The sequence below is a fragment of the Leucoraja erinacea genome, chromosome 15 (assembly GCF_028641065.1).
Source record: "Leucoraja erinacea ecotype New England chromosome 15, Leri_hhj_1, whole genome shotgun sequence".
Taxonomy (NCBI): domain Eukaryota; kingdom Metazoa; phylum Chordata; class Chondrichthyes; order Rajiformes; family Rajidae; genus Leucoraja; species Leucoraja erinaceus.
The window spans coordinates 31,214,929-31,316,480 of record NC_073391.1 but is presented as its reverse complement, the minus strand read 5'-3'; the positions used below and the strand labels follow the sequence as shown (position 1 = coordinate 31,316,480).

The 101,552-nt window shown below is 44.2% G+C and overlaps 2 protein-coding genes and 2 long non-coding RNA genes across 4 annotated transcripts; 3 read left to right on the top strand and 1 right to left on the bottom strand.

Annotated features, from left to right (window-relative positions):
• Positions 1-10,039: 10,039 nt before the first annotated feature.
• On the bottom strand, positions 10,040-27,142 carry LOC129704125 (uncharacterized). Its single transcript, XR_008724687.1, has 3 exons — positions 26,633-27,142; positions 21,878-21,977; positions 10,040-13,167 (listed from the first exon to the last, which is right to left on the bottom strand). It is a non-coding gene; the product is annotated as an uncharacterized LOC129704125 (long non-coding RNA).
• Positions 13,336-13,999, top strand: LOC129704126 (uncharacterized). The gene is made up of 2 exons (XR_008724688.1): positions 13,336-13,407; positions 13,742-13,999. It is a non-coding gene; the product is annotated as an uncharacterized LOC129704126 (long non-coding RNA).
• A 116-nt stretch (positions 27,143-27,258) lies between the features above and the next one.
• LOC129704123 (ectonucleoside triphosphate diphosphohydrolase 4-like) lies at positions 27,259-70,021 on the top strand. Its single transcript, XM_055647026.1, is given in 13 exon segments — positions 27,259-27,324; positions 29,271-29,438; positions 32,530-32,709; positions 46,114-46,319; positions 48,853-49,003; positions 50,117-50,220; positions 51,050-51,109; positions 57,744-57,898; positions 59,441-59,607; positions 60,443-60,763; positions 64,384-64,470; positions 66,542-66,703; positions 68,656-70,021. Coding segments are annotated over 12 exon segments (1,809 nt in total). The 5' UTR covers positions 27,259-27,324; positions 29,271-29,430; the 3' UTR covers positions 68,864-70,021.
• Positions 70,022-70,337: 316 nt separating this feature from the next.
• Positions 70,338-92,766, top strand: LOC129704379 (ectonucleoside triphosphate diphosphohydrolase 7-like). The gene is made up of 7 exons (XM_055647465.1): positions 70,338-70,344; positions 72,875-73,819; positions 82,225-82,411; positions 83,249-83,570; positions 87,152-87,237; positions 89,275-89,436; positions 91,388-92,766. Exons 1-7 carry the CDS (start codon positions 70,338-70,340, stop codon positions 91,593-91,595), a joined length of 1,917 nt encoding a protein of 638 aa, XP_055503440.1. The 3' UTR covers positions 91,596-92,766.
• The last annotated feature ends 8,786 nt before the right edge of the window (positions 92,767-101,552 follow it).

Here is a 101,552-nt window from a genome sequence, read left to right as displayed (position 1 = left end):
GATGCCAAGACTATCTCTTATCTGTGTAAGAAGGAACTGCAGATGCTGGTTTAAACCGAAGATAGACTCAAAAAGCTGGAGTAACTTAGTGGGACAGGCAGCATCTTTGGAGAGAAGGAATAGGTAACGTTTCGCCAGGGTCTCGACCCGAAACGTCACCCATTCGTTCTCCCCAGAGATGCTGCCTGCCCCACTGAGATACTCCAGCTATTGTGTCTATCTTCCTTCTCTTATCTGACTGCATATGCTCCATATCCCTCCACTCCCTACATATCCACGTACCTATCCAAAAGTCTCTTAAATGCCACTATCGTAGCTGCATCAACCACCATCCCCGGCAGCACATTCCAGCCACTCACCAACTTCTGTGTGAAAAACATGCCCAGCACATCTCCTTTAAGCTTTGCCGTCTCACCTTAAAGCTATGGCCCTTCGTATCTCACTTTTTATTCCTGACTGTCTACCCTATCTATACTCCCTTTTTAAAGGCTCCACATGCTTACTGTAATGGGGAAACCAGAACTGCACTTGGTCCATCGAGTCCATGCCGGCCATTGATCACCCATTCACAGTAGTTTGCTAACCCACTACCACTCCCTACACACTAAGCAAATTTTACAGAGGCCAAGTAACCTACAATCCTGCATGTCTTTGGAATGTGGGGGAAAACTGGAGCACCTGGAGGAAACCCACGCAGTGACCGGGAGAACGTGCAAACTCCACACAGACAGCACCCGAACTCAGAATCAAACCCGGATCTCTGGTACCATGAGGCAGTGGCTCTACCAGCTGTGGCGTGAAATGATTCATAACAAACAGATCCCAGCTCCTTAACGATAAACCCTGCCCGGCTTTGTTACCTAATTCACCGGTGTCTATGGCAACTAGATTTAGCTATGTCTATGCAGCTCACAACAATGCCTTAAATTACACATAAATGCCCACTGCTATTCACCTCCCCCACACTGAAGTCTAATGGTTAACCATTGGTTCATGATTCCTTTTCCACATTTAGTGTTAGAGGTCATTTCCCTTTCAGAATAACTTTCTCTTTTATAAACTCCCCTCACCTGTATCAGTGCATTACCTGCCAGGCTTTGTCCTGCCCCTCCAGCTGTCTTTCCCTTCCCCCTTCAATCAGTCTGATGAAGGGTCCCGACCCGAAACGCACTTATCCATGTTCTCCCGAAAAACTGCCCCACCTGCAGAGTTACTCCAGCACTTTGTGTATTTTTTTTCTCTTTTAAGATTTTGTTACGGTTTATATTGCAATTGATTGCTTCGTGCACTATTTAAGTAATAATTTAAGATTAAATATCTATTGCCAGTGGCGGACTGGTCAAGTCGGAAACTGCTACTTACAATATAAACCGAAGCAATTACCTTAAATGCTGTGGTTGTGTCGCGCAAGTGATTAGTTAAGATCACCTGAATCCTGAGATAGTATTACATTTGGCAAGACCTTGCTGTCAGTTACCTGTTCTCGTAACATGCCTGTATATAATACTAGACTAAGTGGGACCCGTTGGGTCCCAGCATCACATGGAGGGCTGGTCCCCCAACGCAATATTCCACCTCTCCACCAATTCCAATATTGCGGGCCAGTGGGGAGTGGACTGGTTTCCAGAGGGCTAGTATGGACATTGTGGGCCGAATGGATTCTTGGGCTGGCGGCTCAGTCACTCAAGCCTGTTGTGCTGGCAGCTCACTCACTCACGGCTGGTGGGCTGGCAGTTCACCCACGGCCATTCCTTGAAATTCCATTTCAAGCAGGGTGTAAGGCCACCACATTCAAGTGCAGTTTCATACCATTTCAAGCAGGGTGCAAGGCCACTAAAGACAACGAGTCGTGACCTCTCCCTCCTCCATCTTACAGAGACTGAGCCACGCCCACACTTCTGAGTTTTATAGTCCCTCCCCCTACCACCAGAAGGGGCGTAGCCTTCATGGCTTGATTGACAGGAGAGAGAATCTCAACATTTTTTAAACACTAATAACTCTTTTATTTTTCATCGATGGGAAAAATCCTCGGCACCTGATGAGCGGAGGGGGACTCTGAGTAAGATTTCCAAAAATCACAGCCGTACGTGATAGTGTTTTTTTCTAAAAATCAATATAAAGCGCAAACAGGAAGTGGTCAAGATTAGACTTTTAATTATATAGAAGGCAAGGCAACTTTAATTAGGCAAGGCAACTTTAATTAGGCAACACACCTTTAGCATTTCCAAACCAACGGCAACACAGCTTTAGCATTTCCAAACCAAAGGCAACACAGCTTTAGCATTTCCACACCAAAGGCAACACAGCTTTAGCATTTCCAAACTATATTTTCAAACCACATTAAGGGCACTGACGGGTCAGTAAAACCACTCACAGTTTAATAGACATGTGTTCAGTGTTATTCACAGCTCAGACTGAGAGACGTGACGTGACGTGACCCTCTCGCTCCCTCATCTTGCAGAGACTGACTGAGGCACGCAACACTTCTGGGTTTTATAGTCCCTCCGGAAGGGGCATGGCCTTCAAGAGAGAGAATCTCAACATTTTTAAAACACTAATAACTCTTTTATTTTTCATCAATGGGAAAAATCTTTTTGTCCTGCACAGTGGAGGGGGACTCTGAGTAAGATGGCCCCAAAAACACAGCCGTAAGTGGCAGCTTTTACTAAAATCAATATACTGAACAACAGGAAGTGGTCAAGATTAGAGTTTTAGGGATATAGTTATTTGCGAGTGTATTTAGTTTAGTTTAGAGAGCGCTGAAACAGGTCCTTTGGCCCACCAAATCCACGCTGACCAGTGATCTCTGTACACTAGCACTATCCTACACACTAGGGAAAAATCACAATTTTTTATCAAAGCCAATTAACCTACAAACCTGTACATCTTTAGTGTGGGAGGAAACTGGAGCACCCGGAGAAAACCAATGCGGAGAATGTGCAAACTCTGTTCATACAGCACACCTGGTCAAGATCGAACCTGCGTCTCTGATGCTGTAAGGCAGCAACTCTATCGCTGCACCACCATGCCATGTGTGTGTTGAATGTTTGTTTGTCCATTTGCATTTGTTTCTGTCGGTATGTTTATAGGCGTGGGCATGTTCTCATATATTGTGTGTGATTTTGTTTTCTGTATAATTCAACTTATCATTTAAGAGCATCCTGGTTATATTACATTAACATATATAACATGTTCAGCACAAGGAAATTATGCAAAATAATCACTTAATGAATTAGCATTGCACAACGCTCGTATGTGTATTTCTGACAGTAAAATGGTCAGATATCCGTGTAAAATAGCATTCCACATCTGATTCTGGCAAACGAATTAATTATGGGAGAAGATTCAAACATTTACACAAAGAATACGGAGTGTGCAGTGAGCCATTGAGTAGTGGAGTGAAGTGTGCAGCTTAGAGAGGATCAAGTAGCTACTTCCTGAGAACGGGGTGATCACTTCATAAGTTCACAAGTTATAAGAGTAGATTTTGGACCATTCGGCCCATCGAGTCCACTCTGCCATTCAATCTTGGTTGATCTCTGCCTCCTAATCCCATTCTCCTGCCTTCTCCCCATAACCCTTGACACCCGTTCTAATGAAGAACTAGTCTTTCTCCGCCTTAAAAATATCCACAGACTTGGCCTCCACAGCACTCTGTGGCAATGAGTTCCACAGGCTAACTACCCTCTGACTACAGAAGTTCCTCCTCACCTCCTTTCTAAAAGAGCGCCCTTTAATTCTGAGGCTATGATCTGTGGTTCTAGACTCTCCCACCAGTGGAAACATCCTATGTACTGTATCTCTATCTATGCCTTTCATTGTCTGCAAGTTTCAATGTGGTAAGAAGGGTCACCGAGGTTGGACATGGATAGGCGACCCTTCATCAGACTAATTGTTGTCAGGGAGAGGAAGCTGGAATAAAGAGATGGGGGTGGTACAAAGCCTGGCAAGTGATAGGAGGATACAGGTGAGGGGTGTTTGATTGGCAGATAAGTGGACAAAGGCTCGGAACAACAAGGAGACAAAAGGGTGTCAGATAAGGAGAGAAAAGGAGTGAAGTGTAAAGCCAGAGGGAGGGATATAGAAGGGAAGGGGGGGGGGGGGGGGGGGGGGGGGCGGGCGAGGTGGGAAGACAAAAAGGGGGAACAGGATAGTGGGAGAAATGGATGGGGCACAGGAAAGAGAGGGATGGGGGGTAAAATTAAAGGGTTCAATGCTCATGCCATTGGATTGTAAGCTACTGAGGCAGATCATGAGGTGCTGTTCCTCCAATTTGAGTGCTTCACCCTGGCAAAGGAGGAGGCCCAGGACAGAAAGATCAATACTAATGCATTCTGCTAGTAGCAATGTTTCTTAACATTATATCTGGAAAGCTTGGCTTTAATCTCGCTAGATAATTAAACCCAGATTTCTGGTAGAATTTATGTAAAATTTCTTTCTGTTGTTATTCATTCTGACTGGGATCACTGTTGTTTATCATGTGACCCTGTTACAAAGATTAGTTATGTCATGTTGATGGCGCATGGCTCTTTTTCTTGTTGTAACATGAAATCAATTACAAATGCCAGCTATGTGCAGAGAAGCTTAGGACATTAAAGCAGATAAAACTTGCTTGGCAGTAAACACAGAGTCATACAGCACGGAAACACACCCTTCTGCCCCTCGATTACACATGGACTGTCAACTACCCACTTACACTATTCCTGCACTGATCCCATCTTATATGGACCACAGAGTCACAGAGCTACGGGTCGGCACAGAGTCTGGGTCGGCACAGTGGTGCAGCAGTAGAGTTGCTGCTTTACAGCGCCAGAGACCCTGGTTCGATCCTGACAACGGGTGCTGTCTGTACAGAGTCTATACCTTCTCCCTGTGACCGCGTGGGCTTTCTCCGGGTGCTCCGGTTTCCGGAAAAGAGGTGGGACAAAAACTGACAAGTGATAGGCGGAGGTACACAAAAATGCTGGAGAAACTCAGCGGGTGCAGCAGCATCTATGGAGCGAAGGAAATAGGTAATGTTTCGGGCCAAAACCCTTCTTCAGACTGATACGGGGTGGCGGGGAGAAGGAAGGAAAAAGGAGGAGGAGGAGCCCGAGGGCTGGGGGATGGGAGGAGACAGCCCGAGGGTTGAGGAAAGGGAGGAGACAGCAAGGGCTGACAAAATTGGGAGAATTCAATGTTCATGCCCGACTCCCCAAGCGGAATATAAGGTGCTATTCCTCCAATTTCCAGTGTTGCTCACTCTGACAATGGAGGAGACCCAGGACAGAGAGGTCGGACTGGGAATGGGAGGGGGAGTTGAAGTGCTGAGCCACTGGGAGGTCAGGTAGGTTCTTGCGGACCAAGCGAAGGTGTTCGGCGAAACGATCGCCCAACCTCCGCTTAGTCTCACTGATGTAGATCAGCTGACATCTAGAGCAGTGGATGCAGTAGATGAGGTTGGAGGAGATACAGGTGAACCTCTGTCGCACCTGGAACGACTGCTTGGGTCCTTGAATGGAGTCGAGGGGGGAGGTAAAGGGACAGGTGTTGCATTTCTTGTGTTTGCAACGGAAAGTGCCCGGGGAGGGGGTGGTACGGGAGGGAAGGAAAGAATTGACAAGGGAGTTGCGGAGGGAGCGGTCTTTGCAGAAGGCAGATATGGGGGGAGATGGGAAGATGTGGCGAGTGAGTGTTGGGGTCACGTTGGAGGTGGCGGAAATGATGGAGGATTATTTGTTGTATGTGACGGCTGGCGGGGTGAAAGGTGAGGACTAGGGGGACTCTGCCCTTGTTGCGAGTGCGGGGATGGGGAGAGAGAGCAGTGTAGCGGGGGTATGGAAGAGACCCTGGTGCGAGCCTCATCTATGGTGGAGGAGGGGAACCCCCGTTCCCTGAAGAAAAGTGATAGGCAGATACAGGTGATGGGGGTTTTGATTGGCAGATGAATAGACAAAGGCTAGAGATGAAAGGGAGACAAAAGGGTATATAAGGAGAGTAGAGGAGTGAAATGTAAAGTCAGAGTAAGGGATATAAGTCAAAGGGGAAGGGGGGAAATGTTTACATTGAAGTACACTATCAGGAGAAACAACACAGGGCAGGCAGCATTAAATTCCACCCCTTGGTAATTTTTAAAAGATTAAACTTCTTAAAGACAAGACTAGCTCGAAGTAGGTGGAGCCGTTCCTCACAGTGCCAGAAACCTGGATTTGATCCTGACCTTGGATGCTGTCTGTGTGGAGTTTGCACAATTTCCCTGTGACCGCATAGGATTCCTCTGGGTGCTCCAGGCTCCTCCCACATTCCAAGGACATGCGGGTTTGCAGAATAACTGGCTTCTCTAAATTGCCCCCAGTGTGTAAGGAGTAGATGCGAAATACCATAGAATGGCATGCGAGTGATGGGTGGATACAAGCGAGGGTGGTTTGATTACCAGAGGGGTGGACAAAGACTAGAAATGAAATGGAGACAAAAGTGTGTCAGATATGGAGAGAAAAGGAGTGAAATGTAAAGGCAGGGGAAGGGATATAGATGGAAGTGAACAATATGAAATAGCATCACATTGAACTAGTGTGAACAGATGATCAATGGCTGGCGTGGACTCAGTGGGACGAAGAGTCTGTTTCCATGATGTGAGGCATGTTTCTCAACATCAGTATATCTCACAGTGACTGAAGAAATGCAGCATCCACTTGCAAACAAGAGAGATAAAGAAATAGAGAGAGGAAGAGAGAGAGAGAAAGAGAGATTGGCAGAGAGAGAAAGAGAGAGAGAAAATAGTAAAAGTACTGGAGTAACAATGGGCCAGGCAGCATCTGTGGAGGAAAAGAACAGTTTGGGACCCATCAAGCTCAGATGCTTCTTCAATCTGGCCTTCATATTGAAGAAAGATCCCGACCTAAAACACCTCCTATCCATTCCCTTCACAGATGCTGCCTACCCGCTGAATTACTCCAGCACTTTGTGTTTTACTTAAGATTCCAGTATCGGCAGTTCCTTGTGTCTACAAAAAGAGAAAAAAGATTACATTTAGAGAAAAAAAATGAATGAGCAAGAGTTGAAACAAATTGTGAGATATCTACTAGATATTGGGAGTAACAACAAAACTGAAAGAGGGACACAATCAGTTGATTAAGTAATTTCGTAACCTTGGATAAGTTTGTTATGTACATAGACGTGTGCAAGCACTTTGATTATTGGAGAAATTATCTTTGCTGTTTTCGTGCCTCCCCTTTGATGGTTGGAATCTTGTTGCTTGTGCATCTCAGTATCACCAAAATGGGGCATTAAAACAGGTTGTATTGTATTGTCTGCTTCTCTGCTGTATATGAATTGTAATTCTTTGTTTATCCCAGCTAACAAAAACAGAGATAGGATCCATTTAGAAAGGGCACAACAAAGTTGATTCTGATGTGAAAATATTGAAACAATTGCTGATTAAAAATGCTGTGTATTTACAAGGCGGTAGAAATTGTAAAAAGCTTGGTGGAAAGAGGGAAAATGTCTCCACTGGTTAGGATCCAAGGCTAGGGGAAATGTATAAAGATTCAGGCAAGATCTTTCAGGAGTGAATTAGAAAATCCTTCTACGGAGTGGGTGACACAGTGGCACAGTGGTAGGGCTGCTGCCTCACAGCACCAGAGACCTGGGTTTGATCCTCATCTCGGGTGCTGTCGATATGGAGTTTGTACGTTCTCCCTGTGACCGCTTGGGTTTTTCTCCGAGTGCTGCGGATTCCTCCCACAATCCAAAGACGTTCATTAGCTTCTGGAAATTGCCCCTAGTACGTAGGATGCAAAACTGGGATAAGATAGAACTGATGATCTTTAGTCGCTGCAGACTCTGTGGGCCGAAGGGCCTGTTTCCATGCAGTATCCATAAACTAAACTAAACCCAGAGACATACATGTGTGTAGGTTAATTGGCCTCTGTAAAATTGCCCCTAGTGTGTAGGGAGTGCATGAGAAAGTAGGATAACATAAATGCTGTATCTCTAAACTAAACCTTTGAACTCTTTCCAACAATGGCAATAATGTTAACTCGGTAGGTTATTCATTTAAATCTGAGACTTGCAGCATTTTGTTGTTTTGTTTGTGTTAAGAATAGGAATGGGTAGGAAGACAGCTCACTGAGAGGAAGGGTGGAACGAGACGTTCCCTTTATGTTATTACTTTTTATGTTGCAATTTTGGAGTCCTTTGGATGTCTGGAAATTCTTAAAAATTCTTGTAAATTGTGGTCACTGTCGTTTTGGAGAGGAAATGCAGTGAAGAGCAAGTTGGCCTGGCCATGTACTTTAACCTTTGAATAGCAGTATGGGTTTGTTTATATCCAAGTGGTTTAATGCACCATTAACAGGACCACCTTTGGGGTGGAAGATTGCAACCTTCACGTAGTCCGCCCTGTTTCGACGAATGCAATCAACCTGGCGTGCACAAATAAGATCAAATAGAACAACTTTAGCCTGTGCACGCCATACGCAAGAAGAAGAAGGACCACCTTCCCTCCGTACCATACTACATCTAGCATTTGAATCCTTCCCAGCACCCGGACCCCAACAGCTCTTGAGTTAGAGACAAACGTTGATCACAATGTAGGGCTGGCATATGGAGTGAAGCCACATGCTAATTGGAAGATCAGCACATCATATTTCGCTTTGGTAGCTTACAGCCCAACTGCATGAACATTGCATTCTCCAATTTTAGGTAAGGGGCTATAAACACCTCCCTCACCTCCCTCCATCAAAAAGACCATCCCACCTATTCATCTTCAAATCATTGACCTTGTGAGAAATCAGCAGGTATCTCTATTCAATGTCTCAAAGGTTGTATCTCTGTCCATATCTGCCAACCCTTTTTTAGGCCAACCAGTGTTGATAGACTTTCAAATTCTTTTGCTTTAAAAACTTCAGATGTGAGTGGAAAAACAAATTTTGAAATGTCGAACTAACGCTAGGAAGTAGAAATAGGTTTTAAGCCTCGATTTAAAGGAGTCGATGGAGGGGGCAGTTCAAAAGCGCGGTCACCCCTGAGCTTAAACATAGGCCGCGGGATAGTCAGTAGCCCCAAGTCGGCCAACCTGAGGGACCTGGAGGTAGAATGGTGGGTTAAAAGATTTTTGATCTAGGAGGGGGCAAGCCCATTAAGGGCTTTGTTTACGAATAAGAGGAGCTTGAAGTTGATTCTGTACAGTACTGGGAGCCAGTGGAGAGAGGCCAGAATCGGGGTGATGTGGTCCCTTTTACGGGTACCCGTCAGAAGTCTCGCTGTGGCGTTTTGAACCAATTGCAGGCGGGACAGGGATGATTGGCTGATGCCAGGGATTTGCAGTAGTCAAGGCGGGAGGAGATGAATGCGTAGATGATTTTTTCAAGGTTGTCGAATTGGAGGAATGGTTTGATTTTAGCTATGGTACGAAGCTGGAAGAAACTAGCTTTTACCACAGAGTTGACTTGCTTGTCAAACTTTAATGCGGAGTCAAATATCACTGCAAGGTTTTTGACGTGCGGTTTGACTAAGGAGGTTAGGCTTCCAAGCCTGCCTGGTATCGTTTTGAAGGAGTCGGAGGGGCCGAGTAGGATGAACTCAGACTTGCTCTCGTTTAGCTGTAGGAAGTTCTGTGCCATCCAACATTTCTCTTTCCATAACAATACAAGATTTCACGATTTAAGGCAATTTTGTAATTTTATATTTGTTTCATTACTTGAATTTCTAACTCTGACAAGAGATTTGAATTCACACATCTAGACCAATGAGCCAAGCTTCTGGTGAAAACCAATATAACTTAACCAGTGAGCAAAAAAAACAGTGAGGGCCACAGATACAGCTGAGAATTCTGCTGTTCCTGGCAGGGTAAAGAGGGAGAAAAGGTCTGAGTTTAGTTTATTGTCACGAGTGCCGAGGTACAGTGAAAAGCTTTTTTGTTGCGTGCTACCCAGTCAGTGGAAAGACTACACGATTACAATCAAGTCATCCACAGAGCAGAGATACAGGATAAAGGGAATAACATTTGCGCGCGACACAATGGTGCAGCGGTAGAGTTGCTGCCTTACAGTGACAGAGATCTGGGTTCAATCCCAACTACAGGTGCTGTCTGTACGGAGTTTGTACGTTCTCCCCGTGACTGCATAGGTTTTCTCCGGGTGCTCTGGTTTACTCCCACACTCCAAAGGCGTACAGGTTTGTAATTTGATTGGCTTCGGTAAAATTATATACACTAGTGTGTAGGGTAGTGCTAGTGTATGGGGCGATCGCTAGTCAGTGGACTCGGTGTGGACTCGGTGGGGCGAAGGGCCTGTTTCTGCACTTTATCTCTAAAGTCTAAAGTTTAGTAGCATAGTGAGAGTAAGAAATGGTGCTGCTGGAGTAGAGGTTTAAAAGAGTGGACCAATTGTAATCAATGATCGCAGATCTACTTCTGGGACCAGCACGCAGAGAGTGCCATCATGGGTACATACGGCCTGAAGAACGAAGGATTATCGTCGGTTTGAGGGCTGCTCAGGGTGGGTGAATCTATCAAGGTAAGTGCTCTTGAACAATATTCAATCCCTAGCCTTTTTAATGAACCCAGAAAATGGATTATATAAAGTGTAAATTAAGAAAAAGACATAAACTCGGAATGGTTTGGCCCAGAGACTGCAAAAATAAATATCGGATTTTAACACCAACAGCCTTAAGGAAGAGTGGAAAAGCATTTAAAAGTTACTCTAAGCAATGAAATCCATGGTGGGCTGAAGAATCTGATTCATCTTGTGGGGCTAGCTTGGCCTCACAGAGATTCCATCAAAAGGCACAAGCTGGTTAACTTGTGGACCTAACTCAAACTATTGTGAAGGATTTCCGGCTATCTTGCAATCTCAGTTATATAGAACACAAAGTGCTGGAGTAACTCAGCAGATCAGGCAGCATTATTTGAAAGTCATGTGTAGGCAACGTTTCTGGGTCGGGACACTTCTTGACCGCTGGTGTCCTTTTGGCAGATTCTCCCACAATGATGTTGGGCAGGGAGTTACAGAACTTGAACCCAGTAAAGGAACGGCAATATGTTTCTAAGTTGATGTGGTGTGTGACCTGGAGAAGAATTGTATGTTATGATCTTTCCATGCAACCTCTATTCTTGCCCTTCAGGGATAGACAGGTTATGTGTTTGTGGCAAAGATAAACACAAAATGCTGGAGTAACTCAGCGGGGCAGGAAGCATCTCTGGAGAGAAGGAATGGGTGATGTTTCAGGTCGAGACCCTTCTTCCCGAAACATCGCCCATTCCTTCTCTCCAGAGTTGCTGCCTGAAGAGCTGAGTTACTCCAGCTTTTTGTGTCTATCTTTTGTTTAAACCAGCAATTGCAGTTCCTTCCTACACGTTGTGTGTTTGTGGAGAAGTGGGACGTGTAAAATTAAAATTACATTGCATCCATCGTACAGTAATGAAGGAAGGAATGAACGTCCAGGATGACAGATGAACTGCTAATCGTGAAAAAGGACACAGTGTTGGAGTAACTCAGTAGGCCAAGCAGCATCTCTGGAGAACATGCTCTATCTGTCCTGTCCTGCTGAATTACTCCAGCACTTTGTGTCTTTTTTTGTAAACCAGCATCCTTGTGTCTACAATTGCTAATAGTAAACTGTTTTGTCCTGGTTGGTCTCAAGTTAATAAAAAAAAGACACAAGGTGCTGGAGTATCCCAGCAGGCCAGAGAGCATCCCTGCAGAACGTTCCTCAGTCTGAAAGAGTCCCGACCCGAAGCATCACCTATCCATGTTCTTTAACCCATGGTATCATGTAAAATAACTAGAGTAAAGGGGAAGATACAGAGTGCAGAATATAGTTGTCAGCATTGCAGCACATCATTTCCTTAGACACAGTTCAAAGTCAACAATGGGCTAGCGGTGAATCATCTTAGCTGAGGGAAGGACTGCTTAGAAGTCTGATAACAGAGGGGAAGAAGCTGTTCCCGAGTCTGGTGGTGCATGCTTTCAAGCTTCTGTATCTTCTGATGCACTGGAGCAGGGAGAAGAAGGAATGACCGGAGTGGGACATGTCTTTGATTATGTTCGCTGCTTTTTCAAGGTAGCGTGAAGTGTAGTTGGAGTCTAAGGGATGAGGCAAGTCTTTGATTTGGTTGGCTACTTTATTGAGGTAGCGTGCAGTGTAGAAGGAATCAATAGTGGGAAGTTTGGCCTATGTGATGGACTGGCCTACATCAACAACTCTCTAAAATTTCTTGCAGTCTTGCGCCCAGTGATTTATTAATTGTTATTGCTATTATTAGGAATAATAAGGAGAGAGATCCTTTCATAACAGTTTTCTCTGAGCAAAGGTCTGCCTGTCTGTTGAAAGGTAAAATAAATGATGGACTTTTATAAGTCTATTGCACATCATGAAAGAGAGACATAAATTAAGAGCAAATGGCACTTTGTGAATACAGGGAGCTCCAGGAATATCATGTGTAGGCGAAGATCCATAAAAGGTCAAATATACAACGTTTCCTGTCATAATAAATATACATTAAACAAATACAGAGATTTTAATCTGCTTTTATATTCTTATTTTCCAGACATATCCAGGTCACTGTCGAAAGGCAGGATGTTGAAGGGTGCCTCAGAATAGACCAGCTTCTGTTAATTGCGGCAAGGATGGTGGTGGTGCTGGCTTTGGAACTGACAAATTATGTCGGCCCTTCTCCAAAGCTCCCTCTGACAAAGGGCTTTTTCTCCCTCCCTAGTAGAATTAAGGAGAATACCATGGTGCGATTGGTCTCAACTCCCTGAGATTCACCAACGTGGTTTTATGTCTCCGCAAAATACACACAAGAAATCTGTCCAAAGACATTGTGGCGGAGGTGGGCAGCAGGGATTTGCCATTTGTTCAATTTCTGCTTTACTTTACATAGACATTAGAGATACAGTGCGGAAACAAGCGTTTCGATCTACCAAGCCCATGCCAACCAGCAATCCCCATCCTACACACTAGGGACAATTAATAATTTTACCAAAGCCATAATTAATCTACAAATCTATACATCTTTGGAAGTGTGGGAGGAAACTAGAGCTCCCAAAGAAAATCCACACGTTCACAGAGTGAATGCACAGACTCGGTACAGACTGCATCCGTAGTCAGGATAGAACCTGGGTTTTTGGCGCTGTGAGGCAGCAACTCTACCGCTGCGCCACCATGTCGCCCTTCTGCTGTTCTCTGTGGACAGAACAAAGGGAGTGACATTTTCTTTTTTGTTAGAAACACTCAATTCAGGCACGTTCAGAGAGTGGCGCCACTTGGCTGCCTGACGTGGCAAATAAACAAGTTCAACGTGTTTCCACCAGCATTAACCTTCCACACCCACCCACTCCATGCCCACCCCCAACAATGAGTTATTTGCTGTGTGCACATTCTAGTTTGGAGGTCAAATGAAAAATGGGAGGCCGAAGGAGCCTGGTCAGTGTTGATCTTGTAAATCAGGTTTTGGGTTGTAATTGCTTTCATTTCTGTAATATTTTGCATAACTAAAGGACATCCATAATGTTTTGCAGCCATTGAAATATTTTTTTAAAGTTCAATCACTATCGTAATTTTGTAAACATGGATGCCAGACTACACGCCTCAAACTCCCACAGGGAACAAGGCCATATGCCAGTGACGTTTAAGAGGCTTTTAGATAGGCCCATGATATGCTGGGAATTGAGGGGTATGGATCAGAAGAGATTGGTTTATCTTGGCATTATGTTTACCAAAGACATTATGTTTACCAAATGCATATTATTTATTTCAGATTTCCAGCATCCACGATTTACTGTCCCATTAGTACCATACCTACCTACTATCTACCTCATTGATGACTCTTGGACTATCCTTGATCGGATTTTGTTGGCTTTACTTTGCACTAAACGTTATTCCTTTATCATGTATCCATGCACTGTAAATGGCTCCATTGTAATCATGTGTTGTCTTTCTGCTGACTGGATTGCATGCAACAAAAGCTTTTCATTGTACCTCGGTACAATGACAATAAACTAAAGTGAAACTGAAATTGCTTCCCCTCCCACACAATTTCCCCATCACTACACCTCTTTACAGAAATTGAATCTTTTTTACTCTAGCAAGAAAAGGAAACTGAAGCCAATTTGCCAATGGTGCTGGTCAGAGTCTGCACGAGAGGGATTAGTCCCAGATTGAGCAACATTCAGCCTTGAGCCTCGCCCGAATCAGAGTCTGGACCAGAGGCCGGATTTCCCCACAGTGGAACCAGTGATCTAACCCACAGAAAGAAAAAAACTTGCAAGTGTACTTAGAACAAAGACTGAAAAGTCGCCTTGGGAGAAACAAATACATCATAAGGAGACAGAAAAATGTTAGGGGTTTGACCAAAAGTTGACCAGATTCCACACTCTACAATTCTGGTTTCAGTATATTATTGCAGTGATTAATTCATTTCCTATTCACCCCAAATGGATTCCTCATCCAAACACAACAAGTGTGTTACAGTATGTCATCTTGATCCAAGCGCTGGAGTAACTTCTCCCGATTATTTGCGCTCCATTTCTCAGTGCACTGAAAGAATACTGTCAACCCCTTGTCTGATTCTGCCCAGACTCACCAGCTTGTCTTTCCTGCCTAATTTTTCCCATATTTATCCTTTCTTCTTGTGGACTGTTTTGTTAAAAGTATCCAGTGATGAGACCACTCTGTTAGTTTTATTCATTCCCAGGATGTGGGCGTCATTGGCAAAGCCAGTATTTATTATCCAACCCCAATGCCCTCGAGAAGGTAGTGGGCCACCATCTTAAACCACTGCGGTCAGTGTGGTAAACACACTCCAGCAGAGTGTGGAAGCTTTATACAGACGAATGGCTTGCTGAGCCACTTCACAGGACAGTCACACTTCCTCGGAAAAGCAGTCAACATAATCAAAGACTTGACCCACCCCGGTCATTCCTCCAACTTCCCCACTCCCATTGGGCAGAAGATACGAAGGCTTGAAAACACACATTGCTTGGCTTAGGAACAGCATTTTCCCCTCTGTTACCAGGCTTCCGAACGGTCCTACCGTGAACTAGGGTAGTGTCCAATTCACCTCTGCCCCATTGTTAACATTACAGGGTGAAACGGTAGCGCAGCCAGTAGAGATGCTGAGTCACAGCTCCAGCTAGACTAAGGCATTTATGTTGCAGTAAACAGCTTAGAGGGCACACAGAGCTTTATTTCAAAATGGAACCTCCAAAAAGCAGTACTGCACAAGGTTGGCTTGTGTTCAAATTGTAAGATTCCCCTTGTGTTGTGTTAGGACCGTGTTAATGTAGGGGATCAACTGCACGTTCATTGGACTCGAGTGGGCCAAAGTGACTTGTTTCCACATGGATCTCTAAATGACATACAAAAATCTAATTGACATTGAGGATGGAGGGCTGCCTACCATTTTGACATGATTCACCCGCCGTCTATCTATCATATACGTCTAGACCATATTGGAGTTGTAGAGCTTTCTGCAAGAGGATTGAAAATGTTTGCCTTTACAAAGAAGCAAATCAGTTGGGTTTACAATGCAAGCTTAAACCATCACGTTTTTTTTAATGGGTCCAATGTTACAGGGAGCGAGCAGGAGAATGGGATTAAGAGGGGAAAAAAATGAAACCAATCGCCCATGACTTGAATTGCCAGAAAGTGGTAGGGACTCGCAGTTCTGGTGTTCGATCTATGTCCTAATAATGTTTCTTCCACTGGATCTTATGCTTCTGGCAACATTACAGAGTGCTGGAAGACGACAAGCAAAAAACGGTTCAGGTATTGGTCATCTCCGAGGAGGGAATGGAACAGCCGACATTTGGGACTTCGGACCCGGTTCATTGAACCCAACTCAATCACATCCATTCCCTCCTTAGCTGCGGGATCATCACAAGCATACTTTGTCCTTTATTTATGTTCAAGATTTTCTCGGATTTTTATTTTATTATTTAGCCACCCCTTTGACTTATTTTATAGTCCGTTCACCCCCGTTTGCACTTGCTTTTCCAGTGGCCATGTTTAGTGTTTTTGACCAGCGACAAGAGTCATTTGCCCACCCCAGTGCCACCTGCAGGTAGTACTGCATGTGCACAACAATCCTTAAATCCATTGTTCATGCGATGTATGGAGACGTCAAGATTGTGTGCCAGGGTGGACCTCACACCAATGTTGTTTAAATACGCTCTCTCATTACCATATTTGAACTTACTATCTCTGTGGGCCTCCTCCAGTGCCAGAGTCAGGCACTGCCAAACTGGAGTATACCTGGCTTTAAAGGTGATGTGTTGGCCCAAACACAGGCATGACGTCGGGACGTTAGTGTAGGATTGGGGGGTGTCGTGGTTGGCCGTCATGCGCTGCTCACCTGTGGTAACCCGGCCTGCGATTTTTGTGGACCCAACTTGTACTCCACTTCAACTGATCCTCTTATTTTTGGGCATAACTTAAATAACATTGTTTTGGTTCGTTTGAGGCCACAGTATCTTCGTTACCAGCATGGGGATGGTTTTAAAAGTAGTAGTAGTGAGCTGGTAGTTTGCCGTTGGATAGATGCATGGGTATTGCTATACAACCTTTTGCGGACTCAACAGTCACTTGTACTCTCGTATGCCACCTCCCCTTTTAGTTGTATGTCTGTGTAACATGACATGTGTAAAAGCACTTTCAGGTTATTTATTCCACGCCATCTATTATCTAGTATGTTCATTGGATTTGTCCCCTCGCCCGCCACTCTAGATCAAATAGTTAGTTAAAAAACAATTGGCTCCTTCTGTTGAACGTAGTTCTCGACTATCACTAAGAAAAGTCTTGTTGTTGAACCGGTTTTTGGACTCATCTGTGCCTGCGACTTTCTGACGTCCTGGAGAACGCCACCACTTAACGCCAGCAGTACGTTGGTATTTGCCGTCAGGATTTCTGTAAGTTTTCTCCTCCGCTGTCCTCTCACCTAGCACCCCCTCCGGCACCGCTTAATATGCGAGGATTCTTGTCTTTGCGTTTTGATTCATTTGTAAATTATTTTTCCACCCCCATTATCTGTCCACCCAGACAGATCAGTTAGGTGCATGCTACAAAAACCATTCGATTACTCCCCACTTGTGCTGTCTGGCCTGCCCCCGCTTCTTCCTGGAGGCCCTCCCAGTGGACTTCTTTCTTTTGTACTGTGTGACATAATTACCAACCAGTGGCTTATGGTATCTGTCCTTATTTATGCTTTTCGGGCCTCTCAATTAATATCTGCAACATGCTGGAGCTCTTGGTCAATTAGTCTCTGTCCACTCTGACGGCTCTGAAATTAGACACCCGGGAACAACAGTATTACAGCGAGTGTGAGTACACTTTAATTTGGTGTTCTGAAATGAAGAATCATATAGTTATGTGTTGAGGACAGTTTAAAGCTTTATGCCAAGTTCAAATTTGCCCTACCGGTTGAAGAACAATTTAGATGCTTGCACCTCTATTGGGTTCTGAAGTAAACACAAACTATGGTGTTGAGGGCTGTACGCTCAATTCGGACTTGCTCTCATCTGCCCATATGCATCTCCCGAATCGTTGAACCGTCGACCCCCTATTTTTTTCCACCACCCGCCTTTTGACTCTCGTCTTCTCCAATCACCATTACCCTCCCAGGCCTCGACTGATCAATCGTTTTCGCCATCCAAATCTCCACCCTACTCTCCGCTCGACCCTGTTTTCCCTCACACCCCCCTCATCCATATTTCGCGTCACCTGTTTTCTCGACTCCCTCTATCAGTGGTTCTGACCTTTTTTCTGAGCATTTCCCCTCTTCACGCACCCCACACTTTGTATGTTTTGCTCTCTCACCCGCGCATCTTCTCCACTACACACCACCGTCTCTTGCTGCTCCCTTACGCCCAACCACTCATAGCCTTCCCCCCCTGATAACCACATCCCCTCCACACCACCCTGACCTCTTCACAATCACCCTCCTACTCCCTGTTTCTCACACGTTCACCATCCTCTCTAGATTGTATTAAACCCCTCGATCTCTCCCAACATTACCTCCACTTATTTTGTTCCCCCTCACCCCACCTCCCTGCTTCTATCCCTCCTCTCCACCGATCCCTCTATCCTCGTGCCCTCTCTCTCTGGGTCTCGTGTCATCTCTGGTCTGTCTATTTTTGCCCCCTTCACTCTCCGGCGCCTCAAATCTCTACCCTTTCCCTCCCCTCTCTAAATGTGGACTGCATAGTTGGGGGGCTATGCGTTAGTCGATAGGCGTGGTTAGGGGTAAAAAAAGGAGAAAAGTAATAATATTAATTATATAAGATGAGGGGGAGTAATTAGCGTGAGTGTGGGGGGCAGGGGGGACTAGTTAGTGTGTGACGCTGCATTGGGCCCGCCTCTCCCCCCCCCCCACCCCCCCCCCCTCCCCCCCCCACCCCCCCCCCCCCCCAACTCGAACGGGGTTTGGTTGACAGACAAAACGGGTCTGCACTGTGTGCTAGTATCTATTGCCTCCCACTGGTTATGAAACCTGTTTCTCTACAGTTCACTGAACTGTTACACAGGGAGATATCATGTACTGACGCTGTTAAAACGACCTTTCAATTATTTTATATTTTCAACAGCTATATCTAATACTTATACTCTTGGTTTCCGCCTTTAAACTCTTAGTCACTGCACCAAACGGATATAGAATTCCTTCTGCAGGTAAAGTAACAAGCCTTGTGGGACTTCTTCGAGGTGCTTCAGAATCTTCATATGGATTAATATGTACGCTGATGGTGTGAAATAATACTACGGATTGTCAAGCTGGTTAGACCCGGCATAGTAAGTGCAGCACTAGAGGGGGATTGCGATACAAGTCAGAAAACAGTACCCCCAATACCACTCCATGGAGGCCAACTCTGGTATGGACTGGTAGTTACTCACATAAACATGAGACAACATAGGATCTGGCGAACAGATATGTTAAGCGCTGTTTTATATCCAGTTAACTCCTTTCCTGCGCACACACACCATGTTAAATTAAAGTAATCTTCAAAAAGATACTTTGTTGGATTTCGACTTTAGAGATACAGTGTGGAAATAGGCCCTTCGGCCCACCGAGTCCGCTCTGAACAACGAGCTCTCCATTGATTACAGGTGCGTGTCTATACAGAGTTTGTATGCTATCGCCCTTGCCTGCGCGAGTTGTTTCCCCAGGTGCTCCCGGGTTCCTCAAACCACTCCAAAAGCTGATAGGTTTGTCAGGGTAATTGGCTTGGTAAAAATTGTAATAAATTGTCCCTATGTTTAGCAGGATAGTTTTTATGCCGCTAAGGGGATCACTGTCGGGTCGGCCACCGGAAACTAATTGGCCTGAAGGGCCTGTTTTCCACAACTGCATCTATAAAACAAAACATAAGCTTATATTTAACTGATGGTCGTTGATGGATATAACAGTGTCCAGAAATGCCTTGGGGAGAAACTCCAGTTCTCTTTGATGCAACGGGCCATGGAATATTTTACGGCCAACTAACAAGCCAGATACTGGTCTTGGTTTCTTACATCTCACCCAAACGAAGGCAAACTCTGACAACAATTCACCTATTAATGATGGGGTTGTGCGTGTGAAAGCCCTCTAAATGAGGTGCTGCTACTGATTTGTTGGGGTGCAGACACTGCTGTGAGGAGCCGATTCCCTCTATTATGTGGATTGTGGGTTGCTGTGGCGTGAAGTTTCATGGTTGTTTCACAACTTCTGAGAGGAAGCACAGAAGGATTGAGCATATCTGTGCTATGTCCCATTTTACAGTGAGGGCTCAGGTTTCGGTTCCATTACAATTGGGTGATTGCATAGCAGATGAGGATATTGACATTCCCCAATCTCTCTCAAAACAATTGCTTGAGGAGTTTAGCAGAGACACCTCGGTCTCCTTCGCAGGCTTGAGATTTCCCAAACCGTGTTTGGGGTGTTTGCACTAAATTTGTATGTTACGACTATCGTCTGTGGCATCGAAGAGTAGGATGGGATGTTTCTTACATACTTGGAGAAATGCAGATACCAGGTTCACATATGGTGAAACGTGTCGAGTAACAGCTGGCTAAAATATTCAGCATTTACTTTCGTTAAATCTATTTTTGGCTGTGCGATTAGGTCGACTAGGGGGAAAAAAACTACTCAGCCTTATGTTGGTCCAGCTCTGGATAACAGTTTAATACTTCCCCTTAAAAGATAGAAAGCCTAGAATGCTTAACCCTGTTCAAAAGAGTAACAACTGAAAGATATTTGTCAATATTTGGTTTCAAAACATAATCAGAACGAAACTACACAAAGCACACTCTTATTGGCAGTGGCATTATAGGGGGCACACAACCAAAAACCACATCTATGAGTTCAGATACCATAATGCCAGTTGCGAAACAGATGTTAAAAGACATTGGAGAGGTACAAGGGCCAAAATGTTGGTAAATGGGACTGCCTAAGATGGGTTATCTTTGGACAGCATGGACAAGTTTTGGACTCCGGGGCCTGTTTCCTGGGCTGTATGAGATACGCTGCCCCTTCACTATCTCAATGCCAGAGTGTTTTTTAGCCTTGCCTGTTCACAGGAGTACAATGTTTCATTTGGCTCAATAGAATTGAACATTGTAGATCATCTGTGTTTACCTTCACATTCCCATCTGATAATTGATATATAGACCATTGATATAAAACAGCTGAAATTGTTGGTCAAAGTGAACTGCCTGAGGTAAGCCTACACAAATATCTTCCTTTACATGTGGAGTATGACTCTTACCATTGGAGAGATTTCCTTCATGTGGCCATGCCTTTAGGTTCACCATTTTTCTCTGATGCAACACTTGTGCAGGTGGCCTTTGATGGCAAGGCAGACCCAGATTTTCATCTCACCTCTGAAATTTCATCTTGGCCAGATAATTATGAACAGCTTTCTGGAGGGAATGGGTCCTGAGAAAATCCAAACAAGCATCAGTGAGCAGCTTATTTGCGAGTATAGGCTGATGGAAACGATTGTGGGATGACAATTTTCATCACTGTGCTGAAATAATGAGGAAAGGACAAGGCCCAGTGGCGCAGTGCAGATACCGATTTGCTGCTTTTACAGATACAGATGACCAGGTTCGCAGCCTGACTATGCTTGATGTCTGTACGGGATGTTTGTACGTTCTCCCATTGTGACCAGCGTGGGTTTCTGTCCTCTGTACGTGCTTCCCGGTTTCCGTCACACATTCCCAAAACATTCGGGTTTGTAGGTAATGTGGCTTCTGTAAATTGCTCCCTTGTTGTGTATGATGGAACCTAGGGTATGGCGGATCACACAGGTGACGAGCAATAACTCGGCTGGCCAGAAGGGCCTGTCTCCACCTGTATCTCTACGCAAAACGAAACTAAGCTAAACAACATTTCTAACAATTTTAAAAGGACATTTGGGACAGGTACCATGGAAATAGGAAAAGGTTCAGAGGGACATGGGCCAACACAGACAGGTGGGACTGTGTACGGTGGGCACCTTGGACGTTATAAACAATTAAACTACACCCCGACCCATCTGATGTCCACACAGTCAAACGATTTTGAATACTTATTAATGTCTGATAGTAACATTATAAATTCAAAACGGTTTCAAGTATCCATAAACCTTTGAAAATAGGAACTCATTTAACAAGTAAACCAATGAAATTAACCTGGTCAATTTAAAAAAAAGTTACTTATTAGAAAAAAGGACACAAAATGCTGGAGTAACTCAACGGGTCAGGCAGCATCTCTGGAAACATGGATAGTTGACATTTCGGGAACCTACATCAGTCCCTACCCAAACATCACCTATCCATTTTCTCCAGAGATGCTGCCTAACTCACTGAGTTACTCCAGCACTTTGTATCCTTTTGTGAAAACCAGCATCTGCAGTTCCTATTTTCTTAAATATTGGAAACCTACCTACTACACATATAGCTGTTTCACTGCATTGAAGATCATTGGAGCGGTGTCAGGCTTACTAATAAAGACTGCTGGCCATGCTCAGGAGATCAAACAGCATCTGTCGAGAGAAAAACAAAGTTACCATTTCAGGTTAATTACCTTTCATCAACAATGTGATCCAGTAGAGGCCCCAGTGAAAATAGTTGACAGAGATTGATAAGGGTGCAGATTTAGTGCTGATCTTGCATTTTCTCTATTTTTAAATATTTATTTACCACGGAAGGAGTCATTCGACCCATCAGGTCCATGTCAGCTCTCTGAACAAACCCATTATCCTGTGCAGTGGCGCAGCTGGTAAGCTGCTGCCTCACAGCAGTTTGCACGTTCTCTCTGTGATTACGCGAGTTTCCTCCAGGTACTCTGGTTTCCTCCCACATGCCATAGACATGCAGGTTTGTAGGTTAATTGGCCTTTGTAAACTGCACCTACTGTGTAGGGAGTGAATGAGTAAGTGGTTTGATGTAGAACGAGTATGAATGGGTGTGATGGTTGGCATGGGCCAAATGGCCTGTTTCCATGCTGTATTTCTAAACTAAACCCTCAATTCCCCATGAACCTCTCTTGCCTATGTTCATTAGCCACCTCCCCTATCACCCATAATATGTAAGGGGTAATTTTTAGCAGCCTATTCGGCTACCAACCAGACCACCCTTGAGATGTGGGAGGAGGCTGCAGCACCTTAGAAAAATACACAGAGTCCCGGGTAAGAGCGTAAGCTCAACACAGACAGCTCCGGAGTCCCAAGGTAGAAAGCTGCCCCTCCTCACGAGGGGTCTAACTCTGGAATGTGTTCAGAACGGCTACAAAACTGAATTTTCAGGCATTTTCTGACTTCTGCATTAGCAGATGGGTCAACCAGTCCACCCTCCCTGCAAAAAGCTGTGCGTCAAAATGGTGGAATCTAGAAGGGTGGGGTGTAGGTAATGAGGGGGGGGGGGGATCACATCACGGAAGGGCAAAATATTTTTAATTTTATTGGAAACTATTTTGCATTCTTCTAGAACGAAAAGAAACAGACCAGTAGATAAACTGTTCTGGCAATACTCTCATTGCAAAAGGCCACACATGCCATTATTCAGGAATCTTAAAGAGGAAGGGGCTGACATGGAGCAGACAGAAAATGCCCAAGAAGGCATGTAGGCCAGTTCCACTGACAACCATGGGAGGAGTCAGAAAATAACAAAGGAGACGGGTTAAATCCTGCAGTTGCTCTCCCTGTCATCAGTGTCTAGCATTGTTTATATATAACTGCAGTTCAGCCAACAGGAGTTCAAAATTCTCTATCAGCTTCAACCCAGACATGACCAGATCAATCCATTTGGGAAAGGCAATATCATTTGAGCATTTGAGACTACAAGTATGCCACTGAGATGATTGGAGCAGTGACACCCAAATCATATCCTCAATATTCATTCAGCAGCACACCAATGCTGGAGTGCGCACCTTTTACAAAATGCACTGCAGTTCCTTATCCATGGTCCTCCAACAGCACCTCCCAGACCTACAACTTCCCTCAGCTGCAAAGGTGAGGGAAGCAGGCACATTGCAAAGTCCGCAGATTCCCTTCAAATTACACCACCACCCGACAGGGAAATATATATGTGATGGTTCCAAATTCTGGAACTCCCAACCCAATAACACTGTGCGAATATCTTCACCAGACGGACTGCATCTCCAAAGGTGGTTCAAGAAGATGGCTCAACCCCCATGGTCAGAGATATTGCCTTTTGACTGAGATGCTCACATGAATCATTAGCATGCACTGGACCCGCCATGCACAGGGCCAGACTGCGGAACCTGTGCCACAAACTTAAAATCACATTAATACAATGTCTTGAAAACATGGAGCAATGATAAAAGTGTTGTGTGCTGGAACATGGGATTAGATCGTGGGAAATTTGACAAAAGATAACAGAGTGAATGGGCCAAACAATATTATTTAAAACAAATGATGTAACATTATGCGATTCTGTATTTGGTACCATTGTTCATTATTATTGTGCATGAATTTGCTTAAAACTGTAATGTAAACAGGTGCTGTTTTGTTCTGATTGATGTTTCTTTCTGCTTTATATTGGGCACAGCTTTAAGGTGAAACAGGCAAAGTTTAAAAGGAGATGTGTGGAGCATTTTTTTTTGGAGGGACGCAGTGGATCAGGGGGAGTCTAGGAGGAGGACGTCGACACTGGGGTGTGCGATGAAAATATGCAGAGGCAGGGTGATGGAAGAAGAGTTTGACACCATGATGGGCTTGAAACTCGTTGAGATGTGGGCGCAGGGAAATAAAGGCAAGGCCTTTGCTGAGGATAATTCTCACAGCATTGAAAGTCAGGGTGGATGGCGAAAATACGACAGTTGTCGGAGCTGGGGTCAGACACAGGTCTAATGACGGCAAAGGGTGGGAGGGAGGTTCAGGGGATATACGTGGAGGGTTAAAGGAGAAGGGGGTGAGTGAAATAGTGTAGGAGCATGATTAGTGAAGGGCCCCACCGGGTGTGGGTGGGGAGCGGCAGGGGGAGCAGTAGAATCCAGCCGAGTCCACCGTTCCAGCCTACAGGCAGCCGGGTGAGCTGTAGGAATCGGCAACATTGACACTCCTGGCCTGGAAGTAGACAGTGAAGCTGTAAAACCTGGCAACGACAATGATCCTGAACTGTTGGTGGCCGGGGATGAGGTAAGGATCAGCAAAGTCAGAAGCCCTGGCCTGGGGGGCATTGTCAAGCACAGGGGCCTTGCTCGATCAAGCCATTAGAAGGGTCCCGACCCAAAACATCATCTGTCCATTCTCCCCACAGGTGCTGCCTGACCTGCCAAGTTCCTCCAGTACTTTGCTCAGGATTTCGACATTAGCAGTCTCTTGTGTTTCCATAAGGTGGAGCTATTATCTACACCAGCAGCAGGGTTCACTGTAAACCATGTGAAACCTTCAGTTTACTAATTATTCTTTTTTTTTTAGAAGAGCTGCAATTTGCCTTCACATATAGAGGTAACACACCTATGAGACAATAACCAGTAAGATATTGCCTTGAAGCAAACTGCCTCACTGTTTAAGCCTATACATAAGCATCTTTAAGTCACCACCTTCAGCAGCTTTAAGATATTTTGGAATTACAGATGAGCCCTTCCAGCTCACAGGAACACTATCAAACTTAACAGCCAGAAATTCCAGGTAATTGACTCCCAGCCAAGACTCGGTTATCCAGACTCTCTCATGGACTATCTTCTAGATATTGTCTCCCTGTAAACAAACTCAGCTGAAACACCACGCTCCATGTTACAACACAAATCAGGTTCCATACCCCATCACCCACTCCACGCTTAGTTTCCAATGCCTCAATTTCAGCATGTTCCTCTATTGTGCTGGTTTCTCTATGGCTTCTTCCCCTTCCCTTTTATCCCTCTCTGCGATTTCCTCCAATTTTACAATCCTCTAATATTCCTCCAGTTCTGGCCCCATGATTCAACTCAATGATACTTTATGGTCACATGTCCCTAGGTACAGTGAAATGCTTTGTTTTGCATTCAACCCGCTAAAATCATAGAGTAGACTTCACCTTGGCAGTACACAAGAGTCACCATGTTTCTGGCACCGACAAAGAACACCCAGCATTAGCTTCACCATTAGCAGCCACGCTCTGACCTGATAAAGCCCCAAGATCCAGAATATCCTCTGCCATTCAATCTCTCCTACTTCTTTTGGCTTGTTTACCTATTCACTTCTGCACGCCATTTATAGAGAGCATGTACAGTAGCTTCTACAAAAGAACAAATGCTGCCTATGTGATGATGAAATTACATATAAGATGACACATCACTAGTCGTCAATACCACGTGTTCTTGATACGACTTTTTCCATGCTTCTGATCTGGTATCCAACAGAAGCCTATTCTGGGCAATGTGCCAGTGGTCCTTTGAAGCAGGTGTCCTAACCAACCCACCTTTTCACTGTTAGGACAATAGGTTTTGTCCTTGGATATAGCATTTTGTTTAAGATGATTGACCAGAGAATAAGGGGATTTAGTTTCGGAAGTTAGGGTGCAGGATGGTCATGTTGCTAACTTCCAGCTCTTTGAGTACTGCAACAACACACATTGGACATTTTTTGTAGGAAAGAAGTACAGATGCCGGTTTAAATCGAGGTGGACACAAAATGTTGGAGTAACTCAGCGGGACAGGCAGCATCTCTGGAGAGAAGGAATGGGTGAAGTTTCGGGACGAGACCCTTCTTCAGACTGAAGGAGTTACTCCAGCATTTTGTGCCTACACATAGGACAATGCCGCTGAAGAACTTTGGTTATGTCCTCATTTCTATTTATTATGTAGATGTTTCGGGTTGGGACCCTTCTTTAGTCTGGTCTGTGTGATGGACTGTGAAACATCTACAACTCTATGCAATTTCTTGTTGTCTTGGGCAGAGCTGTTCATAAGCCAAGCTGTGATGTAACCCAACAGTGTGCCTTCTATGATGCATCAGTGCAAGTTTATATGAGTCGATGGCGACATGGTGAATTTCTTCAGTCTACTCAGGAAGTAGGGACACTTGGCTGTTCAGCCTTCTTGGCTGTTGTACCAATGTGGTTGGTCCATGACAGATCATTGGTAACATTAACACCAGGGAACTTGAAGCTCTCAACCATTTCCACCTCTGCACCATTGAAGCTAATTGGGGTATGTACTCCAGCTTGCTTCCTGAAGTCAGTTAACCGTGCTCACCAAAGATAGACCAGGGATTTGGGGTGATCTCCATAAGTCTGTCCATCTTCTCTTGCATGTCCATCTGAGATATTGCCAACAGGTTGATGTTGTTCAATCAATTCCTTGACGAACTTTGATAAATTGTCCAAATATATGTGGTTTGGCATCAGTTTTTCATGAATAATTACCCCACTTTAAGATAGTTTGCTTCGTTAAAAGTGTGAGATAATTAGACAATTCATTACTCAAAAAGGTCTGAAGGTCTCGACCCGAAACACCACCCATTCCTTCTCTCCAGTGATGCTGCATGGCCCGCTGAGTTACTCCAGCATTTTTTGTATAAAATGGTGTAATCCAGCATCTGCAGTTCCTTCCTACACAAATAAATACGCAAATAGTTCCAATTTAACCTCATGAACAACTTCTCCAACGTGCATTAGATTGAACATCAATCACAAATAAAGAACTCCAAATTCAATTTCACCACAAAATACGCAATTAAACCAGAAACAAAACATTTGAGCTGATTGGAACCTTTCACTGCTGCTCTGCTTGGGCTTCCCTCAATGGTTGCCCACGGCAACTGTTGCCGGAGAGTGGATTGTAGGGGATTCGCGGCACTTTGTGACAGCGGCTGAGCTGTCACCCTGGTTACGTGGCTGCCGTTCGGCGAATGGGCCTGTCGAGGCCCGGGGCCGCAGGATGGGCAGGTGAGGGGAGAGGGGTTGGGAGAGGGCGCCGTGGGGGTGGAGAAGGGTAAGGGTAAGGGAGAGGGGAGGGCGAGTAAAGTAAGGGGGTTAAAAAGGAGGGAAGGGGTGAGGGGAGTGTGTAAGAGTGAGGGTGAGGGGAGTGAGTGAGGGGATGGTGAGGGTAGTGTGTGAGGGAAGGGGCGAGGTGAGAGAGTTATAAGGGAGAAGGGTTGGAAGAAGAGTAGGTTGAGGGGGGGAGCGGGTAGTCAGAGGTGGGAGAGGGGCGAAGTGAGGGTGGGAGGGGGCCAGGTTTGTGGGGGGCTCAGAGGGAAGATCGCAGGGAGGGGGAGAGATGAATATCGGGCGAGTTTTAATGGTTAGGGTTGGAAGGGTGTTGGAACAGAGTTAGGAAGAGGGGTCAGAGCTGTGGTTATACAGGGGAGCAGGGTGGGGGTAGTAGGATGAATTTAGATGGGATTTGGAACAGTCAGGGCAAGTATAGAGAAGGATTTTTAGGGCATAGAGTGAGGAATATGATAACAAAAAACTGCAGATGCTGGTTCAGGCAGCATCCCAGGAGAACATGGATAGGTGACTCTTTCAGATTGGAACTCTCCTTCAGAGGGGCGTGTTCAGGTTGGGGAAGAATGGAGGGTGGGGGTCAGAGACAGGTAGGGGAATGGAGTGGGCAGGTCAAGGATATGGATAGTGGGAGAGGGAATTTGTGAAAAAGAGGTAGGATCCACAGTGGATGGGGAAAGAGGCAGGATCTGGGAAGACAAATTGTCGAGGAAGGATGGGGAATGTGCAGGGAGGATGAGGAAGGTCAAAGTTGGGGAACTGGAATGGGAGACAATTAGATAATTCGTGAGTGTAGCTCCTGACTGTGGAGGTAGGAAAGGGTATGTGAGGGAAAAGAGAAAAGTGGATGTGTTGGTAAAATGAGGTGGTGGTCAATGAGGAAGTTATTTAATAAAGAGGCGCATTAGTTTGTGATTATTGTTGGGGAGGAGGAAGTGACGGATGGGATGGAAGGGTTCATTTTGGGGTAGATGGTTAGAGAGAGATTTGATGTGCAGGAGAGATGGGAGATTAGTGTTTTGAGGGGGCAAGAGGTTAAGATGAAATAGGGAACAGCAGATGTGGATGGTTGGGTTAGGTTGAAAGGTGTAATAGAAAGGAGTATGACTGGTTACAGCATAATGAAGGGCTGGATCGATGAGTGGATAGGGAGGGAGGAGGGATGGAAACAGTCACAGTTACAATCATAAAGATCTGGAAACAGATCAATACTTTAATGTCATCCAAACAACGTTCAACATGTAAATAATACTGTATTGTCATCAACCTATTTTGCTCGTTTTACAAAACTTAATTGTAGATTGTCGTGTTTACGCGCACAGCATTTGTTTAATTTCCATTTCCATGGCTCTATCTAGTCTCCCATTTCAGGGAGCACTGTTTTCACATTCAAAAATTGTGTCACTATTATCGAATTGTGGCTCAAGTTTGATAATAGAAAAAAGGAAGGCCATTGGAGGATACATATAATACAGATATAATTTGCTTTATGATATTGATTATATGGTGTGTGTATATAGCATTATCTGATTACTTTGGATAGCACGCAAGACAAAGCTTTTCACTGTATCTAGGTACATGTGACAATAATGAGCTTAAAGCTACTGGCTTTTATTTCTTGTTGGAGGGGGGTGGGGTTGGAGAGAGTAGATTGAGGGCTTTAAGATGTTGGGAAATGGTCATTCGTATATGTTAGTCACTTAATAGCAAATCACCACACTAATCTGAAAAAGATATTGGGAGGAAAGGAATAATGTGGGAAAAATCAGGTGCCACTTTTCAGTGCATTAGTATTTTTTTGCAGGATATTCAACATGATCTGTTGGTAATATTCTACTACCTTCCAAATTTTTCACTCTCTGTATGTTTTTCTCCCTCTGCTAAAGAGCTAAGCACAGAGTTGTCGATATCAAAAGCAGGCGGCCCTGAGTCACACTTTCAGCAATGTGTACCTTTCGACTCGAGATGTGACGTTCACTTGCTCAGAGCGTAGTGCAGAAGCTGCGTGGTCAAGTCCCTCCTCTCTACCAGTTGTGTCTTTACCATATGGCGAGGTAAGTAGCAAAATACTTCAGTATTCAGTATTTACTTTAATGTCATTTTAACTGAGTACTTGCATACACAGATGAAACGAAAAAACTGTTTCTCGATCAGTTCCCATCAGTGCAGTTAAAAAAAACAGAATAAATACATAGAGCTTTAAAAAATTTTAATTACCATATCTAAAAAATAGGCCTAAAAATTAAGATAAAAACAGACATTCAGACCGACAGTGGCTTTGCTTTGACAGGTGCCTAGCTGTCAAAGTATGGGAGAGGTTAAATGTGTTGGTGTACGATATATGGGGAGGGGAAACAGTCTGTTAACCAGTCTTATTGCCTGTGGGAAGAAGCTGTGTAGCATCCAGATCTTTCAGTACTGCAGTTTATTAATGATCCTGAGGCCAACCAGAATTGACAACTGAAGTTCAATATATTGTTTGCCTTTTTCACTCAATCCAAAGTCACTTGCACTTGGTGTATAAAATCACAAGGGGAATAGAAAGGGAGAATGAACAGTCTTTTACCCAGTGTAAGGGAATCAAAAACAAGAGGATATTGTTTGTGGTGAAATTCTTGGTTCTTGTTCTTGGGTAAGATTGGGTAAGATGGGTAAGCTTTAAGAGGAACATGAGGGGCAACTTTTTCAATCAGAGGATGGTCGGTAAATTGAATTAGCTGCCAGAGGAGGTAGTTGAGGCAGAAACTACCACAGCATTTAAAAGACACTTGGACAGATATATGGATAAGAAAGATTTAGAGGGATATGGGCCAAACACTGGTAAATGAGACTAGCTTAGATGGTCAGGTTGGATAGGTTGGTCTAAAAGACCTGTTTCCATGCTGTATGACTCATCATTCAGGAATTAAAATTCTAACTTAGTTTGTGAAAGAACAAAAGTCTTTCATTTTCAATGCCAACACATATTTGGGACCCACGATCTCTGATTCTCAGTGACTTGTTGACATGCTGATTAACTGATGTAAAGAAGGGGAAATGTGTAGGTGTGAAGAAATATTTTGAACCAAAATGAATAGCTGGTTTTACATTTTCACAAATGGAATGGGTGATGCAATAGAACAGTAAATGGTGCACTGCAATACTGTAACCTGTTTATTTCTAAAGTCATGCTCGTCGATTTCAGTGGGTCCATCTTCCTGGCTAGAAATAAACAGCTGATACAATCCGTGTGGGATCCTAATGTATCCAGCCGTTTTTATCAATATGTGTCATTGGACTATCTCCTACATTCATTACTTTACAATAATTAAAGTTAACTGTCACTGTATGTCACGTTGTCGCTTGCGGGTGGAACACCAAGGCAAATTCCTTCTATGTGAATACTTGACCAATAAACTTATTAATTCATTCAAAAGAGTCCAAGGCTGTGAAAATAATCCAAGTGCTGGGTTTATAGACTGACACCCATAAAGCTGGAAAATTGGAAATGTTTCCTGGTTTTGCTATCAGGGCGGCACAGTTGCGTAATGGTACAGTTGCTACCTTACAGTGCCAGCAATCCGGGTTTGATCCTGACTACGGGTGCTATCTGTATGGTATTTGTACGTTTTCCTTGTGATCATGTGAATTTTTTCCGGATGCTCCAGTTACCTCCCACATGGGACGACCGATGGCACAATGGGCTAAGTGTTCGGCTGGCGACCGGAAGGTAACCGGTTCGAATCCCGCTTGGAGTGCATACTGTTGTTGTGTCCTTGGGGCAAGACACTTCACCGACCTTTGCCTGTGTGTAAATGTAATATAATTATGTGAAGGACTTTGGGGTCAATGCAAGTTGACTAAAAATGTGCTATATAAATAAGATTATTATATTATATTATAATTATTCCAAAGACGTACAGGTTTGTAGGTTAATTAGCATCAGTAAAATTGTCCCTAGGTTGTAGGATAATGTTAGTGAGCATACTAGGGGTGATTGCTGTTTGGCGCTTGATTTGGAGGGCCGGAGGCCCTGCTTTCATGCTGTATCTCTAAAGTCTAAAATATAATTGAGAACTTTCTTCACAGTGCAGGCTCTTGTATGATTCTGGCAGACATCATTATGCTAACAATAATACTTCGCTTTTCTGTATTGAAGAAAGTTGGAGCATGATTGTCTTTGAGGGTGAGTCATGAAGACTGAGAGAGCAGGAATAAACTCTGCTCAAAATGATGCTGCTGTGATATATCTCAGGGAACTACCATCCAAAAGATTGCCAATGCTAAAAAAAGTAAACATACAACACAAATGTTAATAAATGCTACACCAGGTAATTCTTTGGTAAACCAGCACCTGCAGTTCATTGTTTCTACATTTTGATGGCTCTACTGTGAAATCTTCTCAATTCCTTGGCAAACCAACATCTGCATTTCCTTGTTTCTGTATTTTGACTGCTCCACTGAAAATCGCCTCGGGTTCTGAAGAAGGGTCCCAACCAGAAACGTCACCCATCCATGTTCTCCAGGGATGCTGCCTGACTCGCTGAGTTGCTCAAGCATTTTGTGTCTTTCCTTAATGAATTGTTTGTTTAAGAATTAAGAGTCTTGAGATTTGGTTGTATTGTCCAATTGTAAGCGGCATGCTTGTAAACGGATCTGAATGCTTCCAAAAAATAAATGTTATCAGATTATCTATTTGAATTTATCAATGCTTCAGCTAGTAAATGCTCTAAATCGGAAAGCAGTATATTCATGTCCCACCCCAGAGACAAGCACTTAACCCAAGTAAGCACTTGCATGCAGTCCCATTAGGAATGGTGCACAGCTTGAGATGGAGTGTTTCACTTGCAACATGGAATAAGGATTGTATTTTCCTTCTTTCCTAGATAATAAGTAAAAATCAGCAACACTATTCTATGGAAAATAGGCAAGTTCTCTTTGTATTCTGATCATTTATTTGCCAACAGCAGCTGAAAAAACTGATTGGGTTTCACTGGTGGGAGCTTGTGTCCAAAAAGTGTCTATTGTGTTGTCTGTATTACAATTATTTGAACGTGAAAAGCAATACATTTCTCATTGACATTGTGACATGAAGAGGATTTAATTGTCATTTTATTTAATGCTTTTAAAAGCGAATTAAAGCATTACTTTTTAATTTTGTTTCAGAGTTTGTTTTTCCTGTTTGCTCCCTGCATCGAGGCACTTCAGTGCCTCGCCCATAATCTTCACGACCAGGCAGAAGGTGGCATTGGCCGGTGCCACCGTGGCATTTTGTTTGGTCTTTCTTCTTATTTTCATGGAATATCAGCATTGGAGACCACAACTCAAGGACAAAGAGCTGGAAAGGTCAGTAGAACAATGAAATCACCAATGTCACACCAACTGTATAAGAAACTGGTCATAAATTTGTCTTGGTTTATTATTGTCACATGTACCGAGATACAGTGAGCACTTCACATTTCAGTCACTGGGGAGTGCTATGTTGTTACAAGTGCCATTATTCAATTGAAAAACATAAGCAAGACCACTTTAGAGTTCACACAGCACTATTTCATGATGAGCAGGGCAAGTGTAAATGCAATAGAGATGTTTGATATTTGTAACTTTTAACAAAGCTTTTTAACCCATTCACAGATTGTTCTGTAAAATACTGAGGGGCTAAATGTGGTGCAGGTGTGCTAGTTGTACCACGGTTGATTTTTATTTTGTCTCCTATCTGTTGCGCCTCATTTTTAATAACAAATATAGTAATGGTATAACTAAATCTTTGGACTTTATTCATTTAACACAGAACAAAAGGCTGGGCAGAAGGTTCCATTGTCAGGAGATAATGTGAGCAGTTACAGACCTGTTGATTTGTTCTGTCTATTTGTAGGTGGAAAATCTAGTGGTAGTAATGAAAAACATTATATCCATAGCCTTTCCCTGCACATCTTCAATTCTTTCACTGCTTTATCTTTCTTTGACAGCTCATTTTATTGCACTCTCTCTCCCCTTGTTGTCATGTGTGCTCTGTCCACTTCCTGCGTTATCAGAGTTGAAAAATGTTAAAGGGGTCAGAGGTTCAATGGTTTCTTTATTGTCATGTGTACCAGGTACAGTGAAATAATTTTTTTGCATACAGCTCAGCAAGACTATCTCAATACATAAGCACAATTGCCCCGGTCAGTACAGAATAACCCACTGAGTCCATATGTAAGAGGTGCCATTCTAGAGTCCCAAGTTTTAATTCATAAGTATCAATAGATATTTCATAATAGGACAATTCCATTTATCAGTTAACCTGTGTAATTTTAAGAGGGACACAAGGAACTGAAGTTGCTGGAATCCTGAGTAAAACACGAAGATGCAATTTTAAGTGTTTATTTTAATTGAATCCTTGTTTTGTCCTCACAGATTATGAAAAGAAAAGATTGTGAATCAAATTAATTTCAGAAAGCATTTTGATAATTGTAAACAATCAATAATACATATATTGTCAGTGAATATGGGCAGAGAAATGTATTATGGAAAGAGTTAAAACAAAAAAAAAAGAAAAACCCTGTCAGCATGAGTTTGATTGGAATCGCATCTGGATATTGCAGTAGAATGCGTGAGATAATTTTAAATTATCTGGTATAAGAAGTTAAAATCCTGGCTGTAACTCGGGATCACTGCCCATAAGTTGTCAAAGAAGATTTGTAACAATTTCGCTCTATCTACAGCCCAGATGCAGCCTTCTGCCAAGTTGTTTAGTCATTGTTAGTCGTTCTATTCCCATGAAAAGCTTCCACATTGCAGGAACTCAATCAGGCCTTTTATCATTTGTGACACAAGACAACCATCCGATCAAAGAAGATTCAATCAACGATTGCTATCAAAACTTGCTGGGATTATTCCTTTTTCCTGGAGGACATTCTATAAACGGCTGAGCCAAAAGCAATATATCAACTGTCAAGATTTCTTAAATCTCTTTCAAACTTGGTTTCCTTTTGGCTTGATTAGCAGTTTCTATTACTGTTTTGTTTGTGAGACAAGATTGGGTATGATGCCACTGATGTACCAAAGGTTCTCCTTCAGTTAAAGATCTATCTCCAGGTCAGTTGATAGCTTTGCTCATTACATTTTTTAATATAACATGTCCTGTTTCTGTAACTTCCCTCCCTGAAGTAGATTCCCCCATCCCCACCGCCTCCAATATGATAGTTCTCTGGAGAGTAGTTGATTTAACTCAAGTGGCCATGAACAATGAATGCATGGAGGGAAAAAAGAGACAAAGTGCTGGAGTAACACAACAGGTCAAGCAACATCTCTGGAAAACATGGATAGGTGACAACCTTAACTGAAACAGCAGGTCAGGCAGCATCTCTTCTCCAGAGATGCTGCCTGACCTGCTGTGTTACTCCAGCAGTCTGTGTCTTTTCTTTGTAAATCAGCATCTGCAGCTCCTTGTATCAGCAATTTGTGGGGTTTGCCTGTGAGTTCAGTGACTCTTCCATTGAAGGTTGGGCTATAGGCAATGCTGGTCCTGGGCTTGTTGAGTCTACACACACAGTTGTCGGAATATACCCCTGCATTTACATGTATGGGTGCTGGAGGGGGATGCTATAATATTTTTCACCCAGATCTATGAGGTCAACTATCTTCTTCTGTCTCAATTGTAATCACTGAATACCATACTCTGGGATTTGAACCATAACCATCTATTGATACAAATACATTGATAGATGCTCCTGAACACATCATCAGTGATGTAACCTGGGGTCATTGGGTGTTTCGGGTCTTTCAACATCAGACACCCTCACCCAGGCGACCCAGCCGTGGTTGATCAGACCACGACTTGTGTTCAGGTGGCATTCGCTCCTCCCCATGGACCTCCTCTCCTGATCCAGAGCCATCTCGAGGCCTTCTCTGCTGCCTCTGTGGTGTTCTTGATGGCCTTTCTCCTCGCCACTCCGTTTATGCCCAGTGCACTCAAGGCTTTGCAGAGCGATTGCCCTGAAAAACCTCTGCAGCCAACCTCGATGGGCATACACCTTGCCTTCCAGCCCTGCTTGCGGCAGTCTATGACCAGCTCATCATATTTGGCCATCTTCCTCTCGTGGGCCTCCTCCAGACGGTCCTCCCACGGCACAGTCAGTTCCAACAAGACAATGTTTTTGGTCGCCTCTGAGACCAGGAGGATATCTGGCCTCAAGGTGGTCGTGGCAATGTGCCGTGGGAACTTCAGCTGTTTCACCAGGTCTACAGAAAGCTGCCAGTCCTGCGCACTTGCCAGGATTCCTGACTGATTCCTGGCTGCTGTGATTTTTAGCAGCTGCACTCCGGCCTTCACGAAGGTGATCATCTGGGTGGTGGGGCGTTCTCGTCTACAGCTGCTGATTCCCATGCTGATGGCTTCTGCAATGGGTTTAAGAACCTGGTCGTGACGCCATGTGTACCGGCCCTGCCCAAGAGCCTTTGGGCAACAGCTCAGGATGTGCTCCAACGTCCCCTTGCCTGAGCATTGCGGGCAATCTGGAGATTCCGCTTTGCCCCAGATGAAGAGGTTCGATGGGCTGGGCAGGACATCATACACTGCCTGGACCAGGAACTTGATGCGCTGTGGTTCAGCCTGCCAGAGCTCAGTCCATGTGACTTTTCCGTCCATGGCCTGCTCCCACCTTGTCCAGGCTCCCTGCTGCCTCAATCCAACTGCTCTAAAACATAGAACCGTACAACACAGTCCCTTTAGCCCACAATGTATGTGCCAAACATGATGCTAGACTAATCTAATCTAATTTGCCGAAGTTCTTTGGCGCTGTGAGGAAGCTTCTGTACCACTGTGCCACTGTGCCCCATGCTATTGAGAAATGGTGCTAGCCAGTGGCAGACGGGGTCTAAAAATATTGGTTGCCTGGAGACAAAGGGGGCCCACCATCAGGGGCCCACTTGATATAGGGGGCCCACTTCATCAGGGGCCCACTTGCCATCGGGCAAGCTGACACCCTGGCCAGTCTGCCACTGGTGCTAGCTATTTATCTGAACAGCCACAGTTTGTACAGAGAAGTTGTTCCCAAAGTGGTGTTACTGAAGGTTCCATGATTTGAAAGCAGATAATGACGGATTTTTCTGAGTCAATTGTGCTACTTTTGCCATTCTGCACCACGTATTACTTTATGACTGGAGGCCACAGTCTCAGAATAAAAGGACGTACCTTTAAAAAGGAGATGAGAAGGAATTTATTTAGTCGGTGGGTGGTAAGTCGCTGGCACTGGTATACTGCACTGGTCAGAATGCATTTAGAGAATTGTGAGCAGTTTTGGGCCCCACATGTGAGGAAGAGTTGGCGAGCGTCCCGAGGAGGTTTTCGAGAATTATCCCAGGAATGAGTGGGTTAACATATGATGAGCGTTGGATGGCACTGGGCATGTACTCGAGTGTAGAAGGATGAGAGGACACCTCATTGAAACTCACTGAATAATGAAAGGCCTGGATAGAGTGGGTGTGGAGAGGATGTTTCTACTAGTGGGAGAGATTAGGATCTAATGTCATAGCCTCAGAATAAAAGGACGTACATTTAGAAAGGAGATGAGGAATTAATTTTGTCAGAAGGTAGTGAATCTGTGGAATTCATTCCCACAGATGACCGTGGAGGCCAAGTCAATGGATATTTTTAAGGTGGAGATTGACAGATTCTTGATGAGTATGGGTGTCAGGGGTTATGGGGTTGAGAGGGAAAGATAGATCAGCCGTGATTGAATGGCGGAGTAGACTTGATGGGCTGAATGGCCTAATTTTGCGCCTATAATTTATGATCTTATAACTTTATCTGGAGCTGACATTAATAATTCTTTGCGAAGATTTGACAAACACGTTAGATTTAAACCCACTTGGTGAGATAATAATGTAATGCACATTCATGTCCCTTCACTTCATTACACAAGGGATAAAACTAATTGTGTTAAATATTTATATCCAATTATGTTCAACATTTACATAGATCAATCCTGGTTCTCATTAATGTATTGAATTAGTTGTTCCCTACCATCTTCAAAATGACCAATTCTAATATAGTGAACATGCTAGAGGGCAGAATTGTGAAAACTTGAGAATATAAATTGGGTTTAAAAACAAATCTCCCCAACCTTATCCCAAAGTTTCGAAGGAAGTCACAGTATACTCTGACCTCTTCAGAGAATTGCATACACGGAGCTTGCAGGCTTTCCTGGTAGTTGAGATGTAGGCATCAAGAGGCTCTACGATTAAATATGAACTATTATCAGTTCCTCCGCTCTTGCAAAAGGAGCGACCTATTTTTGGGTCTGTTGAATTAGTATGTCGAAAACATTTCCTTGTGCAATCTGCACACATTGTGCTCCGCCACTCATTTTCTTTTGCAACTCTTGACAGTTTATGTACAAGCTCAATTTATAGCTCCATCTGACAGTGACCTTCTTGCATTGCCTTGATGGGAATGGTTTCCTCCCATTGAAGGCAGCCCCATGCCTTGCATACTATGGGAAAAAACAGTACCAGTTCAGTCTTGAGTACAGGACATGCTTACTTCATATTTTCAGCAATGACTGATGCCCAACTGTTTTGATAACCATCTTTCTTTTAGCCTTCATTTTTTTTTTCTATTTTAAGATTTTTATCCTCTCTTTCCCATCCTCTTCCCCCTTACTGTACGTTATTTAATAAATTTGCAATCTATCAACTTCAGAGCTATTCTCCAAGGCTACAGCATTGCACTTTCTCAATTGTTATATTTTTTTCCCCCATTAGCAAAACTTTCATTATAAATATTCCCAAGCTAAAGAAAAAGTAGAGCTTTTCTATTTCAATCCTTGTTGGTTTGGAGATACAGCACGGAAACAAGGCCTTTGACCCACCAAGTCCACACCGATCATCGATCACCCGATCAAATTATTTCTATGTCATCCCACTTTGGCATCCACTCCCTACACGTAAGGGGCAATTTTCAGCGGCTAAACAGTACTTTTTGGGCGGTGGGAGGAAACTGGAGCATCCAGAGGAAGCCCCTGAGGTCAGAGGGAGAAGGTGCAAATTCCCCCCAAGTTTCTGATGTGAGGCGGCAGCATTCTCACCTGATTGAAGCCAATTTATAAATTGACTGGGAAAACCAACGTGGATATTCATCCCCACAGTCATGCCACTCTTAAACTGTTTACCCACCCAATTAATCAGCAAGAGCTCCACTATCTTGAGAGTTCTGTAAGGAAAGAATGACCATTGGCATCATTTTTGGTTGCGTTGCACAGCATCAAAGAAGGCAAGATCCGTGGCCCTTCAGGGGTGGTGGATAGTGGGGCCTTCTTGAATCGCTGCAATCCTTTTGAAGGTTTCCAGAAAGTTGTTGCGCAAGTTTCAGAAATTCAATCACAGATGAAGAAGGAAATGCAGTATCATCCCAAGTGATACCTGTCTTGGAATATATGAGGCAGTGTTCCCAAGTAATTGCTGAAACAAGGAACTGCACATGATGGTTTACAACAACAAAAAAGACACAGAGTGCTGGAGTAAGTCAGCCTGCCCGGCAGCATCTCCAGCGGACACGGATAGGAGACATGTCAGGTCAGGATCCTTCTTCAGACTGATTGTGGATTGTAACCATCCATTGTCACCCATCCACGTTCTCCAGAGGTGCTGCCTGGCCTGCTGAGTTACTCCAGAACTTTGTGTCTATCTAAGTAATTGCTGCTCTTTTCCTTGTAATTGTCAGTGCTGAATCTGAACATAGAACAGGAGCGCACAGGAACAGGCCCTTCATCACACAATGTCTGTGCTGAACATGATGCCAGGATAAACCAATCTCATCTGCCTGCACATGATCCATTTCCCTCCATTCCCTGTATATCCATGTGCCTATCGTATCTGCCTCTACCACCATCCCTGGCAGCGTGTTCCAGGCACCCACTGCTGATTAAGTGGAGAAAGAAATTTGCCCTGCACTTCTCCTTTAAACATTTCCCCTCTCATCTTCAAACTATGCTCTCTAGTCTTTGATATTTCCACCATGGGGGGGAAAGAATATTCTTACTATCAAACTCAAGGAACCTTTGGCAAGTAACTACATTTATTTTTAAGATGATAACCGACAGCCAGAGTGTGCCATTGAAAGAAGTAAATGTTTAGGATGGTGGATGGGTTACTAAATAAATAAGCTGCTTTATTCTGAACGCTTTCTGATCCTTCAGGACTTGTGTGCGGCTTGAGTGAAAGAGGTTAAGTTTGGGAATTCTTCTCATTTCTCGGGTTTACAATCACAATTTCAATCGCAATAATACTTTATTAGCTAAGTATGTTTTGCAACATTTGAGGAATTTCATTTGCCAAGTCAGTCATATAATAAAAAGCAACGGAACACACATAACATATTTTAACATGAACACCCGCCACAGTGACTCTGCCACATTCTTCATTGTGATGGAAGGCGAAAAAAAAGTTCAATCTCTTCCCTTTGCTCACCCGCGGTCGGGAGGCTCGAGCCTTTGTTGACGGGCTGATCTTGACTCCCATAGCCAGCGCCGTTTTGGAATTTGAGGGTGGTGGAGGCCAACTCATTGGGTATTTTTTTACGCAGAGATTGATAGGTTCTTGATTAATAAGGATGTCAAAGGTTACAGGGAGAAGGCAGGAGAATGGGGAGAGGGAAAACTAAATCAGCCATGACACGTTGGGTCAAACGGCCTAAATCTGCTCCTATGTCTTCTGGTCTAAGAAGGTACCATGTTTGTTGTTGGACGGAGCTTCTAATTCTGGCTTAAGAGCGAACTCTGGCCGTGGGAAATGTCGCAGTTTTTGAAATTGGTGTTGTGCATTAAGTAATTGCTTCTGTTGGGGAAGCCATGATGGCTACATTGTTGGCATTCAGCCCTGTGCTCGTCCACAAATTTTACAACAGACTTGCACTGTAAACATCGCCATTATACTTCAGTGTAGACATGAGGTATTGCCATTATTTAACTGTCATTTGCCAGCTTTCCAATTAAATTCTAAATAGTTCTTTACATTTTTAAATAAAAAAACATATCTGCATTCAATGTTTGGTGCACATTTAGTGAGTGTCTGACTTGCTGAATGCACTATTAGTCTGGTCACGCTGTTAAATTGATAACTATACTTTTAATTTTTACCCCCATTGGTCTTTGCAAGGTCGTGAGAGTGTTGTCAATGGACATGGAGTATATCATAGATATATATTAGATTTATGTTATATTAGATAAATTGTAATCAGACTTTTGAGTTCTGCATGGATAGCAGAGGACAATCTTTCAATTGATCTTCTCAATTGGGAAACATTGTTTAGTTTAGTTTTGAGATATAGCGTGGAAACAGGCCCTTTGGCTCACCGGGTTCATGCCAATCAGTGATCTCCACACACCAACACTATCCTACACTAGGGACAATTTGCAATTTTATTAAAGCGAATTAGCTTACAAACCTGTACGTCTTTGTAGTGTGGGAGGAAACTGGAGATCCCGGAGAAAACCCATGTAGGTCACAGGGAAAACGTACAAACTCCGCACAGACAGCACCTGTAGTCAGGATCAAGCTCTGGTGCTGTAAGGCAGCAACTCTACTGCTGTGCCACCCTTTGAACCAGTGTCATGGAAAACAGCTGCCAAGATCGAAAATGATGAGAGAAAAACAATTAGGCTGATATCAAAAGTCTAAATGCACCAAGCTTGTATTATAAATGGCCACAGGTTTTAGAAGGTGGTAAAACAGCGTTCAGAAAGATGAAACGGGTGACCAGGGCCCATGATTATAGCACAGTACAGGGGAATATATTTAGAAACACAAGGAACTGCAGATGCTGGAATCTTGAGTGGGTCGGGCAGCAGGCCAAACTGAAACGTCGCCACAGATTTTTGACTGACCCGCTGAGTTACTCCACTTTCCACGAGTATATTTAGAAGTTGAGTAACAGATGGAAAATGTTATTAAGCTGGAATGCGTGCAGGGAAGATTTACCACGATGTTGAGCAATCTCGAACTTTATTCCTTGGAGCGCAGGATGTTGAGGGATGATCTTATAGAGGTGTACAGAACCCCATGAGCAGAATAGATTGTGTAAATACCCAAAGTAGGGGAAATCAAGAACCAGAGGACATAGCTTTAAGGTGAGAGGGATAAAGATTTAATAGGAACCTGAGGGGTAACCTTTTTACACAAAGGTAATGAGTGTATTGAACGAGTTGCCGGTGAAGCTAGTTGAGGCAGATATTATTGCAATGCTTAAGAAACATTTAGGCTGGTACATGGATAGGAAAGGTTTAGAAGGATATGGGCCAATCGCAGGCTGGTGGGGCTAGTGTAGATGGGATCCGTTTGTTGGTGTAGACAAGTTGGACTGAGGGGCCTGTTTCCAATCTATATGAATCTATGACTCAAGAACAGTAAGTTTAATGGCAGAAGCTGGAGGATCAGGGCTGAGACAAACCTTTCTTTACATTTTGAAAGAATTAAAAACAGAGAAATGCCCCTTGCAAATTTCCTTAACAGTCTCTTTAGGATTTACAAGGTTTTCCTTTTGCTGTGCTCCCTTTATAACTCCTTCAAAATTTGAACTGAGAAGCAAAATGACCAGTTGAATTGATTATTCTTGGTTGTTTGCTAATGTACGCCACACTTAACACTACTTTGCTCTTTAAGTGTTCTCTGATGGACTAGGCACTTTGTTGTATAACGGTCCTTCAGTCCTCATGTGCGATAATTTGGCCAAATTGAAGGAAAATTTGCAGATAAGGTCTGTCTCCTTGCACATAATGTGATTTGCTTGAATACTGAACGACATCTTGTGACCAAAGAGTATAGAATTTCTGATGCAGCAACAGGAAAGTGAAATTTCTGCTTACACAAACAAATTATGTTGAGCATAAACACTGTTACCAGTGAATACACACTCAATTTCTAATGATCTAATGAGAGTAATCGGAAGCAATTCCTCCTCATTTTGCAGTCTGCCGGCAACAGATACTAATTAACGTGGCGTTGAACCAACAACTTAGAGAGGCAAGATAGGCTTTGGTTGAAATTCGATACAAGTGGCGCAGTAATTTAGTTCTTGGAAAAGGGCTGCGGACAACTAGTTACCTGATGACACCACTTACTAATGCAAACGCTGTCAATCTTTGGAGATTTAAACTTATTATCCCCATAAGCAATATTCAATATCAATTTTTGTCTAGTTAATAAAAACCCTTCAGAAGCTGTTATCTTGATGGCTGCATTGACAGGGACTCATTACACACCGCCGTCTCAATTTTGTGCATCAAAGTGCTCCTCAGAGGAGATGTACTTGCAAACCCCCATTTTCTAAGCACTTTAAGCCCAGGAACAGTTTCCACAGTCCTTTGATTTTGCTGTAGCTACAGCTATTCTACAAACCACGCACCATAACCATCTTCTTGGTATCATGTTTGCACATAAAAGCGCCAATTACACATACCTGCTGGCTGGTTGTCTGTACTCCAGCACAGACACGTGATGTTTCGAATCGGAATCCTTCTTTTTTCTATTAACTATAAAGTCTCCATGTATGACATCCAGTCTGTCAGTGGAATCTTAATGGAATCTTTTATTTAATTATTCCCATTAAACAGGGAATTGACTGAGATAATAATAATAATAATAATAATAATGTTTTGTTTATAGGGACAGTGCATATTAATTAACATTTGCATGTAAATATGTGAGATTGCAGCCAATCGGTACCTAATTTCCATCTCTAGTCCCAGGCAAAGGTAGGTGTAGTGTCTGGCCCAAGGACACAACGACAGTACACACTCCAAGCAGGATTCGAACCGGCCACCTTCAGGTTGCCAGCCGAACACTTAGCCCATTGCACCATCTGTTGTCCTATGAAACTGAAATATGCACACTGGTTTGATGCATTATTCTTACTTAATGATGTTCAAAGAAGTCCTGATATTATCAGAGGTATAGAAAGGATAGATATAATCTTTTCCCCAGGGTGGATGTGTCAAATATCACAGGTCTTACCTTTGAACCGAGAGGAGGAAAGTTCAAAAGAGATATTTAAATTTTAGAGATACAGCATGGAAACGGTCTCCTTGGCCCACCGAGTCCTCGCTGACCAGTGATCACCTCATACACTAGAACTATCCTACACACTACGGACAATTTACAGAAGCCAATTAACCTACAATTATGAGCTAATAAATTTATGAAAACATCAGGGAGATGGAACCTTTGGGGAGATCCTGGAAGGAATACTAGATTCTGAATCAAGTGACAAGCTCTACAAACTCTGGATTCTGATTTGGTCACCTACAGCTAATATCTTCTAATCCAGAGAGCATTCTAGTATTAGAAATATAGCGCGGAAACAGGCCCTTCGATCCGCCGAGTCCGAACCGACCAGCGATCACCTTGTACACATATCTACACACTAGGGTCAATTTTACAATTACCAAAGCCAATTAACCTATAAACCTATACGTCTTTGGAGTGTGTTAGGAAACAAGAGCACCCAGAGGACCCCAAAGTGGCCAAGGAGAATAAACTCCCCGTACAGAGAGCACCCGAGTTCAGGATTGGACCTGGGTCCCTGGCGCTGTAAGGCAGCAACTCCACTGCTGTGCCACTGTGCCGCCCTTGTTGAACTTCTGCATCCTCTCCAAAGCTTCTACAACCTTCCTGTAATGGAACGATCAGAACTGCGTGCAATTCTGATGAGAAGCAGGAATGTGGAGTTGAGGTTACAATCACTTCAGCCATAGGTAGACAAAGATGCTGGAGAAACTCAGCAGGTGAGGCAGCATCTATGGAGCGAAGGAATAGGTGACGTTTCGGGTCGAGTCCCTTCAGACTGATGTGGGGGGGGGGGGGGGGGGGGGGGGGGGGGGGGGGGGGAGAGAAGAAGAAAGGATGAGGCGGAGACAGTAGGCTGTGGGAGAGCTGGTAAAGGGAGGGGAAGGAGGGTGAAGGCGAGGATTACCTGAAATTGGAGATCAATGTTCATACCGCTGGGGTGTAAACTACCCAAGCAAAATATGAGGTGCTGCTCCTCCAATTTGCGGTGGGATTCACTCTGGCCATGGAGGAGGCCCAGGACAGAAAGGACGGATTGGGAATGGAAGGAGGAGTTGAAATGCTGGGCCACCGGGAGATCAGGTTGGTTAATGCAAACTGTGTGGAGGTGTTGGGCGAAGCGATCGCCAAGCCTGCGCTTGGTCTCACCGATGTAGAGCAGTTCAACCATGATCTCTTTTGAATGGGATATTAGGCTCAAGGGGACAAATGGCATTGTCCTGCTCCTAATGTACATGTGCTTGCCACACCAATTGACAGATGTCAACTAGTAGCCAAGCTGCGATGAAATATTGTTGTTATCTTGCCACATAGAATCATACAACGCAGAACTAGGTCTTTTATACCATCAGAATCATTTTTGAAAGCCAATTAATCCCACTCCCACAGCTTTCTTCCACAGCCCTGCAAATTCTTCCCTGTCAAATTCTCCCTTTTGAAAATGCATTTCGCCATCAATGGAAATGCAGTGCAGACAATGCTGGCAGTGTTTCCCAGTGCTGCCCTTGATCTTATGATTGCCGTCAGCATCTGCGTTATTTTTGATTGTTAATTCTGAAGTCTGTTAACCAGATCGTTCCCATGAACTGTCAACCTTCGTTTTCAAGGCTGATGGAAACTGGCAGCCGATCAAGGGCTCTTTTCATATCCAGCCTGACACTCCGTGTTTGAAGTCCAGATTATTCTATTTATATTGCTTTAATCAAATTGCCGGGACGTGTAGATTAAACATGTTTTTTTTTCCATTTTCAAACTTTAGATAAGAAACGGCTGATGATGGTAGGATTGTTTTGGGTTCAGCTTCTACCAGTTCAAACTTTCTCGGCACTCTCCACTAATTTACAGGACTTTGCCCCAACTCCTGAAAACTGCCGTAAGCCGCCACCCATACCTTTATTTTGCACTAGTGCGCAGGTCAGATCAGACCCTCGCTTCTGAAGAAGGATTCCAACCCCATACGTCACCCATTCCCTTTTTTCCAGAGATGCTGCCTGATCTGCTGAGTCGCTCCTGCACGTTGTGCCTATCTTCGGTATAAACCAGCTTCTGCAGTTCCTTCCCTCACTTCCCTTTCCTCTCACTTACTCCAAAATAGTTCCATGAGGTGCCACATGCACAGTGGTGTTTTGATGTCACCTCAAACGGGGCTGTGCAGACATGGCCGAGGAGAGTGATCTGTAGTTGCTTGCGGTGACTCTCTGTAAGCAAGTAGAAGAACGCTACGATCATTGTACGTTGATATCTTTGTTCTATAAAATGACCTGGCTTTCCTCCATTCCTCCACCTTGTACTAAATATTATTCACGTTTTTCCTGTATCTGAACACTGTGGATGGCGTGATTGTAAACATGTATAGTCTTTTTGCTGACCAGATAGAACGTAACAAAATAGCTTTTCACTGTACCTCGGTAAATGTGACAATGAACTAAACTCTGATTCAAGGAAGAAAGACAGGTGCCAGGATGAAATGTTGGAGCAACCCAGGCAAAATTAACAGTAACAATGAGCAAAGATGTTCAATTTTAATTGGATTGTCGTACGTGAAGGCATTTCGACCAAGAGTGATGCTGCTAACTAGAAATGATTTTGAATCTCAAAAGAGGGTTAATATAAATGGCGATATCAATGTTAATATGAACGGCAATTAGATCCACATGACATTGTACCATTAACGTGCTGCTGATAATTGTCCTTCTACCTCTTGCACAGGTACATGGCCAGAATCGAAGACATGGAACCTACAGATACCAATGACGCTGCGCTAAACTATGGGGTGGTGATAGACTGTGGAAGCAGTGGATCCCGGGTGTTTGTGTACTTTTGGCCTCGCCACAATGGAAATCCCCACGATCTCCTCAACATCAGGCAGATGAAGGACAAGAACAGGACTCCAGTGGTGAAGAAAATCAAACCAGGTAATGGCAAAGACTAGAGCGCATAACTTTAACGTAAGGGGGAGAAAGTTTAAAGACTTCAGACTTTATGGATACGGTGTGGAAATTGTATCTCCTTTTGGCCCACCAAGCCTGCGCCGACCAGCGATCACTACGTACATTAATTCTATCCTACACACTAGGGACAATTTACAACTTACAGAAGCCAATTAACCTACAAACCTGCATGCCTATGGAATGTGGGAAGAAACCAGAGCTGGAGAAAACCCACGCGGTCACAGGAACACACAAACTCCATACAGCAGTACCTGTAGTCCGGATCGAACCATGGTCTCTGGCGCTGTAAGGTAGCAACTCTACCGCTGCGCCAATGTGCTGCCCTGAAGAAGATATTCTTGTGTCAAGTTTTTTTTTTTTTTACATAAGAGTGTTGGGAGCCTGGAAAGTGTTGTCGGGGGTAATGATGGAGGCAGAAACAATAGTGGAATTTAAAATGTCGCCTCACCCGGCCAAGACACCACATTTTCAGGGGGACTTCCGGGGGTGGAGGGGAATTACAATTGCACTCTCATAATTTTGTCCGGATTAAGGAGGTGCCAGACCGGCAGTTGCTGGAAAATCGATGGTGAACCGTATTGATGTTTACTCCAAGGTATTGATTGTGCCATTGTATCTAAGATTGCAAATTCAGGAACGGGTTTTGTTACATTGCACCGTTATAGCGTCCTCTGGCGACTTGTTCCATGTACTCACCACCCTCAACATGAAATAATTGCCCATTGCATCCCTATTTCCCCCCCGCCCCCCCTTCCTCACCTTAAATTGTCGAGAAGTGTTGGAACACAGCTGAAGCTCTCTCCCTTTCACTAATAATTCATCTTGTGAAGTGGTGGGGAAGTCAGCAAAATGAAAGGGTGTTCTCCTATTTCCTGGGTGCATTGTGTGTGTTCGTAATTGGACCGAGGCTACAGAGCTCGACAATGAAACCGGTCAGTTACAGCATTTTGAATTTGACTGAATTCTCTTCCCAGTAAATAACTTGAGTTCAACGCTGTGGAGCTCTGCTGCCTCCCTCTGGTTAGCAACCTACATTGAAACTTCACATCGATACAGTTTTAATGCCACCATGAGTGAATAAAAGCAGCATGCTGAAGAAACAGCGAGTCAGGCAGCAACTGTGGAGGGAAATAGACCGATGATGTTTCGGTCGGGCCCTTTTCCGGCATCTCCAGTCTTCTTTTAGTGCAGCCATGTTAAGATTCTACCAGGTTTATCCATTACGGTCTTGCTGGCCAGATACTGTTTGTTCCATGTCCGCAGAAGTTAATACTAAATGAAAGCAATGTATTAAAGCAGTAATGCAAATATAACTAAACTAACCCCACAGGGCTGTTCTGTACAATATAAAAGTAGTAGAATACAAAGAGTGGGAGTAACTCAGCGGGTCTTGCAGCATGTCTGGAGGACACTGATAGGAAATGTTTTGGGTCAGGAATCTTCTTCAGACTGATTGTAAAGGGGAGAAAGCTGGAAGAGAGCAGGGGGGGTGGGTGCAGACAACGCTTGGCAAGTGATAGGTGGATACAGTTAAGGGAGTTCTATCATGCCTATCAATTGCAATGTTGCTAGCCCAATGCTGTTTGTGCCATATATGATTAAACAAATGCTAAATGTCATACAGGGCTATTCTGTGCCATATAAAGACAGGTTTGTTCCCCAGAAATAACCCCTTCTCCGTTAAAGTGCTGCTGCACTTGGCACTAACTGACTCAATACAGATTTGCCAATTATGTACATCCAATAAACTGCAGATGTGGGATTATTTAAATAAAAGACAAAGTGGTGGTGTAACTCAGCGGGTCAGGCAGCATCTCTGGAGACCATGGACTATTCCTCCAGTTTGTGTGTGGCCTCACTCTTGCCCCAAACGCACACTGGAGAAACAGCACATTTTATACCACTTGGGTAGCTCACAACCCAATGGTATGAACATTGAATTCTCCAATTTTAGGTGACCTCTGACGAATGCCCCCTTACCCTTTTCTCCCCCTCAACCCCCCCCCCCCCCCCCCCCCCCCTTTCTCCCTCCTCCTTTCCCCCCCCCCCCCCCCCCCCCCATTGGACTTGCACCTATTTCTCCACCCCCCCCCCCCCCCTCTACTTTCATCCCCTCTGGCTTCACGATCCGCAACTCCTTAAACTTGTCTCACACCTGTTCTTATCTCTGGCCTATGGTCCAACCATCTGCCTGTCAAAACCTCCATCGCCTTTGTCGACCGATTTCCTGCCACGCTTCGTCCTGCCTCTCCGCTTTTCCAGCTTTCTTCCCACTCACCCACACCCCCCCCCCTCCTCCACCCAGTCTGTTAAAGGGTCCTGGCCTGAAGCAGCCAGAGATGCTGTTTGACCCGCTGTGTTGCACCAGCACTTTTTATCATTTTGCAGCATTGAATATCTCTTGCGGTTCACTTCTGAATACGTTTGACCTCTTGTTAATGTGTTTTGTAGTATCTAATTGGTATTTAACAATTGTTCATTGCCATTGTTTTTCCAGGTATCTCATCCCTGGCCTCTGCCCCAGATAAAACCATGAATTATCTGCGTCCCCTCCTACACTTTGCCGCTGACCATGTCCCAGTTGCAAAACACAAAGAGACACCATTGTACATCCTGTGTACAGCAGGCATGAGACTTCTACTAGAAAGGTAGAGATTCTAAGTTTACGGGATTTCACTGCATTTCTCTGCAAATTAAATAACAGGTCTTGTTTCAACGTCACATAATGTCAATTGCATAGGTTCTTTATCACATGTATAGAGACGTACAGTGGGACGTACAGTGCAATCCATTTTTTGCATACAATTCCATAAAGTATAGCCATACTCAAGCACAATCCCTCATTAGTACAGACTGTATGGAAATAGTCCACTGAGACTGCATACAAGAGTCGTCTTGTTTTGGTGCCATTTTCAAAATCCAGTCCGGGCACTTGGCTTCTGAGGTGGTGCTCAATCCAGTCTTAAAAAGTATACTAAAAACTACTGTGCAATAGCTTGCATGAATGAACATTGAGTCTGTTGCTGGGAAACCTGCAGTTCTGGCCAATGTTCTCGGGCTGTTGCTCTTTGGTAGGGTAGGGTTCCATTGATACCACAGTCCTTCAGTATCCAGCCAGAGAGCCATTCCCTATTCAGTCCCATGACATCCCTATCCAATTGCAAATGTGTCAGAGCTGGTAGAGCTGCTGCCTCGCAGTGCCAGAAACCCTCATTCAATCCTAACCTTGGGTGCTGTCTGTGTGGAGATTGCACATTCTCCCTGTGACCACGTGGGTTTCCTCCGGGTGCTCCGGTTTCATTCCCCATCCCAAAGGCATGTGGGTTTGTACGTAAAATTGCCCCTAGTGTGATGGAAGAGGAAGTGAGATAACCTGCCTCTGTAAATTACCCCCTGTGTGTGAGGGAAGAAGAAAGTTCGGGATAACTAGAATTGGTGTGAACGGGTGATTCAGAGTCGGCATGAACTCCATGCTATATCTTTAAACTAAATTAAACTAGAAACCTGTCTTTTTCTCTCACAAAGGCTTTCTCTGTTCCCCGGTGCACGTGACAATCATACACCTAAACCTATGGCATTAGAGTGGGGGAATGAAATCTCCCGCCACGGGAAGCCAGTGGTAACTTATCTTTAAATTACTTGCTCTGGTTTAACCAGGAGGTTTTGCCAGGATGGTTGTCTGCTTCCAAGGTTCCTCTTGAAAGTGACGTAATGTTAGAGGTTAAATTAGATTGGACTTTAAATATATTTCTTCTCCTCAGTCAACAGGGTGCCATTCTCCAGGAGCTCTGCACAAACGTGCCTATCGAATTTGACTTCCTGTTTTCTGAGTCGCATGCTGAAGTGATATCTGGCAAACAAGAAGGTGCGTTTCATAGAGTTATAAGGGTGGTGCAGCGGTAGAGTTGCTGCCATACAGGGCCAGAGACCCAGGTTTGATCCTGACCTCGAGTGTTGTCTGTACAGAGTGTGTACTGTGGAAGCTTCAGTATGACAAGGGTTACGATAGCTGTACAGCACAAGGGCCTTTGGACATCCTTTGATAATGCAGCACAAGGTTTTTGATAGGCATCCTTTGACGTACAGCTAGCTGTAACCTAGAGCACAAGGTTTTTGATAGATAATCCTTACAGGAATTAAATACAAGTAAAGGATTGAATAATATGTAGTTTTATTAAAGTAGACATAGTTAATTAATTATTAGTGTTTTTGAGAATGTCTTGTGATTAGAGATTAAAAAAATTAGAGGGTGTGCACGATTTCAAGTGTCAAAATCTGTATAAAAGCTGACAGTTCCGAGTAGAATTTCAGAGCAGTGCGGTAACTGGGACTGTGCCGCTCTACTTGTGTAAATAAAGTGTGTCGGGGAAACGTGCAAGTTGTCAGAGTCCAGTTGATCGGCGAGGACAGTATCCTCTCCTTGTGACTGCGTGGGTTTCCTCCGGGTGCTCCTGATTCTTCATACATCCAAAGGATGTGCGGGTTTGTAGATTAATTGGCCTTTATAAATTGCCCCTAATGTGTGGTGGGATAACTAGTCTGTACGGGTGATCAATGGTCAGTGTGGACTTGGTGGGTGGTATCCATGCTGTGTCATGTTTCCATGCTGTATCCTTAAACTAAAAGCTGAACTGCTATGATATTTTTTCATTACACATTTCAAGCTTGTGAGTAATATGGAATTATTTTGACAGGGGTCTATGCCTGGATTGGAATCAACTTTGTCCTTGGACGGTTTAACCACATTGAAGATAGTAAGTCGGCCTGTTAATATTGTTATGTTACCAATCCCGCCCAAACTTTGTGTTACAGTGTGCTCTCTTCACCCTCATGTCCACTGACATCTCTCCCCAGTCTGCCTCTATTCACCATCAGTGACAACTTCTATTGTCATTGACCAGAATCTCTTAGCTCCCTTCCTAAACACCATAATAGGATCACAGGGTCATACAGCATGCAAGCAGGCCCATTGGCCCAACTTATCCATGCTGACCAAGATGCCCCATCTACACCAGTACCATTTGCCTGTGTTTGGCCCATATCCCTATAAAACCTTCCAATACATGTACCTGTCCAAGTGTTTTTTTAATGCTATTATAGTTCACCCCATATACCCACCACCAGTGAAAAAGTTGCCCCTCAGGTTCCTATTATATCTTGTCCCTCTCACCTTAAACCTATGTCCTGTGGGTCTTGATTCCATGCCCTGGGTTAAAGATTCTGTGCATTCACCCTATCATTTCCCTTCATTGTTTTGTACACATCTATAAGATCACCCGTCATCCTCCGACGCTCCAAAGAATAAAGTCCTAGCCTGCTCCATCTCTCCCTGTAGCTCAGCTATAACTTGTTAGAATAATTAAGAGGGAAAAAAATACGCTGCATGTCCTAAATCTAAAATACGAATAGAAAATTCTGTAAGTGCCCAGCAGGCCAGGCAGCGCCTGTGAAGAGGAAACAGAATTATCGTTCAAGTCATTGACTTGTCTTTACTGACGCTACTGGCATGTAGTGTTGAACTGGATTATTTTACCCTCGATCTGGTTTAGTAAATATGCTAAGACGAATACAACATGTTTCATTCAACAAGTTTATTTGTCACCCTGGGGGACTGACTCTGGTCCGCAACCTGTCACTCCCCAGAGTAAGTACTTTACAATAAGCATAATACAGGTATAAAAGCAGTAGCAAACCGACCACCAGCCCCCCCGCCGCCCGATCCTCCAATCATTTCACAACACGGTATGCGGGCAGAAGCAAAGGCTGGTTCCTCAATAGAAATGACTCATCGCAACCGCATGTTCCATTATTGCAGCTGCAACAGCACGCAGTATTTTTACACTCAACGCTGTAATTTTCCACTGACTTGTACACTTCAAGCCAAGTCAAGTCCAGTTTATTTGTCACATACACATACGAGATGTGCAGTGAAATGAAAGTGGCAATGCTCGTGGACTTTTGTGCAAAAAGACAAACAACCAAACAAACTATAAACACAATTATAACACACATATACCTTTACATAATAAATAATGGAAGGAAAAACGTTCATTAGAGTTAGTCCCTGGTGAGATGGGCGTTTACAGTCCGAATGCCTTCTGGGAGGAAACTCCTTCTCAACCTCTCTGTTCTTACCGCATGGCAACGGAGGCGTTTGCCTGACCGTAGCAGCTGGAACAGTCTGTTGCAGGGGTGGAAGGGGTCTCTCATGATATTGTTGGCTCTGGAGTTGCACCTCCTGATGTATAGTTCCTGCAGGGGGGGCAAGTGAAGTTCCCATAGTGCGTTCGGCCGAACGCACTACTCTCTGCAGAGCCTTCTTGTCCTTGGCAGAGCAATTCCCAAACCAGATGGTAATGTTCCCGGACAAGATGCTTTCCACCGCCGCTGTGTAGAAGGACTGGAGGATCCTCGGAGACACTCTGAATTTCCTCAATTGCCTGAGGTGGTAAAGGCGCTGCCTTGCCTTACTCACGAGTGCTGAGGCGTGTGATACCCATGTCATATCCTCGGAGATGTGGACTCCCAGATATTTAAAACAGTTCACCCTATCCACAGGATCCCCATTTATCCTCAATGGAGTGTACGTCCTCGGATGATGTGCCCTCCTAAAGTCCACGATCAGCTCCTTCGTTTTTTTGATGTTCAAGAGGAGGCTGTTATCCTGGCACCAGAGTGCTAGATCAGCTACCTCCTCCCGGTAGGCCTTCTCATCGTTGTCTGAGATCAGGCCCACCACCACAGTGTCATCAGCAAACTTAATTATTGAGTTGGAGCTGAACCTAGCCACACAGTCATGTGTGTACAGGGAGTACAATAGGGGGCTGAGGACGCAAACCTGGGGTGATCCTGTGCTCAGGGTGAGGGACTTCGATGTATTCCCTCCCATCTTGACTACCTGGGGCCTGGCAGTGAGAAAGTCCAGGACCCAGGCACACAGGGAGGTGTTGAGCCCCAATTCCATTAGCTTCCCGGCCAGTGTGGTGGGGACTATCGTGTTGAAGGCTGAACTGTAGTCTATGAACAGCATGCTCACATAGCTCCCCTTCTGGCTGTCCAGATGGGAGAGAGCGGTGTGCAAGACCTGGGAGACCGCATTGTCCGTGGATCTGTTCGGACGGTATGCGAACTGCAACGGGTCCATGTTCCGAGGGAGGAAGGCGCAGATGTGTTTCTTCACCAGCCTCTCAAAGCATTTCATGACTACCGAGGTAAGGACCACCGGACGGTAGTCATTCAGACAGGCTGGGGAGGCATTTTTAGGTACCGGTACAATGATGGATTTTTTGAAGCAGGCAGGGTCCACGGACTTGTCCAGGGAGGGGTTGAATAATGTAGTGAGCCTAACTCGTCAGTAGTACAAAGGGACTGCCAGAAATGCTGCCTTTTGAATGCGACTTGCGTTGCATATGCACGTCTTCTTTCATCCTTAAGTCTTTCTGTTCTTATTGTTTGTCATATGCTTTGATCGGCCACTCCCAACCATTTTCATCTGCAGCTGAAAATTGATCAAACTTTTTGACTTGGGGCCCATATTTTAAGATCGCATGTCGAATTAATTGATAATTCTATCAAAATGATTTTATCCTCGCTAAAATTTTTCCAAGAGGAAATAATTCTGTCCGTGGGATGGAAACAGTTAACTTAGTCACTCACTGACTCAATAGACAATAGACAGGAGTAAGCCACTCGGCCCTTCGAGCCAGCATCGCTATTCAATGTGATCATGGCTGATCATCCCCAATCAGTCCCCCGTTCCTGCCTTCCCCCCATATTCCCTAACTCCGCTATCTTTAAGAGCCCATATCTAGCTCTCTCTTGAAAGTATCCAGAGAAACTGCCTCCACCGCCCTCTGAGGCAGAGAATTCCACAGACTCGCCACTCTCTGTGAGAAAAAGTGTTTTCTCGTCTCCTTTCTAAATGGCTTACTCCTTATTCTTAAACTGTGGCCCCTGGTTCTGGACTCCCCCAACATCGGGAGCATGTTTCCTGCCTCTAGCGTGCCCAAACCCTTAACAATCTTATATGTCTCAATAAGATACCCTCTCATCCTTCTAAACTCCAGAGTGTACAAGCCCAGCCACTCCATTCTCTCAGCATATGACAGTCTCGCCATCCCGGGAATTAACCTTGTAAACCTACGTTGCACTCCCTCAATAGTAAGAATGTCCTTCCTCAAATTAGGGGACAAAAACTGCACACAATACTCCAGGTGTGGTCTCACTAGGGCTCTGTCAAACTGCAGAAGGACCTCTTTGCTCCTATACTCGACTCCTCTTGTTATAAAGGCCAACATGCCATTTGCTTTCTTCACTGTCTGCTGTACCTGCATCATAGACTGTTGAACAAGGACTCCCAGATCCCGTTGTACTTCCCCTTTTCCCAACTTGACGCCATTTAGATAGTAATCTGCCTTCCTGTTTTACCAAAGTAGATAACCTCACATTTATCCACATTAAACTTCATCTGCCATGCATCTGCCCACTCTCCCAATCTGTCCAAATCACCCTGCATTCTCATAGCATCCTCCTCACAGTTCACACGGCCACCCAGCTTTATATCATCTGCAAATTTGCTAATGTTACTTTGAATCCCTTCATCCAAATCATTGGTGTATATTGTAAATAGCTGCGGTCCCAGCACCGAGCCTTGTGGCACCCCACTAGTCACTGCCTGCCATTCTGAAAGGGACCCGTTAATCTCTACTCTTTGTTTCCTATTTGCCAACCAATTTTCTATCCATGTCAGCATTCTACCCCCAATACCATGTGCCCTAATTTTGCCCACTAATCTCCTGTGTGGGACTTTATCAAATGCTTTCTGAAAGTCCAGGTACACTACATCCACTGACTCTCCCTTCTCCATTTTCCTAGTTGCATCCTTAAAAAATTCCAGAAGATTAGTCGAGCATGATTTCCCCTTCGTAAATCCACGCTGACTCGGACAAAAGATTTAATCTTTTATAATTGATTCCAGCATCTTCCCCACCACCGATGTCAGGCTAACTGGTCTATAATTCCCTGTTTTCTCTCTCCCGCCTTACTTAAAAAGTGGGATAACATTAGCTCCCCTCCTAGCCACAGGAACTGATCCTGAATCTATAGAACATTGAAAAATGATCACCAATGGATCCACGATTTCTAGAACCACATCCGTAAGTACCCTGGGATGCAGACCATCGGGCCCTGGGGATTTATCAGCCTTCAGTCCCATCTGTCTACTCGCAATGAATATTGCCACGTCATTGAATGCTTCTACCGGTCTACCCGTTTGTCCCTTGTGCTGAAAGTTCCACAGCAGCTGCTAGGCTGTGTGTCACTTTGCGTGTAAAAGGAAACTGCAGATGCTGGTTTATACTGAAGATGGACACAAAATGCTAGAGTAATTCAGAGGGTCATGCGGCATCTCTGGGGAAAAAGAATGGGTGATGTTCCGGGTCGAGTCTGCAGAACGATCCTATCCTAACTATAACTCGGGTAGCAAACGTAACCCCACTTTTTAAGAAGGGAGGGAGAGAGAAAATGGGGAATTACAGACCAGTTAGTCTAACATCGGTAGTGGGGAAACTGCTAGAGTCAGTTATTAAAGATGGGATAGCAGCACATTTGGAAAGTGGTGAAATCATTGGACAAAGTCAGCATGGATTTACGAAAGGTAAATCATGTCTGACGAATCTTATAGAATTTTTTGAGGATGTAACTAGTAGCGTGGATAGGGGGGAACCAGTGGATGTGGTGTATCTGGACTTCCAGAAGGCTTTCGACAAGGTCCCACATAAGAGATTAGCATACAAACTTAAAGCACAAGGCATTGGGGGTTCAGTATTGATGTGGATAGAGAACTGGCTGGCAAACAGGAAGCAAAGAGTAGGAGTAAACGGGTCCTTTTCACAATGGCAGGCAGTGACTAGTGGGGTACCGCAAGGCTCAGTGCTGGGACCCCAGCTATTTACAATATATATGAATGATCTGGATGAGGGAATTGAAGGCAATATCTCCAAGTTTGCGGATGACACTAAGCTGGGGGGCAGTGTTAGGTGTGAGGAGGATGCTAGGAGACTGCAAGGTGACTTGGATAGGCTGGGTGAGTGGGCAAATGTTTGGCAGATGCAGTATAATGTGGATAATTGTGAGGTTATCCATTTTGGTGGCAAAAACGGGAAAGCAGACTATTATCTAAATGGTGGCCGATTGGGAAAGGGGGAGATGCAGCGGGACCTGGGTGTCATGGTACACCAGTCATTGAAGGTAGGCATGCAGGTGCAGCAGGCAGTAAAGAAAGCGAATGGTATGTTAGCTTTCATTGCAAAAGGATTTGAGTATAGGAGCAGGGAGGTTCTACTGCAGTTGTACAGGGTCTTGGTGAGACCACACCTGGAGTATTGCGTACAGTTTTGGTCTCCAAATCTGAGGAAGGACATTATTGCCATAGAGGGAGTGCAGAGACGGTTCACCAGACTGATTCCTGGGATGTCAGGACTGTCTTATGAAGAAAGACTGGATAGACTTGGTTTATACTCTCTAGAATTTAGGAGATTGAGGGGGGATCTTATGGAAACTTACAAAATATTAAGGGGTTGGACAGGCTAGATGCAGGAAGATTGTTCCCGATGTTAGTGAAGTCCAGGACAAGGGGTCACAGCTTAAGGATAAAGGGGAAATCCTTTAAAACCGAGATGAGAAGAACTTTTTTCACACAGAGAGTGGTGAATCTCTGGAACTCTCTGCCACAGAGGGTAGTTGAGGCCACTTCATTGGCTATATTTAAGAGGGAGTTAGATGTGGCCCTTGTGGCTAAGGGGATCAGGGGGTATGGAGAGAAGGCAGGTACGGGATACCGAGTTGGATGATCAGCCATGATCATATTGAATGGCGGTGCAGGCTCGAAGGGCCGAATGGCCTACTCCTGCACCTAATTTCTATGTTTCTATATTCTGCACTCTTTATCTTCACCATTGCTCTACATATAAGTATTGTATTATCTGATTTGATTGGATAGCATGCAAAACAAATCTTTTCAATGTATCTCGACAAAAATAAAACTAAACATAAATACACCACAGAAATTACCTTGTGAGGTGTAAAGTGCTTTAGGGTCTCCCAGGGAATGCGAAACGGTGTTACAGAAATATAATGTTTGAGAATGAATGAGTCTGCAGAAGGATTCTGACCTGAAACATCACCTATTCGTTTTCTCCAGAGTTGCTGCCTGACCCACTGAGTTACTCCAGCACTTTGTGTCTATCTTCGGTATAAACCAGCATCTGAAGCACTTGCTACATGAGTAATGTTTATTCTTTTTTGTCATCCATCTGTCGGGTTTGTTAAGGCCACCGATCTAATTTCCGCTTGTTTTCTTTTTCTCCCGTTCTCACCTGTTGGTTTCAGATAATGATACCCATGATGCTGTGACTGTGTCCAGCAATCCCAAGAAAGCTTCTGTCATTCGCAAACGGACGGTGGGCATACTCGACATGGGCGGTGCTTCTCTTCAAATAGCTTATGAGGTGGCAAACCCTGTGGTCTTTGCCTCACCGGCGCAGGTCGGCATCTGATTTTACTTTAATTGATCCTAACAATATTAATTGAGGGCACAGCTCAGAGTAATACAGAGCATGAGTGACACAAAATGATTTATTGCATTGTCACCAAATGGTAAAGTGAAACAGCTCCAGGGTTATAGTTATTCAGCAAGGAAACAGGCTCGTCCATGCCGATCAAGGTGCCCCAGCTAAGCTAGTCCCATTTGCTGGCATTTGGTCAATATCCCTCTCAACCTTTCCTGTCCATGTACCTGCCGAAGTATATTTTAAATGCTGTTATAGTGCCTGCCTCAATTATGTCCTCTGGTAGCTTGTTCCATGTACCCTCCACTCTCCGAATGGACAAAGGTTGCCCCTCAGGTTCTTATTAAATCTTTCCCTTCTTACCTTAAACCTATGTCCTCTTGTTTTTGATTCCACTACCATGGGTAAAAGACTCTATGCATTCTGAGGGCCAATTAACCTACAAGCTTGCACGCCTTTGGGATGTTGGAGGAAACCGGAGCACCTGGAAGAAACAAAAGCAGTCACAGGGATAACATGCAAACTCCACACGGACGGCACCCGAGGTCGAGATCGAACCAGGTCTCTGGCATTGTGAGGCAGCTGTGCCTCCCTGTTGATTCACTTTATGATGAGAAATTATGGTCAGGATAATTCCCAACATTTCCATTATAAATCTGAGTTCATAGTCATGCTGAAAATTGCAACTAGTTTCCCCAAGCAATTTCTAGCATAAATATGATCTCAGATTTATAACATAAATGTTGATGATTACTGTGACTGTAGTTTTTCATTGTAAAATGAATCAACAGAACCCTTCTTAAAAAGAGTAACACCTGATTGAAGTATACAAATTTACGAGAGGTACAGATAGGGTAGACAGTCAGAACCTTTTTCCGAGGGTGGAAATGTCAAAAACTAGAGTGCATCTCTTCAAAGTGAGTGGGGTAAAGATTAAAGGAGATGTGCAGGGCAGGTTTTTTTACACTCTGTGGTGAGTGCCTAGAACACGCTGCCTGGGGTGGTGAACAATGAAAGTTGCTGATTCTGGTTGCAAAGACTACAAAATCATTCTTTTCCTGGCCACAAAAGACCTCACCTCTGAAAACTATCCAATATATAAAAGGGAAAATATTGTGCTTGGAATCATTTTTAAACACAAAATCCTGGTGTAACTCAGTGGGTCGGGCAGCATCTCAGGCGAGCATGGATAGGTAACATTTTGGGTCATGACCCTTCTTCAGACTCAAATAAGAATCTGAAGAAGGGTCCCAACCCGACGCTACACCTATCCATGTTCCCCAGAGACCTGACCCACTGAGTTCCTCCAGCATTTGTGTCTATCATTGATATAAACCAGAATCTGCAGTTCCTTTTTAGTACATTAAAATATGTTATATATTCATTTTGCAGAAAGGTCGTTTTTTTGGAGTGGGAAAAATTAGGAAATGTTCCAGTGTGGCATCATTTTGTGTGTGGCATACCTAACAGGGCACTTAAGTAACTTCTTCATTCTAAGCTACAGGTTTGTCATTACAGGAAGAAGCTGCGAAAGGTTTACTGGCTGAATTCAACCTTGGTTGTGACGTTCATCATACTGAACATGTGTACAGGGTTTATGTAAGCACCTTCCTCGGATATGGTGGAAATTATGCTCGACAGCGCTACGAGGACCTAATTTTTAATAATATTACGACTGCAAACAGGTATATTAACAAAGATGACAATATTTGTGTGTAATGCATAGCAAGCTCCGTGCTGTTGCGGTGGCTCATCTTGTCGACCATTGGTTTAGTTTCGAGATGCAGCGTGGAATATCTCAGCAGATCAGGCAGCATCTCTGGAGAATATAGATAGGTGACATTTTGGGTCTGACCCTGGTTCACTGCATGCAATCAGGACAAGGCCCTTCTCATTTGCATACTGATCTTTCTGTTCTGGGCCTCCTCCACAATCAGATTGAGGCCACACGCAAATTGATGGAAGAACCTCATATTTTGCTGGTGCAACTTAAAACCCAGTATGAATATTGATTTCTCTAACTTCAAGTAACCCTTGCATCTCTTCTCTTTCGATCCCTCCCCCACCTTGGTCGTCATACTAGTTTCATTATCATCCTACTGAGTTTCATTGTTTGGATCACTTATTATCACCTTCTCCACAGCGAACAATGGACCATTGTGGGCTCCACATTTCCTTGATCGTCATTGCCGGCTTTGATTTGTTCTTTTGCATCCCTTTCATTCCCATGTTTTATGTACCTTTTCATATCTCTCGTTTCCCCCCTCCCCTTACTCTCAGTCAGAAGAAGGGTCTCGACCGGACATGTCACCTATTTCTTTTCTACAGCGATGCTGCCTGACCCGCTGAGCTACTCCGGGTTTTTGTGACAATCTTCTATGTACAAATAAAATTGGTCTTAAATATGAAATTGAAATTTAAGTTGGCATCTTTGAGGTGCAGTTTACATATTTCAAGGTGAAGGAAAGATATTGTGTTTAGTGGAGATCGTACTGAGTATAAAGCTGTTACCTTTTGCAGATTGCTTGAACAGCACATCGGTATCAGTGCAGAGCGCCCTTACCTCGATCCCTGTCTGTCCCTTGAAACAGTCGATACCATTCAGGACGAACAGATTTTGCACTTGAAAGGAGTCGGGGACTTTGACGAGTGCTGCGAGCGAATCAAACCATTCCTGGGCAAAGGGAATGAGACCAACACTTCCTTCAGTGGGGTTTATCAGCCTCCTATTGATTTCCATAACAGTGAATTCTACGGTTTCTCTGAATTTCATTATTGCACTGAAGATGTCTTGCGCATGGGAAGTCAATACGATGGCGTCAGGTACGCAAAAGCAGCCAAGGTATGGAAACGCGATACTTATAAGGTCATAATACGACATAATATATCTGTGATACTAACTGGCTGTTAGCTCAATTAAGATTTTTATTCCCCATTCTGGTGTCTTCCCACTTAACTTTATTCTGTTCTCCCTCCTTTTAGACAATAGACAATAGGTAATAGGTGCAGGAGTAGGCCATTTGGCCCTTTGAGCCAGCACTGCCATTCACTGTGATCATGGCTGATCAGTACCCCGTTCCTGCCTTCTCCCCATATCCTTTGACTCCACTATCTTTAAGAGCTATCTAACTCTTGAAAGCATCCAGATAATCGGCCTCTACTGCCTTCTGAGGCAGTTTTCTTACATGTTCCCAAGCAAAGCATCAAGCTTTGGCAACAAGCTTTGCGACATAACCAATCTCCTTGAATACCAATGGCTGATATTTCACTGGTGGTAGAAGAGACTTGGCACATTTGAACTCTGCAACCCCCAACAAGACAGTTGGAGCTGTTTTTCTTCTCTCTTTTCCACTTCCTTGGTCATATTTGAATCCAAAGGCACAATAATTGTATAGTTTAAAGAAACTCCATGCCGACCATCACACTAGTTCCATGTCATCCCACTCTCACCAACTACACACAAGGGGGTAATTTACAGAGGGCCAATATACCTACAAATGCACAAGTCTTTGGGACGTGGGAGGAAACTGGAGCACCCGGAGGAAACCCACATGGACAACACCAGAGGTCAGGATCAAACCCTGGTCTCTGGCGATTGGAGGCAGTGGATCTTCAGTTCAGTTTGCTTTATTGTCACATGTACCGAGGTACTGTGAAAAGCTTTTGTTGCATGCTAACCAGCCAGCCGTGGACAATACCCGATTACAATCGAGCCTGATACATATCTGGTACAGATACATGATAAGGGAATAACATTTAGTGCAAGGTAAAGCAAGTAAAGTCCGGTCAGATAGTCCGAGGATACCCGATGAGGTAAGTAGTCACTATGGCTACTGCTACAATTGTGATCAGAATTCAGTTCCAGATGCTGAGATCTGTGTAATATCGGATGTAAATTTGGCTTTTACTAATTTCCATTCGTGTCACTTTCTCCTGCTTCTACAGTTTAATTTGATGTACTGATCTGGCTTTAATTTCCCAGTACGCTGTTAAAACGGCAAATACACTCAGGGCACACTATGAGCCCGGGTGTTTTCAACCAGTGTAGTGCTTTGTGCGCAGTAACACATGGAAGTGTGGGAGCCAGAAATGTGCATGATGTGATCCCAGATAGATAAATGATCAATTGTCAAGCCTGTGTACTTTTGATGCTGTTGTCCAAAGAAAGGCGTCACAGTGGCAAAGTTTATAGAGCTGGTGTGCCTCATAGCTCCAGAGATCCAGGTTCAATCCTGACCTCGGGTGCTGTCTGTGCAGAGTTTGCATGATCTCCCTGTGGCCGCGTGGGTGGTCCAGTTTCCTCCCACATCACAAAGACGTATAGGTTTATTAATTGGATGTTGTTGAAAAGGTGTAGGTTAATTGGCCTCTGGAAATTGCCCTTAATCTGTAGGGTGTAGGAAGGAACTGCAGATGCCGATTTACACCAAAGATAGACACAAAATGCTGGAGTAACTGCGGGACAGGCAGCATCTCTGGACAGAAGGAATTGGTGACATTTTGGGTCGAGACCCTTCTTCAGACTGAGAGTCAAGGGAGAGGGAGACAATGAGATAAGGAAGTGTAAGATGTGAAAACGTGGCTTCAAATGAGATTGGGTCAAAGGAAAATGTAGAATAGATCTGTGTTAACTAGGAGAAGGTGACAACGAAGCATATAAAGATAAAATTTAATCGTGATAGTCAGACTGGTCGGAGAACTAGGTTGGGGAGGGATGGCAAGAGAGGGAATGCAAGGGTTACTTGAAGTTAGAGAAGTCAATATTCATTCCGATGTGGTGTAAGCTGCCCAAGCAAAATATGAGGTGATGCTCCTCCAATTTGCATTGGGCCTTACTCTGACAGTGGAGGAGGCCCCATATAGGGATGGGAAGGGTAGTTAAAGTATTTAACAACCGGGAGATCAAGTAGGTTCAGGCGGACTGAGCGTAGGTGTTCAGCGAAACGATCGGCAAGCCTGTGCTTGGTCTTGCCGATATATAGGAGTCCACACCTGGAACAGCGGATACCACTACAGTAGTAGTATACTGTGAAGAGCTTTGTTTTGCATACAGCCCAATCAGATCAGATAATACTATACATAAATACAATCAAATCAAACTCAAGTGCAATAGATAGAGCAAAGGAGAAGGCACAGAATGCAGAATATAGTGCTCACCATTGTAACGCATCAATTCCATAGACAAAGTCCGATGGCTGCAATGGGTTAGAAGTGAATTGGACAGTACCCCAGCTTATGGAAGGACCATTTAGAAGCTTGATAACAGGGGAAGAAAAGACACAAAATGCTGTTGTAACTCAGTGGGTTAGGCAGCATATGGATAGATGACGTATTGAGAATATGGATAGATGACGTATTGAGTCAGGACCTTTCTTCAGACCTGGAACGTCGCCTATTCATGTCTCCACGGATGCTGCCTGACCCGCTGAGTTAAGGGGCTGTCCCACTGCGGCGACCTAATCTGCAAGTTTAGAAGAGTTTGCCCTCGACTCAAACTCGCAGCATGGTCGACACGTGGTCCTATGAGGTCACTGAAACTCCCCCCTCCTTCATGCTCGAGGGAAGTTCCCACATACTCGCGGCCTCAGTTTGGTGGAGGAAAATTTTTCGGCATGTTGAAATATTTTCCGTGAGTACAAATTGGTCGGCATGGTTCTTTTGAACTCATAGTGCAGCGGGGTCGCTATGTAGTTACAGACAGTCGAGGGCAGCCGTAGGCAATCTTCTTCGCTGACCAGGCATTTTAATTGGCTATTGGAGTTTTCAGGACCAAAGAAAGCCAACCAGTAATGTGAAATGTCCGCTAAACTTTATTATGTTGTCTGGCTTATTTATTATAAGTGTCTCCAGTCCTTCTTCCCCTTCTTTCCCCCCCCCTCCCCCGCTGCCCCCAGGCGACATCTACAACTCTCTGCAATTTCATATGGTCGGCAAAGCTGTTCCCAAACCAAGGCGTGATTTAACCCAAACATACTGATTGTGAGGTTAATTGAAACTGTAAGTTCATAAATTGTAGGTGCAGAATTTGGCCATTCAGCCCATCAGTTAATCCCCAAGCTAGGTAGGTGGTAAGAGCTTCTGAGCAAAATTGATGTGTGAGAATAGTTTGCAAGAAGAGAAGTTGGGAATAGGAATGTTCTGAGAGCTGGCATGGACTCGATGGGCTGGATTTTTGCCACATATATATTAATGAAATCTAAAAATCTAAGATGGATATTGAAGTTTTGGCAATCTTTTCAAACTTGGTATCAACTCTCTTTAAAAATAAATTGGATAGGCATATGGATGAGAAGGGAATGGAGGGTTATGGTATGATGCAGGCAGGCAGGTGGGACTAAGTGGGGAAAAAAAGTTGTTCGGCACGGACTTGTAGGGCCGAGATGGCCTGTTTCCGTGCTGTGTTTGTTTATATGGTTATATGGTTAAACTGTATTGAGATTCAGCTCCAACTCTCTTTTCCGGGATTATTGTGCTACCAATGGACAACCTTAAAAGAAGCGATTTGACCTCAATCTGTTTTCATCTCATGCAGACCTGAGCAGATTAAAGTAAGTGTTCCAGGGACAAACCATGAGCAGCAAATCCATGAGGTGAAGCAGTAGCTTCAACCTAGCTTTGTTTAGTTTAAAGATACGGCGTGAAAACAGTTTGCCACTTCTAGCCATTCGACCAACCGAGTCCACGCTGAACAGCGATCATTTTCCGGACACTAACACTATCCGACACAATTAGGGTCAATTTACAATTTTACCAAGCCAATTAACCTACAAAACCTGTAGTGTCTTAGGAGTGTGGGAGGGAAATGGAGCATCCGGATAAGGGGGAAAATCCCACGCAGGTCATGGAGGGAACATACAAAACTCCGTACAGACAGCACCTGCAGTCAGGATTGAACCCAGGTGAATGGCGCTGAAGGCAGTAAATGTGGCCGCTGCGCCAGACTTTTACAGTACGGACATTGAATTAAGAAGGCATAAGAAACTGAGGAGCAGAATTAGGCCATTTGCCACTTCTAGCCATTGCATTCATCAATATGATACACAGAGACTTGGAGCACAGGAACAGTCTCTTCAACCCCCCACCACCCACCTTACCTCTGCGATTGTGTATACCATCAAGGACCCATCCCATCTTGATATTCTTACGACATGCACATTACGTCTCCTCAGATCCTACAACTCTCTAGCACACAAAATGACTTCACTTGGATGGCCAATTAACCTTTGTATGTGGGAAGGATCCAGAGCACCTGGACGAAACCTGGGGGAGAAGGTGCAAGTCCCACGGCACTGGAGGTCCTCACTGGACCTGGGTCACTAGAATTGCACAGCTGTGGCTGTATTAACTGCACCACTGCCTCCCCATTTCTGATCTTCCACTTCAGCGCCACTTTTCGTGTTTCATTGCCCTATCCCTTGATCGCCTTAATATTCAGGAATTTTGAGTTAGAACGAACTTTTAGTTAGAATGATCACCAGCATCAGCATGTACAGTACTTTAGCAAAAGCAAAATTGCCAACCAAGAAACAAACAAGGGATTGCAGATGCTGGTTTACAAAAAACAAAGAGAAAGTGCTACAGTAACTCAGCAGGTCAGGCGGCATCCCTCAAAATCCAAAATAAAATGCTGAAAACTCTTCCAACAGGTTAATGGTCATCTGTGGAAAGAGAAGCAGAATTAATGTTCCAATCCAAGAACCTTCGAACATAGTGTCGAACGGATCTTTGACTGAAAGGTTGATACTCACTCTCCTTCCACAGAGGTTGCCTGACTTGTTGAATGTTCCCAGTGTAGAACACAAAGTGCTGGAGTAACTCAGCAGGTCAGGCAGCAACTCTGGAGGATAGTAAGGGTGTCAATGTTTATGAGGAGAAGGGGGTTTAGAGGGAAAGATAGATCAGCAGTGCTTGAATGGCAGAGTAGACTCGATAGGCTGAATGGCCTAATTCTACTCTTATGACTTATAAACATATGACACTGGAGGATATTTTGGGTTGGGACCCTTTGTGTTCTATGTTAGACTCCAACATCTGTAGTTCCTTGTGCCTGCAATGTTTCAATCATTTGTTTTTATTTTTCATCACAAGATTGCCAAACTGGACATGAAATTCAGGGCACAAGGGTGGCACGGTGACGCAGCGGTAGAGTTGCTGCCTTGCAGTGCCAAAGACCCAGGGTCGATCCTGACTGTACAGAGTTTGTATGTTTTCCCTGTGTATGAGCACGTGGGTTTTCTCCAGGTGCTCCAGTTTCCTTCCACCCTCCAAAGACATTCAGGTTTGTCGGTTAATTAGCTTTGGTAAAGTTGTGCCTAGTGTGTAGGATAGTGCTGGTGTATGGGGTGACCGCTGGTCGGCGCAGTATCAGTGGGCTGAAGGGCATGTTTCCACGCTGTATCTCTAAAGTACAAAGGTACATTATCTCCCTAAACCTTTATCCTATCCTTCTGAGTGTAATCTGCCTCTGACCAAGTTGTGTCCCAATGTCTTGGTGTCTCATTGTTAAACTTTGTTGAAAAGGCTGCTTTGAAATGTTTCGAGACTATCACTGAGATTGAATGCTAATTGTAGTTTGAGGCTTCTGCGGATAATTGTGACAATTGTCCTCTGACCTTGCAGGTATCAGTGTTTTAAGTCTGCGTGGGTGTATGAGGTACTGCACAGTGGTTTCGACTTTCCAGCTGACTATTCCAACTTGAAGACAATCAAGTTGGTCAATGACAAGGAAATACAGTGGACGCTGGGAGCAATTCTTTACAAGACCCGTTTCTTACCTCTGCGGTATGTCGCCTCATTGCGTGAACTAAAGAATACTTGGCGAAATGCAGCGGGATGGTTTAGGTTTATTATTGTCACATACACTGAGGTACAATGAAAGGCTTTGTATTGCATGGTATCCAAAACAGATCAGATATGCCATACATAGATACGATTACTTCAAACTTAAGTACGATTTCTTGGAGCACGTTAGAGTGGGGGGTGATCTTATAGAGGTGTATAAGATCACGAGACGCATAGATAGGGTAAATGCACACCCTAAGTAGGGGAATCAAAAACCAGAGAACGTAGATTTGGTGAGGGAGGAAAGATTTAATAGTAACTTTAGGGGTACGTTTTTTTAATAGAAATGGTGGTAGGTGTATGGAATGAGCGATCAGAGGAAGTAATTGAGTCTGTACTATCACATTGTTTAAGAAACATTTAAACAGGTACATGGATAGATTAGATTCAGAGGGACATGGGGCAAACACAAGCAGGTGGGACTAGTGTATATGGGGCATGTTGGTCAGCATGGTAAAATTGGGCCGAAGGGCCTGTTACCACATTGTATCTACAAAAGATAGAACAAAGGGGAAGATGCAGAATGCGGAATATAATTCTCTGTCTTGTAGTGTTACAGTTATTTTGACACAGTGCAATGTCCTCAGTCATAGAGGTGATTCGATCAGTACCCCAGTTTATAGAGGGACCACTAAAAGCCTGGTAACGGGACTGAGAAATCTGTATTTGAGAGTCAAACTGCTGTGTAGTGTGTAATCTGGGGCACAGTGGGTTGATTCTGCAATAGAAACAGCCCAAAGGCTGACAGAAATCTTCTGTATTTACAAGAAAAATCTGAGAGCAGTTTCCAGTTGCTGCCCAAGTACTGTTTGTCACGTTGCCGTCCAAGTTGCCTTACTCCAGAAACTGACATCTCATCAATTATATCTCATCAAGTGACTCACAATTGAATATCACAGCAGACTATGGTCTTGAGTTTTGGTTGTCACACTGTCAGAAGGAACTGGTTGTGCCAAGAAGACTCGCCACTAGAGAATGGTCCTGGCCTACTTCATTGGAGACCCTTGAACTATCTTTAATCAGACTTTACTGGACTTTATCTTGCATTAAACATTATTTCCTCTATCATGTATCTGTACACTCAGTGTGGCTCGATTCTAATCGTCCTTCCGCTGGATAGCACACAACAAAAGCTTTTCACTGTACTTCGGGAAACTTGACAATAAACTAAACTAAACTAAACCATGATATTGTCTGCATTGGGGGACTTCAGTTAGGGAAGCAATTATTTGGGCTTTGATTTCTCTGGAGTGAAGGAGGCTGAGGGGTGACTTAGCAGAGGCATGTAACATTTCCAGGTAGAGATAGGTAGTCAAAATCATTTTGCCATGGTAGGGGCTTTCAAAAGTTAGCAGGCAGAGGTTCAAGGTGAGAGGAAGGAGGCTTCAAGAGGAAAGCTTTTTTTCAAAACCTAGATGTCGAGAATGTTCTGTATAACTAGAAAAACTAGGTTAAGCAAGACATAGAAGGAGCTTCAAAGAACGACAGATGCTGGTTAACAAAAAAAGACAAAATGCTGGACACATAGCGGGTCAGGCAGCATCTCTAGAAAACACGGATATGATGTTTTGGGTCAGGGGCTTTCTTTAGATTGATTGTGATGGGGGGGAAGCTTGAAGGGAGGTGGGAGCAGGACAAAAACTGGCAAGTGATAGGTGAATACAGGTAGAAGGGGCTTTGATAGACAGATAAGGTCCTAACGCAGGTAGATGGAATTGGTGAGATGAGCATAAACGATCGTGCAGATAATGTGTCTCTTCTGTGTTATACAAGTCTGACTGTAGACAACATCAAATGGATTCTGTATGGGATGGATGTATACATGAAATATTCATTATTTTTTATTCGTTATCCCCTTTCCTCAACGAACTGTGTTCCACCAACATCGGCAGGGATCTGCGAAAAGACGCCATCAAAACGAGTCATTCCAGCTGGCTGCGAGTCTCCTTCGTCTACAACCACTACCTGTTCTTTGCCTGTTTCTTCGTGGTCCTACTGGCCATCATCCTGTATGTGCTGAGGCTCCGACGCATTCACAAGAGGGCACAGCAGGAGCTGCAATGGTTGCAAGAGGCCGAGCCAATGACTGAGGGGTCATGATCAGCCCAGGCGAGATGTAGCAAACCTTTCAGAACGGAAAAAGAATGCCCCTGAATCACGCATTGGAAGGAACCGCAGATGCTGGTTTACACTTCATGTTCAGAGAACCAGAAGGGTTCCGACCCAAAACATCACCTATTTTTCTCCAGAGATGCTGCCTGACCCGCTGAGTTACTCCAGCATTTTGTGTCTTACCCCAGAATCATGCGTTGGCTTTTGTTTGACTGAGAAACACTTCAGCGTCATCTTTGCCACAGTGAACTGTGGTTTATGTGGAGGGCTTGGATGTACAGGCCTTTGGGACGTATCAGGTATTTATGTTCATTCTAAAGTCTACAACTTCTGTTGGATGACCCAAGACCTGTTCTCATCTTCTCTTTGAATTTGGAACCAGTAGCAATGCAATATGCATCTTTCTTTTCATATATCACATGCATCCGAGGTGTTAAGTTATATATGTGTTCTGTAGAGATTAATTGGGCACTATCTGTGGTCCTTCTCTGTCGTCTTCCAATATACATAATGTGATGGGATAGTGATGAACGTAATTTGGCAAATAGTGATTTTCTGTTTCGTCTTTTGGCATTCATTTCCACTCTTAAACTCAAAGATATTCACCCAGTGCATCCTAAGTATGGTGGGAAAGTGACATCTAACAAAATATATGCTTAACTCAAGCTTGAAACTATAAGCCTGAAGGAGTATGAAGACGGGTCCTCACCCAAAACTTTGCTTCTCCATGTCCTCCAAAGATTCTGAGTGAACCCAGAATGTTGTGTTTTCTGCAAGATTCCAGCATCTGCAGTTCCTTGTGTCTCCATTGAACCCACTATCTTCTGATACAATGGACATTCCTACCAGCTGAGCCAAATTCCCATTCCAAAGTTACCTCGGGTCAAGTCTCTATAAGTGTGAGGCTCCAATGCAAAAACCACTTTGTGCAGATAAAATCAAGGAAATCCACAGATGCTTTCCATTGCTGGGATTGGTGAACCTCAAGCCTTATCCACTGAACTGTCCTGCTCATGGTCTGAGGGAATGCAAAACAAAAGACTGAATTGTGGAAGATGATCCAAACCTACCGATGCACATTCAATAATCCACCAGAATTGGTGACAACCAAAAAGGGAATGTTTCCATGGAAAACACAAAATGCTGGAGTAACTCAGCGGGTCAGGCAGCATCTCGGGAAAACATGGACAGGTAATGTTTCAGGTCGGGACTCTTCCCGATAGATCGTGTCCCTTCCCGACCAAAAACATCGCCTATCCACGTTCTCCAGAGATGCTGCCTGACCCGCTGAGCTACTGGAGCATTTTGCATCATTCCTTGGTAAACCATCATCCGCAGTTCCTTGTTGCTACTAATATTTACGTGGATCATTTGAAATATTTCCAGCTGATGTTTTAAATTCCAACCAAGTTTTCATTTCATGTGTCAACCTGTTAGGTGGTCAAAGTCAAGTATCGGCACCATGTCAAGTAGCTCCATTCCAAGCAGAACCAGCTGCATTTATAATACTTGACCATCTCTGTGTTTTGACATTCACTGCCATAACTTTTCCAAATGATTGTCCTACCTCAAATGAAATTTGCACCAATTTAAAAAACACCTGCCATATTACACCTGGAAGTGTGTTTGGTATTCCGTTCAACGATGTATATCATTCTCTTCCATCTTGTATTAACTTCCCTCTTGGTCTTGATTTACAGCAGAATATATTTAATAATGTATATTGTACAGCATTTTAAAAGAAATAAAGATCCAGATTAACATTTTGTTGATGATGGCCCTGTTTGCTACTTATCAAGTGATTGCACATGGCAGGCACTGGAACCTCGGAGTTAGAATAAGTGTGCCTAAGCTGGAACAAAGTCATTGTTTTGGCTCATTTTAGCAATTTCCTCTTGGGGTGACCTTTTACACTTGTGAAATGCTACAAACCAATTCTGGCCATTTTGGGCCAGATTTGAACATCCCAGCATCAAGTCTACAAAGGTAGGTTGTGTTGTCATCCCAATGGTTCAATGGTTTCTTTATTGTTATGTGACCAGGTACGGTGAAATACATTTTTTTGCATGCAGCTGAGCAAAACTATCCCCGTACATAGGCATAATCGCCTGGGTCTGTACAAGATGCACAAAACAGCCCAATGAGTCCATGTGGAAGTGGCACCATTTTACAGTCCCAGCTGCAGCTTGCTACAAAGCCCAGTGCCAGTACCATTACATTATCAAACATGGAACATAAAAGCAGAATCCCACGGCAGATGGTTTCCAAAAACATTTCTTACAAGGAAGCAATAGATCAGCGCCAAATGATTTTTGTGCTCCAGACTGTTGATTAATTTTAGATTATAGCTGAAGAGATGGCCGGCCCACTGAGAAGGACTTGTACTATGGAAGTTTACGAGATTAGCTACAGAGAAGATGTTGGACAGACTTGGATTGTTTTCTCCGGATTGCCAGATGTGGAAGGGTAACCTGATGAAGGTATATTGGGGCGGCATGGTTGCTACCTTACAGCGCCAGAGACCCAGGTTCCATTCTGACTACGGAGTTTGTACATTCTCCCAGTGACCGGGTGTTCCCCTTTCCTCTCACACTCCAAAGACGTACAGGTCTGTAGGTTAATCAGCTTGGTATCATTTTCAATTGTCCCGACTTTGTGTAGGATAGTGTTAGATTGTGGGGGAAAGCTGGTTGGCATGGACTTGGTAGGCTGAAGGGCCTGTTTCCGCGCTGTATCTCTAAACTAAATTATATAACATTACGAGAGGCATTGATAGGGTAGACAATCAGAACATTTTTTCCCAGGATAGAAACATCAAACTAGATTCCATAGCTTTAAGATGAAAGAGGCAAAATTGAAAGGAGATGTGTGGGGCATGTTTCTTACAAAGGGTGGTGAGTGCCTGGAATCTGCTGCTAGTCGTAAGGGTGGAGGCAGATACAATAGTGACATTTCAGAAACTTTTGGATAGGCACATGGAATGGAGCAAGATGGATTATGTGCACACAGATAAGAATTAATTTTGGCATCATGTTCGGCACAGACATTGTAGGCCACAGGGCCTGTTCCTGTCCAAAGAAGCATCCCAACCTGAAACGTCACCTATCCATGTTCTCCATAGATGCTGTCTGACCTGCTGAGTAACTCCAGCACTTTGAGTCTTTTTGGTATAAGCAAGCATTTGCAGTTCCTGGTATTGCTTTTCTGCACTGTACTGTTCAATGAAATATGCCCGGTTCAAGACAGAAGCTCAAACATCAACAGGGATAACAATAAATGCTGGAATCGGTATTGCAACAATCATCCACAACAAATAATTACAGAATCTAATTTTACTTGTATAGGTGGTCGCACATGACACCCAGGTATCTCTAACTTAGGGGGCCCCACCACCCCCAGGTATCTCCAATGTAACTGGTCTCACGCACCCAGGCGGCTCCAGTGGAGGTAGTTACTCAACACCCAGGCATGTCAAGCGTAGCTAGTCACACTACATCCAGGCACCTCCAACCTAAGAGGTCTCACCACACCCAGGCATCTCCTGCATGAGGTGGTCCACCACACCCAGCTATCTCCGATGTAGGAACTCCTACTACACCATCTCCACTGTAGCTGACCACTCCACATCCAGGCATCTCCAACCTAGGCGGTCCCACCACACCCTGGCATCTCCAGAGTAGCTGGTTACTCCCCACTCGGGTATCTCCAGCGCAGATGGTCCCACCACACCAATGTATCTCCAACTTAGGACGTCCCCACGCTTCACACCACAGTCATCTCCAACGTTGGTGATCACACCACCTCGCCATCTCCAGCTACATGGTAAAACCCAGGCACCTCCTGCGTGGGTGATCACACCACACACAGACATTCCAATGTTGAAGGTCAAACAACGCAGGCAAGCAGGCATCTCCTCCGGTTACCCACAATGTCTAAAATATTTTGCTTTGTTTCGCTTTGGCACCCTGTCTATTTCTTGATTTCCGTTTTGCTCTACAGAACCTCTCAGCAGCAAAGATACCAGAGGAGCTCTGCTCTATAATCTTTGCTCAGCAGAATCAGACCACGCGGCAGCGGGAAACATTGGAAACATGTTCGACGGCGATAAATGGCACCGAACGTACTCCGCCAAAGGTGGAACGGAATCATTTTACCCCTATAAACACCTACGCAGCGACGGATGGAAATATGTGCGCTACCCTCGAACGCCAGACTACGGTTTTCTACAGGCAAAAAAAAAAGACCGGGCTCGCTTCCAGCCGACACGCCTGTCCCATGTCACCACCTTTACCGGTGCCCGAGGAATCTTCTCCAGCGGCACTTTCAGCAGCCACACTCCGAAAAACATTGGAGTGAAAGTGGATGAATATTTCTCATGGTGGAGTTTTGAAATAGCTGAAAAACAGAAGAAGAGAGAGAGATACAAATACAAACGGATGATAAAAGCCAATACGTCAGTCACAATACGTGAATTCTTCAACTCTCCTCCTTTCCAAGAGGAATCTCGATACGGGAATTTCAAGTTCACCTACGACATGGAGAGTCTGTTCGAGATGTACGAGAACTCGGTGTGTGGCGGCAGGCGAGCTGAGTTCCGGGTCCTGGGCACCTTCACATACAAGCTGGAGGTCATGCACGCCGTGGTGGTGTGTCCCCCCTTGGATGTCGCTCCCTTGTTCAGCCGCTGCCCCCTCGTTGGCGACGACATCCAGGCGGTCGTTTCCAGATTCGGCCACCGTTGGAGGTGGAGACCCGATTCAACCCGATACGACTATAAGCCTTACCGCTGCTGGGATCACGTCTCCTTGGCTTTCTACCTGCCCTGCTATTCTCCCTACCCTGGATTCCCGCTCCCTCCCGGATACCCGGACGTCAACTACTGCAAGGAGTCGGGGAATCTTCTCAGATCGATCGATATTACACCGGAGTGGAAATTTGATCAGTGCAAGAAGATATTGCGAGAGATCTGGGAAACAAAGAAACATAGAAAATAGGTGCAAGAGTAGTCCATTCGGCCCTTCGAGCCTGCACCGCCATTCAATATGATCATGGCTGATCATCCAACTCAGTATCCCATCCCTGCCTTCTCTCCATAACCCCTGACCCCTTTAGCCACATCGAACTCCCTCTTAAATATCGCCAATGAACTGGCCTCAACTACCTTCTGTGGCAGAGAGTTCCACAGATTCACCACTCTCTGTGTAAAGCGAGTGGCTGAGCTGAAAATTCACTATCCGCAGAGTTAGATATGTAGGATGAAACTGTAGATGCTGGTTTACATAGAAGATAGACACAAAGTGCTGAAGTAACAGCGGGTCAGGCAGCAACTCTGGAGAAAATGAATTGGTGCCGTTTCGGATCGAGACCCGTCGTCTTGTCTGAAGAAGCGTCTCGACACGAAGCGCCACCGATTCCGTTTCTCCAGGGACGCTGCCTGATCGCTGAGTCACTCCAACACTTTGTGTCTATCTTACGAGTTGCTTAGATACCTTAGTTCAGTTTATCGTCGCGTGTACAAAGGTACAGTTTGAAGCTTTTGTTGCGTGCTCGTCAGTCAGCAGGAAGACTAGACATGATGACAGTCGAGCCGCCCACTTGTGTGCAGATAGTGTAGCGAGACCAGGCAGGTTGAGCGAAATGTTTTTTTATTGACATAAACAAACAGAAAGTCTTCAAAGCGCGCACCTGGTCTCACTAACGGACACCGCTCCTGTCCGTGGGGAGGCGCGCGAACAACTGACTGAAAGCCCGCCAACCAACCAACCGCCGCGGTCACGTGACAGTGCCGACCAATGACGAGGGCCCTGACTTCCCAGCCCCTCCACCAGGTGCCGCTACAACAGTATAAAATAAATATAGAGTATCTTTGCTATAAATAAAATAACGGTTTGTGCAAGATAAAGTGCAAACAAATCCCATTGAACATAGTCCCAGAGCAGGGGTGGGGAACCTGCGACCTTAAGGCCATATGCGGCCTTCTAGGCCATTAGTGCGGTTTTTTGAATGAATTCAAATTTTGTAACACAAATCCTTTTATTTTTATTTCATTCATATGTTTTTGTTCGTCTTTTATTATTTTTATTTTAATCTTAAAATGAACGTATTTAAAATACCAAAGAGTAAAAGAAGATTCAACGAAATAATCCACCCCGACGGCCACAATTAAAGCATTAGTAAGTCATGAGGGCTATTTTAACACCTGTTATGCTCATGATTTAGTTCTAATGCGACTCGAGAATGTACGTTAACCTCCCACAAAAAGCAGTCACACCAAAGTCATTAAACGGTTAGTTAACTTTAGAATTAACTTTTTTTTTCATTTTCTTGAAGTTAGTGCATAGAAGTTAGATTTTACAAAATGATGTACATTTTGAAGTATATCTAAGTTAAGTTTCTTGGATGCGGCCTTATTAGATTATAGCTAACTTAATGCGGCATTCCAACATGAAAAGGTTCCCCACCGCTGTCCCAGAGTCTCTAATGAGGTGGGTGAGTGGTTAGGGCAGCTCACTATTTTCTACACTCCATATATACTGCCTCACCCGCTGAGTTTCTCCAGCATTTTTGTCTACCTTCGATTTTCCAGCATCTGCAGTTCCTTATCTGAATCTGGAGGTGTGCCTTTTCTGTACCTCTGTATCTCTTGCCTGGTGGGAGGGGAGAAAAGGGAGTGGGGGGGGGGGAAAGAGAGACTGGTCCTTAATTATGCTAGTGACCTTGCCGAGACAGCGTGTTCAATGGTTCAACTATACTTTATTGTCACATGTATTCTAAAATTTATTTTATGCATGCAGTTCAGTAGCAATCTATCAAGACAATTACCTTTCCCTCAATGTCAAAAAGACGAAGGAGCTAGTTATCGATTTCAGGTGGGTGGTGGTTTGGTTTGTACCAAAGATAGACACAAAATGCTGAAGTAACTTAGTGGAACAGGCAGCATCTCTGGAGAGATGGAATTCATGATGTTTTGGGTCAAGACCCTTCTTCAGCTTTTTGTGCCAATCTTGAGTTTAAACCAGCATCTGCAGTTCTTTCTTACACATGGTTTGGTTTGTGTTCCTTTTCATGGTCTATGGGTGTCTTCTACATATGCATATGAATTTACCCTTAGAAACTCTGTATGCCACGCAATTTCATTATCAATACATTGTTGTACGTGTCTTTACCGTCAGTTGGATGGCGTTAACCTTCAATAAAGTGTGTTAATAGATCGCCTGTCCATTCATTTGTCTTTGGGTCTACGAGTCTTCAGCCCACCTTGTCAGTGGTGGAGGTGGAGGCAGTTACTCTGGTGGCCTGTAAGAGGCTTAAAGATAGACGAGTATGTCATTAGTTAGTTGTCATGTGCACCAAGGTACAGTGAAAAGCATAGTTTAGAGACACAGCACGGAAACAGGCTCTTCTGCCCACTGGGTCCGTGCTGACCAGCGATCCCCTCACATTGTTGCATGCTATCCAGTCAGCGGAAAGACTGGTTACAATTGAGCCATTGACAGTATACATGTACATGATAAAGAGAACAACATTTATTGCAAGGTAAAGTCCGATCAAAGATAGTCTGAGCATCTCCAATAAGATAGATAGTAGCCCTGAACTGCTCTCCAGTTGTTGCAAGGACGGTTCAGTTGCCTGATAACAGTTGGAAAGAAACTGTCCCTGAATCTGGAGGTGTGCATTTTCACACTTCTGTACCTCTTGCCTGATCAGAGAGGGGAGAAGAGGGAGTGGCTGGTCTGCGACTTGTCCTTGATTATCATCTCGATAAAATACTTTCTACGGCTCATATGTAGATATGTGACACGTTAATATGCGACTTATTATCTGAATGGTGGCCGATTAGGAAAGGGGGAGATGCAACGAGATCTGGGTGTCATGGTACACCAGTCATTAAAAGTAGGCATGCAGGTGCAGCAGGCAGTGAAGAAGGCGAATGGTATGTTAACATTCATAGCAAAAGGATTTGAGTATAGGAGCAGGGAACATCTACTGCAGTTGTACAGGGTCTTGGTGAGACCATACCTGGAGTATTGCGTACAGTTTTGGTCTCCTAATCTGACGAAAGACGTTCTTGCCATAGAGAGGGAGTACAGAGAAGGTTCGCCAGACTGATTCCTGGGATGTCAGGACTTTCATATGAAGAAAGACTGGATAGACTTGGTTTGTACTCGCTAGAATTTAGAAGATTGAGGGGGGATCTTATAGAAACTTACAAAACTCTTAAGGGGTTGGACAGGCTAGATGCAGGAAGATTATTCCCAATGTTGGGGAAGTCCAGAAGAAGGGGTCACAGTTTAAGGATAAGGGGGAAATCTTTTAGGACCGAGATGAGGAAAACATTTTTCACACAGAGAGTGGTGAATCTCTTGAATTCTCTGCCACAGAAGGTAGTCGAGGCCAGTTCATTGGCTATATTTAAGAGGGAGTTAGATGTGGCCCTTGTGGCTAAAGGGATCAGGGGGTATGGAGAGAAAGCAGGTACAGGATACTGAATTGATCAGCCATGTGTAACGGGTATAGCTTGGACCCAATAGCAGCACAGAATCAGGCAGGTATAATTGGTCATGAACTTTATTACGATACTGAAACACAGAGTAGTAACACAGGAATGGGTACACTGTACTCACACAGAGGCTCAGGATTGAGCGAGGGTTCCAAAGAGGGGCAGGCAGGAGACGTAGTGGAAGATCCGGTAACCAGGAGATCCAACACACGATGCAAACAAACCAGCGAGGGTCAGACGAAAGGAGAGTCGAAGCCAGGCAGGAAGTCGAGGAGCCGTTGCAGGGATACACCAAACAGCCCAGGAGAGAGGCTGACAGAAACCAGGAAGTACGGGACGAAGGCCGTGGTCGGGGACAGAAGGCTGAGGTGATATCCGGGAAGACGACAGGACGCAATGGTCAGGGGCAGGCAGGTTCGAATCCGTGTAGTCAGTCGGGAAATCGCTGGAGAGTCTTGCATGAACGCTGAGAACAATCTGGCACTGTGTGCACGGTGAGGAGAGTCTATATACCGGGTTCATTGGTGATCAGAGGCAACTGAGTGCAACAGATGAGGAGAGTTGGGCTGATGAGGGAAGTGGCAGGCATGCAGGTGAGGAGAAGGAGGGACTGGTGGAAAAGTACTGGGAGGTGAAGTGGATGAGAATGAGGAGAGGCAGACTGTGACACCATGATCATATTGAATGGCGGTGCAGGTACCTCCTCCCTCACCTCCAGCTATAGTGACCCCAGGTGAGACAGAACTTCATGTGCACCTCTAACCTCATCAACTGCATTGAGTGAATCATAGAAATCATGGAGCATGAAAACAGGCCCTTTGGCCCAACTTGCCCATGCCGACCAAAATACTCCATCTATACTCATCCCACCTGCCTGCGTTCACCCCAAATCTCTCCAAACTTCTATCCATGTTCCTGTCCAAAAAGCATGGAAAACAAAGCTTTTCACTGCACCTCAGTACGTGACAATAATAAACCTAACCCTGGGCTGGAAATTGCCAGAACAATTATGCTCGACAGCGCTACGAGGACCTAATTTTTAATAATATTACGACTGCAAACAGGTATATTAACAAAGATGACAATATTTGTGTGTAATGCATAGCAAGCTCTGTGCTGTTGCAGTGGCTCATCTTGTCGACCATTGGTTTAGTTTAGAGATGCAGCATGGAAATAGACCCTTCAGCCCACTGAGTCCACACTGACCAATGACACTCCATACGCTAGTTCTATCCTACATACTAAGGTCAATTTATAGATGCCAATTATCCTACTAACATGCACGTCTTTGGAATGTGGGAGGAAAGCATAGCACCCGGAGAAAACCTACACGGACACAGGGAGTCTCCCTGTGAACACATGGGCTTTCTCCAGGTGCTCTGGTTTTCTCCCATAACCCAAAGACATGCGGGTTTGTAGGTTAATTGCCCCTCTGTAAATTAGCCCGAATGTGTACGGAGTGAATGAAAATGTGGGCTAAAATAGAACTAGTGTGAAGGCGTGATCAGTGGTCTGCATGGACTTGGTGGGCCGAAGGGCCTGTTCCCATGCTCTATCTCTATACTTTCTAAACTAAGGTATTGTATTTACTTAATTTTATAATTGTCACATTTATCAACGCAATCATAAACTTTGTTTTGCATGCTATCCAATCAGGTCAGATAATACCAAACGTAAATACAACCAAGTCAAACTCAAGTACAATGGGTAGCGTAATGGGGAATATACAGAGTGCAGAAGGCAGAATATAATTCTCAATATTGTACAGCATTAGTTCCATGGGCAAAGTTTAATGTCTGCCATGGGGTAGAGGTGAATCAATTTTAATTGACGTGGGAACATACTGAGACTCTTAGATGTTTATCATAAGTCTAGCTTTGTATTTAGGTTTATTAGTGTCACACGAACTGAGGTAGAATGAAAAAGCTTTGTGTTGCATGATATCCAATCAAGTCCAATAATACTATACATAAATGCAATCAAGCCAAAGTCAACGAAAATAGCAAAATTATGTTGGCAACTATATTTACCAAACATGTTAAAATTATGCACTCAACACTTAGCAATTTGAAAGGGTGGAACCTATGTGATTCTCACTTCCTTACATTAGTAAGGAAGTGAGAGGAAGTTGGTGATTGGTCTCTGACTGATGTGTCAGCCATAATCTCAACAGGAAACATCTAACTCAGACCTATTGGATCTCATGGTGTGCTTCTACAAGTGAATGTGGTGCCAAATAAAGGTTAACAAGTTTATTGTAAATGTTGGATAGAAAAGCAGGAACCATGAAGTTCAAGCTGTATAGAGTGGGTGCTGACAAATCATTTCACAGCATAGAACAAAGAACATTACGTCGCAATAACAGGTCCATCGCCCCATAATGCCGAACATAAAGCCAAGTTAAACTAATCTGCTTGTGTGTGATCCATATTCCTCCATTTCCTGCAATATCCATGTGCATATATAAACGCCTCTATTCTCCTGTTAAAGTTCGATTACTTATCACACACGTCAAACACCAAGTAAGACAAGATTCCTTTATTCGCTAGCGGGAGTGTGCTGGAAGCACCTTAGTTTCCCTGTCGCTAACTCTCCGAACAAGGAAAAGTTAGTATGGTTATAGTCATTTCTTATTCATTAACACACCTTCTAAATCAGACATAAAGATCAGTGGCCTAAAGGAAACAAGGGAGGTTGGACCCATATAGTTGTAATGTCAGCCTTATTCTCAAAGCTTGGCACAGCTTCAGTACAGCTGCCCATTCTGGAAGGATGACTAACGCCATTTTTTGTGGTGCTGTGTCCAGACAATATATCTCTATGTTAATACATTGTTTCAATGATTAGTCTAAACCGAGCTTCTAAAATGTTCCCATAATTTTTTTCTGCTGGGAAAAATACAACTTGAAAGATGACTGCTTTCTGTTCTTTCAGTAAATTTCCATTTTAATTTACGAACCAAACTTGACCAAATTTAACTCCTTTTCACTCCCATTACCACAATCCCTGGAAGCACATACAACCCACATATCAGTCTCTCCGTAAAATGAAATGCTTGCCCTGCACATCTCCTTTAGACTTTGCTCCATTCACTGTAAAACTATTTTCTCTATTTCAAAACTGTGTTGAAGTTTTGTGTCAGAAAGCCTAGGTTTTTTTTTTTAAAGACATTAAGTGCTGGAATATCTCAGCAGATCAGGCAGCAGTTCTGGAGAACATAGATAGGTGACATTTTGGGTCAGACTCTGGTTCACTGCATGCAATCAGGACAAGACCCTTTCCATTTGCATACTGATCTTTCTGTTCCAGGCCTCCTCCGCTATCAGATAGAATAGAATATAGAATAGAATACCTTTATTGTCATTCAGACCTTACGGTCTGAACGAAATTTCGTGCCTGCAGTCATACATACAATCATACAATAATAAACAACACTAAACACAAATTAACATTGTTAATTAAGATTGAGGCCACACGCAAATTGAAGGAAGAACACCTCATATTTTGCTGGTGCAACTTAAAACCCAGTATGAATATTGATTTCTCTAACTTTAAGTAACCATTGCATCCCTTCTCCTTCCATCCCTACCCCACCTTAGTCGTCATACTAGTTTCATTATCGTCCTGCTGAGTTTCATTGTTTGGATCATTTATTATCACCTTCTCCACAGCGAACAATGGACCATTGTGGGCTCCACCTTTCCTTGATCGTCATTGCCGGTTTTGATTTGTTCTTTTGCATCCCTTTCATTCTAATGTTTTATGTACCTTTTCATATCTCTCGTTTCCCCCCTCCCCTTACTCTCAGTCTGAAGAAGGGTCTCGACCGGTCATGTCACCTATTTCTTTATAGGACATGTCACCTATAACATGCAAACTCCACACGGACGGCACTCGAGGTCGAGATCGAACCAGGTCTCTGGCATTGTGAGGCAGCTGTGCCTCCCTGTTGATTCACTTTATGATGAGAAATTATGGTCAGGATAATTCCCAACATTTCCATTATAAATCTGAGTTCATAGTCATGCTGAAAATTGCAACTAGTTTCCCCAAGCAATTTCTAGCATAAATATCTCAGATTTATAACGTAAATGTTGATGATTACTGTGACTGTAGTTTTTCATTGTAAAATGAATCACCAGAACCCTTCTTAAAAAGAGTAACACCTGATTGAAGTATACAAATTTCCGAGAGGTACAGATAGGGTAGACAGTCAGAACCTTTTTCCGAGGGTGGAAATGTCAAAAACTAGAGTGCATCTCTTCAAAGTGAGTGGGGTAAAGATTAAAGGAGATGTGCAGGGCAAGTTTTTTTACACTCTGTGGTGAGTGCCTAGAACACGCTGCCTGGGGTGGTGAACAATGAAAGTTGCTGATTCTGGTTGCAAAGACTACAAAATCATTCTTTTCCTGGCCACAAAAGACCTCACCTCTGAAAACTATCCAATATATAAAAGGGAAAATATTGTGCTTGGAATCATTTTTAAACACAAAATCCTGGTGTAACTCAGTGGGTCGGGCAGCATCTCAGGCGAGCATGGATAGGTAACATTTTGGGTCATGACCCTTCTTCAGACTCAAATAAGAATCTGAAGAAGGGTCCCAACCCGACGCTACACCTATCCATGTTCCCCAGAGACCTGACCCACTGAGTTCCTCCAGCATTTGTGTCTATCATTGATATAAACCAGAATCTGCAGTTCCTTTTTAGTACATTAAAATATTTTATATATTCATTTTGCAGAAAGGTCGTGTTTTGGAGTGGGAAAAAATTAGGAAATATTCCAGTGTGGCATCATTTTGTGTGTGGCATACCTAACAGGGCACTTAAGTAACTTCTTCATTCTAAGCTACAGGTTTGTCATTACAGGAAGAAGCTGCGAAAGGTTTACTGGCTGAATTCAACCTTGGTTGTGACGTTCATCATACTGAACATGTGTACAGGGTTTATGTAAGCACCTTCCTCGGATATGGTGGAAATTATGCTCGACAGCGCTACGAGGACCTAATTTTTAATAATATTACGACTGCAAACAGGTATATTAACAAAGATGACAATATTTGTGTGTAATGCACAGCAAGATCTGTGCTGTTGCAGTGGCTCATCTTGTCGACCATTGGTTTAGTTTCGAGATGCAGCGTGGAATATCTCAGCAGATCAGGCAGCATCTCTGGAGAATATAGATAGGTGACATTTTGGGTCTGACCCTGGTTCACTGCATGCAATCAGGACAAGGCCCTTTCCATTTGCATACTGATCTTTCTGTTCTGGGCCTCCTCCACAATCAGATTGAGGCCACACGCAAATTGATGGAAGAACACCTCATATTTTGCTGGTGCAACTTAAAACCCAGTATGAATATTGATTTCTCTAACTTCAAGTAACCCTTGCATCTCTTCTCTTTCCATCTCTCCCCCACCTTGGTCGTCATACTAGTTTCATTATCATCCTACTGAGTTTCATTGTTTGGATCACTTATTATCACCTTCTCCACAGTGAACAATGGACCATTGTGGGCTCCACATTTCCTTGATCGTCATTGCCGGCTTTGATTTGTTCTTTTGCATCCCTTTCATTCCCATGTTTTATGTACCTTTTCATATCTCTCGTTTCCCCCCTCCCCTTACTCTCAGTCAGAAGAAGGGTCTCGACCGGACATGTCACCTATTTCTTTTCTACAGCGATGCTGCCTGACCCGCTGAGCTACTCCAGGTTTTTGTGACAATCTTCTATGTACAAATAAAATTGGTCTTAAATATGAAATTGAAATTTAAGTTGGCATCTTTGAGGTGCAGTCTACATATTTCAAGGTGAAGGAAAGATATTGTGTTTAGTGGAGATCGTACTGAGTATAAAGCTGTTACCTTTTGCAGATTGCTTGAACAGCACATCGGTATCAGTTCAGAGCGCCCTTACCTCGATCCCTGTCTGTCCCTTGAAACAGTCGATACCATTCAGGACGAACAGATTTTGCACTTGAAAGGAGTCGGAGACTTTGACGAGTGCTGCGAGCGAATCAAACCATTCCTGGGCAAAGGGAATGAGACCAACACTTCTTTCAGTGGGGTTTATCAGCCTCCTATTGATTTCCATAACAGTGAATTCTACGGTTTCTCTGAATTTCATTATTGCACTGAAGATGTCTTGCGCATGGGAAGTCAATACGATGGCGTCAGGTACGCAAAAGCAGCCAAGGTATGGAAACGCGATACTTATAAGGTCATAATACGACATAATATATCGGTGATACTAACTGGCTGTTAGCTCAATTAACATTTTTATTCCCCATTCTGGTGTCTTCCCACTTAACTTTATTCTGTTCTCCCTCCTTTTAGACAATAGACAATAAGTAATAGGTGCAGGAGCAGGCCATTTGGCCCTTTGAGCCAGCACTGCCATTCACTGTGATCATGGCTGATCAGTACCCCGTTCCTGCCTTCTCCCCATATCCTTTGACTCCACTATCTTTAAGAGCTATCTAACTCTTGAAAGCATCCAGATAATCGGCCTCTACTGCCTTCTGAGGCAGTTTTCTTACATGTTCCCAAGCAAAGCATCAAGCTTTGGCAACAAGCTTTGCGACATAACCAATCTCCTTGAATACCAATGGCTGATATTTCACTGGTGGTAGAAGAGACTTGGCACATTTGAACTCTGCAACCCCCAACAAGACAGTCGTGACTGTTTTTCTTCTCTCTTTTCCACTTCCTTGGTCATATTTGAATCCGAAGGCACAATAATTGTATAGTTTAAAGAAACTCCATGCCGACCATCACACTAGTTCCATGTCATCCCACTCTCACCAACTACACACAAGGGGGTAATTTACAGAGGGCCAATATACCTACAAATGCACAAGTCTTTGGGATGTGGGAGGAAACTGGAGCACCCGGAGGAAACCCACATGGACAACACCAGAGGTCAGGATCAAACCCTGGTCTCTGGCGATTGGAGGCAGTGGATCTTCAGTTCAGTTTGCTTTATTGTCACATGTACCGAGGTACTGTGAAAAGCTTTTGTTGCATGCTAACCAGCCAGCCGTGGACAATACCCGATTACAATCAAGCCTGATACATATCTGGTACAGATACATGATAAGGGAATAGCATTTAGTGCAAGGTAAAGCAAGTAAAGTCCGGTCAGATAGTCCGAGGATACCCGATGAGGTAAGTAGTCACTATGGCTACTGCTACAATTGTGATCAGAATTCAGTTCCAGATGCTGAGATCTCCTGTGTAATATCGGATGTAAATTTGGCTTTTACTAATTTCCATTCGTGTCACTTTCTCCTGCTTCTACAGTTTAATTTGATGTACTGATCTGGCTTTAATTTCCCAGTACGCTGTTAAAACGGCAAATACACTTAGGGCACACTATGAGCCCGGGTGTTTTCAACCAGTGTAGTGCTTTGTGCGCAGTAACACATGGAAGTGTGGGAGCCAGAAATGTGCATGATGTGATCCCAGATAGATAAATGATCAAATGTCAAGCCTGTGTACTTTTGATGCTGTTGTCCAAAGAAAGGCGTCACAGTGGCAAAGTTTATAGAGCTGGTGTGCCTCATAGCTCCAGAGATACAGGTTCAATCCTGACCTCGGGTGCTGTCTGTGCAGAGTTTGCATGATCTCCCTGTGGCCGCGTGGGTGGTCCAGTTTCCTCCCACATCACAAAGGCGTATAGGTTTGTTAATTGGATGTTGTTGAAAAGGTGTAGGTTAATTGGCCTCTGGAAATTGCCCTTAATCTGTAGGGTGTAGGAAGGAACTGCAGATGCCGATTTACACCAAAGATAGACACAAAATGCTGGAGTAACTGCGGGACAGGCAGCATCTCTGGACAGAAGGAATTGGTGACATTTTGGGTCGAGACCCTTCTTCAGACTGAGAGTCAAGGGAGAGGGAGACAATGAAATAAGGAAGTGTAAGATGTGAAAACGTGGCTTCAAATGAGATTGGGTCAAAGGAAAATGTAGAATAGATCTATGTTAACTAGGAGAAGGTGACAACGAAGCATATAAAGATAAAATTTAATCGTGATAGTCAGACTGGTCGGAGAACTAGGATGGGGAGGGATGGCGAGAGAGGGAATGCAAGGGTTACTTGAAGTTAGAGAAGTCAATATTCATTCCGATGTGGTGTAAGCTGCCCAAGCAAAATATGAGGTGATGCTCCTCCAATTTGCATGTGGCCTCACTCTGACAGTGGAGGAGGCCCCATATAGGGATGGGAAGGGTAGTTAAAGTATTTAACAACCGGGAGATCAAATAGGTTCAGGCGGACTGAGCGTAGGTGTTCAGCGAAACGATCGGCAAGCCTGTGCTTGGTCTTGCCGATATATAGGAGTCCACACCTGGAACTACAGTAGTAGTATACTGTGAAGAGCTTTGTTTTGCATACAGCCCAATCAGATCAGATAATACTATACATAAATACAATCAAATCAAACTCAAGTGCAATAGATAGAGCAAAGGAGAAGGCACAGAATGCAGAATATAGTGCTCACCATTGTAACGCATCAATTCCATAGACAAAGTCCGATGGCTGCAATGGGTTAGAAGTGAATTGGACAGTACCCCAGCTTATGGAAGGACCATTTAGAAGCTTGATAACAGGGGAAGAAAAGACACAAAATGTGGTTGTAACTCAGTGGGTTAGGCAGCATCCCTAGAGAATATGGATAGATGACGTATTGAGTCAGGACCTTTCTTCAGACCTGGAACGTCGCCTATTCATGTCTCCACGGATGCTGCCTGACCCGCTGAGTTAAGGGGCTGTCCCACTGCGACGACCTAATCTGCAAGTTTAGAAGAGTTTGCCCTCGACTCAAACTCGCAGCATGGTCGACACGTGGTCCTATGAGGTCACTGAAACTCCCCCCTTCATGCTCGAGGGAAGTTCCCACATACTCGCGGCCTCAGTTTGGTGGAGGAAAATTTTTCGGCATGTTGAAATATTTTCCGTGAGTAAAAATTGGTCGGCATGGTTCTTTTGAACTCATAGTGCAGCGGGGTCGCTATGTAGTTACAGACAGTCGAGGGCAGCCGTAGGCAATCTTCTTCGCTGACCAGGCATTTTAATTGGCTATTGGAGTTTTCAGGACCAAAGAAAGCCAACCAGTAATGTGAAATGTCCGCTAAACTTTATTATGTTGTCTGGCTTATTTATTATAAGTGTCTCCAGTCCTTCTTCCCCTTCTTTCCCCCCCCCCCCCCCGCTGCCCCCAGGCAACATCTACAACTCTCTGCAATTTCATATGGTCGGCAAAGCTGTTCCCAAACCAAGGCGTGATTTAACCCAAACATACTGATTGTGAGGTTAATTGAAACTGTAAGTTCATAAATTGTAGGTGCAGAATTTGGCCATTCAGCCCATCAGTTAATCCCCAAGCTAGGTAGGTGGTAAGAGCTTCTGAGCAAAATTGATGTGTGAGAATAGTTTGCAAGAAGAGAAGTTGGGAATAGGAATGTTCTGAGAGCTGGCATGGACTCGATGGGCTGGATTTTTGCCACATATATATTAATGAAATCTAAAAATCTAAGATGGATATTGAAGTTTTGGCAATCTTTTCAAACTTGGTATCATTTAAAAATAAATTGGATAGGCATATGGATGAGAAGGGAATGGAGGGTTATGGTATGAGTGCAGGCAGGTGGGACTAAGGGGAAAAAAAGTTGTTCGGCACGGACTTGTAGGGCCGAGATGGCCTGTTTCCGTGCTGTAATTGTTATATGGTTATATGGTTAAACTGTTGAGATTCAGCTCCAACTCTCTTTTCCAGGATTATTGTGCTACCAAATGGACAACCTTAAAAGAACGATTTGACCTCAATCTGTTTTCATCTCATGCAGACCTGAGCAGATTAAAGTAAGTGTTCCAGGGACAAACCATGAGCAGCAAATCCATGAGGTGAAGCAGTAGCTTCAACCTAGCTTTGTTTAGTTTAAAGATACGGCGTGGAAACAGTTTATTCGACCAACCGAGTCCACGCTGACCAGCGATCATTCCGGACACTAACACTATCCGACACAATTAGGGTCAATTTACAATTTTACCAAGCCAATTAACCTACAAACCTGTAGTGTCTTAGGAGTGTGGGAGGGAAATGGAGCATCCGGAGAAAACCCACGCAGGTCATGGAGGGAACATACAAACTCCGTACAGACAGCACCTGCAGTCAGGATTGAACCCAGGTGAATGGCGCTGAAAGGCAGTAAATCTACCGCTGCGCCAGACTTTTACAGTACGGACATTGAATTAAGAACATAAGAAACAGGAGCAGAATTAGGCCATTTGCCACTTCTAGCCATTGCATTCATCAATATGATACACAGAGACTTGGAGCACAGGAACAGTCTCTTCAACCCCCCTACCACCCACCTTACCTCTGCGATTGTGTATACCATCAAGGACCCATCCCATCTTGATATTCTTACGACATGCACATTACGTCTCCTCAGATCCTACAACTCTCTGGCACACAAAATGACTTCACTTGGATGGCCAATTAACCTTTGTATGTGGGAAGGATCCAGAGCACCTGGACGAAACTTGGGGGAGAACGTGCAAAACCCACGGCACTGGAGGTCGCCACTGGACCTGGGTCACTAGAATTGCACAGCTGTGGCTGTATTAACTGCACCACTGCCTCCCCATTTCTGATCTTCCACTTCAGCGCCACTTTTCGTGTTTCATTGCCCTATCCCTTGATCGCCTTAATATTCAGGAATTTTGAGTTAGAACGAACTTGATCACCAGCATCAGCATGTACAGTACTTTAGCAAAAGCAAAAATCATGACATTGCCAACCAAGAAACAAACAAGGGATTGCAGATGCTGGTTTACAAAAAACAAAGACAAAGTGCTACAGTAACTCAGCAGGTCAGGCGGCATCCCTCAAAATCCAAAATAAAATGCTGAAAACTCTTCCAACAGGTTAATGGTCATCTGTGGAAAGAGAAGCAGAATTAATGTTCCAATCCAAGAACCTTCGAACAGTGTCGAACGGATCTTTGACTGAAAGGTTGATACTCACTCTCCTTCCACAGAGGTTGCCTGACTTGTTGAATGTTCCCAGTGTAGAACACAAAGTGCTGGAGTAACTCAGCAGGTCAGGCAGCAACTCTGGATGATAGTAAGGGTGTCAATGTTTATGAGGAGAAGGGGGTTTAGAGGGAAAGATAGATCAGCAGTGCTTGAATGGCAGAGTAGACTCGATAGGCTGAATGGCCTAATTCTACTCTTATGACATAAACATATGACACTGGAGGATATTTTGGGTTGGGACCCTTTGTGTTCTATGTTAGACTCCAACATCTGTAGTTCCTTGTGCCTGCAATGTTCCAATCATTTGTTTTTATTTTTCATCACAAGATTGCCAAACTGGACATGAAATTCAGGGCACAAGGGTGGCACGGTGACGCAGCGGTAGAGTTGCTGCCTTGCAGTGCCAAAGACCCAGGGTCGATCCTGACTGTACAGAGTTTGTATGTTTTCCCTGTGTATGAGCACGTGGGTTTTCTCCAGGTGCTCCAGTTTCCTTCCACCCTCCAAAGACATTCAGGTTTGTCGGTTAATTAGCTTTGGTAAAGTTGTGCCTAGTGTGTAGGATAGTGCTGGTGTATGGGGTGACCGCTGGTCGGCGCAGTATCAGTGGGCTGAAGGGCATGTTTCCACGCTGTATCTCTAAAGTACAAAGGTACATTATCTCCCTAAACCTTTATCCTATCCTTCTGAGTGTAATCTGCCTCTGACCAAGTTGTGTCCCAATGTCTTGGTGTCTCATTGTTAAACTTTGTTGAAAAGGCTGCTTTGAAATGTTTCGAGACTATCACTGAGATTGAATGCTAATTGTAGTTTGAGGCTTCTGCGGATAATTGTGACAATTGTCCTCTGACCTTGCAGGTATCAGTGTTTTAAGTCTGCGTGGGTGTATGAGGTACTGCACAGTGGTTTCGACTTTCCAGCTGACTATTCCAACTTGAAGACAATCAAGTTGGTCAATGACAAGGAAATACAGTGGACGCTGGGAGCAATTCTTTACAAGACCCGTTTCTTACCTCTGCGGTATGTCGCCTCATTGTGTGAACTAAAGAATACTTGGCGAAATGCAGCGGGATGGTTTAGGTTTATTATTGTCACATACACTGAGGTACAGTGAAAGGCTTTGTATTGCATGGTATCCAAACAGATCAGATATGCCATACATAGATACGATCACTTCAAACTTAAGTACGATTTCTTGGAGCACGTTAGAGTGGGGGGTGATCTTATAGAGGTGTATAAGATCACGAGACGCATAGATAGGGTAAATGCACACCCTAAGTAGGGGAATCAAAAACCAGAGAACGTAGATTTGGTGAGGGAGGAAAGATTTAATAGTAACTTTAGGGGTACGTTTTTTTAATAGAAATGGTGGTAGGTGTATGGAATGAGCGATCAGAGGAAGTAATTGAGTCTGTACTATCACATTGTTTAAGAAACATTTAAACAGGTACATGGATAGATTAGATTCAGAGGGACATGGGGCAAACACAAGCAGGTGGGACTAGTGTATATGGGGCATGTTGGTCAGCATGGTAAAATTGGGCCGAAGGGCCTGTTACCACATTGTATCTACAAAAGATAGAACAAAGGGGAAGATGCAGAATGCGGAATATAATTCTCTGTCTTGTAGTGTTACAGTTATTTTGACACAGTGCAATGTCCTCAGTCATAGAGGTGATTCGATCAGTACCCCAGTTTATAGAGGGACCACTAAAAGCCTGGTAACGGGACTGAGAAATCTGTATTTGAGAGTCAAACTGCTGTGTAGTGTGTAATCTGGGGCACAGTGGGTTGATTCTGCAATAGAAACAGCCCAAAGGCTGACAGAAATCTTCTGTATTTACAAGAAAAATCTGAGAGCAGTTTCCAGTTGCTGCCCAAGTACTGTTTGTCACGTTGCCGTCCAAGTTGCCTTACTCCAGAAACTGACATCTCATCAATTATATCTCATCAAGTGACTCACAATTGAATATCACAGCAGACTATGGTCTTGAGTTTTGGTTGTCACACTGTCAGAAGGAACTGGTTGTGCCAAGAAGACTCGCCACTAGAGAATGGTCCTGGCCTACTTCATTGGAGACCCTTGAACTATCTTTAATCAGACTTTACTGGACTTTATCTTCGATTAAACATTATTTCCTCTATCATGTATCTGTACACTCAGTGTGGCTCGATTCTAATCGTCCTTCCACTGGATAGCACACAACAAAAGCTTTTCACTGTACTTCGGGAAACTTGACAACAAACTAAACTAAACTAAACCATGATATTGTCTGCATTGGGGGACTTCAGTTAGGGAAGCAATTATTTGGGCTTTGATTTCTCTGGAGTGAAGGAGGCTGAGGGGTGACTTAGCAGAGGCATGTAACATTTCCAGGTAGAGATAGGTAGTCAAAATCATTTTGCCATGGTAGGGGCTTTCAAAAGTTAGCAGGCAGAGGTTCAAGGTGAGAGGAAGGAGGCTTCAAGAGGAAAGCTTTTTTTTTCAAAACCTAGATGTCGAGAATGTTCTGTATAACTAGAAAAACTAGGTTAAGCAAGACATAGAAGGAGCTTCAAAGAACGACAGATGCTGGTTAACAAAAAAAGACAAAATGCTGGACACATAGCGGGTCAGGCAGCATCTCTAGAAAACACGGATATGATGTTTTGGGTCAGGGGCTTTCTTTAGATTGATTGTGGTGGGGGGGAAGCTTGAAGGGAGGTGGGAGCAGGACAAAAACTAGCAAGTGATAGGTGAATACAGGTAGAAGGGGCTTTGATAGACATAAGGTCCTAATGCAGGTAGATGGAATTGGTGAGATGAGCATAAACGATCGCGCAGATAATGTGTCTCTTCTGTGTTATACAAGTCTGACTGTAGACAACATCAAATGTATTCTGTATGGGATGGATGTATACATGAAATATTCATTATTTTTTATTCATTATCCCCTTTCCTCAACGAACTGTGTTCCACCAACATCGGCAGGGATCTGCGAAAAGACGCCATCAAAACGAGTCATTCCAGCTGGCTGCGAGTCTCCTTCGTCTACAACCACTACCTGTTCTTTGCCTGTTTCTTCGTGGTCCTACTGGCCATCATCCTGTATGTGCTGAGGCTCCGACGCATTCACAAGAGGGCACAGCAGGAGCTGCAATGGTTGCAAGAGGCCGAGCCAATGACTGAGGGGTCATGATCAGCCCAGGTGAGATGTAGCAAACCTTTCAGAACGGAAAAAGAATGCCCCTGAATCACGCATTGGAAGGAACCACAGATGCTGGTTTACACTTCATGTTCAGAGAACCAGAAGGGTTCCGACCCAAAACATCACCTATTTTTCTCCAGAGATGCTGCCTGACCCGCTGAGTTACTCCAGCATTTTGTGTCTTACCCCAGAATCATGCGTTGGCTTTTGTTTGACTGAGAAACACTTCAGCGTCATCTTTGCCACAGTGAACTGTGGTTTATGTGGAGGGCTTGGATGTACAGGCCTTTGGGACGTATCAGGTATTTATGTTCATTCTAAAGTCTACAACTTCTGTTGGATGACCCAAGACCTGTTCTCATCTTCTCTTTGAATTTGGAACCAGTAGCAATGCAATATGCATCTTTCTTTTCATATATCACATGCATCCGAGGTGTTAAGTTATATATGTGTTCTGTAGAGATTAATTGGGCACTATCTGTGGTCCTTCTCTGTCGTCTTCCAATATACATAATGTGATGGGATAGTGATGAACGTAATTTGGCAAATAGTGATTTTCTGTTTCGTCTTTTGGCATTCATTTCCACTCTTAAACTCAAAGATATTCACCCAGTGCATCCTAAGTATGGTGGGAAAGTGACATCTAACAAAATATATGCTTAACTCAAGCTTGAAACTATAAGCCTGAAGGAGTATGAAGACGGGTCCTCACCCAAAACTTTGCTTCTCCATGTCCTCCAAAGATTCTGAGTGAACCCAGAATGTTGTGTTTTCTGCAAGATTCCAGCATCTGCAGTTCCTTGTGTCTCCATTGAACCCACTATCTTCTGATACAATGGACATTCCTACCAGCTGAGCCAAATTCCCATTCCAAAGTTACCTCGGGTCAAGTCTCTATAAGTGTGAGGCTCCAATGCAAAAACCACTTTGTGCAGATAAAATCAAGGAAATCCACAGATGCTTTCCATTGCTGGGATTGGTGAACCTCAAGCCTTATCCACTGAACTGTCCTGCTCATGGTCTGAGGGAATGCAAAACAAAAGACTGAATTGTGGAAGATGATCCAAACCTACCGATGCACATTCAATAATCCACCAGAATTGGTGACAACCAAAAAGGGAATGTTTCCATGGAAAACACAAAATGCTGGAGTAACTCAGCGGGTCAGGCAGCATCTCGGGAAAACATGGACAGGTAATGTTTCAGGTCGGGACTCTTCCCGATAGATCGTGTCCCTTCCCGACCAAAAACATCGCCTATCCACGTTCTCCAGAGATGCTGCCTGACCCGCTGAGCTACTGGAGCATTTTGCATCATTCCTTGGTAAACCATCATCCGCAGTTCCTTGTTGCTACTAATATTTACGTGGATCATTTGAAATATTTCCAGCTGATGTTTTAAATTCCAACCAAGTTTTCATTTCATGTGTCAACCTGTTAGGTGGTCAAAGTCAAGTATCGGCACCATGTCAAGTAGCTCCATTCCAAGCAGAACCAGCTGCATTTATAATACTTGACCATCTCTGTGTTTTGACATTCACTGCCATAACTTTTCCAAATGATTGTCCTACCTCAAATGAAATTTGCACCAATTTAAAAAACACCTGCCATATTACACCTGGAAGTGTGTTTGGTATTCCGTTCAACGATGTATATCATTCTCTTCCATCTTGTATTAACTTCCCTCTTGGTCTTGATTTACAGCAGAATATATTTAATAATGTATATTGTACAGCATTTTAAAAGAAATAAAGATCCAGATTAACATTTTGTTGATGATGGCCCTGTTTGCTACTTATCAAGTGATTGCACATGGCAGGCACTGGAACCTCGGAGTTAGAATAAGTGTACCTAAGCTGGAACAAAGTGATTGTTTTGGCTCATTTTAGCAATTTCCTCTTGGGGTGACCTTTTACACTTGTGAAATGCTACAAACCAATTCTGGCCATTTTGGGCCAGATTTGGACATCCCAGCATCAAGTCTACAAAGGTAGGTTGTGTTGTCATCCCAACGGTTCAATGGTTTCTTTATTGTTATGTGACCAGGTATGGTGAAATACATTTTTTTTTGCATGCATCTGAGCAATACTATCCCCGTACATAGGCATAATCGCCTCAGTCTGTACAAGATGCACAAAACAGCCCAATGAGTCCATGTGGAAGAGGCACCATTTTAGTCCCAGCTGCAGCTGGCTACAAAGCCCAGTGCCAGTACCATTACATTATCAAACATGGAACATAAAAGCAGAATCCTACGGCAGATGGTTTCCAAAAACATTTCTTACAAGTAAGCAATAGATCAGCGCCAAATGATTTTTGTGCTCCATACTGTTGATTAATTTTAGATTATAGCTGAAGAAATGGCCGGCCCACTGAGAAGGACTTTTACTATGGAAGTTTACGAGATTAGCTACAGAGAAGATGTTGGACAGACTTGGATTGTTTTCTCCGGATTGCCAGATGTGGAAGGGTAACCTGATGAAGGTATATTGGGGCAGCATGGTTGCTACCTTACAGCACCAGAGACCCAGGTTCCATTCTGACTACGGAGTTTATACGTTCTCCCAGTGACTGGGTGTTCCTGTTTCCTCTCACACTCCAAAGACGTACAGGTCTGTAGGTTAATCAGCTTGGTATCATTTTCAATTGTCCCGACTTTGTGTAGGATAGTGTTAGATTGCGGGGGGAAGCTGGTTGGCATGGACTTGGTAGGCCGAAGGGCTTCAGAAACTTTTGGATAGGCACATGGAATGGAGCAAGATGGATTATGTGCACACAGATAAGAATTAATTTTGACACCATGTTCGGCACAGACATTGTAGGCTACAGGGCCTGTTCCTGTTCAAAGAAGCATCCCAACCTGAAACGTCACCTTTTCTCCATAGATGCTGTAGGACCTGCTGAGTAACTCCAGCACTTTGAGCCTTTATGGTATAAGCAAGCATCTGCAGTTCCTGGTATTGCTTTTCTGCACTGTACTGTTCAATGAAATATGCCCCGGTTCAAGACAGAATCTCAAACATCAACAGGGATACCAATACATGCTGGAATCGGTATTGCAACAATCATCCACAAAAAATAATTACAGAATCTAATTTTACTTGTATAGGTGGTCGCACATGACACCCAGGTATCTCTAACTTAGGCGGCCCCACCACCCCCAGGTATCTCCAATGTAACGTCCCATGCATCCATGCGGCTCCAGTGGAGGTAGTTACTCAACACCCAGGCATGTCAAGCGTAGCTAGTCACACTACATCCAGGCACCTCCAACTTAAGAGGTCTCACCACACCCAGGCATCTCCTGCATGAGGTGGTCCACCACACCCAGCTATCTCCGATGTAGGAACTCCCTCTACACCATCTCCAGTGTAGCTGACCACTCCACATCCAGGCATCTCCAACCTAGGCGGTCCCACCACACCCTGGCATCTCCAGAGTAGCTGGTCACGCCCCACTCGGGTATCTCCAGCGCAGATGGTCCCACCACACCAATGTATCTCCAACTTAGGACGTCCCCACGCTTCACACCACAGTCATCTCCAACGTTGGTGATCACACCACCTCGCCATCTCCAGCTACATGGTAAAACCCAGGCACCTCCTGCGTGGGTGATCACACCACACACAGACATTCCAATGTTGAAGGTCAAACAACGCGCAAGCAGGCATCTCCTCCGGTTACCCATAATGTCCAAAATATTTTACTTTGTTTCGCTTTGGCACCCTGTCTATTTCTTGATTTCCGTTTTGCTCTACAGAACCTCTCGGCAGCAAAGATACCAGAGGAGCTCTGCTCTATAATCTTTGCTCAGCAGAATCAGACCACACGGCAGCGGGAAACATTGGAAACATGTTCGACGGCGATAAATGGCACCGAACGTACTCCGCCAAAGGTGGAACGGAATCATTTTACCCCTATAAACACCTACGCAGCTACCGATGGAAACATGTGCGCTACCCTCGAACGCCAGACTACGGTTTTCTACAGGCAAAAAAAAAAGACCGGGCTCGCTTCCAGCCGACACACCTGTCCCATGTCACCACCTTTACCGGTGCCCGAGGAATCTTCTCCAGCGGCACTTTCAGCAGCCAGAATCCGAAAAACATTGGAGTGAAAGTGGATGAATATTTCTCATGGTGGAGTTTTGAAATAGCTGAAAAACAGAAGAAGAGAGAGAGATACAAATACAAACGGATGATAAAAGCCAATACGTCAGTCACAATACGTGAATTCTTCACCTCTCCTCCTTTCCAAGAGGAATCTCGATACGGGAATTTCAAGTTCACCTACGACATGGAGAGTCTGTTCGAGATGTACGAGAACTCGGTGTGTGGCGGCAGGCGAGCTGAGTTCCGGGTCCTGGGCACCTTCACATACAAGCAGGAGGTCATGCACGCCGTGGTGGTGTGTCCCCCCTTGGATGTCGCTCCCTTGTTCAGCCGCTGCCCCCCCGTTGTCAACGACATCCAGGCGGTCGTTTCCAGATTCGGCCACCGTTGGAGGTGGAGACCCGATTCAACCCGATACGACTATAAGCCTTACCGCTGCTGGGATCACGTCTCCTTTGCTTTCTACCTGCCCCGCTATTCTCCCTACCCTGGATTCCCGCTCCCTCCCGGATACCCGGACGTCAACCACTGCAAGGAGTCGGGGAATCTTCTCAGACCGATCGATATTACACCGGAGTGGAAATTTGGTCAGTGCAAGAAGATATTGCGAGAGATCTGGGAAACAAAGAAACATAGAAACTAGGTGCAGGAGTAGTCCATTCGGCCCTTCGAGCCTGCACCGTCATTCAATATGATCATGGCTGATCATCCAACTCAGTATCCCGTACCTGCCTTCTCTCCATACCCCCTGATCCCCTTAGCCACATCGAACTCCCTCTTAAATATCGCCAATGAACTGGCCTCAACTACCTTCTGTGGCAGAGAGTTCCACTGATTCACCACTCTCTGTGTAAAGCGAGTGGCTGAGCTGAAAATTCACTATCCGCAGAGTTAGATATGTAGGATGAAACTGTAGATGCTGGTTTACATAGAAGATAGACACAAAGTGCTGAATTAACAGCGGGTCAGGCAGCAACTCTGGAGAAAATGAATTGGTGCCGTTTCGGATCGAGACCCGTCTTCTTGTCTGAAGAAGGGTCTCGACACGAAGCGCCACCGATTCCGTTTCTCCAGGGACGCTGCCTGATCGCTGAGTCACTCCAGCACTTTGTGTCTATCTTACGAGTTGCTTAGATACTTTAGTTCAGTTTATTGTCGCGTGTACAAAGGTACAGTTTGAAGCTTTTGTTGCGTGCTCGTCAGTCAGCAGGAAGACTAGACATGATGACAGTCGAGCCGCTCACTGTGTGCAGATAGTGTAGCGAGACCAGGCAGGTTGAGCGAAATGTTTTTTTATTGACATAAACAAACAGAAAGTCTTCAAAGCGCGCACCTGGTCTCACTAACGGACACCGCTCCTGTCCGTGGGGAGGCGCGCGAACAACTGACTGAAAGCCCGCCAACCAACCAACCGCCGCGGTCACGTGACAGTGCCGACCAATGACGAGGGCCCTGACTTCCCAGCCCCTCCACCAGGTGCCGCTACAACAGTATAAAATAAATATAGAGTATCTTTGCTATAAATAAAATAACGGTTTGTGCAAGATAAAGTGCAAACAAATCCCATTGAACATAGTCCCAGAGCAGGGGTGGGGAACCTGCGACCTTAAGGCCATATGCGGCCTTCTAGGCCATTAGTGCGGTTTTTGGAATGAATTCAAATTTTGTAGAACAAATCCTTTTATTTTTATTTCATTCATATGTTTTTGTTCGTCTTTTATTATTTTTATTTTAATCTTAAAATGAACGTATTTAAAATACCAAAGAGTAAAAGAAGATTCCACGAAATAATCCACCCCGACGGCCACAATTAAAGCATTAGTAAGTCATGAGGGCTATTTTAACACCTGTTATGCTCATTATTTAGTTCTAATGCGACTTGAGAATGTACGTTAACCTCCCACAAAAAGCAGTCCCACAAAGTCATTAAACGGTTAGTTAACTTTAGAATTAACTTTTTTTTTCATTTTCTTGAAGTTAGTGCATAGAAGTTAGATTTTACAAAATGATGTACATTTTGAAGTATATCTAAGTTAAGTTTCTTGGATGCGGCCTTATTAGATTATAGCTAACTTAATGCGGCATTCCAACATGAAAAGGTTCCCCACCGCTGTCCCAGAGTCTCTAATGAGGTGGGTGAGTGGTTAGGGCAGCTCACTATTTTCTACACTCCATATATACTGCCTCACCCGCTGAGTTTCTCCAGCATTTTTGTCTACCTTCGATTTTCCAGCATCTGCAGTTCCTTATCTGAATCTGGAGGTGTGCCTTTTCTGTACCTCTATCTCTTGCCTGGTGGGAGGGGAGAAAAGGGAGTGGGGGGGGAAGAGAGACTGGTCCTTAATTATGCTAGTGACCTTGCCGAGACAGCGTGTTCAATGGTTCAACTATACTTTATTGTCACATGTATTCTAAAATTTATTTTATGCATGCAGTTCAGTAGCAATCTATCAAGACAATTACCTTTCCCTCAATGTCAAAAAGACGAAGGAGCTAGTTATCGATTTCTGGTGGGTGGTGGTTTGGTTTGTACCAAAGATAGACACAAAATGCTGAAGTAACTTAGTGGAACAGGCAGCATCTCTGGAGAGATGGAATTCGTGATGTTTTGGGTCGAGACCCTTCTTCAGCTTTTTGTGCCAATCTTGAGTTTAAACCAGCATCTGCAGTTCTTTCTTACACATGGTTTGGTTTGTGTTCCTTTTCATGGTCTATGGGTGTCTTCTACATATGCATATGAATTTACCTTTAGAAACTCTGTATGCCACGCAATTTCATTATCAATACATTGTTGTACGTGTCTTTACCGTCAGTTGGATGGCGTTAACCTTCAATAAAGTGTGTTAATAGATCGCCTGTCCATTCATTTGTCTTTGGGTCTATGAGTCTTCAGCCCACCTTGTCAGTGGTGGTGGTGGAGGCAGTTACTCTGGTGGCCTGTAAGAGGCTTAAAGATAGACGAGTATGTCATTAGTTAGTTGTCATGTGTACCAAGGTACAGTGAAAAGCATAGTTTAGAGATACAGCACGGAAACAGGCTCTTCTGCCCACCGGGCCCGTGCCGACCAGCGATCCCCTCACATTGTTGCATTCTATCCAGTCAGCGGAAAGACTGGTTACAATTGAGCCATTGACAGTATACATGTACATGATAAAGAGAACAACATTTATTGCAAGGTAAAGTCCGATCAAAGATAGTCTGAGCATCTCCAATAAGATAGATAGTAGCCCTGAACTGCTCTCCAGTTGTTGCAAGGACGGTTCAGTTGCCTGATAACAGTTGGAAAGAAACTGTCCATGAATCTGGAGGTGTGCATTTTCACACTTCTGTACCTCTTGCCTGATCAGAGAGGGGAGAAGAGGGAGTGGCTGGTCTGCGACTTGTCCTTGATTATCATCTCGATAAAATACTTTCTACGACTCATATGTAGATATGTGACACGTTAATATGTGACTTATTATCTGAATGGTGGCCGATTAGGAAAGGGGGAGATGCAACGAGATCTGGGTGTCATGGTACACCAGTCATTAAAAGTAGGCATGCAGGTGCAGCAGGCAGTGAAGAAGGCAAATGGTATGTTAACATTCATAGCAAAAGGATTTGAGAATAGGAGCAGGGAACGTCTACTGCAGTTGTACAGGGTCTTGGTGAGACCATACCTGGAGTATTGCGTACAGTTTTGGTCTCCTAATCTGACGAAAGATGTTCTTGCCATAGAGGGAGTACAGAGAAGGTTCGCCAGACTGATTCCTGGGATGTCAGGACTTTCATATGAAGAAAGACTGGATAGACTTGGTTTGTACTCGCTAGAATTTAGAAGATTGAGGGGGGATCTTATAGAAACTTACAAAATTCTTAAGGGGTTGGACAGGCTAGATGGAGGAAGATTATTCCCGATGTTGGGGAAGTCCAGAAGAAGGGGTCACAGTTTAAGGATAAGGGGGAAATCTTTTAGGACCGAGATGAGGAAAACATTTTTCACACAGAGAGTGGTGAATCTCTTGAATTCTCTGCCACAGAAGGTAGTCGAGGCCAGTTCATTGGCTATATTTAAGAGGGAGTTAGATGTGGCCCTTGTGGTTAAAGGGATCAGGGGGTATGGAGAGAAAGCAGGTACAGGATACTGAATTGATCAGCCATGTGTAACGGGTATAGCTTGGACCCAATAGCAGCACAGAATCAGGCAGGTATAATTGGTCATGAACTTTATTACGATACTGAAACACAGAGTAGTAACACAGGAATGGGTACACCGTACTCACACAGAGGCTCAGGATTGAGCGAGGGTTCCGAAGAGGGGCAGGCAGGAGACGTAGTGGAAGATCCGGTAACCAGGAGATCCAACACACGATGCAAACAAACCAGCGAGGGTCAGACGAAAGGAGAGTCGAAGCCAGGCAGGAAGTCGAGGAGCCGTTGCAGGGATACACCAAACAGCCCAGGAGAGAGGCTGACAGAAACCAGGAAGTACGGGACGAAGGCCGTGGTCGGGGACAGAAGGCTGAGGTGATATCCGGGAAGACGACAGGACGCAATGGTCAGGGGCAGGCAGGTTCGAATCCGTGTAGTCAGTCGGGAAATCGCTGGAGAGTCTTGCATGAACGCTGAGAACAATCTGGCACTGTGTGCACGGTGAGGAGAGTCTATATACCGGGTTCATTGGTGATCAGAGGCAACTGAGTGCAACAGATGAGGAGAGTTGGGCTGATGAGGGGAGTGGCAGGCATGCAGGTGAGGAGAAGGAGGGACTGGTGGAAAAGTACTGGGAGGTGAAGTGGATGAGAATGAGGAGAGGCAGACTGTGACACCATGATCATATTGAATGGCGGTGCAGGTACCTCCTCCCTCACCTCCAGCTATAGTGACCCCAGGTGAGACAGAACTTCATGTGCACCTCTAACCTCATCAACTGCATTGAGTGAATCATAGAAATCATGGAGCATGAAAACAGGCCCTTTGGCCCAACTTGCCCATGCCGACCAAAATACTCCATCTATACTCATCCCACCTGCCTGCGTTCACCCCAAATCTCTCCAAACTTCTATCCATGTTCCTGTCCAAAAAGCATGGAAAACAAAGCTTTTCACTGCACCTCAGTACGTGACAATAATAAACCTAACCCTGGGCTGGAAATTGCCAGAACAATTATGCTCGACAGCGCTACGAGGACCTAATTTTTAATAATATTACGACTGCAAACAGGTATATTAACAAAGATGACAATATTTGTGTGTAATGCATAGCAAGCTCTGTGCTGTTGCAGTGGCTCATCTTGTCGACCATTGGTTTAGTTTAGAGATGCAGCATGGAAATAGACCCTTCAGCCCACTGAGTCCACACTGACCAATGACACTCCATACGCTAGTTCTATCCTACATACTAAGGTCAATTTATAGATGCCAATTATCCTACTAACATGCACGTCTTTGGAATGTGGGAGGAAAGCATAGCACCCGGAGAAAACCTACACGGACACAGGGAGTCTCCCTGTGAACACATGGGCTTTCTCCAGGTGCTCTGGTTTTCTCCCATAACCCAAAGACATGCGGGTTTGTAGGTTAATTGCCCCTCTGTAAATTAGCCCGAATGTGTACGGAGTGAATGAAAATTTGGGCAAAAATAGAACTAGTGTGAAGGCGTGATCAGTGGTCTGCATGGACTTGGTGGGCCGAAGGGCCTGTTCCCATGCTCTATCTCTATACTTTCTAAACTAAGGTATTGTATTTACTTAATTTTATAATTGTCACATTTATGAACGCAATCATAAACTTTGTTTTGCATGCTATCCAATCAGGTCAGATAATACCAAACGTAAATACAACCAAGTCAAACTCAA

What these genes read in the sequence shown, in the direction of transcription:
- LOC129704379 (XM_055647465.1), top strand. An exon ending in GGTACGCAAAAGCAGCCAAG is followed by an intron (nt 83,571 to 87,151) that starts GTATGGAAACGC and finishes TCTCTTTTCCAG; the next exon opens with GATTATTGTGCTACCAAATG. An exon ending in ACCCGTTTCTTACCTCTGCG is followed by an intron (nt 89,437 to 91,387) that starts GTATGTCGCCTC and finishes CAACATCGGCAG; the next exon opens with GGATCTGCGAAAAGACGCCA.